The following is a 144,179-nucleotide window of genomic DNA, read 5'->3' as shown; positions in this document are numbered from 1 at the left end:
CATAACAAAAACACCTTGGACTGAGGTTTTTTTTGTTTTGTTTTGTTTTTTGTTTTTTTTTGTTTTTTTTTGAGACAGTGTCTCACTTTGTTGCCAGGGTGAAGTGCAGTGGCATGATCTCAGCTCACTGCAACATCTGCCTCCCAGGTTCAAGCGATTCTCCTGCCTCAGCCTTCCGAGTAGCTGGGACTACAGGTGCGTGCCACCACGTCCAGCTAATTTTTGTATTGTTAGTAGAGACGGGGTTTCACCATGTTGGCCAGGATAGTCTCGATCTCTTGACCTTGTGATCCATCTGCCTCAGCCTCCCAAAGTGCTGGGATTATAGGCGTGAGCCACCGTGCCTGGCTGGTTTTTTTGTTTTGTTTTGTTTTGTTTTTTGAAACAGGCTCTTGCTCTGTCACCCAGGCAGGAGTGCAGTGGCTCAATCATAGCTCATTGCATCCTCAGACTCCAGGGCTCAAGAGATCCTCCCACCTCAGCTTCTCCAGTAGCTGGGACTACAGATGTGCACCACCATGCCTGGCTAATTTTTGTATTTTTTGTAGAGGCAGGATCTCACTTTGTTGCCCAAGCTGGTCTTAAACTTCTGGAGTTGAAGAACATTTACTATATTATTTCGGACAAGGAGGGAAGGGCGGGCGGGAGACAAAGCCATGCACAGTTGGTAGTCTCATGAGAGATGGATAGCAAGACTCAGAACTCTTGACTCTCATACTCCTGTTTGCTGCAATTCTGCACTCATGAGGCATGTGGAAAGTCCATGGCTGCCCTCTCCCCTGAAAAACTGAAAACAAATCCCCCGAAAAGAATCATGGAGTGGTGGTGAATTTTATGTGTCAACTTGGTTAGGCCACAGTACCCAGGTATTTGGTCAAACACCAGTCTAGATGTTGTTGTGAAGGTATTTTTTATAGGAGATTGATATTCAAATCAGGAGACTTTGAGTAAATCAGATTATTCTCCATAATGTGGGTGGGCCTCATCCAATCAGTTGAAGATCTTAAGAAAAAAAGACTAAGGTTCCCCGAGGAAGAAGGAATTCTGCCTCCAGGTGGCCTTCAGATTTGAGCCACAACATCAATTCCCCTGGGTCTGTAGCCTGCCAGCCTGTCCTGCAAATTTCAGACTTTCAGGCCTCCACAATTCTTGAACTGCTTCCCCAACTTATTAAAATACACACACACACACACACACACACACACTATTGAATCTGTTGAACCCCAACTAACTCACATGGGGTAAGCTCCATGAGCAGCTTTAGGTAGAAGCCCCCTCGGTGGTATCCACAGACCCCGTGCTGACCTCCTTTTGGCCTCCTTGGTTGGGGTGGGGTATGGAGGCTCAAGGGCCTCTTCCCCACAAGCCAGAGCCTGTCCCTACCTGTTTAGAGCACTGGCTGTGATATGGAGCCATCCAAAAGTACAAGGACTGAGGGTTGACAGCCCCTTGACTCCCCCCACCAGAAGCTCTCCCCTTTTGATTGGGGGGTGGGGATCTTACCCAAAGATTCCATTTTATCCCTAATACAAAGAGGTGGGACCTTTGGAAGGTAGCTTGGTCACAAGGGTGGAGCTCATGTGAATGGAATTAGTTGCCCTTACAAAAAAGGCTGGAGGGAGCTCCCTGGCCCCGCCCACCACGTGAGGAACAAGTCACCACCTAGGAAGCATAGAATCTGTTGGCGCTCTGATCTTGGACTTCCCAGACTCCAGAACCATGAGCAACAAATTTCTCTTGTTTATAATTTACCCAGCCTAAGGTATTTTTGTTTTAGCAGCCTAAATGGAGTAGTGTATGCCCACTGGAGAGCAGAGGGGAGAGAATGCAGAGGTCCCTAGAGGTTAGAGTGAATGGTCAGCTCATCCCAGGGGATATAACTTAACGCAATCTGCGCTCTTCATACATTTCTGTTTGCCAGGGAGGAACTTCCAGCATCCAGTGTGGGTCCCTAGGGTGAGGCGCCTGGTGCCAAAGAAGTAACCCCCAGCAAGAGCGAGGGACTGAGGAAAAAGAAGGGAGGGGCTATGGCAGGATCTCTGTTCTGTTCATTAGCTCTTTGTTTTGTGTTTGCTTGGTGTTTTTGTCCTTTCCTTTTGTTCTGAAGTAACCTTGGAGTCCTGGGAGTCAGGACTAGACCAAGGTTCCAATCCAAAGCAACTGATTAAATATTTTCATTTCTTTATCTGTGAAATATCACCCATTTTGTTCCCCTCAATTGATTTGAAAGTTCAGCATTCGATTTCTCTTCTTTTCATGGACATCTTTGTAGAATCGTTTTTTATCTATATGCACATGTGAAATTGCTGATATCAGACCATTTTTTTAACTTACAAAAATGGTAAGTTGATATGGTTCAGCTTGATATAGTTTCTCCTAATGCAAGCAAGGAACTCTAACACACTTTTTATCTCCCTCAGATACACAGACTTTCCAATACCCACTTCCTCCAGCTTTACCTTTATATGTGTATCTGTAATATATACATATTACCTGACATTTTCTGCAAATTTAGGTTCACATTTATAATAAAAGGCTTTTTTAAACAAAGAATATATTTTGCTTACTTTTTCTTACTATTATACCTTGTATAACACTTCTTGCTCTTGGATTCTTGTATCCTCTAACTGGAACACATTATTTGGTTATTTTTCAGGTAGAGTCTATATATGAGAATATCTTCTAAAGATCTTATATGACTGAAAATGTCTTTACTTCATCCCCACTCTTAAACGTTCATTCAGCTAGATATAGAATTGCATTCACATTTTTTTCTCAGAACTTGAAAAGTATTCCTCCTGCCTGTTCTGACTTCCAGCTTTGCCAATGAAGGATCTGTTGCTATTGCAAAGTTGTATTTTCTGTTTCCAAGATAACCAAATGGTCTATTTTCAAAGCCACATGCTCTTGTTTCATAACCACCTATTCTCACTTTATGGATATAACACCCTCCTTTATTCCTTTGTGAACTTTAAGTTTGCTTTCCAACAATCCTGTTCTGATCATTCCATTAACTTTGTGCCCTCAGGTGTAAGTTCGGTTTGTTATCTCCTTTTGTGGGGCTTATTTTTCTCAAGCATCTGGTGATTCGCAGCTGCATTCTCATCCCTGTGGTCAAGGCCCCTCAGTTCTTCAGGAGAGGGAGAGCTTGTTCACCACTGCCCCCACCTGCTCCAATGTTAGCAGTAGTAGCGGAAGGACAGTCTGGACCACTGGATAAGGTACCCAGGTGCCTCCATGTTCACCGTGGTGTTGCTATTCACCTGGGGCTCTGTTCTCTCCATCCCAGACTCCCACACTCACCGTTCCTATTTAGAGACAAGGACCCTGATTGTCACTGCTTGGCCTGGGGAAGAGAATGGAAGAGAAGACAGTGGGCAAAGCTGTGGAGTAATTTCCTGGGGCCTGAGCTGTGTTCATCTCAAGGGCAGATGTTCAGACTACGGGTCTCATTGTGCCAGAGCTGAGCACTGGATCACAGGCCCCAGGCCCCCAGGTGTCCTCTGATCAATGTATGTGTGTCTACATGTGTGTGTGTAAGAGATGCAAGCTTTCTAAAGTACAGGCCTGGCACCTGAGGCTTCCTTTTCTTTTCTCCTAGAGATTTCTCAAGTTTCCAAGTCACCTAAGTTCTCCTTGTTTCGAGGTGCAAATACATATTTTTCAAAATATATTTTCTATCATTTCTATGGAATTAGTGTGGACAGGAAGATAGTGCAGCTTGTGCCTAGGGATTATTGTGAGACGCTTCGACAAACTGTGAAGATGAGAATTAATGAGCACATGATACAAGGCCTGACATGCATCATGACAGCCATTATTGAGAGCTTTTGTTGTTCACTATGCTAATCCTATTTCAACATGGCTTCCGGTCTACACCGGGGATATAGTTATCTCCATCCCTGGAGCTACTTCTCAGGTAAAAGAGTCACTTCTTTAACAGATCCAAGCCCAGCTTCATCACCTATCACTTCAGGAAGAACATTATTATTCTCCTTCCACCGTTCATTAGAAAACAGGTGCCGTACTGAGTCTGAGCTCCTGCCTTTCATCACTCATTGGCCTCTGTACTGGCTGCCATGTTAATTTAATCTTAGCTGGTAAAAGGCTTAGGAGAGGGGAGCTTACAGCATACAGCTGTGGGGAAGAGCCATCTAGAATCTCAAACTTTCCATGGCTCCTTGTAGGGAAGCACATTTTGTTCTGAAATGTGCTGCATACATTTGGCTCTTCGCTTGAAGGAAAATGTTCTGAGGGTTTAAAATGCTTTAAAAAGGAAAAGGAAAGGTGAAAAAGGAAAAGAGGGAGGAAGAAAGGGAGGGAAGGGGCGAGCCATGTTCCTCTTCCTCCTCTGTCAAATCCCTTTGTCTCTGGATACATTCGTTGTCAGCCCTGCCAGATGTTGAAAGTATTTGAGAGTTGCAGCAGGTTCCAGTGAGAAAATCAAGTCTCTGCTCCTCCTGAGAACTCCATTAGCGAGATAGTTAAACTGTGGCTTCACCTGAAAGAGGATAGACAGCAACCCACATGGAAAACTCCCATCTCCTTAGAGAGCTTTGAGAAGCAGCTGGGTCCTGTTTCTCAGGCCTTGACAACACTTCCTACTCCTTCCGCCTACAGAAATATTCTGGAAAAAGACATCAGTACACTAGAGACACTACCTCTCCACTGCTGCACCTCATGCGGCAGAATCCAGCTAGATGCATTTGTTCATGTTCTCGGCAGGCTGAGAGTGTCCTGGGGACAGAAAGGGAATAGAAATCCTGCCCTCAGGCATACACTGCCCTCAGCGTGGCTCTCCAAAGCCAAGAATACATTCATTACTCAGGAGAAGACTGATCCATTTGGTGTGTCTGTACTCAGAAGTATAAATTTATATTGTACAAATATAATACAGAATAGTCAATCTCAAATATTTTTTTCTTTTTCTTTTTCTTTTTTTTTTTTTTTTTTTTTTGAACGTTTTGCTCTTGTTGCCCAGGCTGGAGTGCAGTGGCACGATCTTGGCTCACTGCAACCTCTGTCTCCCAGGTTCAAACAATTCTCCTGCCTCAGCCTCCCAAGTAGCTAGGATTACAGGCATGCACCACCATGCCTGGCTAATTTTGCATTTTTAGTACAGATGGAGTTTCACCATGTTGGTTGGGCTGGTCTTGAGCTGCCTGATCCGCCCGCCTCAGCCTCCTAAAATGCAGGGATTACAGGCATGAGCCACCACGCCCAGCAATCTCAAATCTTAAAACCAGCAATGTGATACAATTTTATGTATATAGCCATTTATTTGAAAAACTCAAATTTTCATTTGAAATACTTTTCCATGAAATGTTACATATACATGTCAAAAACCATGGAAGTGTTTATAATCATTGACCCTGGAATGCCACTTCAAGGAATGTGCCCTAAGACACAAATTCAACAGGAAAAAAGAGTGAAGATGTTCAATTGTTGTTAAACTTAAAAACTAGATACTAATTGTGCCACACACACACACTCAAAAAAAAGGTTTAAGAAATTAAGAAGGCTGAGCACACAGTAGCTCATCCCTATAATCCTAGCACTTTGGGAGGCTGAGGCAGGAGGATTGCTTGATCCCGAGTTTGAGACCAGCTGGGCAACGTTGTCTCTACAAAAAAAAAAAAGAGAGAAAAAATAAATAGCTTGGCATGGTGGTGAGTGCCTGTAGTCCCAGCTACTTAGAAGGCTGAGGTGGCTGTGATCACGCCACTGCCTTCTAGCCTGGGTGACAGAGTGAGACCCTGTCTCAAAAAGTAAATAAATACATAAATACAAATTAAGAGAAACCAATGCATTGTGACATTATGCAAATATTAAAAATGATTGCATCAATAATGTAGTTGCATGGACAACAACTGTGATATAATGTTGGGTGAAGGAGTCAGAAGATATCATTGGTATGTGCACCATGCTTACAATTTCACAGAAATATTTATGTCTATGGGCCTGCCAGGAAGGCATTATAGAAAAATGAAATTACTTGTATTAGAATAGTAGATATATGAGTAACAGTTCTCTTTCAATGGTGCAATGTTGTTTTTAAAATAAAACCAGAAACATGAAACAATGGGAAAGTTGTTAGATCTCTGCATCAATGCCTAAAAGTCCTTTTAACTCATATGTAATTCATCTAAGTACTAATAGTTCCAGGGCCTGAAGTTAAGTTCTGCAGAAGAAAAATTACAAACAGAGATGGGGCAGGGAGAGAAAAAGAAAGAATTGAGGAACAAGGAGGAGGTAGAGGAGGAAATGGTGCAGAAAGACTTCCATCCACCCCACCTTTAGTCTGTATTTGCTTCCAGCATTTTATCACGTCAACTGAAGAATGATGAGGTTCATAAATTTGGAAAGGAGAGCTTTATTTCTCATGAAGTGTTGCAGCCTACAGGATGGCCATTCTGATGGGCTAGGAAGTGTAGCCTCTGGCCAGAATCCAAAAACAGGCACTTCGAGGATCAGAAGAATAAGACAGGGATTGATGCCGAATAGGGTGGCCAAATACATAACATTCCATAAGCTGTAGGAGCAGTCATGAATATTTATGAAAGGAGAAACACACACAGGCACAATTGAGCTTCATGCCTCTCCATGGGACCCATGTTCAAAAAACGGCAACATTAACATGATCCAAGGGTGGAGTTTTCAGCCTTCTGATGTCAAAAGGTGAAGCAGAGGACAAGGAAACCCTCGCCATGCATTCTCCATAGGCTGGCCGGGACCATTCCATGGTTGGTGGTCTCTTAACAGGAAGGAAAGCTGGTTGGTTCTTGTGTCAAAACTGCAGAAGAGAGGGGCAGCAGTCAGGCGGCTGGTTGAAGTCATTCATGGAGTCTTTTGAAAGGGCTGGCTTCTGTTTAGCCCTTAGGGAAGAAAGCCTAATGGCACCTAGTGAGGGAGGGCATATAGCAAGGCTTGTCTAATCTCCCACTCCATCATAGCTGGAATTCAGCTTCCAAGGTTTCTCTGGGGTACCTTTGGCCAAGAGGGAGTCTGTTCAGTCCATGTGGGGCTTAGACTTTTATTTTTCTCAGCCTTATGCTGGTCTTACTTCCTTAGCTTCCTGAATCTATTCCTTCCTGAATTATAAGTTTCTTTCCTAAATTCAGATCTACCTATCTCCACTCTGGCTAACACATTTTCTTGATGACTAATATTACTGTAAAACATGATCCTTGGGTTTCAATAAGCAATTGACCAAAAATCAACTTGGCAAATAGAAGAGCAACAAGATTGTTGCTTCCCTCCAAAGGTTACTGCCTTTACCCATCAATTTGTTGAAATGGTGATAATATTTGAACGGCTGGTTTTAAAATAAAACCAGAAACATAAAACAATGGGAATGTTGTTAGATCTCTGTATCGATGCCTAAAAGTCCTTTTAACTCATATGTAATTCATCTAAGTTTTGTGTTTTACCTTTCTAATTGCATGACTTTTTCCTAGTTGGTTGTGAGCAACCATTTGCCTGGGGGCAGGCACAAGTTGAGGGAAGGGGGTGGTGACTGGGGGAAGATTAAGAATGTCACAGAAAAAAATGCAAAGAGAAAGACTTAATTAATATTCAGGTTTTGACCTATATAGTAGGATTAAGTACAAAGGCAATGGTCTTGCAACTAGGCTACAGCTTTAATAAAGGATTTTCTAAATACCTCTCCTCTTCTGGGCACATCATCCATCAAGCCTGGATGATTCGGGTTACAGAGTTATCTCTATAATGAAGCGAAGGTAACCCATTTGCTCATGACAGCTACATGGTGGCGATAACTCTACAACCTGAATTGTATGAGAGAAGTGGAATTTAACTCTCATGAGTTGAATTCTGTCCACCCAAGATTCATAGATTGAAGTCCTAACCCCCCATACCTCAGAATGTGACCTTCTTTGGAGATAGGGCCTTAAAGAGGTAATCAAGTTAAAATGAGGTCATTAGAGTGGTCCCTAATCCATATGACATGTGTTGTTACAAAAAGGGGAGATTTGGACGCAGCAGCCATCTAGGAGAACGCCACATGAACATGAAGATCTACAAGCCAAGGAAAGAGGCCTGGAACAGATCTTTCCTCAGAGCCCTTAGAAGGAACCAACCCTGCCAACACCTTCATCTTGGACTTCCAGCCTCCAGAACTGTGAGACAATAAATTTCTGATGTGCAGGATACCCAGTTAGTGGTACTTGTTCAGTCACAGGAAACCAACAAAATTACCAAAGGAAGATAAAAGAAAAGCCCTCCTTTCTACTCTGAGGGACTGTAGGAAGGGGGCGATGTTCCTCCCATCCTCATAGGCTTTCCTGTACCAACCTGGGATGCCACCACCCCAAAGTCAATGGGCCACACAGGATGGTCAGGTGAGCTCAACTGGGCCTTCTTCAGTTCCCATGGGGTCTTGCAAGACCCCAGTGACTGATGGAGTCTGCAGAGAAGTGGCTGCCCAGAGGTCACAGTAGCAGGGAAGAGGTGGATCTGTAGGGCTATAGTGGATGCTCACGTTCAGACCAGTGGGAGTCACAGCTAGACTTCAGAATGGATATAGTCCCAGCACGCAGGGCTCTAGCCACGTCCAGAGGCCAATTCATAAATTACATAGCCGTAGGCTAACACTGCAAATGCTAGCACGGTGAGACGGTCCCAGGTAGACTGGAGATCTCCCCGCCAAAGACCACAGCCCCTTTAAGCATTACAGCTCTTCCCTACCACACAAGACGTACATAAGCCTCACCCCTGCTCAAGGTACCGTCTTAGGGAGGGAAAGGGGCTGAGGGGAGAACATGCATCTGGGAGACCAAGCACTTTTAGTCAAGAGGAACTGGGCACAACCAAATAATCAGATCAGACAAAACTTTAAACAAATTCAGACATCAAATTAATTGTTTCCAGGCCACGGAGTTGTATTATGTGTTTAAATTCTACAGTGTATATGCAAATTGCTTCATTATCACAGGACTGTGGGTTGGTGGAGGAACTAGAAGTGGGACCATTCACCACCAGGGTGAATCTCAATCAACAACTTCAGAAAATCCTTAGGGATGGTCACAGTGGCTCCTCTGGTGTTTTCTAGACTAGACTGGATGTGTTCCAAAGATTCTCACAACTTTGTACTGTCACTAGCTTCAGGTAATGAAGTTTCACAGCCTGCGGGAGTGCTAATTAAAGTCAACAGCAGCTTGATGATCCTGACACCACACCCTCAATAAACAAAACCATTGCTTAGTCTGTCAGTTGCCTTAGATGCTCAGGCAAAGTGAAGAGCTGTCAGATACAAACTGGGAAGTGGGGCAGAGCTGTGCAGGGCTAGCAGAGGGTGAGCTGAGAGCCAGCTGAGGGTGCGTTGGTGGGGAGAAGGTGGCTCTTTTCTTCTTGGCTCTGTTCCATAGGGCTGGCACATCTTCCATTTGGGATGAGGAAATCTCTACCACAGCAGGAGGAAAGGCCATTAGCCTGGCCAGCCGCGGTAGCTCACGCCTGTAATCCCAGCACTTTGGGAGGCAGAGGTGCGTGGATCACTTGAGACCAGGAGTTCGAGACCAGTGTGGCCAACATGGCAAAACTCCATCACTACTAAAAAGACAAAAAATTAGCTGGGCATGGTGGTGCACACCTGTAATCCCAGCTACTCGAGAGGCTAAGGCAAGAGAATTGCTTGAGCCCAGGAGGCGGAGGTTGCAGTGAGCCAAGATTGCACCACTGCATTCCATCTTGGGAGACAGAGCACAACTCTGTCTCAGAAAAAGAAAAAAAAAAAAAAGGCCATTAGCCTTAAGCCTTTTCAGGTTGAGGAGGTGAGTTTTTTATTGTAAACAAACAAACATAACAGTTCTTTGGACATGAAACAAAAGTAAACAGTAGGACTTACAGATGGCTTCCCATCTTAAGCAGCCTAGGAATCACAACTATTAATAATGACGTTTTCCTGGAAGGAGCTCCAAGAACTTGTAAACCAAAAAGTATCTGAGACATCTCAATTGATTTAGGTGTTTATTTTGCCAAGGTTAAAGACATGCCCATGATATAGGCTCTCGGGGTGCTGACAACATGTGCCCAAGACGGTCAGCCTATGACTTGGCTTTATATAGTTTAGGGAGACATAAGACATCAACGAATACATGTAAGGTGTATATTGGTTCGCTCCAGAAAGGCAGGACAACTGGAAGCAGAGACTTCCAGGTTATAGGCAGAATCAAAGACTTTCTGATTGACAGTTGGTTATTATCTAAAGACTGGAATCAATATAAAGGAATGTCTAGGTTATGATAAGGGCTTGTGGAGACCAAGGTTTAATCATGCAAATGAAGCCTCCAGGTAGCCGGCTTCAGAGAGAACAGATTGTAGATGTTTCTTGTCAGACTTGAAGAGTTTATTCTACTAGTCTTAAGGTCTGCGGTGATGTTAATGGTTATGAGGCATGTCCGATCTCCCCTTCCCATTATGACCCGAACTAGTTTTTCAGGTTCGCTTTGGAATGTCCTTGGCCAAGAGAAGGGGTCTGTTCAGATGGTTGAGGGGTTTCAAATTTTATTTTTTGTTTACAAACTGTATACCCATCATTCATACCCATTTCATATGAATAAAGGCAGCCAACTTGGGTCATGACACGATCATTACTTAAGTAGTCCTGGAGTAACTACTAGAGAGTTAAAAGTTAATCTCTCAATGGCTGGAAGATAAAAGGAGCAAGGAAGAGCACAGTTGCTTTTCTTTCCAGGCACTTTGGCACTTCCCAAGTGCTAGGCACCGTGTGAGGCAGAGAAGGAAGTTCAGACACAAAAACTGAGAGGAAGGGGAGCAAATATGTACACATGACAGTCATTCAATTATATATTCATTCAACAAACATTTACTGAACTCTGATTACGCACTGGACATTAGGTGTTGAAGACAGCTATTAACAAAACAGTCTTTGCCTCATGGACTTGCCTCTGTAGTAAAGGAGGCAGACAATCATTCAACACATAATATAGTATCGGGTAGTGACGTGTTATGAAGAAGACATATTAGGGAGCTAGACTGTGACTGAGCAGGGAGAGGGAGGAGTTGCCCTTTCAGGGGTTGGTAGGTAATGTCTGAGATGACATTTGAGTAGAGACCTGAATCAAGTTGGAGGGTGTGATGGTTAAATTTACACATCAACTTGACTGCACTACAGGGTGCCCAGATTAAACAAGGGTGTTTCTACATGAGATTAGCATTTGATTTAGTGGGATCAGTAAAGGAGATGGCCCTCCCCAATATGAGTGGACACCATCCAATCCCTTGAGAGCCTGGATAGAACAAAAAGGTGGAGGAAAGAGGAATTCACTCCTTTTCCTTCCAGCCTGAGTACCAGGGCATAGATATTCTCCTGCCCTCGGTGCCCCTGCCCTGGCCTCTGGACTTGGGCTGAATTATCCACCCACTCCCCTGGGTCTCCAGCTTGCAGGTGGCAGATCATGGGACTTCTCAATCTCTGTAATCAAGTGAGACAATTCCAAATATGAAAGTTCTTCCTATAGACAGTTGAGTCTTAAACAACACACGTTACTTACATGCAGATTTTCTTCTGCCTCTGGCACCCCTGAAACAGCAAGACCAACCCCTCCTCTTCCTCCTCCTCCTCCTCAGCATACTCAACGTGAAGATGATGAGAATGAAGACCTTTATGGTAATCCACTTCCACTTAATAGGAAATATATTTTCTCTTCCTGATGATTTTTAAATAAAATTTTCTTTTGTCTAGCTTACTTTATTGTAAGGATACAGTATATAATACATATACCAAATATGGTTTTGTTTTTTTGTTTTGTTTTGTTTTCTCTCTCTTGTTGCCCAGGCTGGAGTGCAATGGCACAATCTCGGCTCACTGCAACCTCCACCTCCCAGGTTCAAGTGATTCTCCTGCCTCAGCCTCCCAAGTAGCTGGGATTACAGGCGCATGCCACCACGTCTGGCTAATTTTTGTAGTTTTACTAGAGACGGGGTATCGTCATATTGGTCAGGCTGGTCTCAAATTCCCGACCTCAGGTAATCCGCCCGCCTTGGCCTCCCAAAGTGCTGGAATTACAGGCATGAGCCACTATGCTCAGCCCCAGATATGTTTTTAATCAACTGCTTATGTTCTCAGTAAGGCTTTTGGTCAACAGTAGGCTATTAATAGTTAAGTTTGGGAGAGTCAAAGGTTATATATGGACTTTCCACTGCAAGGAGATCAGTTCCCCTAACCCCAGAGATGTCCAAGGGTTAACTGTACACCCAATCCTCTCCTTTCTCTTCTCAGTCTCCACAAGTTCCCCCTCCATCATCATGCATTTCTCTTTGTTATTTTGTTTTCTTTCATGCTTACTCACTCTCATCCACATGCACATATTTCTCCCCCTGTCCAGCACAGGAGTGCACACCTGTCACCTCCTCCCGCCTTCTATATTAGTCCGTTTTCATACTGCTGATAAAGACATTCTCAAGACTGGGTAATTTATAAAGAAAAAAGAAGTTTAATGGACTCACAGCTTCACATGGCTGGGAAGGTCTCACAATCATGACGGAAGGTGAAAGGCATGTCTTACGTTGTGACAGACGAGAAAGAATGAGAGCCAAGCCAAAGCAGAAACCACTTATAAAACCATCAGATCCCGTGAGACTTATTGACTACCACAAGAGCAGTATACGGGAAGCCGCCCCCATGATTCAATTACCTCCCACTAGGTCCCTCCCACAACATGTGGGAATTCAATCAAGATGAGATTTGGGTGGGGACACAGCCAAACCATATCACCCTCTATGGTGTCCTCACAGTCCTTTAAGAAAATCTTCTCTCTCTGATGAAATAAAAATGTTAGAACTTGGAAAATCCTTAGAGTTTACATGGTTATTCTCAGTGCACACACACACCCCTCCCCACAGTCCTCCAGATGTGTGCCTAAGTTATCCTTTGCTCAAACCTCCTACTTAAAAAGGCTTTGAGGAAGATGTTGTCCCTACTGGCAGAGGATGAAGTGGTAAGAAGCTGAGAGAGGGTTGAGACAGAGGGAAGTAGACTCTCTTCCCCGCTGCACCCTCATGATCAGCATCACATCTTTAAATGTACCTTCATCACCTCTTCCTCTCTTTCTTTTTTCCACTGCCTCCATGTCAATGCTGGACAGGAGCATGAGTGAAGCATGAGTTTCCTTCCATTTTCAAAACAAACCTTTAACTTAGGAATGAAGGTGAAAGAATATATTTTTTCCTAAACCAACAGTGTAAACCAGCTGGACTGTTTTGTAAAAATATCACACCCTCTGGATGTTTCACGAGCTGATTTGCATGGTACCAGATGAGTTTCTTTTTTCCTCTTTCAATCAACTCAAGTAAATATACAACATGCAGCCAAATTACATCCACTTACAGGAAGAGAGGTTTCAAAATCTTTTCTTATTGTTTACCTGAATCTGTTTGTTCACAGTTTCTCAGACAGGCAAGATATCCTCAGAACAAAGTTACTAAAAGGATTTTCAGGTGACACAGGCTGCAGCTGAAAGTTAGTTATGTAACTTTGGTTTTGTGGCTCTTTCCATTTTCAGGGTGTACAGCAGATACTAATTAACATGGAAATTGATTTGTGTGCTTGAGCATTCCAGCTAGCTGTGACAAGCATTTCACGCTCTGCGTTGGAAAATGTTCTCATTGCTTCTTTGGTAATGCTGAGCCATGGATAGATGACAATGACAGTTCACTTTTGTCACTCTGAATGAAGGAGTAAATAAGTGCCCCATCCACAGAACCACGGAGCTCGTGTAATCCACTCAAAAAGGGACCCTGATCCAGCAACTTTGATGCAACCTGACTTTCCTTGGACACTTCCAGTGACAGGAGACTCACTACTGTAATCCAGCTGTTTGCCATGGCTCTGCTAGGTCTTAGTTAAAGGGGGTCACTCACACGAGTGTTTCCCTTTTTGGCGCTCCCAGTGAGAGGCCAAAACCCTGGGGCAAGTGGAAAGATGCCCATCTAACAGTCTACTCCCTCTAAGGTCAGAATTCTCTCATAAAGGTGCAGTGGCATGCACCTGGAGTCTCAGCTACTCAGGAGGCTGAGGTGGGAAGATCGCTTGAGCCCGGGTTCAAGTCCAGTCTAGGCAACACAGCAAGACTCCATCTCTAAAAAAAAAAAAAAAAAATTCTCCCATAAAGCTTGCTCCTTTGCAGGTAAGAGACCATCACCACTGTTTCTTCACTATTTGTTAAGGGACCATTTTGTGTCAGATATTGTCTTATATCCCGGGCTGCAACTTAAATAATACTTACTCTGTCTACCAGGAACTTCCAATCTAGTTTATTAAATTTTAATGACTTTGAATTAGATAAACTAGTATAAGTTATTTATAGCATTCTTTATACATTATTTAATTCAATAAAAATTATTGACTAGAATTTACAGTTTAGTAGGGAGAGAAATCTAAATAAATTATTATAACAGGATGGTGCAAGTGCCATCATAAAGCACAGCTCATTAACTTGATCCTTCTTAAGGCAACTGGCCAGGGAAACCTCTTAGAGGTGTTAAGAGGCAGAAAACCTAAGGGCATTGAACACTTAAGGGGCTGGGGGCAGGATTTAGGGAGAAGGATGCTGCCAGAAGGATCTATTGCTTTGTGATGTTATTCAAGGCTAGCCCAGCCGTGCACCAGCTGATTGACTATTGGAGTCCTTGGACACTACCCATAATCATTCTTAACCACCCATGTCGCATGGCTAATGAGAGGTCTTGCGGTACTGGCTTAATGAGTTGAAACGATTCAACTATAATTAGCACATTTATTATTTTAATATGAATCAATGCTTCTAAAGCCCTCAAAAAGAACTTAATCTCTAAAATAAATTAAACCCTTCCTACAAGCTCCTTCATACTACTATCACACTTAGTGTTTTCTTCTTAGCATAAATCGCACATGTCATCCCATTTCCAATCATAGTGGATCGCAAACAGCCAGGCTAAAAGTAATTAAGTTTTATTGTAAATTGTTTTCTGAGCTTTTCTGAAAATCCCAAGGAAAGGCCAGGAGGAGCAGATCTCCAGCTAGGGTGACATTCTGATTGGTCGTGATGACGGCAGTGCATTTTTGGTAAAACCAACAATGGTGCTTTTCAGACACAAGTCCTGCCTAACCTAACATGGCATGAAGGAGGCCGGCAGCCAGGTTTGCATTTTCGCTTGTTGCCTTCGCATCTTCATCCATCAGGCTGAACAGAGAATCAATAACCAGTAGCCTAGCAGGATTTTTTAAGGTTGTCACTCCCAATCCTTCATTTGATGGATGCTGAATGTTGATCAAATTGACTGAGAGTTGAAAAGTTGCCTTCTGCTGCAGGTTTGATGAGTTACCATTTTCTGCCAGATAAAGAAGTTTCAACAAAAGAAGAAAAATTACTTTTCTGGGATCTGCTCTTGCTCTATAGAAACAGAAACACAGCTAAGAGGCTTAAAGTGGAAACAGCAGAATATTTAGGTCTCACCAAGGACCCTGCCTATTTTGACAGGGAAGTCCTTTTGTTCTATGTACATATTTTGAAAAACCAGTGTTTCTTTTTATAGGAAAGGATTTCTAAAAGGCATTCTTTGGAAACTCCAAAGTAAAGCAAAATCTATTAGACATCTAGGATATGGTCTTGAAATTAATGTTAAGTGAGAACCGACATATCAAAGATGTAAGTATTAAGGTTCTAATCTATTTTTACAATGAATTCCCATTTATCCAAAATGTTTCCAAATTCTAGAATTTTTTAAGAAATTCGGATTAAAAAAAAATACCAGAGAATGCTGGCTTTGGCAATGGTCTTTTCTCCTTTCCATGTTTGTAACTACTTTCTCCAACAGTGAGAAACATCTATAATAGTTTTAGAATTGCTAAGCCAAGCCACTGAGAAAAGCAAGCCTATTAACTAGAGTTTGATATTGTTGAAATTATTTTTCTTCTTGAGGTTAAATTTGCATACAGTGCAATGCATATATCTTAGGTGTACAATTCATTGAGGTTTGATAAATATATACCTCATAGAATTATTACTGCAACCAAGATACATGGAACATTTCTATTATCCCCAAAATTGCTCTTATGTCCTCTTCCAGTCAGTCCCCAACTCCCACAGATAACCGTTCTGAAGTCTATCACTGTAGAATACTTCAGCCTATTCTTTTTTTTTTTTTCCTTAGAGACAGGGTCTAGCTCTGTCACCCTGGTTGGAGTGCAGTGGCACAATCATGGCTCACTGCAGCCTTGAACTCCTGGGCTCAAGAAATCCTCCTGCCTCAGCCTTCAGAGTAGCTAGAATTATAGGCACACACCATCATGCCTGGTTATTTTTTAAACTTTTGTAGGGGCAGGGTCTCACTATGTTGCTCTGGCTGGTCTTGAACTCCTGGCCTCAAGCAATTCCCCTACCTTGGCCTCCCAAAGTGCTGAGATTACAGGCGTAAGCCACCGCATCTGACTTTACTTCAGCCTATTCTTGTACTTCATATAAATGAAATCATGAAATTATGTGTTCTTCTACATTTGGGCTCTTTTGCCCAACAGAGTGAGTTTGACATTTGTTCATACTGTTGGGCCTAGATCAGTAGTTCATTCCTTTTACTGCCGAATAGTATTCCAGGGTATGAATATTCCATGAATTGTTTACGCATTTTCCTGTCAATGGACATTGGTTTTGTTTTTGTTTTTGTGGTAAGAACACTTACCATGAGATCTACCCTCTTAACAAATTTTTTATCTACCCTCTTAACAAACCGTTGAGTGTACAATGTAGTATTGCTAACTATAGTCATTACATTATACAGCAGATCTCTAGAGCACAATCATCCTGCTTAACTGGAGCTCCACCTGTTGAACAGCTCCCCATTTCCTCCTCCCTGCAGCCTCTGGCAACCATCATGCTACTGTTTCTATGTACTTGACTCTTTTAGATTCCACATTGTATTAGTCTGTTCTCACGCAGCTATGAAGAAACACCCGAGACTGGGTAATTTATATAGGAAAGAGGTTTAATTGACTCACAGTTCCCCAGGGCTTGGCCTCAGAAAACTTACAATCATGGCAGAAGGGGAAGCAAACATGTCTTTCTTCACACGGCAGCAAGAAGGAGAAGATTGAGAGAAGTGCAGATCGAAGGGGTGAAAAGCCCCTCACAAAACCATCAGATTTCATGAGAACTCACTCACTATCATGAGAACAGCACAGAGGAACCGCCCCATGATTCAGTCACCTCCCATGAGGTCCCTCCCCCAACACATGGGAATTTCAACTCAAGATGCGATTTGGGTGGGAACACAGAGCCAGACCATATCACACATCTAAGTGAGATCATGCAGTATTTGTCTTTCTATAACTGGCTTATTTCACTTAGCATAATGCCCTGAAGTTTCATCCATGATATCATGAATGACAGGATTTCCTTCTTTTTTCTTTTGAGACTGGGTCTTGCTCTGTCACCCAGGCTGGAGTGGACTGGCGTGGTCATAAACCACTGCAGCCTTGACCTTCTGTGCTCAAGCAATCCTCCACCTCAGCCTTCCATGTAGCTGGGACCACAGGTGTGTGTCAACACACCCCGCTAATTAAAAAAAAAAAAATTGTAAAGACAATATTTCACTATGTTGTACAGGCTGGTCTTGAACTCCTGGGCTCAAGTGATCCTCCTGCCTTGGCCTCCAAGAATGCTGTGATTATAGGCACAGCCAGGATTTCCTTCTTTTGATGAACATTATAGCTTTTCCTCAGGATTGGTTATTATGAATAAAGTCTGTGGGAATATAAATGGGTGCAACCATTTTGGAAACTATTTGACAGTTTCTTATAAGGTTATAATACTCCTACCCTATGTATGACCCAGCAATTCCTCCGCTAGGCGTTTACCTAAAGGAATAAAAACATATTCACAAAGAGACTTGTGCAAGGATATCTGTAGTGGCTTTATTCATGCTTGGGAAAGTCGTTCAATGAAGCCATCTAGCCTTGGTTAACTAGTTCTCCAGTGGAATTCTGCTCTTTGTCATTCATTCTCTTGAATATAATAATAATACAGATTTGAACATCCATCTGTTAACTCCAATAAGCAGGTGACCTGTATGTCTGTTTATGTTGTCTTTTTTTCCTCCTCGTCATGAGTGTCCTGGGTAATTTTTGTTTGTGTATGAGGTTCTGGATAATGCTATCATCTTCCAGAGGGGGCTAGTCCTATTTTCTGGTAGGCAGATAAAGTCATAACTAACCAGGGACTGGTTTGTTTGTTTTTTAGTTTCCATCTACCTCTCATTTTCCCCATACATAGGGTATAGCCTACAGGATTCCCAGCTGAGGTTCTGGAGTGCCGACTGAAGCCCTTCTCCCTTAGTGGGTCTTGAATTCCAACTCTGGCCTCCCCAGCACTGTGAGAAGGAAGAAAACTCTGCTTTACCCATTGGGAGTTTTCTGCTTTGTTTCAAGAGCAGTTCAAGAATTCAAAAAGTCAACAAATCTCCAGAAAGGCAAAAAGCAGTTTGCTGGGCACAAATGTGCTGTGCCTCCCTTGCGACCAGAATTTTTGCTTCCTTCCACTCCAAATTCCAAAGACTTATTAGCCCTAAACTCCAATTTTTGTCTTTCTAGTCCTATAAGATTGCCAACATTTCAGCAGGCATCTCTCTTCTTAGCAGCAGCTTTCTGCCTAGGCCTTCTGCCCAGAATCTCATCTTCCCACCTCCCATGACCAACAACTCGCAAATACTCGGAGGGAAAAACGACGGCATGAGGCTGGCTTTCCTCACTGTGATGTTCTTCTCTAGGGATCGTAGCTGATAGGGTCTGTTTGCCTCAGGTAGTTTGTGATGCTTTCAGTTTTTTCAAAAAATAATCTTTCTAGTTGTTTTGTATGAAAACTTCAGTTCACTGTAACCTAATTTGTCCTAGTCAGAAGCATAAGTTATGACTTAAATATTTTTCTTGTCTAACTGCACTGGATAGGACCAATTCAATGTTTAAGTAACTTGACTTTTCTTTTAGTGAGAATGTTTATGAGGTTGTTCATTAAGATGGATGTTTTGGGCAAGATGGGAACAACAGACACTAGGGACTCCAAAAGAGGGGAGGGAGGGAATGAGCAAGGGTTGAAAAACTACCTATCAGGTACTATGTAAACAATGTGGGTGGCAGGATCAATAGAAGCCCAACTTCAGCATCACACAATATACTCATGTAACAAACTTGCATATGTACCTCCTGAATCTAAAAAAATAAAAGATTGATGTTTTATGTGGCTTTTTAATAGATAGCTTTTATCAGATCAAGGATATTCTTTAATATTTTTAGTTTTCTATATTATCATTAAAAAGCATTATTTATTAATTTATCTATACCTATTAATATGATCATATCATTTTTCTCCTTTCATCTCTTAATTTTATAAAGTAATGTGTGTGTGTGTGTGTGTGTGTGTGTGTGTGATGTGTGTTTTCCTAATTGTATTAGGGTTCTCTAGAGGGACAGAACTAATGGAATAGGTATATAAAAAAGGGGAGTTTATCAAGGATTATTAACTCACACAATCACAAGGTCCCACAATAGGCCACCTGCAGGCTGAGGAGCAAGGAGAGCCAGTCTGAGTTCCAAAACTGAAGAACTTGGAGTCCAGTGTTCAAGGACAGAAAGCATCCAGCACAGGAGAAAGATGTAAGATGGGAGGCTACGCCAGTCTCTCTTTTCACATTTTTCTGCCTGCTTATATTCTAGCCATGCTGGCAGCTGATCGGATTGTGCCCACCCAAGTGTGGGTCTGCCTTTCCCACTCCACTGACTCAAATGTCAATCTCCTTTGGCAATACCCTCACAGACACATCCAGGATCAATACTTTGTATCCTTCAATCCAATCAAGTTGACACTCAGTATTCACCATCACACTAATATTAAACTATTCTTTCATTACTGGAACAAATCTAGACTGATTATGATACAGTATCTTTTATTACATTTATGACTGGATTCTATTTTCTACCACTTGTTTAGAATTTCATCTTTGCTAAAGTTGCAATTAGATTTTTTCTTTTCTTCTGCTGGGCTTTCCTGATTTGCCATCAAGATTAAATTAAGCTAATAGAATGAGTTGGAGAATATTTGATCTTTTATTGTGCTCTAGAAAACTAAGTCTAAGATTAGAATAATGTGTTCCTTGAAAGCTTTTTAGAACTTACCTGTAGAAATCATCTGGGCATGGTGTTTTATTTGGGTAAAAAATTTTAACTACTACTTGCATTTAGTTTCGTTCTATATATTGAGCCAGTCAGTCTTACTATTTCTGTTTTTGAGACAGTTTCCCTATAGGTCATATTTTTCTAAGAATTTATCCATTTTGTCTAAGTTTCCAAATTTATCACCATAAAGCTGTTCATGGTATTTTCTTATCTTCTTTTAATTTTGATTGTATCTGTAGTTATATCCCTTTTTCTCACCTCAATATTACCATTTTTTCTTTACCAATCTCACCAGATATTTGACTATTTTATCAGTCTCTTTTAAAGACCAATTTGGGCTTTGTTCTAGGATATGTTGTTTTTTTAAAAAATTAGTGTTTGCTCTTATTTTTATGTTTTCTCTCCTACATTCTTTTGATTTAATGTATTATTTTATCTTCCTTCATTTTTTCATATTGACACTTAGTCTTTATTCCTTTCTAAAATAAGTGTTTAAACCTATTATGTTTCATCCCAAGTATCACTCATAAATCTTGCCTCATTCCAGAAAGGACTTGATAAAGCTCAGAAAGATGTATATAGTACAAGATTTAAAAGTAAGAATAGGCTGGGCATGGTGGCTCATGCCTGTAATCCCAGCACTTGGGAGGCCAAGGCAGACGGATCACCTGAGGTCAGGAGTTTGAAACCAACCTGGCCAACATGGCAAGACCTCATCTCCACTAAAAATACAAAAAATTAGCTGGGCGTGATGGCATGCTCCTGTAATCCCATCTACTCAGGAGGCTGAGGTAGGAGAATCGCTCGAACCCAGGAGGCAGAGGTTGCAGTGAGCTGAGATTGCACCACTGTGCTCCAGCCTGGGCAACAGAGCGAGACCCTATCTCAAAGTAAATAAATAAATAAATAAATAAATAAATAGATAAATAGGCTGGGTGTGGTGGCTCACACCTGTAATCCCAGCACTTTGGGAGGCCGAGGGGGGTGGATCTCAAGGTCAGGAGTTTGAGTCCAGCCTGACCAACATGTTGAAACCCCGTCTCTACTAAAAGTACAAAAATTAGCCAGGTGTGGTGGTGCACACCTGTAATCCCAGTTACTCAGGAGGCTGAGGCAGGAGAATCACTTGAACCCAGGAGGTGGAGGCTGCAATGAGCAGAGACCATGCCACTGCACTCCAGCCTGGGTGACAGAGCAAGACTCCATCTCAAAAAAAAAAATTAAAAATTAAAAAATATTAATAAATAAAAGAATATGAAGAGATTCTTGACAGATGGCAATAGTGGTTTGTTTGTTTTAACTAAGCTGTTTCTTTTTTTTTTTTTTTTTTTTTTTTTTTTTTTTTTTTTTTTTTTGAGACGGAGTCTCGCTCTGTCGCCCAGGCTGGAGTGCAGTGGCGCAATCTCGGCTCACTGCAAGCTCCGCCTCCCGGGTTCACGCCATTCTCCTGCCTCAGCCTCTCCGAGTAGCTGGGACTACAGGCGCCCGCCACCACGCCCGGCTAATTTTTTGTATTTTTTAGTAGAGACGGGGTTTCACCGTGGTCTCGATCTCCTGACCTCGTGATCCGCCCGCCTCGGCCTCCCAATTAACTAAGCTGTTTCTTATACTTAAAGTGGGTTCCTTGTTGGCAGCATATGGTTAGGTATTGTTCTTTTGTCCAATCTGACAATCTCTGGATTTGAATTGGGGTGTTTATACCATTTATATTTAATATAATTATTGATATGGTTAGATTTAAATCTGCCATATAGCTACTCATTTGCTCTATGTCCCATCTGTTCTTTGCTCCCTTTGCTCTTTTTATTCCTTCTTTTGGATTCAGGTTTTTTATTATTTAATCTTACCCCCTTTGTTGTTGTATTAGCAATACCTCCTCTTGTGTTATTTCAGTGTTTGTTTTAGGGTTTATACTATACATCTTATGTTATCACAGTCTACCTTCAAGTGATATTACATCACTTCACAAATAGTATAAGAACATACTTCAATTCTTCTTCTCTCAGCTTTGTGCTATTGTTGCCATATACTTTACTTCCACATATGTCATAAAATGCACAATAATTTGTGATTTTCTCTTTAAACAACCAATTCTGCTTTAAAGCCTGCATTCTCAATGGGGTTATATTGCCCACTCCTACCCACCAACGGGCAAAAAAAATAAATAAATAAAGTTCTTGGAGACTGAAAAAAATGTTCAATATTACAATGGCTTGTATTTCCCCAAAAGATCACAGAACATAAACAAACACATGGTGTATCTGTGGTATTAAAATTTTATGCAGGACGTGGGGAGAATTTGGTTGGGGGAAAATGTCTAAAAATGCTTCGTCAGGGAATAAAATTAAAAACAGACTGAGAAACATTTTAAAGAGATTTAAATAATTTTAAAAACTCTCATATTTACCCACATAGGATGGTTCCCATTCTCAATACTTTTTGTTCCTTCATGGAGATCCAGATTTCCATCTGGTATCATTTTCTTCTACTTGAGCTTTCCTAGCATTTCTTCTCATGCAGGTCTTCTTATGATGAATTCTTTCCACTTTTGTTGGTATGAAAAGCCTTTATTTCATCTTCAGTTCTGAAAGATATTTTCACTAGACAAAGATATCTAGGTTGACAGTGTTTTTCTTGCAGTACAGATTTTCCCTGACTTACGAATTTTTTATTTTATGATGGTGTAAAAGTGAAACACGTTCAGTACATTCCTTGACTAATGATGGAATTATGTCTAGATAAACCCAACATAAATCAAAAATGTAAGTTGAAAGTGTATTTTAGGCATGATGTTTTCAATTTATGATGAGTTTTTTGGAACATAACCCCATCATAAGTCAAGCAGCACCTAAACTTCAAAAATATAGTACCACTGTCTTCTGGTTTATATTTTTTCTGAGAAGAAATCTGTTGTCATCCTTCTGTAAACAACGTCCTTCCCCAACTCCCTCTGACTGCTTTCTTCTTATCACTAGTTTCTCTTTCTCTTTTCTTTTAATTCCAGAGGACCCAAATCACTAATTTTAAACAATTTGATTATGTTGTGCTTTGGGGTCATATGTGTGTGTGTGTGTGTGTTCGGTTTTTTTTTTTTTTATGGAGTCTCGCTCTGTCACCCAGGCTGGAGTGCAATGGCACAATCTCGGCTCACCGCAACCTCTGCCTCCCAGGTTCAAGCAATTCTCCTGCCTCAGCCTCTCGAGTAGCTGGGATTACAGGCATGTGCACCACGCCTGGCTAATTTTGTATTTTTAGTAGAGACGGGGTTTCTCCATGTTGGTCAGGCTGGTCTTGAACTTCTGACCTCAAGTGATCCACCTGCTTCAGCCTCCCAAAGTGCTGGGATTACAGGTGTGAGCCATTGCACCCGGTCTGGGGTCATGTTCTTAATCTTTCTTGTGCTTAAGATTTTTTGAGATTCTTGGATTTGTAGCTTTATAATTTCCATCAAACTTGGAAAGTTTTCCATCGTTCTGTCATTTTTTTGAGTCTTTAAAAACAGGTTTACTGGAATTTAATTCACATCATACAATGCACACATTTAATCTGTATAGTGCAATGTTTTGTAGTATATTTATAGAGTTGGGCAACCACCACATGAGTCAATTTTCAAACATTTCATTACCCCAAAATGAAACCTGATACCCACTGGCAGTCACTTTCCAATTACCTCCAACTTATAAGCCCTAGGCAATCACTTATCTGTGTTCTATCTCTACAGATTTGCCTATTCTGGACTTAAAAAAAATAGTCATGCAATACGTGTCTTCTGTGGTTTAAAAAACAGAATGTATTGTCTCACAGTTCTGGGGGCTAGGTAACTGATAGTAAGGTGTTAGCAGTGTTGGTTTCTTCTGAGGTCCCTCTCCTTGGCTTGTAGATGGCCATCTTCTTATGTCCCCACACGATCTTCTCTCTGTGTGTGTCTGTGTCCTAATCTCCTCTTCTTATAAGAATACCAGTCAGGTTGGATTGGGTCCACTTACGGACCTCATTTTACCTTAATTATCTGAAGACCCTATCTCCAAATACAGACCCTATCTCCAAATACAGTCACATTCTGAGGTGCTGGGGGTTAGGACTTCATCATAGGAATTTTTGGGAAACACAATTCAATCCATAATACCAGGCAGTGAGGACAATGAATTCATCATACTATTTATTTTTGTGAGAGTTTGAAATTTTTCATAACGGAAGGTTTTAACTTTTATTAAATTAGAAAATTGATGGAAGAGAATAATAAAGTTAAGCCAGTATGAACTACTATAATAGCTTTAGAAAGAAATACAATCACTTATCTTTAAAAAAAAAAAATGACTTGATAATCCATAGGCCTATTCGCAGACCATCTTTTACATTCCTGAAGGGTGAATTGTGTTCCCTCAAATTCAAATATTGAAGTCCTACCACCCACACAGAACGTGACTGTATTTGGAAACAGGGTCTTTAGATAACTAAGGTAAAATGAGGTTATACGAGTGGATCCTAATCCAATCTGAACGGTATCCTTATAAGAAAAAGAGATTAGGGCACAGACACACAAAGAGGGAAGACCACGTTGGGACACACGGAGAAGACGGTCACCTGCAAGCCCAGGAGAGAGGTCTCAGAAGAAACCAGCCCTACTGACACCTTAATAGCAGCTGTAGAGCCTCCAGAACTGTGAGGCAGTAAATAAGGTGCCTCAGCCTCCAATGTCTAAGAAACCCAAGATCATATCCAGTCCAAAGGGCAGTCAGACCTTCCCTACGTTAGGCATTAGATAGAACTGGAGTCTCCTTAGTACACCACTGATTTAACTTTTGCTGACATTTAATATTGCCATTTAAGTTTAATCTTTCACAATATGGTAGTTATATTTGCCTAGTAAAGCAACACAAGTGACCTTAATGGTCTGTATCATGGCATAGGCTGAAATATTAGAGGGAGGACAATTGACTGTCTCCATGCTAGGGTCAGCCACAAGATGTAAATATCAAAGTTACAGTCATTAGCTTTTAGGTTTTTTTGGTTCACTTATGCAATTTCTTATTAATATTCCTCCAAGAGAACTGAGGATATTTCCAACACACCATGGAGTCAGAACACCCAATTAATCAAGATGAAATAAGATAAATATCCAAATTAGCTAAATGGGAGAAAAGTGCTTAATAGTCACAGAATCATAGAATTTAGAGGGCTGACTTCTATTTATGGCAATACAGTAAATTAACTGAGAACCCTCCTACCAAAAAACACCTGGAAATGATGGACAAAATATAATAAACATGCTTTTAAATATGTAACTGAACATGCAAGAAAGTAAGAGAAATCTCTTGGGGCAAAGCCTGAAATGAAACAGAAATGCAGCTCAGATTGCCCTGATAAATGTTGCTGGACTTGATAACTGAGGGGCTACTATTTTAACAGCCATGTGAGGACAGGAGATAAAGCCTTGAATCTATAGTAGGAAGATAGAGTGTAAGTTATCTAGTATAAGCACCCTCAAAGGCTTACACTTCAGTAAAAGGGTAGATTAGGAATAACATCCACCCACTGGCAAAGAGGTGTGACAAGAGAGCTTTCTGGTCTCATCTTGTCCTCTAGGTTACATTGTCTTTAAAACCAATACTACTCTGAGAATTCTAACCATGAATCATTTTTCTCCTGTATTTGCAGTTTAAATTTATACTATCTTTGGTCTGTGAATCTCACCTCTGGTATGCCTGAGAGGAAGAAATGCTTTGAGGGACACAACTTTAACCCACGCCTCCAAAATCTCAACAGATGAGGCTCCACCAGACATCATTAGCTCATATCACTAAGACACGTGAGACGATTCGAGGGTTGGACTCACTCATATGTAACTGAATCATCTGAAACCCAGATATTTTAAATGATTTGCCCAAAAGTTCCATAGCATTTAATTGGCAGAGACAGACCAGAGCTCATGGCTTATGAGTTGCCTGCGAATTATTTACTCCTTTCAGCAATCTGCCTCTTTCCGTATAGAAGTTCTTTCTCTGGAGAATCTAAGGGAAAAATCAGGTTCAATTGTCTTTATTTATTTATTTGTTTGCCTTGAGATGGAGTCTCACCTTGTTGCCCAGGCTGGAGTGCAGTGGCCCAGTCTCGGCTCACGGCAACCTCCTCCTCCCGGATTCAAGTGATTCTCCTGCCTCAGCCTCCAGAGTAACAGGGATTACAGGCGCGTACCACCACACCCAGCTAATTTTGTAGTTTTAGTAGAGATGGGGTTTTACCACGTTGGCCAGGTTGGTCTTGAACTCCTGACCTCAAGTGATCTACCCACCTTGGCCTCCCAAAGTTCTGGGTTTACAGGCATGAGCCACTGTGCCTGGCCTCACTTTTCAATATAGGATTGTTGATTTTGAAGACAACTGAGGCCAAGCATGGTGGGTCATGCCTGTAATGCCAGCATTTTGGGAGGTGGAGGCGGGCAGATCACCTGAGGTCAGGAGTTCAAGACCAGCCTGACCAACATGGTGAAACCTCATCTCCATTAAAAATACAAAAATTCACTTTGGGAGGCTGAAGCAGGCGGATCAAGAGGTCAGGAGATCGAGACCATCCTGGCTAGCATGGTGAAACCCCGTCTCTACTAAAAATACAAAAAATTAGCCAGGTGTGGTGGCACGTGCCTGTAGTCCCAGCTACTCACAAGGCTGAGGGAGGAGAATGGCGTGAACTCGGGAGGCAGAGCTTGCAGTGAGCCAAGATCGCACCACTGCACTCTAGCCTGGGACAGAGTGAGACTCCATCTCAAAAAAAAAAAAAAAAATCAGCCAGGCATGGGCATGCATACCTGTAGTCCTAGCTACTCGGGAGGCTGAGGCAGAAGAATGACTTTTTTAGTAGAGACGGGGTTTTCACCATGGTCTCGATCCTCTGACCTCGTGATCCACCCGCCTCGGCCTCCCAAAATCTGGATTTACAAGCGTGAACCACCGAAAAAGAATGACTTGAACCCAGGAGGTGAAGGTTGCAGTGAGCCAAGATCGTTCCACTGCACTCCAGCCTGGGCGACACAGTGAGACTCTGTCTCAAAAACAAAACAAAACAAAACAAAAAACACCAAAAAATGAGCCTGTTTGCCCCCAAATACTTACATAAGCAAGTGGATTCTGCTACTGTGGTGCTTCAAGTTCACAAGTGTCCTCATCTGTATTCTGGAGATACTCTGCACCTGAGCAAGTATGTTGAAAAGATGTGCTACTCAGCACGCTCACTGTCTGCTAACTGAAACACCCTTTGGGAAAGCAATCTGCTTAAGCATACCAATGGTTTTAAATGTAATGCTGCTTTGAGTAATTCATTCTTAGGAAATTCTCAGACATATGAATAAAGGGTTAGTGTTCAATTATACTCACACTATTGTAACCTACAATGCTGAAAAATTGAAAATGCCCTAACGTTCTACAAAAAAATGGTTACATAAATTACAGTACATGTTTAAAATAGATTGTTCTATAGGCATTTTAAAAAATTTGAAGACTGATATAAAACTGAATAAAAAAAGAATTAAAAATATACGTATATATTGTTCTCACTCATGGGGAGCCTAAACAACTTATGTCATGGAGATCGAGAATAGAATGATAGATACTAGAGGCTGGGAAGGGTGTGTGGGTTGGAGGGGTTTGAATAAAGAGAGGTTGGTTAGTGGGTACAAATATACAGTTAGATAGAACAAATAAGCCACAATGTTCAACTGCAGAGTAGGGTGGCTATAGTTAGCAATAATGTATTGTATATTTCAAAGTATCTATAAGAGAGGACTTGAAATGTTACCAACACATATACATAATAAATAATCCAGGTGGGCCAGGCACGGTGGCTCACGCCTGTAATCCCAGCATTTTGGGAGGCTGAGATAGGCGGATCACGTGAGGTCAGGAGTTTGAGACCAGCCTGGCCAACATGGTGAAACCCCATCTCTACTAAAAATACAAAAATTGGCCAGGCATGGTGGCGCATGCCTATAATCTTAGCTACTCGGGGGGGGGTGCTGAGGCAGAAGAATCGCTTGAATCCGGGAGGTGGAGGTTGCAGTGAGCCAAGACCATGCCACTGCACTCCAGCCTGGGCGACAAAGCAAGACTCCATCTCAAATAAATAAATAAATAAATAAATAAATAAATAAATAAATAACTCAAGGTGATGGATACTCCAAATATCCTGACTTGACACATTCTATGCATTTAACAAATATATGTACCCCATAAATACAAAGTACTTTATATGAATAAAAAAGTAACTTACAAAATTTGAAGAACATAGCATTCCCTTTTTATAAATTACAATTCTCTAAATTTTGTATTCCCATGGTCTCCTCTGAAAGATTCAAATTTGTAATTGGTTTATTAAAACATATATTCACAAAATATATACATGCAGAAACCACAATGGTGTAGCACTTCACACCTGTTAGGATGGCTAATATAAAAATAATAATAACAATAATAGGCCAGGTCCGGTGGCTCATGCCTGTAATCCCAGCACTTAGGGAGGCCGAGGTGAGCAGATCACCTGAGGTCAGGAGTTCAAGACCAGCCTGACCAACATGGTGAAACCCCGCCTCTATTAAAAATACAAAAATGAGCCAGCCGTGGTGGTGGGTGCCTGGAATCCCAGCTACTTGGGAGGCTGAGGCAGGAGAATCACCTGAACCTGGGAGGCGGAGATTGCAGTGAGCAGAGATCATGCCACTGGACTCCAGCCTGGGCTACAGAGTGAGGCTCTGTCTCAAAACAAACAAATAAATAATAATAATAATAAACACTGGCAAAATTGGAAGGAATACTTGACACTGCTGGCGGGAATGTAAAATGATGCAGCTGTGGAAAACAGTGTGATGATTTCTCAAAAACCCAACCCACAAGAAATGAAAGCAGAGACTCAAGCTGACATTTGTACACCCATGTTCACAGCAGCATTGTTCAAAATAGCCAAAAGGTGGAAGCTACCCGAGGGTCCATCAATGGATGAATGGATAAGAAAATGTGGTAACCGTCTACCTGTCTTTAAAATCAACACTACTCTGAGAATTCTAACCATGGGCCTTTTCTCCTGTATGTGCTGTTCAAATTGGTACCAACTTAGTGGTCTGGAAATCCCTACACTGAAAGATTCACATAAAAAAACCATCTTAGGCTGATAACCCCTGTGGTATGACTGACAGAGAAAAATGTCTAGAGGAACAAGCCAATCCATATTATTCAGCCTTGAAAAGGAAGGGAATTCTGACACATGCTACAACATGGATGGACCTTGAGGACATTACGCTAAGTGAAACAAGCCAGTCACAAAAGGACACATACCGTATGATTCCACTTATATGAGGTATGTAGTCAAATTCACAGAGATTCACAGAGATGGAAAGCAGAATGGTGGTTGCCCCAGGCCAGGCATGGGGGAGGATTGGAGGGTTATTGTTTAGTTGGTACATAATTTAGTTTTGCAAGATGAAGAATTCTAGAGATGGATGGTGGTGATGGTTGCATAACAAGATGTGTGTGTATTTTACCACAATAAAATATATACATGAAAATACATGGACATATACATATATACTATAACATATCAGTCATATAAAAAAGATGATACATGGGTAGGTAGCTTGATAGATATAAACATTGATAGCTTTATGGTGTATTCATTTCCTGTTGCTGCTGTGTAACAAATTTCCACAAACTTGGTGGTTTATAACAACACATATTTATTCTCTTACAGTTCTGGAGAGACAAGTCAGAAATTAAGGTGTCAGCAGGGCCACACTCTCTCTCTGGAGGATCTGGGGAATTCTGTTTCCTGGCTTTCTGCCTTTGGAAGCCGCCTGCATTCCTTGGCTCATGGCTCTTCCTCCATCTTCAAAGCCATCTTCCTCCTACCTGAAATTTTCTATCCTTTGACCAACATCCCCCTAACTGTTCCATTCTCTGGTAACTTCTATTCTACTCTCTACTTCTATGAGATCAACTGTTTTCAGTTCCACATCTGAGCAAGATCACTGATATTTGTCTTTTCGTTCCTGGCTTAATTCACTTAACATGATGTCCTCCCGGACATCAATAACTTTGGAAGCCATTATTCAGCCTACTCACTCATGAACAGACAGCAGAAAAGAGGGAAGGAAAATGAAAAACAATGGAAGAAAATATCCTCTGTATACTTTTATATAGTTTATAAGCTTTTTGTGATGAAAAAGTTTTATAATAAAAAATGCAACATCTTAAAATTGGCTTTCTTAATTGATATAATTTGGATATTTGTCTCTTCCAAATTCATGTTGAAACATGACTTCCAATGTTGGAGGTGGGGCCTGGGTGGGAGGTGTTTGGGTCACTGGGGCGGATCCCTCATGAATGGCTTGGTACCTCCCTGGTGCAATGAATGATTTCATGGAAATCTGGTTATTAAAGAGCCTCCTCCCTCCCCCTCTCTCTTGCCCTCTCTCTTAATATGTGACAAGGCAGCTCCCCTTGCCTTCCTCCATGACTGGAAGATTCCTGAGGCCTCACCAGAAGCAGATGCCGGCACCATGCTTCTTGTACAGCCTGCAGAACCATGAGTCAAATAAACCTCTTTTCTCTATAAACTACCCAGCCTCAGGTATTCCTTTATAACAACACAAATGGACTAAGACATTAATGCAAGTATAATTTAGTGTATTTGGGGTGCTTTTCCAGGTGTGAGATGGGTTCCACTAAACCATCCAGCACATCTGGTATAATTATCCTAATGAGCAGAGTAATCCATTTGTAAGGTGTCAAATCTGTAACAGGAATGCTGTCTTATAGCTGCAGTGTTTACAGCTCCCTCTGGAAAATTTCCAGTCTCACCACAGTCGGGTTTCCCGTCCCTACACTTCTCTTGTGCTACTGGCATTCATAATGAGATTTATACACATTGTCTATCAAATGAGGTATTTTGATGAGGTGTTGCATTCACTTTTTCTATAAAGCATGGCTTTGAAGAATTGAAAAAATTAAACATCACCCAAGGGTCTTCATTATTGTTCTTCGGTTAATGAAGATTTCTTTTAAAAGCCAAGCCCTGTGCTGAGAGCTTTCTGTGGACTAAGGCATTGATTTCTTGCACTGTCCTATAAGGTGAGTGGTAGCACTGTGGTCATTTACAGATGGGGAAGCTGCCTCGTAGAGAGGGCATACAACCTGCCCAAGGTCCTCCAGTGACTGATTTTTGAAGGCATGAGAGGGGAGGCATTTATGAAACAACACGGAACCCTATTTATGCACTACAGCTAATCACATACATGTCTTCTGAAAAGATCAAAGACAGGTCTGACCTCAGAGTCCCCTCACACAACTGTGCACTTCAGATCAGACTATTAGTTAACACACATCACATCTGCTCTCTTCAAACTCTTTAGAGCTTCTAAAACATACAAAGAAAGCAGAAGAGACAGTTCTTGCCCTTTTAAATATCCTACAATTTAATCTGGGAGATAATACATACACCCTATAATGTAAGTAAAGTTACAAAATGACCTATACCCTCAAACACACAACACAAGAGTGACCAAGAGCAGGTCAACATACACAAAACCAAAGAGTGATAAGGATGAAGTCTGTTGGAGATTTGGTGGTTAAATGCATTTCTCTTTTCTAGGCATTTGAGGGCACAGCCTGGCAGTTTAATATGACAAACTGGGCTCTTCTATAGATTTTACTCATAAATATCCTTTATGAGTGAACAAAAAAGTAATTTTAAACCGAGCTGAGGCTTTTTAAAAAATTGATGTTAGTATGAACACTGACTCCTTGGAAATTATACCAATGCTCAACGAGCAAAATTTAGTAAAGAAAAATAGAGGAGGACAAAGAAGGAAATCTTGATTTAGAGCAACGGCAAGAAGGCAAGCTGCATCTATAAATTTCTAAAGAGCAGCTTGTTAAATAAATGGTTTCTCTTTGGAAGGCAGATGTTTATCAGTAAATGCTCCTCTGAAGTGCAGCTTGTTAATCTGCAGGGGGAGATGTCTGGGCACTTTTGTTCCCAAAAGGTCGTGATGAGATAAGGAGGGGGAAAGCTTGACAGCTGCTCTGGGATCTGTATTCATGAAGCAACCCAGAATCAGGTTAGCTGTGTTTATGCTCACAGCTAATCACGGACTTTCCTTCTAACATACAGAATGGTGTGCCCACATTTGTGAGTACACAAACGTGCGCGCGTGCGCACACACACACACCCCTTCTTACCTGATTCTGGCGTAGCAATACAGAGATTAATATTCAGAAAGAGTTCTGTACCAGGACTTCGTACCAGTGTTTCCAACAGTGGTACACAGCACACTGGTTCATCAGGCTAAGTAAGAAGAAATGAAACCAGGCTTGCTTGATGAAGTCTAAAACTGGAGGTCCTAAGGGGGCAAAGTGAAAGAAAGGTCAAAGTTTCCTACCTACTGATAGCTGCACTTAGAAGTAGCAGTAAAATCTTGGGAAAGAGGCATGAAATAAACATGGGCAGTGTAATGTTCCTCCAAATATTACATGAGAGACCAGGAGATGTCGCTTTTGCTTTTAAATCCAGAGCAGAGGATGAGTTTAAGACTTGAGCAACACAAGGTCCTGGAGGGAGTCTGTTCCCCACGAACTCTGTGAAGAATGTTACTCTCCATGAGGGCGAGGAATTTTACTTTCTTAGCATTGTATGTCCAGCCCTGGCACAGGATCTAGCCCAATACATATTTGATGAATGAACAGATAATATGAATGAATGCACAAATGCCATATTACAGCAAATATTTCACCTCCTGGGGATCTTAGCTAAAGCAAAAGTAGAGGCAATTTGTCCAGCCAGCATTTCCTCTCTCTAATATCATAACCACTATTTGAGCTCATTGGAAGAGAAGCTTAAAAGGCAGATGTAAATGTTTGTTCCTCTATCGCTGCAAATCTTGGCACAGCCTTGATAACCAAATACCAATCAACTCTACAAAATAATAGAAGTTGGCCAGGTGCGGTGGCTCACGCCTGTAATCCCAGCACTTTTGGAGGCCAAGGCGGACGGATCACTTGAAGTCAGGAATTTGAGACCAGCCTGACCAACATGGTGAAACCCTGTCTCTACTAAAAACACAAAAAGTAGCCAGGCATGGTGGCAGGTGCCTGTAATCTCAGCTACTCAGGAGGCTGAGGCAGGAGAATTGCTTGAACCCAGGAGGCCAAGGTTGCAGTGAGCCAAGATTGCACCACTGCATTCCAGCCTGGGTGACAGAGCAAGACTCCATCTCAAAAAATAAAAATAAAAATAAAAAAGCACACCCATCCCTCTGGATGGAATGGGACATCCTTTTCCCTGCAGTAGGCATGTTTTATTCCTTTAATGTTGGTAGGAAAATAGTTGGGTAAAGCCCTTTCCATCTCTCCCCATTTTGGGAGCAGTCATGTCCTCATTACTGTTTCCTCTCTCTCATCCCCAAATATATATGCACAAATGTTTGCTACTTATATTACAAAACCTTTAGAAAATTCTCTCTTCCCACCTTCCAGAGTTCTCAACTTTGCCCTGTCCTCTTCAACCCTCCTCACTTTTCAAGTAAAATTTTAAAGGTGGCATCCAAAGCCAAACCTCACTTTTCACTTGACAAAACTCAATAATTACTCTGTTTTCTTAAGTCAGATGCTCCTGCTAGTCTGATACAAACCACCCAAAATTAGCGTTTTCCCTCCCCTTCAATGCCAATGGCGTTAAATGACTCAACTCTGCCTCACACCAGCCCCTTCAGCTTCCAGGGGTGTGAGCTGACCTCCTCGTCAGGACACACTCTCTTGTTCTGTAGCATCTTTTCCATTCACCCTGATAAACAATCTTCTTCACTTCAGCACCCCTCTCGCTAAATAATGTCAGGCTTGGCTCTTTTGCCACACGGTTATAGCAGCAGCAGATGCTCTGCTATCTGGCATAGTTGGGGGAAGGAAAAATGTTGCTTAATCTATATTCCAGCTAAAGGACAGGGGTTACATTTATCATACTTGGGTGGTCAACCTTCAAATACAGTAATTCACATGGTAAACTGTACTTAGTACTGAAGTGACACTGAATTTTAATGAGTCTTTGATGATTCAGAAGGTACTGCAGGAATATTGCAACACTTAGGAGTCATCATTATGAGTATCAGCGATTACTGAATTGTAGGTTTTGAAAGGCCACTGATGGATGGACCAGATTGGCTTCTGTGCGGTTGTCTGTTTCCTTGCATTGGACAGGGGCAGCATATCTCTGAACTTGCTTGGAAAATCTCTGGAGGGCACTAGCTGGCGTCTTGGCGTCTGTTCAACAAATGTTTAAGTTCCTACTATGTGCCTGGCAGAACTGCTAGATTTTTGGTTCTGATATTATCTACTGCATATGATGATCTTCCTCCTTGAGTGCCTTAGCAAATAGAATGGGTACCATGCCTCCCTGTCTCTTTTAGGAAAAGGTTTGTTTTTTTCTATTTTTCCCAGTTGATGGTTAATTTTAACAAATGGAGAAATTTCACAGGGTCTTCCTCTTGATTTTTATCTGATCTGTTGGGTAATAATGCACAATTGGAGTGTAAAGCATAACTAGGTTTCTAAATCATTTTCAGCTGATTGACAATGTTTCTAACTGCAAAAGAAAACAAACTCATTTCTATGCCAAACAGGACTAAAAAACCTTCATGGATGTGTCCACTTCCTTGTAACTCACCAATTTATTTTGGTTGGTGGGGGTAGTATGCCCACTGATATTTGATCCCTAACTGTTCAAGATTTATTTATTTATTTTGAGACAGAGTTTCGCTTTTGTTGCCAGGCTGGAGTGCAATGGCACGATCTCAGCTCACCGCAATCTCCACCTCCTGGGTTCAAGCGATTCTCCTGCCTCAGCCTTCTGAGTAGCTGGGATTACAGGCACGCACTGCTGTGCCCGGCTAATTTTCTATTTTTAGTACAGACAGGGTTTCTCCATGTTGGTCAGGCTGGTCTTGAACTCGCGACCTCAGGTGATCCGCCCACCTTGGCTTCCCAAAGTGCTGGGATTTACAGTCATGAGCCACCGCACCCAGCCTCAAGATTTAATTTGAAGGCCCAGTGGAGAGAAATGGGATCCTGCAGACCAGGAAGCAGTCATGGCTCTGCTGGAGACCAAGCTGTCACCTCAATTTGCTGTACTTCAGCATTCCCAATGGTTTTAAACTGGATGTTAGTACTTGCCCACAGCAAGGTAAGGAAGTATCTGATGGTGACTGGAAGGCTTTATATGAGCCATTGAAATATCTCTTGGAGCTAACTGCTACCTTTTCTGAAAAGAGCTGCATTATCTTAAAAATAACCAAGCACTTTTAACACTAAAATGTTTTCCCCTGGAATCCTTCAAATTTTGATAAACTCATCTCAACAGAATTTTTAAAAATCAACAATCATATCAGGTTAAAATATTTTTAATTAATGGTGTTTAGCACTATATACTAACTCGATTTTATATATTTTATTGAAAATATGCACAAATATTTTCTTTTCTATTAATAAGATAATGTCACATGATTAAAGCACTGAAATTCTTTCAGATAATCTGGAGGGAAATGTCCTTTTTCTCTTTGCCGAGTTTCTCTCTGGGAAATGAAGAAACAAGATTGTGAGAGTTCAAAGTTCCTTCCTCACCTGCTGCAAGTTCACACTCAGCAGGTCACCGTATTTATCATATTTACCTTATGGATGGCAGAGATTGTCGGTGATCAACAGCATTTATGACTCTATTATTATATTTACCTTATGGATGGCAGAGATTGTCGGTGATCAACAGCATTTATGACTCTATTATTATATTTACCTTATGGATGGCAGAGATTGTCGGTGATCAACAGCATTTATGACTGTCTAGTTCTTGTTTCTTCCATTTCATAGAATCTACACTCTCAAGGTTCTCAAAAACCATTTAATCCAAGATACTTTCCTAGGCGAGAATTTAGGGATTGTTTTGTGAGTCTCCAAAAGGCTATAATACTTAAAAGCAAGGGATGAGGCAAAAGGCATCTTTGAAAATTACATTTGAAGAATGCAGTGTAAATGGAATTAGATATTCCAAGTGTTAAAAAAAACATGGGACTGGCTGAGTTTAGGGGTTACTTCATTTAAATCCTCACTTTTCACTCAGACTAGTCGAAATAGCACCCATTTCAGGCTAGACTTGTTGCCAAGCTAATCTTTTTAAAAGTACAATAATATACACTTGTAAAAATTTGAAACAGTGCAGAAAGAATGAGAAATAGCCAAACCATGAGTTCCCTCACTCCTGATCTCCTAATCCCATTCCGTGGAGGTAACCACAGAAATTTTTAAATGGTGTGGTGTGGTGCTGAGAAGAATGTTACTGGATGTGAAGGTGGAGAAAGAGAGAAGTGTTATGGTCTGATGTATCCCCCAAATGTTGAAATGGAATCCCCAGGATGATGGTGTTTGGAGATGGCATCTTTGGGAGGTAATTAGGTCATGAAGGTGGGGCCCTCATGAATGGGATTAGTGCCCTTGTAAGAGGAGGCCAGAGAGCAAGCTTACCCTCCACCCACTGTGAGAACATGAGCAGCTGGCCGCTGCATCCCAGAAAAGGGCCCTCACCAGAACTCGGCCATGATGGCACCATGATCTTGGACTTCCAGCCTCCTGAACTGTAAGAAATAAATGTCTGTTCTCTATAAGCCACCCAGTTTGCAGTATTTTGTTACAGCAGCAGGAGCTAAGACTGGAGGGGTCAGGGGCAACTCCCAGGTTGATGGTGTTATTGACTGACAGAAGAAATTCAGTCTCCCTGGAAGCTAGGTTAAAATAATTGTTTTTAAAGACTTCTGCACTATCTGCAACCCTCTGTACTTATGCTTTACTCTCCGCATATAATCCTTTTTCTGTCTGAAACACTCTCAATCCTACCTTTCCCTCCAATCTTCCTTAAATGAGCCAACACATCTTCCACACCTCCCATTGTCTTCAACCTAGCAAAGCCAGCTGAGTCTGCCAACAGTCCCCACAATCCCCTGACGCTGCTCTTGAGGGGCTCATTGTGAGAAGAGCCCTCAGCAATCCCATTCCCAGACCTTTTTGCAGCATTGGGTTCTGCTGGCATGCTTCGAAACACTCTCCCTCCTGGCTTCCTCCAACCCACAGCTGCTTGCCTGCTGGCTCCCCCTCCTCCTCCTCCTCCAGATTCTCTTCTCATATGCTCCATAGGTGATCCCATCGCACTGCAGCCTGACCTTCATCTCCACGTTGAAGTCTCTCAATTCTAACTCCAGACATACTTTTTAAATTCCAAAGTCTAGTATCCAACTGCCCATATTCAGTCTAGTCACATCGAATCTTTCCAAAACACATCCTTTCTCCCATCCCCTGGACTCTGTCTCAGCAAATGGTCCAGCCATCCACTCATTCCCCAAAGCCTGGTATCTGGGCACTGCTGGCAGCAGCACGGATGCACCACTCTCCCGCCCCTCGCCTTTCTAGCTGCTGTTTACCCTAAGATGTTCTTCCTTTCCTTAAAAACTGTATTTGACTTATACAAACATCTACAAAATCACCGTACCAGCTTTTAGGTTATCATTCCACCTTGCCTTTATTTTTTATAATATATTTAATATTAGGTAGAACATAATATGCACAAAACTGTTATCTACTAGTTATAAAGCATAATATATTAATAGCATATAGTAAACACTCGTAAGCCTACCAGGAGGAACCAGAACAGCTGCATAACTTGGCATCTACCTATGTGCTCCCGTCCCTGCCACTCCCTCCTTCCGTGGGTAATTACTATGCTCAATTTTGGTTTATCATTGTTACCTTTTTTTTTAATAGCATAGTTTTATTGTATATGTATGCTTAGACTACATATTCTTTGGTTTTGCTTGTTTTGGGGCTCAATAAAAATAGTACACCCCATGTAGTCTCTTCGAACTTGCTTCTTTTCCTTAATATTTTCTGAGATTCATTCTTATTGTGAGGTATAGCTGTAGTTTACTCATTTCCACTACTGAATAATATCCCGTAGGATGAATATATATATCTAATTATTCACCTATTTTCCTGTAGACAGACATACATTTCACTTTTTCCAGTTATTAACTATTATAAATATGTAACTATGAACATTCTTACACATTCCTCCTAGTGGCCACATGCAAGAGTTTGCTGGACATACAGGTGGGAGTTGGAAGCAAGATCATAAGGTCTGCAAATGTTCAAGTTTGTAAGGCATAATTGTTTTTTAAAGCAGTGGTGCCTGTCCACAATGTTGTACAAGTCCCTACAGATCTAACAACTGGTACTGTCAGACCCAACCTTTGCAAGTCTTATGGATATAAAATGGAATCTCATTGTGGTCCTAATTTATATTTCCCTGACCACCAATGCTACAGAACATCTATTTATTTAAAAGCCCTATCTATTTCCTCTTGTGTAGTCTTCATAATTTTTCTATTTTTTTTAAATAGGAATTCTCTATATTTGTGATTATGAATCTTCATCAGTTATTTGTATTATGTCTTCTCAAGTTGTGGATCATCTTCTCACTTCAAGTGTTTGCTTAATATAAGCCTTTAGTTTTAACAGAATTGACTTAACCGTCTTGTCATTTATGATTACTACTTTATGTCTCAAGAGACTCCTTCCTGCCCTAAGGCTTTTTTCATCCAAACACTGACAATTTTTGCTTTTTGTATTAAAGCCCTTAACATATTTGGAACTTATCACCAGGTAAAGGTGAGAGAAAGTAAAATCTTTTTTTCCCACATGAATAGCCATTGTTCTGGGATTACTTAGGGAGTGGTCCTTCCTGTCCCCACTGACTTGCCATGTCACCAGGTCATTTTGCAAAGGTCAACATATGCATGGGCGAGTTTCTAGGCCCTTATTTTGTTCCCCTGCTCAGAATGCCTACCTCTGCACTACGACACTGTCTTGACAATAAAGCTTGGTATCACATAGGGTGCATCTCCTCAACCTCTCCTTCATATTTAGAAGCATTTGGTAATTTTAAGTCCTTTGCTACGCCATATAAACACCTGTTTGTTTCATTCAATAAAATCTCTGTTGGAATTTCCATTGAAAATGGTATTAAATCCATAGATCAATTTCAGGAGATCTGATACCTTTATAATCTTTAATATTCCTATTCATGAACAAAGATAGTTCTTCATTTGTTCCTCCCTTGCTTCTTCGTCTTCATCCTTCAAATCAAATCAGGACTCCAATGCTACCTTCTCCTGACTCCTGCCACCACCATCTTTAAAGTAGGATGAGTGTATATTTTGCATGCAAATTTTTGAAATAACTGCAATCATCCAAGAAAAAGATGACATGGGTGAGTTTGAGGCTTGTTGCTTGAGTGGTGGCACCATTCTTCATTACTGAATATATTGAGAATTAGAGGGGAATAAAATGGTAAGAAATGAGTGACGTTACGCTGCCCACCTGTCCAATTCTGTTGGATATCAGAGCCCAGCTGAGAACCTGCTCAATCCTGAAAACAATTAAAAGACGTTAACCGGCCAGGTGCGGTGGCTCACGCCTGTAATCCCAGCATTTTGGGAGGCCGAGGCGGGCAGATCACGAGGTCAGGAGATCGAGACCATCCTGGCTAACACGGTGAAACCCTGTCTCTACTAAAAATACAAAAAATTAGCCGGGCGTGGTGGCGGGCGCCTGGAGTCCCAGCTACTCTGGAGGCTGAGGCAGGAGAATGGTGTGAACCCAGGAGGCGGAGCTTGCAGTGAGCTGAGATTGCGCCACTGCACTCCAGCCTGGGCGACAGAGCCAGACTCTGTCTCAAAAAAAAAAAAAAAACCAAACCAAAGCAAAACAAAAAAAATGTTAACCACCCTTAACAGTAACTTCCTCTCCTCATTTCCTTTTTGTTTCCTCAGGGGCACAGAAATACGAAATTATGGGAGGACGAAAATGCCCAGAGAGCATGGCTGCTTGACCACACTGGGGCAAACGGCTTCAGTGTTTCTGACAAGCAAGCAGTGAGAGCATGCCTTTTGCCAAAGGCAGTTGTGCAACCATTTAGTCCAGCCTTTAGAAAATGAGGTCTTCCGGAGAGAACAGAGCTACACCTTCCCCGTCAGAATCCACTGCTATAACCACTTAGATTAAAATGCCCCATTTCTCACGGTATCATTTTGTCACAGGGTCACACTTCTCTATTCAACTCAGTTTCAGGCTTTTCTTCTAAGAGGAAAAAAAGAGGACTAAGTGGCCTCCTAGATTCCACTGTAAAAACAGAAAAAAGCAGGTTGACTTGCTTTGAAATCAAAAGACCTCTGTCTTCAGTCTGTCCCCATCTTGGAGGGACCAGGGAAACCACAGGAACCCTGCTCACTGTTCTTCACGCAAGGTCCCGAAAAAACAGCGCGTTTTCCAGGCACTGCAGGAAGACCCTGCTCCTCTACAAGGTTCCACTAAATAGTCTTCGAAAACCAGAAGCAGGGAAGTGTCAGCCAGATGCACACAGGTTTTTTGTTGTTGTTATTTTTAAGGCACTCTAGGTTGTATTTCCTTGAGGATCATCAAGAATAAAAAAGGCAAAAAAAAAAAAAAAAAAAGTTAGTCTGTATCATATCCCAAAATGGGTCCGAGCCATTTCTCAACCTCAGCCACAGATATGTTCTTCCTCAATGCATAATCCTCAACCTGCAAAAGATGAGAAGCATTTTATTAAACCAACAGGATAACACTTTTGGAATAGAAGTTTCCACAAAATTTGCCAAGAAACATTAAGTACCTTCCATTTCTTGTCTTAACAGCAATCTACAGAGTTAAATGGAGATAGATATTTATCTACCAAGTTGCCTTTTTCTCTAGGCAGAAAAACATGTAGTAAACATCTGATGCTTAGAAGCTGTGTGTGTGTGTGTGTGTGTGTGTGTGTGTGTGTGTGTGGTTTGCATGTAGAAGTGAGGGCTAGAATAGAGGTATTCTATTGAAATCAAATTAAGACATTAACTGGAGTAAATTTCTTCACCCTTTCCCCTTACTTTATTCTCATTCACATTTAAAATGAGAGAGGTTCTAGAATTTCATTTGAACTAGGGAAGCCACATATAATGAAAGAGCTAGCTTACCTGATCCTTGGAAATCTTCCCCACAGCAAAATATGTGGACTTCAAATTGGAGAAGTAGAGGCCTGAGACTGCTGAAGCAGGTGCCATTGCTAATGACTCTGTTAACCTAATGCCTAGAGAGAGCAACGCCGGGAAAATGCTTATTGACTCAGTGTCTAGCACAAGGCCTACAGCTAGCAGGCACTCAATGAACTCTTGTTGAACAAGTGAACCAAAGAGAACTCATGCCTTCTAGGTAGACACATGACGCAGCATGAAAGCTGTGATCAGACAAGTCTAGCAAATTCCTGCCAGGTGAAGAAACAAATTCAGGACATGCAGATCTCCTCTAACCCAGGGGGACAGGCCTGGGAAAGACTCTACACTCCTACCTCCAGTCATCCCAGATCAGTTACAGGTGCCCTGATTTGCTCCTAAGCCTAGACCTTCTCAGGCAGGAGCTCTACCCCTGGAGATAAGAACAACAACTGAACAGCCTCCACCAGCTCTGTGCGGCCACTGATACTAAAGACGACTGAGAGCACCAGTGAAGAAGGAATCCACAACATCGTGAGAAAGAAGAGACAGTTTTCCTTGGGATCTGAGAGCTCAAACAGACCCTCAAGGATATCTATTCGAATCCACTCATTCTATGAACAAGGAAACAGAGCAACATGAAGGGTGAGTGCTTTGCCAGAGGTCGCCCAGCTAGCTTATGGCAGAAACAGGACTCCAACCCAGATCTCATGACTCCTAGAGTTAGTGTTGTTCCTGCTGAAGCAGATTCAGCACAGCTCATGGTTTCTCACTTAAATCTGGATGCCTTTATCAGCTTTGATGGTATGCTTTTTATTAATTCCGCTGAAAACTGTGAGCTTAGCCTGGGCCATCTCAACTACATGAACTCTGCAGTAATGACAGAACCAGCACACCGACGTGATAATGTGCAGCCACAGAACCACGGGCCAATTCAGCTCTGGGCACAGGACACTGAGGCCGGGTGTCTGGGCCTTTGTCTCAGAAACGCACATGCCAGCTTCTCATTTTCAGCTATTAGAATCAATCCACAGGCAAAACATAATAGAGAATTATGATTACAGAAGAATATAAATGTTAATAACAGTGTAAAAGTAAAGAGAAAAGAGGGCTGAAGGGAAGGCTGGGCGCTCTGCAAGACCAGCACCCAGGGACACCATCCACAAGCAATGGGACAAGAGCATGAAGCAAGTGACATTACTGAGGGACAAAGGTCAGTCTCTAAGGGAGGGATTAAAGACATCACCATGCCTGTGACAGGAAACTGGGGCAGGAGAGGCACGGGATGGTATACATAAGCTAAACTCCCATCTGTTGTAGGCCAAGAGGAAATAATTTAAATTGATAAATCTAAAAATAATGATGTAAGAATACTAATCAGTAATACTGAAGTAAAATGCCAGAACAAACAGCTACAAGTGAAAAAGGACAGCATAAGGGACAATGTGATTAGAAGCCCTTCAATTTTAAAAACATGTTTAACCCTAAGTGTCATTATGTTGATAAGAGTCTATCTACTGAAGAAGGAAGACAGGAACCCGTGGCCTCCTGGCTCATACCCGTAGACTGCTCGATGTCTGCGAGTCTCCACATGGTGAGCTTCTCGGTGTGGTCGGGCTGGCTGGGGTAGCCAGGAGCCGGGCGGATGCCCTTGTACCGCAGCCTGCGCAGGTCTGCGATGTCCAGCTGCTCACTGCCACAGTAGGCCCACAGTTCTCGGCGAACTCTTTCATGGAGCTCTTCTGCAAAGGCCTTGGGACCCAAAGCGGCAGGCATGCTTAGGCAGAGGTAGGGGCTCACAGCATCAGTGCAGCCTCCACCCCCTGAATCAGAACCATGAGGACACTCTCCCTCGTCTGGACCACAGCCAGGGGAAATTTGGCAAGAGGAAACAGGCTGGATTCTTGTTTGGTTTGTACTTTCATTAGCTGCTCTGCAGCTCAATTTTGGCCTCAACCTGAGCTCTGAAGGACCATACTTAATGACCTGAAGATTTTAGACCTTAAAACTTAACGATTTCCCTAAAGGTCAATCCAAAGCTCCACGGGCCAGAAAGAGCAGCTGGGACCATATAGCTGCTAGTTCCTCCACTGTTCACTGCAGGAAAAGGGAGAGGCTCTCCCCAGGGCAAAGGCTACCATCATTCCATGCATAGGAAGATGAAGACTCTATAGATGACACCAGCATTACAATGAGGGGCTCTGAAATAAAAATTTGTTTTTAATTTTTTGGGGTATTGAGGAAAATGTCACATCACAAGCAAAGTGAGACAACAGAGATAAGGCAGAGATAAAGGCTCTAAGAGCAACAGCCAACTATGGCACCATTCAAGGTTTTTCTTTGCCTCAAAGATAATGTAGACAAGCAATCTGGGGATACATAATATTAAAATATGTGTAATGTTAAAGCCAGCAGCATCCAACTCAAGAAAAAAAAAAGACACTGGTTCTAAGGGCTGATCAGTCTTCAGGCACCCACCCCAGGCTCCCTACTGCCTGGCCTGTCCTCAGCCCCTTGGTGCGATGCCTCTGCCTTACCTCTGCCAGCCGGTCCCCCAGTGCCTTGACCATGATGCTGCTGTAGTCATCACCATCATCCTCATAGGCCTTGCTCAGCTCTTCTACCCCAAAGCAGGCAACGGCAAACAGGCCCAGGTAGTCATGGATGCCAGAATGCAAGGGAGCGATGAAGTCTGAGAGGCAGTAGTATGGCTCCGTGCTGGCAGAGTCCTTCTCGGCCTTAAAACGAAGGAGTGTGCGGAGGCGCCGTTAGCAAGAACGTGGCACCAGCACATCATGAAGAGCAATCGAGTATCGTCAAATGAGAATAAGCTTCACAACGCAGAGATGGCAGCCTGTATTGTGCACTGTTACATCCCCAGTACTTGGAATTGTGTCTGACACATAGTGAGTATTCAATAAATATTTGTAAGATAAACAAATGAAATGAGATTTTTAAAAATATGACATGACGTAACATAAATTGTCAAGACACCAGTTCATTGGCTCACTCACACACTGACCAAACATTTACTGAATGCCTTCAGGCACTGTGCTGAAGTCAGGTTTAAAAAAAAAAAAAAAAAATTTGTCCCCAAGTGTTTTCAATTAAGTTCAGCACCATGTTCAAAAGAGATCCAATAAATGGAAGCACCTCCACTCTGCATCAACAGCAGCAGCTCAAACAACAAACTGTTGGGGTGAGCAATGCCCAGGCCACGTGCTGCCTGCCATGTGGGGTGGGGTCGAGGATCATACAGGAGCCGGCTGAGGACACCCAGGGCCGGCTGGGCACCAAACCAAGAATTCAGCAGGATTTGCTTCTGGATTTTCTCCACAGCCCTGGGGCCTATCCTCCCCCATTTTTTACCCTCAGCTCATAAGCAACTCTTCCCTGCAACTAAGGTAACAAATAAAGTCTTATACATATTTAAAAAATCAATAAATATTTGCTGAGAAGGTAAATAACTTATAACTAATACTCATTCAGTGGTTACTGTATGCCTGTTCTTGGTGCTTTATATGAATTACTATTTAACCCTCTCAACCACTTTGTGACATGTGATACCATCAGCTCCATTTTACAGACAAGAAATCAGGGGCACAGGAAGCTTGATCAACTGGCCCAAGGCCAGACAGTGGGAGGGGCCGGAGGGCTGGTACCACAACCCATGCTCCTACATATATGGTACTGCTTAGGACTGATCAATTAATCAGTGAGTGGCCAACCCAGACACTTCACAGCTCATTGCGCGCCGTGGAAGCAAGTGCAGCTACATTGACACAGGGCAGGAAATTGTTAAGTGCAGGCGAGGAGGTGTTTGGTAATGGCACACAGGAATGTCACCGAGCTCAGGGACAGCTATGCATGGGGAAGCCATTTTCCAGGTATACTCGGCCCATCAATTATTCTTTGCTAACAAAGGCCAGAGGGGGACCCAAAGCTTCCCTGCACCTCAGGAGAGACAGATCACAGAGCCCCATGGTACCTTAGAAGAGACAGCAATCAGAGCCTACTCAGAAAAGCAGACTCCCAGAGTAATAAGGCACTGCCACCAGAATGTTCAGAGTGCACTGGAGGAAAGCCTCTCCTGAGAAATTGCTACCCGGGTAGTAGGTAATGTACGTGCCTGGCCCAGTTCCCCTCTCCAGAGGCTATTAAAAAGGTGAACTCTGAGAATTCATTCTATTAAATGCCCTAATATGTCACAGACTGCCTGGGCATGAATGGTACTGGAAGTAAAAAGAGATCGCAGAGGATGCAGGACTTGAAAGATGAAAGACTGGGCTAGAGCAGAGGTTTTTGAACACCATTATGTCTGTAAAAGAAAAGCCACAAATTCCCTAGTGAGGAGGGGCTGGAACTTAACATTAGAACCCCAGTGCCTTGTATTCTGTGGTGTCTGAGCCTGGGCGCATACAGTGAGGATTTACCGAGTCTGAGTGCACAGGGTAAGGATGTAGCTGTCCTTGTTTAACTCTTCGTGGTACTGTTGAAGGCCTCAAGTTTAAGAATCCCTTCAGATGTTGTTATGGTCAAAATATGGATGACTATGAATTATATTATGGTTGGGATTAAAATGCGCCACTATCTTTTTTGTTTGCTTGTTTTTTAGAGACAGGGTCTCGCTCTGTTGCCCAGGTTGGAGTACAGTGGCATGATTATGGCTTACTGCAGCCTCGAACTCCTGGGCTCAAGTGATCCTCCCACCTCATCCTCCCAAGTAGCTGGCTGAAGGAGTACAGGCATGCACTCCCCAGTGCACGGCTCATTTTAAAATGTGTTTTATAGAGGCAGGGTCTTGCCATCTTGCCGGGGCTGGCCTCAAACTCCTGGGCTCAAGCAATCCTCCCACCTTGGCCTCTGAAAGTGCTGGGATTACAGGTGTGAGCCACTGTGCCCAGCCAATACTATTATTTTTGAATGACTGAAAATGGCAGTAAAACAGAAAGAATAATTTTCTGCAAATTATTAAATCTGTTAATGACTCTGGTGAATTCTGGTTCCAATTCTTGATTAAGACACTCTTTTTTACAGCAACTAAAGGGACATGCATATGATATTTGCCTTTTCAAAGGTTGGGGGGACGAGAGAGAAGTTGCTGAGAAGAGTCTGTTCTCGTCACTCGAAAGAAAAGAAGCCAGCAGAGTCAAAGAACAGCCATTGTGGGTATGTACAGGCTGGGCTCTCCTCTCTATATTGGGGGGCCCAGCACAATCTGCCTCATCCTTCATCTTCTCTGTAAAACAGAAACTTAAACTGCCTAACACGGCTGTGTGGAAATTAAAAGGATGACCATCAAGCACCTTACTATGCACCTGGCACCTGGTATCCATTCTGCAAATGTTTGTTTCCACCTGTCTTCCCCTTCCAAGGGAAGCCACCTGACAGTCTATTTTAATAATATGCATAGATGTTAACCAACGTTTTTGAACAAGTGAGTGTTCTCTTTCTTCAGAAGCTAAGAAGACTGAGATCCTGACATGTGACCACCTGAGACAGCAGCAATGGTCCTCGTCCATCCATGGAACACAACATTAAATGCCTCACCCCTGCTGAGTGGCCCTGCCTCTGACACCCATGGCGGCGCCTTCTCTCCCCCATCCTCACAGATGGCTTGGGCTTGGGTGTGTGATTGGTCATTTGGGAGGAGGTGAAGCAGACTCTCATTTACGCAAAGCTCTTTTGTGTAGTGCTTAAACTCACAAGTGAAAGCAGTGTGCTGGCTGTCAGTACACCTTCCATACCTGTTGCCTTAACCCATAGAAGGTGGCTATGGGCTCTGCAGCCTGGGGTACAGCACCCTCTGCATACAGGTGAATGTCGTCTTGGATACTCTGTGCTGGCCAGAACCCAACCACACCCCGGGCTCGGAGTTTCTTTTGACTAATCAGTGTGTTCAGCATATTGTGGGCATCATCGTAGACCTTTTTGGCCTCTCCACCTATTAGAAAAACACAATTAGAATTCACTTAAAGATGCCAAAAATAACCATCAAACAATGCTTCTTTTAAAAGCCATTACCCCTCCACAGTCACCTTCCCTCTTCAGGCTTCTCCATTTTCCTCAAATGCTTTCTGGTGTTTGCCACTGACCCAGCTTAAAGTGGAACAGCCAGGGTTTTGTGGCTCCTGCTAAGTGCAGCTCCCACAGTCTGCTTCTCCCAGTTCAAGCCACTTAAGTTTTCCATTGGACAAAATGCAGCAAAGCATTCTGTCAGAGAGGACGAGAAAAAGCAGGCCAGATTCCTCACTGACATTCCTCGTACACATACAACTCCACGGACTTTGCAGTGACCTCTGGGAGATATGACTTGTGCTCGTATTCCGTGGTGCTTTTAATCCCAACCACAATATAATTCATAACGATTGATATTTTGACCATAACAACATCTGAAGGGATTCTTAAATTTGAGGCCTTCAACAGTACCACGAAGAGTTAAACAAAGACAGCTACATCCTTACCCTATGCACTCAGACTCGGTAAATCCTCACTGTATGCGCCCAGGCTCAGACACCGCAGAATACAAGGCATGGTGAATATAAGGCACAGGCCATGTTCCCCAGAGGTCACTGTGAAGTCAGTGGAATTGTATGTGCACAGGGAACGTTAGTGGTAAGGGGTGAAGTGTGGCCCAAATCCTCACACGTGGCTTCAGTGCTGCACTTGGGCTGGCCTGCTCCCGGACCTGCAGTGGGAGCCAGGCTCCGAGGACACCATCTCGGTTTCCGTGAGACTCAGCCACCCTGCCCATGGTGAGAAGCCTGCCCCACGGCCCCTGGACAGCTCACCTGTGATGATGCAGGGGCAGCACACTGAGAAGCCCCTTGCTCATCACCACGTTCCTGGCTACCTGAGAGTTCCTGAGTCTCAGCATCCTAACACGCACACCCAGGCCCGCCCCCCGTGAGAAACTTGGCAAGAGGCTGGTTTCTAGGCTCCTCTCAGCCCTAATCCCATGCTTCTGTGAGTCTACCCCTCCCTGTTGCTCTGATCTGGCTACTACCTGATCCTTTGAATGGCTTTGCATTTGGATTCCTTGTCTCTGTCGGTGGATTTTGGGGTGAGGCTAGAAGTGAGAAGTGGGGGGTAGTAATTTATCACCTCACCTACTGCTCTAGTTTATCACCCTAAAGCCCCATTCCCTCCCCAGTGCTCCAAGCACAATGGGCTCCTTGCAGTTCCCCAAATAGGCACATGTACCTGTGCCTTCTCACACTGTCTCCTCTTCCTGGAACGTCCTTTTCTTCAACACCATATCACATCCACAGTCCTAGCCACGGCAACTCCCACTCAATCCTCAAAAACAGTTCGAATGCCCCCTCGTCCAGGAAGCCTACCCTGACCTCCCAGTCTGAGCTCTATCTCCTCTTATGTCCACAGGAGCCCAGGCAGGGCCCATTACTATTGGCTGTGCCAGCTAGTCAGGTGCTAGACAGCAGGGATTATATTGTCTTCCATTTATCCCTAGTGCTCAGCATGTAACTGATGTCAATAAACATTTATTGAAAGAATAAAGTAGATACCAAATTTAGTTGATATAATAAGGACCAATCTAGCAGTTTGAAAACCACTAAAAAGTTGGGCAGGTGAGCAATATGAAGGCATCTGTAATCTGCACAATCCAAAACCACTGTTCCTCACCGATTCAGGTCTTCAAAGTCACAATCCCACATCTTGAATATCAGAGCAGAAAGGAAGGACTTACTGCACTAACCTACAGTTTTGTCGTTAAATATCTTGGGAAAGCCTCGATTCGGGTACTTGCCCCGGAGCTGCCAGACATCAAAGAAAGGCTTCCAGTCAATGTAGTCCACCAGCTTCTGCAGGTCATAGTCTTCAAAGACCTGGGTCCCAATAAACATGGGCCTCACTACAGGAGAGAAGTACGGTTGTCAATGCTGATGCTGGCACCCTGCCTGATGGAGGCCTCCCTGCCAGCTCCTCACTGCTCTGCCAACTCCCACGCTCCGCCTCCCTCCTGTCACCCGTAGGAGTTGTTTTACAAAGAGGGGAACTTTAAATTATCGTGGAGAAGGAGTAATTCTGCACTGAGTCTTAAATAAAACTATTCTTCACATGCAGCTGACTACACCACCCTTGGAAACTGTTCCCTCAACCCTTCCATCCCCACCCCTTGCCCAAGAAGGAAAGACAGATGGGTTAATCCTCACTTGTACAAATGAAGACAAGGTGAACATGAAGAACACTCCAGAAAGACATGGAGAGTAAGCTACTTATCTAAAGTTTCAAAACCGGAAACAATCATCTAGATTGCCTACTGACACATATGCTCAAAGTATAGGCAAATGAAGTCCCAAATTCAGGACTGCTATGCCTTCTGCAGGGGAGGAAGGGACACATGTGGGACTTCCGATACATATTCCTCAATACATAATCCTCCACTCTGCCGAGCACGTGTGCAGCACAGATGTATGAGCAAGGAAAAGCTGATTTATTACCTTAGAAATACGGATTCAATTAATATAACCTCTGTTCACTCTGCATTGTTTCGTTTTTGAAAAATCAGATGGTAGGTTATGTCTTAAGCTGGCTAGTGGGTATACATGGATGTTTAATATATTGTTCTTTATACCTCCTGGTGAGTCTAAAATACATCATAATTTAAATAATGGTGAAGACTTCAGAGACAGATGGTGCTGCTGGGTTTTCTGGGGCAGGTAGAGCAGCACTGCCATCTGCCCTCCAGACCATAGTGTGGTCTGCACCTCGGACTATGGTCTGACATGGCAAGATCAGGCTGGAGTCTAAGGTGTTGGCGCCACTGCCATATCCGAGCCTTCCTTTCTCTCTACTTCCTGATTTGTAACCAGGGATCAGGGAACTTCCTATTCTACCAATCTCAGGGGCTCTGGGAGAACACAGAAGCTTCTAGAGTGTTTTTCTCTCATTTGACTTCTTACGTCTGCCATGGAAATCTCTACCTTTTCATACTCGTTCACGGTAGCCCTTTCCCATTTGTTCCTCATCATCCTTCTACTACACGGGACAATCCCTTCTTTGGAAATATCCTATTATGTTGGTTTGTTGGTAACAAAGCCTCTATAGTCCTCTTAGTAGAGAAACTAAAAGGAATCTACAGAGACCCTTGATTCAAGGGTCCTCTCGCCTGGGAAGGCAGAGAGAACACGCGCTGCAGAGCCACTGACAGACTCTCTCTTGTCTCCCAGAGTTTAAGAAATGTTCGAGGTCTTACCATCAGGGCCTTAAAAGAAGACCCTCTTTTATTCCCTATCGACTTCCTGCAACTACCCTAGGACTGGCTGTCCTCAGATATATTTCAGAGGGCCAGGCCTCAGGGGCCCATGGCCCTCGGGCAGCAGGGCAGGCCCTGCAGTAGCCCCAAGCCAGAGGTTAAAGCGGCCACTAAAAAAGCATCCCAACCGCTGCCAGGTGCTGTGGGCCTTTGGAGGGTATTTCCAGCAAAATATGTTTTGGATGTCTGACTTGATCCAAACAGACTTGCCCTTGTGTGATTATTCCCATTTCACAGGGAAAGATACAGAGCACATAATCGGAGCTTGAACTATATAGCAATTTATATTTTTTCCAAGGTTTTCACAGAATATTTTACCCTCACAACATTTCCAAAAAGTAACTCCTTTTTTAACATGGTAGAAACTGTCAAACATGGAAGCAAGCTGCTCAAGGTCACTCCGTGAGTCAGAGCCAGGAGCCACGTTGGGATGAGAACCCCGACCTCCCGGCTCCCAATATGGCATTCTTTCCACCAAACCACGCTGAACTCAGCAGGGATGAAATTAGAACCAAGCACACCTACATTTCCAATTTAATCCGCTCAACTCTGCCAAGCAAGTGTAGAACACAGATGTCGTGAGCAATGAAAGCTGATTTGATACATTACCTTGGAAATATGGATTCAATTAATATAACCCCTGTTCACTCTATCTTGGTTTTGCATTTGTGTCTCATGCCTCTCTGTGCCTGTCAAAACATCTTACACGTTTTATTCCCTTGTGAACACCTATATGAGGCAAGAAAGGTGGCTAGAAATTTAAAAAAGGAAGAAACCAAATAAAAGAAATAAAAAGAAAGGGAAACATCCAGAGAGAGGACAGAGAGAAAGGAAGACATAGAGGATCCTGCTTTGCTGCAGTGTTTTAAAGATGTGTGAATGCAAACACGTTTCCCATTTTAGACACTTCACATCTGCCCTTTGGCCTGCGAGAGACCCAGGCCACCTCAGGTGACAGTACCACCCAGGCAGGTTTCCACAGAACCTCCTTCAAGGAGACAGAGACCCACGCAAGCACAGCACAGAGGAAAGAGCATGGCTTTAGAAGACAGACCAGAGAGAGATTCCTAGTAACCTTTCAAGTTTCCACCCAAAACTCAGTTTCTTCAAATTAAAATGTGGATAATTCCCATGTCCATTATGGAGTTGTCTGAAGGACTCAGAGAGCTGCTATGAGTCCATCTCAGGATGGTGTCTGGCACACAACACCTGCTCCATAAATGGTACCTATTCCCTTTCTTTCTGGTCATCAGTCACTCATCAGCATTAGACACGGTTGAGAGTCGTTAGCTGCTGGTTTGATTTTGCCGCCAAGTAAATGCATGTACTTCCTCAGCACACTGTCAGTTACCACACCCAGTCTTTCTCTAGTCATAGCCAAACAGACCTGGGTGAGGTTCAGACAGCCAATCCATTTGGAAACCACTTTTTCTGGCTTGACTTAAGGGTAAGTATCTCCTCTCCTGTTAAAAAAACAAAGAAAAATTAGTTAGAGACTCTTTTCCACAACTACTATGAAAACATGTCCAAGAAGGCCAGTATGTAAGCTTTGCAAGAAAGCAAATGCTCTTATTCATGAGAATCTTTATCCTAAAAAGCTCTTCCTTTTCTACCCAGTCGGTTTCACATTGGCACCAGAACAATAGATAGTAAAGACTTAATAAGCATCCATTAACTATTGATATGTAAATACGAGCCTGGTTCTGCGGCCTGAACCTGAGGTACTAGGGGTGTCTGACCTGTACTTTTAGAACACCTGAGGTCAGCTGTTAACTGGTCTTCCATGGCCCACCCTGAGGACCAGAAGGTAGAATTAAAGAAACTGTCCACTGTGGGCGAACCTAAGGAGAGAGAAAAAAGCCAACCACTGCGTCTTGGCCTAGCTACCACCTCAGAAGCAAAACAGCATGTTTTCCTCATGCTGTGGATCTCATTTCACTTGCCTAGCAACTCCCAAAATGCTCCCACCAAAGCGCAGAAGGCAGATAACCAGAAAGAAATATTTCAGTGACTTCTAAAGCATAGTTATGCCTGTTCTCCATGGATTCCCTGAAGCTTATCAAGAGACGGACAGTTCTTGAAACATCATTCTGCACAGTCAGTGTCGGGCAGTCAGGCAAAAGGCTTAACTGGTCCTGCCTCATGTCTCCATTTTCTTCCATTAGCTCCTCAAGAATGGGGATCTGTGGGAGTCATTTCAGTACACTGTTTCAGCACCTGTTTCCCTGCTGAGTATGAACTCATGTTTTATTCATTACCATAGCTCTGATATCTAGCACAGCCCCTAATGCCTACTGGGTACCCAATAAATGTTTGGCTGAATAAATAAAATTCATTTCAATATAACCAAAAATTATTTGGGAACTTAGACACTGAAGACCTCTGATTTGAACTAGAAGATAGAAATTCTCTAAAATGATCCCAAGCCTTTATACTCCTCAAAACCATTTTAAAAAGTCACATTAAAAACTAGGATCATAAAAAACAGTCACATTAAAAGCAAGCAAAGATCTGTTTCTACCACTTACCTTGAGAGATTCATAATGGTCCTGTCTAATATCTTCATATTCTTCCATGATTTCCTCAAAGTATTCATCCTTTAGATTTTCATCTAACAGCTGAGAACACTGAAAATTCAAGATAGCCATAGATGAGCAAAAGATGATAAAACTGGTGCAGTAATAGTCAACTCTGATAACACCTCCTTCAGGAAGGCTTCCTTAACTTCATTTCTTCTCCCTTCATCAACTGTGCTAATTCCTGCCTGGTGTGCAGGAAAGGGTAAACTCAGTGGGCTTGGGATGTTCAAACGCTGCACAAGCCAAAGAAAGGACTGGCCTTTGACTGGTTTCTGGGAGACCAACTCTAAACCCTTGGGATAGCCTGCCTGATAAGAGAGTCACTGTATGCCTGGCACTCTGGGCCGCGTCAGATCGTTTATGCTAACAGTCTGATTTATGGTGGGGGACCTTAGCTCATGCTTATGTTTGACCTCTGCAGGGACTGAAGACTGAATAATTAAGGCTAGACCATATGGGCATTCTGGGCCTATGTGACCAACCCCCAATAAAAACCCAGGACATGAAGGCTCAGGTAAGCTTCTGGGTTGGCAAGGCTCCTTACATGTTGTCACATATCATTAGTGGAAGAAATAAGCACCATCCAGATTACTCTATGGGGAGATGACTCCTGAAAGCCTGTACCTGGCCTCTCCTGCATTCCATCCTATGTGCCTTTTGCCTTTCCTGATTTTAACCTATATCCTTTCACAACAATAAACCATGGTTGTAACAGTGTTTCTGGGTTCTTTGTGTCCTTCTAGTGAAACTTTGAACCTGAAGGTGGTCTTGGGAACCCTCTGGGTTAAGAAACCCCCAACTCAATGTTTCAAAGATATTCTATTCATCTACTACTGCACTTTCCAAAGCCTTTTAGCTTCAATTTATATATCCACTTCCCTTACTAGAAAGCCCTATGACAGCTGCAATCACACATTGACTACCTTCATGCCCCTGGTGCCTAGCCCAGCGTCTGGAGGTGCATTCTCACTGTTTGCTGAAGGAATGAGGCTAATCTTCATAGTCCACTGACTTTCTGCTAAAATTGGAAAGGAAACCAATAATCTGAGAAAATGTGAAGTCTACTCATTAAACTGTAAAAGTAGGATCAGCTAAATATTATTTATTATGATTATCCAGTTGATAGAATAGCTACCATCAAAGGAGAAAATAAAATTACACAGAAAGAAGAAGTGGCAGCTACTGATCACATCATTTAAAAAATAAACACAGCACTGCCCCATCCCTGCATTCTCTAGCAGGATTATCTAATACACAAAAAGGCAAGAAAGTTCAACATCTTCATCAGACCTTAAGGAAGTTAGACTGAATGACGGCTAAAGTGCCTACCAGCTTTAAAAGTCTATAACTCTATGTGGGTTTTCTAAGTATCTCTAATAACAATCCAATCACCTATGAGTTAGTATAAAACAAAATCACCTCATTCAGGAATACAATCAGAAAAGGCCATTGTGGCGGGCCAAAAATAGGTTCCTAAATAGTGTTCACAACACAAAGTATTTCCCAGCCTTACATTAAACTCACCTCAATGGAGTCCTCATTTAGGAAACCCAGCACAGCCCAATGAAACAAGAAGGGAATGCCTACTCTCAACTCCCTGAAGTGTATGTAACCAATGTTTTAAAACCCTCTTGCATTTTGCTAGATTATACACTCTGAGAAAGAAAAACCAGATGTCTTTGACAACCAGAGAATCTACGATCCCCTGATGCTGGTGCTATTGTGTAGACCGAACATACCACTGCAGTTTGCTGGCACCTTGCACAGCCCCACGAGGCCCGCTGCTCCCAGAGCCACAGTGGCAGGCCCCTTCTGGCCCAGTCTGACTTACTTGATGGAAACAAGTTCACAGTCAGTATGTGGGCTAACCTACATGATCCTTCCACCAAAAAATCAAATCCATCATGTGTTTTCATGCCAACCACTGGGACATATCAGTTTATATTTTCCTTCATTTTTAAAAATTATATTTCATGGCAACAGCCACACAGTAAGAGGGAATAAATTGAAAAGATATTCTATAATTTAAAAAGAATAAAATATTGGCACCTCGTTTTTTATTAAAGAAGAAAAAATAAAGCAAGGATCTAAATCTCCAACCATTAAGTATTTGCTACATCTTTTTGGAATCTTCCAAATATATGAGACAGCTGCTAAAATGTGATCCTGTTCCACATTCATTTCAGTTCGATCAAAGAGGCCTGAGCCAATGAGCCCACAACCAACTGAAACAAATTATACCACTGGCTCCTGAAGTGTCACTAGCAGTTACCCACATGATTTATCACCTGACTTATGTTTGAGTAATTTCAAAATGTGGTCGTTTCTTTGTACATGGGAGGAGCTAACCACTGCTGGCTGCATGGCTGGCCCAAACTGGAAAGAGCACAAACACCCACTCCTCATTCCCTGCCTGGCTTTCAGCAAGGCCCCCACTGCTGTAGCTCTTCAAGACGGTGAAGGAGGCTAGGCGCAGTGGCTCATGCCTGTAATCCCAGCACTTTGGGAGGCCAAAGCAGGTGGATCACTTGAGGTCAGGAGTTCAAGACCAGCCTGGCCAACATGGTGAAACCCCATCTCCACTAAAAATACAAAAAAATTAGCCAGGAGTGGTGGCGCACACCTGTAATCCCAGCTACTTGCGAGGCTGGGGCAGGAGAATTGCTTGAACCTGGGAGGCATAGGTTGCAGTGAGCCGAGATCACACCATTGCACTCCAGCCTGGGCAACAGAGCAACACTTGGTCTAAAAAAAAAAAAAAAAAGTGAAGGAGCTTGTCCTCCAAACATGGAATCAAAGGGCTGATGATGATTCTTTCCACTGCCTGTAGAGGAAAGGTTGGCACTGTGCAACTAAATGGATCCAAAAGTCTTGCCTCTGAATGGAAACTATTCAAGGCTATGCATCAGTGTTTGAAAATAATGACAAGTGTTAAAAAGAGGACCACAGCACTCAGCCATGGACCTGACATAAGCTCCTATGAAGCACAATCCAAGAATAAGAAACAAAAATTGTTTTACAATTGAGCTGTAGAAATATAGCTTATTTGCATATTTGTCTACATCAATGGCAAATAAAAAATTGCAATTTTATGATCCCAGACTGAGTTAATTTTATCCTTTTTAATAAAGGAGAATTGTTAAATATTAATGGGAAACAAGTTTAATTTAACATAGAGTAATATAACCTGCATTCAAATCCCACACCTGCCACTTGGCAGACGTGTGGTCTCAGCAGAGTTCCTATTCTCTTTATTCTTCTGTCTCCTGATCTCTAAAATGGGGACAATAAAAATACCTACCTCGTGAGGTTAGCCTGAGGATTAAATAAAATCCATGTAAAGCACTTAGCTCAGTACCTGGCACACTACACATTTTCAATAATGCAACAATGTTAGTGATTATTATAAACTTTCATGTAAATAAATTCACAGATCTGAAATAATTTCCTTGGAAGATAGCTCAGGAAATGTGGTCACCCTAGTCCAGGTCGCATGGCATCACTGGAAGTCTCGCAGATCACCAGGCCACCTCAGTAACCTTCCTCGCCTGCACAATGTGAAGGCTAGGCTGGATCTGTGGTTCTCAAACTGTGCTCTTTTGATGAACACTAGGAGCGGGATGTGATGGTAAGGGATGTCTTACCTGAAAATCCTGCCACATTGAATTCCCAGGTAAGACATCACTTAACAGACAAAGATTCTGTGGCTGAAATCAATTTGGAAACCCCTGGACCACACTGCCTCTCAGGTGCACCCCAGCTGTGATACCCCATTATTCAGTGAAAACAATGAAACCTATAACAAGATAGAATGTCAGGCTTCACTGAAAGACAAAAGCAGGATGTGGGCAAATTGTTTATGATGTTCACAGAGAAGCAGAAACCACTGTTCTGGGTTTTAAATATCTAGTAGATGTTTTTCTGTCTTTGGGTAGGGTCAACTAGGACACTTTCAAGTTTGTTTTTCTATCTGGAAAAAGATCATTTAAAAATCCAACATTCCTTTTAGACAGTCAAGCAAATATCTATTCATGCTTGTGAGTGGGTGAAATCTTTGGTTGGTGTCCAGGTCAAAGGTCTTGGTGCCAGGCCATCTACCTGTCTGCTGCTCAGTTCTGTAATTGTCTTTGAAAGTACAGGACATGGTCACCTGGACCTCCTTCCAGCAAGGCAGTCACTGCAGAGGCACACCATAAGCCTCAGGCTGTTCTTTGACCTTTATTTAGTAGAACTGAATAAAAATGAATAGATCTTAAGTTATACCCTTACTTGTAATGCACTCTTTCCAACACATCTGGAATAAAATGTAAGGTCACCCACTTACCACCACCACACTCTTGGACGCGTCCAGGACATGGATTACAGGTGCACTGTATCTCGGAGCTATTTTAACTGCTGTGTGGGTTCTAAAAAGAAGGGTCAGAAAGAAAATATATGCATCAGCACTGACAGTTCCTATACAACTCTCGTTCAGAGCCATTAGAGATAATGTATTTCTACAGTGCTTTCCAGAGAAACATTTCAAGGTGCTTACCTACAAATACTGAACTTCAAATTTGCCTTGTAAAACATGAATGACTTTTTCCCTACCCGAAGATGGGAAACCTAGCCCAGGCTCTGCAGAAGTCTGTGGCAAAAATGAGAAAGACCTTGTCCTCAGCTCCGTTAACAAGGGACTGAGCCCGTGCATGAACTGGTGCTCATTAGCAGCCCGCGTGACTTAAGGGAAGTAACCAGGCCCAGGAAATCACACTGCTGTCATCAAGGTCAGGTTGAGTTCCCTCCTCCAAATGAGCTGGAATAGCAGCCAGGGCCCCTAAGGAACCGGGAACCAGGCAGAGGACACAGGACATGGCTGTCTAGCAGCTGCTCCCCTATTCATGGGAGACATCAACACTCCTCGGCCCCAATCCCACCTTGTACTTGCAGTATGGAACCCCAAACCCGAAATTCAACACAAAATAATACAGAGAGGCAAAAGCAAGAAAAATACTTTATTTTATTTATTTATTTATTTATTTTTTTTTTTGAGATGGAGTCTCACTCTGTCACCCAGGCTGGAGTGCAGTGGTGCAATCTCGGCTCACCGCAAGCTCCGCCTCCCGGGTTCACACCATTCTCCTGCCTCAGTCTCCCAAATAGCTGGGACTACAGGTGCCTGCCACCATGCCCAGCTAATTTTTTTTCTTTTTTTTTTTTTTAGTAGAGATGGAGTTTCACTGTGTTAGCCAGGATGGTCTCGATCTCCTGACCTCGTGATCCGCCCACCTCGGCTTCCCAAAGTGCTGGGATTACAGGCGTAAGCCACTGTGCCTGGTCAATATTTTACTTTTAATATTTAAGATTGGTTCAGCCCCACATCCCTATTACCAAACTTGAAAATGTTGGTATTAGGAAGAAAGGCCCTTTCATTCTCAAAACTGCCTAATTAACAGAAGTGCAAAACAAACTGCCCCGTGATGACTGGATGTTTATAACAATAGGATAGGCTACACATCTGCTATTTCACGATAGAACATAACGAATTAAAGTGAAAACTGAAAACGTGTACACAGTCCCTTACAGTGGTTAATCCAGAACCCCTGGAGAGGGAGAAGAAGTGTGTTCTGGCCACATCCCACCTTTAGAAGGGCGGCCAGCAGCAGTCCCCACGAGATGGGCAGTGCTTTCTGCCTTTTCTCCTCTCTCCTCCTCCCCAGAAGTAGCAGTACTCTTCCTCAAGTGCTTTCATATTCTTCCCCCTCAACAAAAACGTATGTTTGGAATATTATCTAGAATATGCTATTATATGAGAAAGAAACAAAGTAGCAGAACACTATATTTAATGCAATTGTATTTTTAAGAAACACCACCCTCAAGCTTTTCCAAACAACCAACCAATCCTATATCTAAGTTTCTATATATTTAGAAAAAAAACAGGGAGATTACACATCGAAGTGTCCACGCTGGTTATGGGGGTTAGAGGTGAGGCTGAAGGTGGGAAGAGATTCAACTGTACTTTACATTCCTCTGAATTGTTTGACATGGTCTAGTAAATGGGGATCATTGAGGTAATTTTTAAAAAGCAAGAGACTATTATAGGTGTAATATATGCATGAGTGTGTTTTTAACAGGCTTCTCAAGGAAGGCTCTAAAAACTCATAAGACAGACAAAACCAGTAACACTTCACCTGTTCCATCTTCCTAACAGCATGTCCACTTGTAAACAGGAAGCAAAGGACTACAAAGCCTTAGGCTATAAGAATTGAGCTGGAAGATGGGCATTTGGGCATAAGCCAGTGAGTCAAGAGCCATCTTTTGGAATGGGAAGGCTGGGGTACAGAGTGGTAGGGAGGCCAGACCATGACCCTGGGGCAGATTAATGTACTCCATGGCCTCCTGAGACCCTCCTGTTTCATGCCCAGTGTGTGCTCAGGGACCAAAGACCCCAAATCTATTTAACTCAATCTCTCCAAATATTGATTCATCCACTAGACTAAGCTTGTCCAACATGCAGCCCAGGACAGCTTTGAATGCGGCCCAATACAAATTCATAAACTTACTTAAAACATTACGAGATTTTTTACAGTTTTTTTTTTTTTTTTTTTCCAGTTCATTAGCTGTCGTTAGTGTTAGTGTATTTTATGTGTGGTCTGAAATAATTCTTCTTCCAATGTGGCCAGGGAAACCAAAAGACTGGACACTCCTGCACTAGACAGCCTTAACCTTCATTTCAAGTGTCTTGGGGGTACAGTTCCAGTTCTACTCCTGCTACTGATGTCTGGAAAAGCCATAGGGTTATCTTCCCTCAGCGATGTTTTGAGCTAATGAGCTACTGCTAAGTCCTCCACTGGTTTGTAGGAAACAATAGGGGCTCTTAGATGCGCTTCTGAGACATTTCAACTCCTGAATGCTTTCTAGCAAAGGTGGCTCTCCTAGGAGATGATTTACTTATTTGGATGCAAAAGGCATTAACCATATATGAAGAGACTGATAAATCAGACTTTATAAAAATTAAGACTTTTGTTATCCAAAGACAGCACTAAGATAGCAAAAGGCAAGCCAGATTGAAAAAACTCTATTTGCAATATATGTATTTCTGATAAAGGGCTTTTAACCACTATAAATTAAAGAATGTGTACAAACCAATAAGAATAAAGCAGAATACCCAATTTTTAAAAAGACTTAAAAATCATATCCAAATGGTCAACATATAAATGAAAAGGTGTTCAACATCATTACTCAGCAGAGAAATGCAAACGAAAACCATAGCAAGGTATTACTACACCCATGACAAGGGATAACATTGAAAAGGATGTGGAATAACTGGAACTTTCACAATTGCTTGTGGGAGTGTAAATTGCTACAATTTGGAAAACTATGTGGCAATAGCTAATGAAGATGATCATAGGCATATCCTATGATCTGGCAATTCTGCTTCTAGGCAGAAATACACATACATGTGCACCAAAATTCATAAGCATAAGTGTTCATAGCAGCATTGTTTGTGATAGCCTCAAAGTGGAAAACCTCAAATGTCCACCAACAGTAGAAAGAGTAAATAAGTCACAGCACATTATACAATGGAATACTACATTGAAAAAAAACAACAAAAAACCAAACAACTATTGTAACAAGGCTGATGTGGGGCAAAAGAAGCTGGACACAGGAGAGCACATACAATATGACTCCACTTATATAAAGTTGAAATGCAGGCAAAACCAAACCAACGTATGGTGACAGAAGAAAGAACAGTGGTTCCTTTTGTTGGAAAGGATGACTGGGTGGAGGAGCTGGTGGGGTTCCTAGGCTGCCATTAGTGTTCTATTTCTTGATCTGGAGGTGGTTACATGGGTGGGTTCTCTTTTGTAAAAACTTGTCAAGTTGTACATCTATATCATTTGTGTAATTTTCTGTATAACTGCTAAACTTCTGTAAAAGCACTTACTTAAATAAGAGAGCTTGATAAAGTAAGACTTCAGATCGCAGACCTCATCCACTGTCACTAATTAGAATGGAGTCAGAACTGGGAAATTCTACAGTGAAGTGCTTGGAGGTTGCGTGGGAATCTGTTTTCCAAAGGCTGTTCCAGCAGCACAGTGTAGAAGGGAATGGTTCCCGGGAAGCGGTGCTACCTACTAGCTCTTATTTTCCAAGTAATTTCCCAGAAACTGCAACGGGCATGGAAGAGAAGAGAACCAGAAGAGGCAGGGCTCATAGAGAAACAAAGCACTGGAGAGTTGAAAGAAATCTTAGGTGGTCGGTGGACCCAGCTTTCTACCTTCAGGCCAAACACATTTACAGTTTCCCAGACAATGAGAATAGATATTTTGCAGTAACTGAAGAGATGTTGGTGATTTCCTATCTCGTTAATTCTAATTTGATATATCAGGTCATAACTGCGAAGAAATCATTAACAAGCTAATTTTGCCAATAATGTATCTTGAGAGGCTAGTCGCGTTGCTTCTCAATGTTTTCTTTTTCTTTAATCTGGTAGCTTTTACATGGTAAACGATAGAATGGACTATTTGGTAAAGTTCCAATTTGCACAAGAAGCAAATTTCTGAGTGTCGTGTCCCACCATATAAAAAGATTTTTTTTTTGAAGCCAGCATCATATTTACATAACATGTAATGTATTTTAATTATGTTCCTTTAAATACTTACTTATTCTACTTCACAGTTGACATTAAAGTCTTTCATTTTGACAACAGTCCATAGGTCCTCTTACCATTCTCTTCACTAAGCCTGCCATCAATTACCCAAGCCCATGCTCATCAAAACTCATTATTAATGGGTGGCCATATCCCTTGAGACCAAGTCTGCCACATTTCCTGGTACATAAGTCCTTTGTGGAAAAACAAACCCTGTTTTCTAATGTTAAGCAACGATAGTCAAACCATGGAATCCTTCAAGTATGACGAACAGCTAATGGGTAAAAGACACATAATACTGTTTCTACTTACGAAGATGACTCATTCAAATTTTAAATGGTATGATGGTTAATTTCATGTATAAACTTGGCTAGGCCATGATATATACTTTTTGGTTAACCACAACCTAAATGTTACTGTGACAGTATTTTTTTTAGATGTGATTAACATTTATCAGTAGACTTAGAGTAAAGCACATTATCCTCCACTATGTAGGTGGGCCTCATCCAGTCAGCTGAAGACCTTTAAGAGACAAGACAAGGAGTCCCTTATTCACTCCCCAGCCCTACAAGGAAGAAGAAATTCCACCTCTAGACTGTCTTTACACTCAAAAAATCAACTTACCTGTGTCTCCAGCCTGCAGATTTCAGACTTGCCAGCCTCCACAATCACAGTAGTTAATTATTTAAAATAAATCTCTTTCTCTCTCTATATAAACATATCCTATTGATTCTGTTCCTCTGAACAACCCTATACAAATTGGCTAAAAGTACAGTTGTTTCTAGTGCAAAAGGAACACTTTTCTTTTGCATACCTATAACCAGACCTTTATTGTGGCATACCTATAACCAGACCTTTATTGTATACCTATAACCAGACCTTTATTGTATTTCTGCATCATAAAAACAAACTAGATGCTATGGGACCATTGTGTTCAATGCTCCAGTATGATAACGCTCCCTGAGAAAGTGAACTGTACGTGGCATAAAAAGTCTAGTACCCACAGTTAACGTAGCACTTACCACATATCACTATGATCATGATCCCGGGAAAAATCTGGTAAACTGAATAATTATCATGTGAACAAATTTGAACTTTCTCATCTTTACATTTTATACCTCTTTATGTTGTTAACCCAAAGGTTCCCACAAAGCTCCCCTTTCAGGAACTCCCCAAAGTGACCATTTAGTTCCTTCTTGCTAGATGGGCTTTCTGTCTCCAAACTACTACAAGGTTAGAGTTCCTTCAGAGGAACCTGTAATCATTCAATCAGACACCTGCTTCAAGACAGAGTGGGCAAAAGTTCAAGTAATGATTTTGTGCCAAAAGACACAGCTTCTCCTCTCGGTGTAATTTCACGAGAAGAGTTCATTATAATTCTCAGGAACTGAATCGGAAGTGAGAGTGTTAAGAAAAAGATTATTGCAAGCCAAAGAAATCCAAGAAAAAGCAAAGAATAGGAATCACCAAAAAGTTTTCTATAGCATGCTCTGAAAGTATTCTGGCTCTCACCCAAGTGAACACCAGAAAATTTTTGTGTTTATATAACAAAAAGTCAATGTACTAAACATAAGGGAAAATCCAAAACAACACAGGTTTACCACTGTTTTAAACACTGGCATATAAGAAAATTTGAAGTGAGGACAAAGCTCATTAGTATAACTTACTTTGAAGTGGTTGCTCCTCCAATCAACAATGGAATCTTTATAGCTAATCTCTCCATTTCCTTGGCAACAAAAATCATTTCATCCAGGGAAGGAGTGATGAGTCCTGAGAGGCCAATTATATCTATTTTTTTTTTTAAAAAAAAAAGGACAAAAAGGACAGTGAAGAGGATGAAAGAAAAAGGAAAAGGATGAAGATCCATTTTAAAAACTTTGTAATGAAGACCAAAAGACCTAACATGAATTCCCAATTCCTAATTCTTTTTTTTTTTTTGAGAGGGAGTCTCATTCTGTTGCCCAGGTTGGAGTGTAGTGGCGCGATCTCAGCTCACTGCAACCTTTGCCTCCTGGGTTCAAGCGATTCTCCTGCCTCAGCCTCCTGAGTAGCTGGGATTACAGGTGCCCACCACCAAGCTTGGCTAATTTTTGTATTTTTAGTAGAGACAGGGTTTCACCATGTTGGCCAGGCTGGTCTCAAACTTTTGACCTCAAGTGATCCATCTGCCTCAGCCTCCCAAAATGCCGGGATAACAGGTGTGAGCCACCGCGCCCGTCCCTAGTTTCTAATTCTAAGACATCTTTCCCGACTGGGGAATTTCAATTTATTGTTTGCTTTTGGTAGTAGATAAGATTTATAACTTAAGGTTGCAATAATTACTTGCCATAGTTTTAGGAAGCCATGCAATAGAAGGTATATTTAGCTCATGATTTCCCAGACTTGAATATATCACAGTGTGAGAAGAAATATAAAAATGACTACACACAGAAAAAAAACCTAATACAACTGTTCTAAGAAGTCTGTCCCCATTCCCCATCTCCAGCACTCGGTTCCATAGTTACTCACTCTCCTCTCTCAACCCCATTAGAAATGGCAATGAAAGCAATCTGGTGCAGGAGCTGGCACTTGACTCTATGTCCCACAGAACCCTCATGGGGCATCACTATTCACTGACAGACAACTAGGGAAATGACAGACACCTGGGGATATGACATTTAGAGAAATGCCCAAAGTACAGTTGCACAGTACCTGCTTTGTGGTCAAGAGCAGCTTTCAGTATCTTATCACATGGAGTCATGACTCCTAAATCAATAACTCTGAGGCACAGAAATGAGACATGAGAAAATTAATGAAAGCCCATTAGAGACAAAACTGAAATGAACATTTTTATTTCAACCATTAAATATTGCTCTAATGTAAACAAGAATCAAGTTGAAATGCTCGCTAAATACTGAGGATTACCACCACAACTACCATTTATTCAGTACTTACTACATATACACCAGGCACTATGCTAAGCTTGCTTTTAAGCAGCTTTACTGACTCATCATTCACATACCATACAATTCACCCATTTCAAGTGTGCAATTCAATGGTTTCTGGTATTTTTTTTTAATTGTGGTGAAATACACATAATATACACTTTTCCATTTTAACCATTTTTCAATGTACAATCCAGTAGCATGAATTTCAGTTACAATGTTGAGCAACCATCACCACTATTTACGTCCAAACTTACTTTATCACCCAGAGCAGAAACATTGTAACCATTTAGCAATAACTACCCCTTGTTCTCTCCCACCCTCTCCACTCCATCCCCTGGTAACCTCTACTCTACTTTCTCTCTCTATGAATTTACCTTATCTAGATATTTCGCATAAGTAGAATAATACAGTATTCATCCTTTTGTGTTTGGCTAAACTTCACTTAGCACAGTGCCTGCAAAGTCCAACCATGTTTTGAGGCATGTCAGAAGTTCAGTCTTTTTTAAGGCCAAAAAATATTCCACTGTATGGAGATAACACGTTTTGCTTATCCATTCATCTGTTGAAAGACACTGTGCTCAGCTTTTTGCATAAGCAATCTCTTTTGCTGTTGTTTTTGGGACAGGGTCTCATTCTGTCACCCAGGCTGGAGTGCAGTGGCATGATTATGGCTCACTGCAGCCTCGACCTCCTGCCTCAGCCTCCAGAGTAGCTGGGACCACAGACATGCCCCACTAAACCCAGTTAATTTTTAAAGTTTTTGTAGATAGGGTTTCCCTATGTTGCCCAGACTGGTCTCAAACTCCTGGGCTCAAGTGATCCTCCGACCTCGGCATCCCAAAGCGCTAGGAATATAGGCTTGAGCCACAGTGCCCGGCCTGCATAAATGATCTCATTTAACCCTCATAATAACTCTATAATGAAAGCACTACTATGGGTCTCATTTTAATGAGAAGGGGCCCAGAGAAATTAAGCAATCTGTCTAGTCACACAACTAATTAGAGGCAGAGTTGGGATCTGAATTAGTATCTCACTCCAAAATCCATTATCTTATCCATTTAGGCCAATAAAAAGGGCTAGGGAAGTTCCTCAATAAATACCTGTTGAACGTGGAAGCCAATGGGGAAGATCATGAAAAAGAGGTCAGGTCCTGCACATGAAGAGCTGTCAAGGAACTCTTGATTAGTTAAGGCAAGAAAAAGAGGGAGAATGATTCAGGGTGCAGGTCACCGAGGGCAAGAGGGCAAGACTGAAAGGAAAGGCAGACTCTAGATGGGCACACAGGAGAACAGGCACTGGGGCAGAGGAAGCCTGGAGCACACTCTCAGAGAACAGAACAGTGCCAGACAAATTTCAATTCATGGAGGAGAGAGCTTCCTGGAACTCAGAGGAAACAGGAGTGTCTGCCCTGGAAAATGTTCTAGGAATTACTTCTATTTTAGATTTACAGAGTACCTTAATGTCATTTTGATAATCTTCTTCTATTTGTTAAAAGATGTTGAAAAACTTATGGCATGCATTTTTACTTATTTTATTACATCAACAATTCTTAAAATTAAATAGGCAAAAACGTTTAAATAACAAGAACAAAAAAGAATGCTTAAGACTACAACATGACACACTGGCTGGTAACAATGGGTGCTGAACGCTGGGGCAGGAAGGGGACTGGCTTCTCACTATATGCCCTTTCATACCACTGGATTTTTAGCTTGTACTCATATTACTTTTTTAAAAAGAGTTAAAAAAAAAAAACAAAAAACTATGACATATGGAATCTTCAGTAAAAAGTAAGACAACTTCAAATCAATGGTAAATATATTCAGCTTTGTTGGCACTAACCCGGTAGCAAATGCACGCTGGAGGTGTTAATGATGTATAACCACTGCAGGTTATAGCAGGAGTGAGATGGTACCACACGCTTTTTTTTTTTTTTTTTAAACATATTGAAGAAAGTCTAGTACCTGGATCTTTTGTTAAACAATGACTAAGCATAGACTGTCACATATAAAACTAGGAAAAACAGCATACTGCTTTTAAATCAAGACAAAAAGGCATCATTTCAAAGCTGATTTTTTTTTAACATTGTATATGTTTTAAAATTCAACTAAAACTCATCAGTATGATGGCAAGAATCATCTTGCTGTCACTGCTTTTTCTTGTTTCAGCAGTGTTTCTCTCAGGAACGTCTTATGTGGATGCTTGCCATGTTTAAGGAAGAGTAAGGAGATTGTTGTGGCTGGGACAGAAATGGAGAAGGATAGAGTCGTGGGTGATAAGTTCAGAGGAGGAGGAAAAGGCCAGAGCCTGTGTAGACTTTGCATCAGAATCACCAGGGGAGCCTTCTCAAAATCAAACAACCTGAAGCTTGGACTCCATTTTCCAGAGAGTGTGATTTAACTGGCCAGGGGTGGGGTTCGGGAAGCTTCCAGATTATACCCACTACACAAGGGCCTGGCAGACCACTACAAGGGCTCTGAGTTTTACTGAGTGAGGAGAGAAATCACTGGAGGGTTTGAACAGTGGAGTAAGAAATCTGACTTAGATTTAACAGATTTACTTTGGACTGAAACAAGTCCAGGGTAGAGAAGCAGAGACTGGTTAGGCTGCGGCAAAAATCCAGACAAGAAGCAGTATAGGTGGAGAGAAGTGGTCAGATCCTGGAAATACTGTGAGAGGAGAACTGATGGGTTACATGTGGGTTATCCGACGAGAGGATGACACAAGAGTTTCGGTTCGAGCAGCAAGAAAAATGAAGTTGCTATTTCTTGAAATAGTGGAGAGTTGGGGAGGTGTTCACAAAATGGTGGCAATTAGTTCAGTTTTCAAAATATTAAATTTGAGATTTCTTTAGATATCCAAATGGAGCTGTCAGGGAGTCCACAGGATATGTAAGTCTAAAGTCTGGGGGAGAGATCCACAGTGGAGATACAATTTGGGACTTGTCAGTACATCAGATGATACTGAAGTCACAAAACGAATGAGACAACTTCAGCCCACCCCTGGCCTTGTTACTCCAGGTGTGCTCCTGTACCAGCAGCACCAGCCCTATCTGAGAGTTTGTTGGAAATGCAGAACCTCCAGTCCAGACCTACCCTAATCAGAATCTGACTTTTAACAAAATCCCCAGGTGACAAGAAGGTACATTACAGTTTGAGAAACACAAACCTAGACAGTGAAGACAGAGAAACGGTCCAAGGGCTGAGCCCCAGAACATTTCTGTGTTTAAAGACCACTCCCAGAAGGAGAGATCAGCAGGAGAGAATCATAACCACTGATCAGTGAGGTAAACAAACGACTGAGAACACTGAGTCAGGGGCCTGGGCGACAAGTTCAATTTCCAGCTTATTAGCCTGCCTTCGAAGTCGTCTTGCTGGGGAAATAGTCGAACGTACTATCAATTAGAGGGGCAATTCCCACTATTTCCACACATAGAAAATGACACTTATGGTACTGAGATGCACAAAGGAAGTTGCTCACAGCCCTGGTCAACCCGTCTAGGACAGAGGCCCCAGTTCCACTCTCGAGCAGGAAAGAGAATGGGTTTCCTGGCACATCTGAGTTGAGAAATTGTTGGCAAGCTCTGAATTAGAATATGGTGTGGCAAGTACTACAATGAAAGCATTTACAGTGTACTATGTATGGAAGGCCCAAAATGGGTGACAACCAGAAGCATCCTAGGGGGAAGTCTGAAATGGATTTTGAAAAATTAAGTGGGTATTAGCTGAAGGAAACAGGGAAGTCTAGGCAGAGACCTGCACTATGAGGGCCCAGAGTCCTGAACTAGCTAGGAATCCCAGGGTATGTGAAGCCGGAGAAGAGGGCACAGGTCAGATCCAGCCTGCCCTCTGTGCCTGCTACCATTCTTCCCACCATCCCTCTCCATTCCCTCTCACCTCTGCCACAACCTCCTGTTTTACCCCTACACATAACCCCATCTTCCTTGACTCTCCCTCAGTTTCCCTTTGTCATTTTGAGCCATACTCTATGTCTGTAAGCCTCTCCCTATACACATTCCTGTATTTCGCCACATGGGAGGCTAAAGAGAATAAAAATGAATGCTACGGAAGATGCTGATTTTACAGTATTTGTTTTAAAGTGCTCAGAACAGAGGTTGGGTATGGAGGCTCATGCCTGTAATCCCAGTACTTTAAGAGGGCACGGAAGGAGGATCACTTGAGGCCAGGGGTTTGAGTCCAGCCTGGACAACATTAGCGAGGCTTTGTCTCTACAAAAAAACTTTTTTTTTCAGTGCTTAGAATAGAGCTATGAGAGCAAGCATTTAATTTGGATACTAATCCAGGAAAAAAAAAAAAAGTTGCACTGAATGTTTTAGCAAAGGCATCTCATACTATTTAAGAATACATAGAATTTCGAAAATAAATACTGTAATATAAGACAAAAAGTCCTTTTCGTCTCCAGAAGAAATTTAAAAAGGAAAATAAAACTGCATCTGCATCCTTTTAAGGTACCTGATACTTGCTGTCATTTTACCCTTTATTTCCAAGTTAACTAAGGTGGCAGCCTATCTGCTGCTCCTGCAATTCACACATGCCACCTCAAGATGGCATGTGTTTCCATCCAGTCTACAGTCCAGCCATGGTTTCCAACTTGTACTTAAGCAGTGCCAGTGGGGTCTGTTGACATTTCTATTACTTTTTAAAAAAATAAACAAAACAAATTGTTGATCTCCCCTTCAAAAAATGGATCCAAAGCCTCTAAATAATTATCAGCATGTGAAGTGCTCAGAGAGACTGCATTACTATATCCTTGACTTAGGTACAGTCATGTTCCTCACTCAGCTGAACATTCCAACATTATACAGTTGGGAATTATTTTCATGCTCAGCCATATGCTGCTCTTTTACTTATACTAGACAGTTATATTAAGAACCACTGGTTATCAGACCCATGTTTAAAAATATTAGATGTATGATGTATAACTTTAAAATGTATCTTGAAATAGCATATTTTTCTTACATAATTAAACACTGTGCATTATCTGTAATGGAAAATGTCCTCTTTTTTCTTTTCCTAGTTATTATTACAGAGTATATGTAAAATTAACCTCAATGGAATTAATCAAAAATATTTCCAAATATTCTACATTATTTCTTGAGGGGAATTTAGAATACAGACATAATTCAGAGATGCTGTAGGTTCAACTCTAGACCATTACAATAATCTCAATAAAGTGAGTCATGTGAATTTTTTGGTTTCTCAATGCATATAAAAGTTATGTTTACACTATACTGTATTATGTGTGCAATAGTATTATGTCTAAAAGAACAGTGTATACATACCTTAATTTAAAAACACTTATTGCTAAAAACAAAATGCTAATAATCATCTGGGTCTTCAGTGAGTTGTAACCTTTTTGCTGGTAGAGGGTCTTGACTTGATGTTCACGGCTTCTGACTGATTAGAGTGGTGGCTGCAGAAGTTTGGGGTGGCTGTGGCAATTTCTCAAAATAAGACGACAGTGAAGTTTCCCACACCAATTGAACCTAACTTTCACAAAAGATTTCTCTGCAGCATGTGATGCTGTTTGATAGCATTTTACTCACAGAACTTCCTTCAAAATTGTAGGCCAATCATCTCAAACCTTGCTCCTGCTTTATCATCTAAGTTTACGTGCTATTTATCCTAAATCCTCTGTTGTTATTTCAACACTGTTCATAGCCATCTCAAGAAATTACTTTCTTTGCTCAGCCTTGCTCAGCCATAAGAAGCAATTCCTCATCTGTTGAAGTCATATTACGAGATTGTAGCAATTCATTCCCATCTTCAGCCTCCACTTTTAATTCTGGTTTACTCTTGCTATTTCTACCACATCTGCAGTCACTTCCTCCACTGAAGTCTTGAATCCCTCAAAGTCATCTATGAGAGTTGGAATCAACTTCTTCCAAGCTCCTGTTAATGTTGATATTTTGACCTCCTCCCATGAATTACAAATGTTCTTAATGGCATCTAGAATGGTGAATCCTTTATACAAGGTTTTTTGATTTACTCTGCCCAGATCCATCACTATCTATGGCAGCTACAGCCTTACAAAATATAAGACTTGAAAGTAAAAATTCCTCCCTGATCCACAGGCTGCAGAATGAATGTTGTGTTAGCAGGCATGAAAACAATATTCATCTCCTTGTATATCTCTATCAGAATTCTTGTGACCAGGTGCACTGTCAATGAGGAGTAATATTTTGAAAGGAATCTTTTTTACTGAGCAGTAGGTCTTAACGGTAGAAGACCTACTTAATATATTAAGTATTATATTATTATGATTAATATACTTAATTTAGGCAGGTAGAAGAATTTTCAGAATGGCAAATGAGCATTGGCTTCAACTGATAGTCATCAGCTGTGTTAGCCCCTCCACAAGAGAGTCAGCCTGTCCTTTGAAGTTTTGAAGCCAGGCATTCACTTCTCCCCTCTAGCTATGAAAAGTCCTAGATGGCATCTACTTTCAACAGAAGGCTATTTCATCTACATTGAAAACCTATTGGTTAGCATAGCCACCTTCCTCAGTGATGTCAGCTAGAACTGGAAAACTTGCTGCAGCTTCTCCATCAGCACTTGCACTTCACCTCGTACCATTATGTTAGGAGACAGCTTCTTTCCTTAAACCTCATGAACCAACCTCTGTTAGCTTCAAACTTTTCTTCTGCAGCTTCTTCACCTCTCTCAGCCTTCACAAAATTGAAGAGGGTTGGAGCTCTCTTCAATTTGTTATTGCTCCAGCAACGCCAGACTGCTCTGGGTGAGACTCTGGCTTAAGGGAATATTGTGGCTGGTTTAATCTTCTATCCAGACCACTCAAACTTTCCTCATAACAGCAGTGGGGCTGTTTTGCTTTACTATCATTTGTGTATCCACTGGAGAAGCATTTTAGATTTCCTTTAAGAACTTTTCTTTTGCATTAACTGTGCTATTTGGTGCAAGAGGCCTAGTTTTCAGCCTATTTCAGTTTTTGACATGCCTTCCTCACTAAACTTAATCATGTCTAACTTTTGACTTAAAGTCGAGGTGTGACTCTTCTTTTCACTTAAACACTTAGAGGACTTCAAGGCCATTACAGAGTTATTAACTGGCCTAATTTCAATATTGTTGTGTCTCAGGGACTATGGAGGCCCGAGGAAAGGGACAGAGATGGGGAATGGCTGGTTAGTGAAGCAGTCAAAACATATATATTTATGGATTAAGTTTGCCATCTTCTATGGGTGTGGTTCATGGTACCCCAAAACAATTAAAATAGTAACACTGATCACTGATCACAGATCATCATAACAGATATAATAATAAGGTTTGAAATATTGTGAGAATTAGGAAAATGTGACACAGAGACGTGAAATGAGCACATGCTATTGGAAAAATGCCATCAAGACACATGTTCTATGCAGGATTGCCATAAAACTCAAATTTTTACAAAACATTGTATCTGCAAAGCTCAGTAAAGTGAGGTACAATAAAACAAGGTATGACTGTGTTAATATTAGACATTATACTTGTTTACAACTCAAGTCAAAAAAAATATTGTAAAGTAAGGTGACATATTACGAAGTCCCAGCTTTTGGAACCAAAAGCCCTGAATGTGGCTTGACACTTGCTAGCCATGTAACTATGATGAAATCTCTCAAGTTCTCTAAGTTTTCTCATCTATAAAAGGAGAAATACAATAACAGGCAGGGTAGTAGGATCAAAACCATGAAAAGAAAGGAAGGATAAAAGAAAAGAAAGGAAAGGAACCAAAACAACAACAACAAAAAGGTGACAAAGAAAAAAAAAAATCAGTGATATAAAAGAACTGTATAAATCAGGAAGTGGTAAACAAATGGTAGGTAATAGTAGATTCTTGGTGAATACATCCTTAGTTCTATTCAAATCCTCAAATTTGCAATTCTATTGCATCATATCTTCCCCATTTAAAAAATACATTTTCTCTCTAAACAGAACTGTCAGTTTTAGCCCTCTCTATTTCTTTTATCCCCACAAAGAAAAAACATTGTTATTATTTTGTGAGATTCACTGCAACAATGATAAAAAGCCAGGAAAGAGAAGGATTAGATACAGGATAGGTTGCTAGACTCACTCACTAGGCTGGGTAATTCCTTCAAGCATACTAGCCTGGTACTGACAGTAAAAGTACACATTATTCCATAAGACAATCTCCAGGGACACTTGTCTACTAGCTAACACCATAAAATTACACTCACCAATGGAAGAGTCTATGTGTTATCACACACAAGCCAAAGGGGTGTTTGACATGAAGTTTGCACATTCGCTTGTTTTTGTAAAATGAAAGTAACATTTCATCAGAAGGTGTTTCTCCAGTTAGACTTATTAGCAAAGATACGCAAACCCTCAGTGCCCAACATATAGCAACTGGGTTTGTTGCAGGAAAGCCTTAGGCTTAATACGCAGTCTTCACAACTGCTGACATTCAGTTCCAGTAGCACCCTGGAGAAATGCCACAATGTTCCCTGGCTTCTTAAAACGTCTTTACTGCAGAAATAAACATTGCCAGTATAATACTCTCAGCTAAGAATCCACTGATCAAAATAAATAATGATAAAGCACATGACAACTATATCTCAAGAATCACTTTTAGGAAGTTTACCTACAAGTCACTTTCTTCAATGGTTCTTGTCCCATTATTAAGGCTGAACATGTACCTGGCTATTTAGCCTGAGAAACAGTAAACTTTTTCAAGGAGAAAAGTCAACTAAATCATTTTGGTTTCTCTAGTATAATGCCTGGTATGTAGAAGATGATCTATAAACATTAACTGAAGTGAATTTTAACTGATTGTGATGAATGCAAACAGGAACCAACAACCTCAGGTTTGCAAAGGTAAGCCAATAGCAGAAATGCTTTGGAGACTTTAGGAAGCAAACACCTTATCCAAATATTTATTATATAGGTAAAATCTCATTACAACTATCTATCTTCAATAAATTTATCTCTTTAAAAAATAATAAGTATATGGATAGAAACAGTATTCCTCGTTTCCAGGACTAGGAGAGAACACTAAGTCTTTAGACAGTAAGTGAGCAGGTAAATAGAAGTGCTTGTGAAGACAGTCAGAGGGAAAAAAAATGCCTTCCTGACACTGCTCCTCTGTCTCCAGCCTTCCTGAAAGGTTCTTAGCTGCATTTAATTAGCCTTGAAGGCAGAGACGGATACAAATGTTGACAGCAGGGAGAGAGCTTAGCAGGTAATTGTTATTTGACAGCAAAGAAGAGAACTGAGGAGTACAGGGATAGCTCCAGTCAATTTTCTTCTCTATCTAGAGAAAATAGCACATTGGAAAGAAGTCTATGACTCAAAAGGACTGTTGGCTGGACATGGATATGGGAAAGCATTATTTCCATCAGGCTTTTCGTTACAAAGAATATGTTCAAATCTAAGCAAACCATATACTTACTACAGGTCATCAGTCTCACATGGAAATGACTTTGTTATGAATTATTTATTAATTATAATGAGATATATCAGAAAGGGGTTTTACTTGTATACAACATTCCAAAATCTAGCTTAATCATCACCAAGAACACAAGGTCCTGGCTCTAAGCAAAGCCAACTGAGACTTGTACAGAGAAGGCCTTCCTGTAAAACTCCATTTAGCCAAGGTCTCATAAGATCCCGGTTCTAAAATCTGAGTTTAGTGAAAGGAAAAAGAGGATATGATGAACACCACTGGCCATGGGAAGGAGCCTGATATTCTGGCCATTAGCGCCTCTGTCCCAACATCCAACCCCAGGAATCCTCTGGGCAGTTTCCACCCCACTTGAATAGCTTTTACTATTCCTTATGTCCTTTTTGAACATGGATAATTACTAACTTATTTCATTTGAAATGCTGTGTTCACGTAGAAAATTCAAAAACACAGTAAGCAAAAAGAAATAAAAAATAACCTCTAACATCCACTGCCATGCCCTACTCTTCCCACCCATGAAAGAATTATTCTGTGAAAAAGCTCTCATTTTTAAATGGAAAAGGGGTTGAAATAGGTGAGGTCCTAACTTACCGGAAATTATTGCAGCCAAGGACTACTCCAACTATGTTCTTGCCTATGTCGTGCACGTCGCCTTTAACAGTGGCCAGCACGATGGTGCCCTGGTAAGGGTCCTGGAAAGGAAGCCAAGCAGCTCAGCACGGCAGGGTTGTTCAGGGCAGAACACCTAGTTCTCCACAGCCAGGCAGGGGCCAGCACAGAAAGCAATTCAATACAACCAAGAGCACCTCAAAGACAGACCTGGAAACCAAAGCCCAAACAGTTCAAAGGAGGCCCACCTAATGGGCTAGCCCAAGGGGCTTCAGCCAAGATCAGGGGGTCCCATCCTTTCAAAGAACAGTTGATGTTCACACACAAAACAGCCCCACAGCTGAAGACCACATCCTTAACTCTGGGTGCAGGGGAACCTATTTGACAAATGTTTACTGTTAGCAATTAAGGGAGAGGCAGGGGAGAGGGGAAGGAACAGGTTAACTGTACGTGTATGTCCCATCCGAATCTGAAAAACCACAACAGCCCAGGCAGAGGGCACGTGAGTATCTTTCCTCAGCACTGCTGTTGTATGCACAGTTAGCATCCCCCACTACTCCCCAAAAAAAGAAAAAAAGCAAAACAAGGATTTTTATAAACTCTGTGTTAGTCTGAGCCATTCACAAACACAGATCAATTTAAAAATTCAGAATCCTAGGGGCCAAAGCTGCCTGAGCTTCACAGGGAGCTAAACAAGGTCAAAAAGCTTAATGATTTACTCTGGTGGTGCAGCCAACAAGAATTAAATTGAATCCAGAAGTGGTGCCAAGGACATCACCAGCAGAGAGACTATTCAGTTAAGAGTTTTCTAAAAACAAGCATGACTCAATTACCTCAAGGGCAGGGACAGAACTTTGCAGTGAGTAGTGCCTGGCACAGTACTTGGCACATCACAGGAGCTTTGTAAATGATCAGTTAATGAAGGCACAAATGAATGAACTGGCTTTGTCTTGAAAACATGGGTTTTGATTGAAAAATTGTATCTATATTAAAAATGTTATAAAGCTACATTCAAAAGAAAGTCCCAGAATATTCTGATACTTGGTTAAAAAAGGGAGAGATGTGGAATCATTTCTCTATTTTATCCTCAATGAAGAACACAGCCAACCCTGACTGCTTAGGCCCCTACCACCACCTCAAGTCTTCCAGGTCAACTCACTAAACGCCCATAGGCCTGAACAAAATGACCTGCCTCTTCTTCTACTGTGCCGTTAAGCACTCTGGTTTCTTCTCTTTCTTTTTCCATGAACGGGATAAGGTGGCCAACAGCCTTCTTCATAACCCGGGCTGACTTTATAACCTGAGAAAAAAAAGCATAGGATCAGGTATCTTTCCCAAACCACCGGAACAACTGCTGATGGCCATTTGTGAAATGTGGGCACACATTAGGAATGTATGCTTTGACTTCAGGACAGCTACACTGGAGTCTTTTGACAGTAGGCAGAATAAAGGATAAGCTCCCCAGAGGGAAAGCCAGTTAATAATAAGGTACAGCAGAAAGAAAACAAGGCTAGAAATCAAATGTTGCAATTTCTGTCTTCTGAACTTTTGCTTTTTTTTTTTTTTCTCTGTCTAGGAGGCCCTCTATCTTTTATCCAAGAGTTCTATGTATCCTTCAGGACCAAAGCTTCTCTACCATGAGCTCGTTCCCAGCCTTCTCTTCTCAATCCCCAGCTTTAAAACTCACTTAAAATGCCACACAGCCACTAACCTACATGCTCAACAAGTATGTGTTAACTGATGTGGTTAGGCAGCTGCTGTAAATCAAAGTAAGAGTTCTGGTTTTACTTTAAACAAACCACTTAATGTACCATCATTTAAAACAGTAACATTTGTCTCAAAATATGCATCCTTACAGATGAATAGTGCCTGGTCAAATCAAGTCTTAATGTTAGTAACTCTACATTTATCTTGGGTTTTATTTTACTTTTGGAGGGGAGAGATAGGCATTGGGGGTAAGAGGTGATACAAAAATTAGAACATAAAGATTATGATAGATTATGATGCTAAGAATTTTCGGATTTCCAACATCCACACCACTCTGAAGATGGATTCTTCCAGACATGACTCCTAAACATATTTAGAGAAGGAATGACTAGCCAATACCATTGAACTCTTGTCCAAATTAAAACCTGAGAAATATATCCCAAATCACCATTTATTAAATGACAAAGAAAAGATGCAATTGTGAAAATTTCTCCCCATATTTTGCCAACCTGAGGTAGAAACATTTTTCCAGCTCCAAAAAGATCACCAACAATTTTCATTCCATTCATCAGGGGTCCTTCAATTATATTGAGAGGTCGGGGATATTTTTCTTGGTTTAACCTGGCTTCCTCAGTATCCTCAATAATATGTTTTTCAATGCCCTAAAAAAGACAAAAAAAAAAGAAAAAAGAAAGAAAGAAAAAAAAGTCACCTAAAAAACTGCCTTACCTCCACAGAGCCATCATGAAAATGCTTAAGAGCACAGATTCCAGAATCAGAGTGCACGGATTCAATCTGGCTTCCTATCACTAATTTAGGCAATTCAATAAGCCTCAGTTTCCTCAATTAGAATATTACAATAGTATCTCATATGTTTATTTTGAGGATTGAGATAAAGTGCTTAGCTGGCTTTATTGATACAAACAAAGTAAATACCTCACACACTTCCAAAACAGAATGTTGTATGCAGTAAATACATACAATTTTATATGCCAATTTAAAAAATGCTTTAAAATATACCTTAGTAAAATGAGCTAATGGAGAAGGACTAATAAGTTCAAATGCATCATAAAATACATTTTGTATCTTAGTGTTTTACCAGATTATACATTAATAAATACCTGTGGGGAAATCAGTAAGTTTTCTCACTGTAATGCTGTAGGGCTGGGGAGAAATGACACTGGATGGGGCCCTTAAATGAAGTTCAAACCCATGAAGCCTCCATTGACTTATCCACCCTTCAATGACAAGCCCCACTCCTCCAAGGTCCCCAGTTCAATGATCCTTGGATTGGCCAACTAGCTCCACAAACTGAAATATGTGAATCTCAAAAGGTGCAAGAGTTAAATGTTAAACTCCAGACCCAAAAAACAAAACAAAACTCTGAGATTCTCCAGACTCACACATGAGGAAACTGAAGCCAAGAGATTATTGATCTTGCCTAAAGCCTAAAATTCCAACTATGAAACTGACTTGCTGACCAACTGACCAGCAACTTGGTCCAGGACAGGATTCGCAGCCTCGGCACTACTAACACTTGGGAGGGAATATTCTTTGTGGTTTGGGGCTGTCCTGGGCACTGTAGGATGTTCAGCAGCATCCCTGGCCACAGGATGCCAGTAATACCTCCTATGCACAGTTATGACAATCAAAAATGTCTCTGAACACTGTCAAATGTGCTACGGTGGGTGGGGAAGGCGGCTGGGGGACAGGAAGAGGGACCTCCCCAGGTTAAGAATCAGTGGTCTAGGCATCTCCTTCTCCAGCTGTCACAATGCCCGCAACAGGATCAGTCAGCCACGATGAGCCTCCAGCCCTCCAGTTCAGGCTCCTGTAACTCACCTTCACAAGGGCATACTCAAGGCGTTCTTCGACAGGGCCATTTCTCCACTCATCAGTCTGAATGACTTTCTTCCCTCCTGTGCCTTGAGTCTGAATTGAAATTGAAACCAAGAAATGGATACAACTCATCACTAACCAAACTGATGGCAAACAAACAAACCAACCAACAAACAAAAAAACCTGTGTCTTATTCTTCTTTTACTTTTCCAGCCCCTAGTAGACTGTCCAGCATAAAATAAGATCTCAATGAATGTTTGAGGGAAGGAGAGGGAAAAATGAGAAATCTTTCAGGGTTTGAACTGTTAGTATAGAGACAGAGTAAAGTTCCATTCTTTCTTTTCCCTCTTTTCTAAAAATAACAACTCAAGACAAAATTTCCAGGACAGTAAGAGAAGCTATATTTCAAACCCGATGAGCCTTCAAAGCTCTCAACAAGGATCACCAGTACCCACAAACAGATGCAGGGAGGCCATAATGAAGCTAAGTCAGACATCAAAGGTGTGCATACTAGGAGGTGTACAACACAGACTATGCTCTCAAGGATTCTGCCATTGTTATGGTTTGAAGGTGTCCTCCAAAAGTTGCGTTAGAACCCCAATCCCTCTGCCCCCATGAATGGATTAACGAATTAATGATGGCTGGATTAATGTTGCTACCATGGAAGTAGGTTTGCTATCTCTCTGGCTGTCTTGCTCTTGCCCTCTTGACATGAGATGCCCTCTGCCATGTTATGACACAGCAAGAAGGCCCTCACCAGGGGCCAAGGCCATACTCTTGGACTTTCCAGCTGCCAGAACTGTGAGCTAAATAAACTTCTTTATGAATTACCCAGTCTTTGGTATTCCGTTAGAGCAAAAGAAAACAGAGTGAGACAGCCATGTCATAAGAGAGGTAGAAAATACGTAAAGAAAGAAAGAGAGTATATGTCAAGGGCTGAATGAGTACATAATACAGACTAGGTATGTGGGAATTTTGAGGAAGGAATGGTTATCATAAGCTAAGGTGGCAAAGAAAGGTTTCAAAGAAGCTGAATGATGAGACAAGGCAGATTCAGCAAAGGAACAAAAGCGCAATGATCATGGCACACATGATAAATTGCATTACTTTATTGTTTTCTCCACCTCAACTAGTGGTACCAGCTGCTAAACCGGAAACCTAAGTATCACCTTTGAATCTCCATTCACTACTCAAGTTCAATCAATCACCTCATCCTAATGATTACACCTCAATACTTTTTCTCTCCACCCTGTTTCCATTTTCACAGCCCAAGAACTAAGTGGTCTCCACAGCCCAGAATCATTCTGGTCTCTAATTCATCTTGCACACTGTAGCCAAAAGGATGCTTCCAAAATGCAAATCTGATCCAACTGCTCCCTGTGAAAAAAATATCTGTGTAAGTTTCCTATTGCTTTCATGACATGGTACTGATTCCTTACCATGCCATCCAATGCCCTGATGAGATGGTTTGGCTGTGACCCCACCCAAATCTCATCTTGAATTGTAGCTCCCACAATTCCCACATATCGTGGGAGGGACCCAGTGGAAGGTAACTGAATCATGGAGACGGGTCTTTCCTGTGCTGTTCTTGTGATAGTGAATAAGTCTCACAAGATCTAATGGTTTTATAAAGGGGAGTTTCCCTGCACAAGTTCTATCTGCTGTCATGTAAGACGTGCTTTTCGCCTTCCATTATGATAGTGAGGCCTCCCCAGCCACGTGGAACTGTGAGTCCATTAAACCTCCTTTTCTTCATAAATTACCCAGTCTCGGTTATGTCTTTATCAGCAACATGAGAATGGACTAGCAGACCTGCTCTGGCTTTCTCCTACAGCTTCCTCTTCTGCCATTCCCAACAAGCTTCAGCCATCCAGAACACTTCTGTTCCTTATGCTCCCCATCATCTCTTCACCACCAGGCCTTCACATTTGTTCATCTGACATACATTTATGCAGTACCTATGACCATGCCAGACTCTGGCTAGATGCAAGTATCTCTCCCCTGGTAGGGACCACCAGCACTGCACTCTACCCCCAAACCTTGGCCTGGCTACCTCCTTTATTTCTCACAAGTCTCACCTGACCTATCACTTCCCCTGGGAAGCTTTCCCTGACCACCTCTAGTTTGGGGTCAGAATCTCCCTCAGGCTTCTCCTAGCATCCTGCACTTCCCGTCTCACAGCACTTGCTGCGCTGGGTGACAACTACCTCTACATATTTTTGCATGTGTCACTGAGCTGTAGGCTCTCAGAGGGTAGGGGTACATCTCTCCTACTAGTTAGATCCTCTAAGTTCAGTCAAATGAATGGCACAAAGCGACACTTCAGTAAATATTAGCTGGATGAATTAATGCTACACAAAGACTGATTTTGCTGGAGTAATGTTTGTCCAGGGTGGTAGAGGCCAAGACACAGAGGGCCAAAAATCCATGCTGTGGAGTTTAAATTTAACCTTCCAGGCAATTGCATGGGCAGAAAAGGGAGACATTATTCAAAGTTCTAAAGCTGCAGATTAACATTCAAAGTCACATTTTTAAGGGAATCACAAAATGGGGAGAATATTTTAATAGTCCTTGATGAAAGCCTGGACTCAGTAGTGATAACAGGAGGAAAGGAAAGGACAAATATAAAGGTATTAATAGACAATAACTAAGAAGGAGAGGAGGGAGAAATGCAAATCAAAAGCACAATGAGATACCATCTCACGCCAGTTAGAATGACGATCATTTAAAAAGTCAGGAAACAACAGATGCTGGAGAGGATGTGGAGAAATAGGAATGCTTTTACACTGCTGGTAGGAGTGTAAATTAGGTCAACCATTGTGGAAGGCAATGCGGCGATTCCTCAAGGATCTAGAACCAGAAATACCATTTGACCCAGTAATCCTCATTACTGGGTATATACCCAAAGGATTATAAATCATTCTACTATAAAGATATATGCACACGTATGTTTACTGCGGCACTATTCACAATAGCAAAGACTTGAAACCAACCCAAATGCCCATCAATAATAGACTGGATAAAGAAAATGTGGCACATATACACCATGGAATACTATGAAGCCATAAAAAAGGATGAGTTCGTGTCCTTTGCAGGGACATGGATGAAGCTGGAAACCATCATACTCAACAAACTAACACAGGAACAGAAAATCAAACACCGCATGTTCTCACTCATAAGGGGGAGTTGAACAATGAGAACACATAGACACAGGGAGGGGAACATCACACACCGGGGCCTGTCGGGGGGTTGGGAAGCTAGGGAAGGGATAGCATTAGGAGAAATACCTAATACAGATGATGGGTTGATGGTGCAGCAAACCACCATAGCACGTGTATACCTGTGTAACAAACCTGCATGTTCTGAATGTGTATCCCAGAACTTAAAGTATAATTTTTTAAAAAAGAAGAAGAAGAAGAAGAAGGAGAGGAGGAAGGAATTGGGGAGAACTCCAAGATTTAGGGCCAAAGTGGTAACTGGAATAATAACAACACAAGGACTCTCGTATGTTGAAAAACCTGAACGAGATAGTAATAAAAAAGTCCCTCTGATGTTCACAGTCCCATCACTTGATACCTGTAAACACCATTGGTTCTATTAGCCACACAATCAGACAATTCCTACCTGGGGGATGGAGTTTTGCTGTGTAAAAACAGGGCAGTGTGTTCCAAACACTCTTGAAAAATGGAACTAGTATGTTCACAGAAAAATACCACAATGTGCCAGACTTATGGGGTGGGAAGGGGGCAAAAAATATATGATTATGGACAGAGGCAAAAGAGGATACAAACAGCAGTAAAGAATTCACTGAAGTGTTGGAGGTTGCGATGTCTAAAAACCATCCCACCTGATAGCTATGTTCCAAACCTATGAATTTGACTCAGGAAAGCAACACTTAAAATGAAAGAGTACAGTTAAAAGCAGTTATTTCAGAAGTACAGAATGGCATGCTGAGGCCCATCTCACTATTCATGTAGTTATTCAATAGGGAGTTCTCCATGATATACATACAAGGTGCTAAACAGTTTTCACACACTAAGGAAGACCAGACCCAGGCACACTGTGGAAGCTTACATAGAAAGCTACCAAGCAAACAGACCAAGCAATTGTCATGTCCATCTGGCTACTCCTTGTAACTGTACGTGTACAAAGCTAATGAGAAAAACTAGTTCTTCCCACTCTAGAGTTGCTTCTGCCTCACAGGGGCCTCATGGTTGTGTAGGTTATCAAAGGGAGTAAACTGCTGCAGAGAAAGCCAAAGAAGAATGTGAGCTCAAATGGTTAAGAAAGGGATCAAGGCCAAATCAAAGAACAGAAAATTTTCCCAGAAAGTATCAAGAATATTCTCAAGCTCCCGGGTCATTCCACAGCCATCCTACCCAGAGCAGCAATCCTTCCACTCCATAGGAGGCCTGGCTTCCATTAGGGTACCATTTAATAAAGATCCTCCATGTAAATTACATGGTATCTGGAAATTTTTTTATCAAAAATAATTTACTTACCACAGGTCAGTCTGAACTAAATTAGGAAAATTATTTTTCAGAAAAATCCCATTCCTCCCCAAATGTGAGATTAGAGAGCCTTGGAAGATCAGAGGCTATACTCTTCCCACTAGTTTCAATAATATATCAGACAGGAATCTGGGTGCAGACTTCCTCATTTGCAATAACCGAAAGAGATCATTCTCTTATAAAAGAGAAAAAAATCCCTTGACTCTTATTTGCCTCATAATATTCCTGCTCTTCATGCTCCATTTGCACTCAGCGCATCCTAAGGAATTGCTACAGAGCTGGCGACTCCCAGGAGTTATTAGAGGATACCTGTTTTGGTTATTAATTCCCTTAATGGCAACGGAAGTCACCTTGAAGGCAGACAGCCTCCCTAACAGAGAGGTCAGTGGCTTATAAGAAGCCCTCGTGGTTACATTAAGAATGAGGAAATTCTTCTATGATGAATATGATGAATTGTTAAACTCTTGCAATTGCTATTAAGATTTCCCTCACTTTGACAGTGCCTCTAGGTGCAAAACCTCTCGGCAGCTCAGCATGACATACAGAAATGAAAGCTAGTAAACAAATGCTAAAAGTGAGTACAGACCAAAAGAATGTCTAGCACAAAATACAATGCCAAAAAAACCTTAAATGGGAACGGTCTTACATATAAGGAGCCCCTTTCCTAAGTGAGAGGGCTGCCTTCTTTGGACAGATCAGGGAAAAGATAAAAACACATCATTTCATGGGTTAATTAAGAACTGTCTAGTATGACTTCATGATAACAGAGGCTATGATGCCCCTTTGGCCTTCAAAAGAACTCTTTGACAATTATTAATGAAGGGCCCCCTACTAGGTAGAAGACAGACCATGACTCAAAACTCAATAGTATAATGCCCATGTCTCAATGTTCAAAGAATAAGACAGGGCTAAGCACTCTGTCTATGTGAACAGAAACGGTCAATAGGAAAAAAATTAAAAATCTATGGAATGTTTCTTAAGTCATGTGCTGAGAAGTAGAACTTGATTGTATCTGCCACAACCAAATGAAACATTCTGTCCTGGGTCCATATGAGAAACTAGAAATATTCTTAAGGAACTGAGAGGAGGGTCATGTGAGCGTAGGCACAGTGTCCGAACTCCTTTCAGCTTTGTTGAGCCTAAGGCTTCCATAAGCAATTTCAGAAATCTAAGTCTTACTACCAGTAAGGCTGATAAAACAAGGATGTGGTTAATCTCATAGTGTCCTATCCTTCTTCCAGAGCATGTTATTACTCTTCTGTGGAAGAGGGAAAGTTGGCAGTTCTATCAGAGCTAAATTCAGATTCTAACATGAAAAATATTAACAAAGTTGGCAAGAGACACAAAAGCATCCTACCACTTTCTCAACATGCTTTGTGGGAAAAATATCTTCCTTTGCCATCATTCTCTTAAACAGATTAAAATGCAAGTTCTTTTGAGGTAAAGATCTCAACTTTCCTTAAACTGAATTCTAAGAAGAAGCATCTACGATAGATACTTCATGTGCCTAGGATTGCGCCCAACATATACATGAGAAACAAGCTGGTGTTTGAACTAGCTATAATTATACTCATTTTTTACAGATCAAATGTGCACAGACCTCAAGCCTTGAACTGCAGAACTTTGCCACAGATGAACTAGATCCTAACATAAACAGGTACACAAACCAAAACATGTAACAGTGAGGACCATGTAACACTAACATAGCCACACAAGAAAATCCAGAACAGCTATTTTAAATAATGAGGTAGAAAAATATCAAGTAAAATGGAAATATGTCCCCAGTACACTGCTAAGAAAAAAAATTACCATAAAAGCATCTAGAGTATAGTTCTATTTTTGTAAAAAATGTGTGTATATGTACCTATGCATGCATATTCATTTTGCAAAAAGAAAAAAAACTCCCATTACTTAAAGGTTATAACAAAATCTCAAGTGTTTAACTTTGGGTGGTAGGATTACAAGTGATTTTTATTTTCTTCCTTTGCTTACCAGAATTTTGTAAATTTTCTAGAACTAGTATGTTACTTGGTACAAGAAAAATAAATTTTACATTTTAAAATAAATTTGAAGAAACCTAAGTTCAGAATACGAAAGCAGCCTAGACATGGTCTGTTTACCCTTCCTTGCCCTAGCTACACCACCATCTCTGCAACTCTCTGTAGAAATCTTCAGTGATCCAAGTATGATTCGATATTTGCTTCTATTCCACAATGAAGGTCTACTAACTGTAGGTGAGTAATACATTCAAAGATAGGAAAAATCCATCCATTAGAACACTTGTCTCTCTACCTGGGCATAACGTAAGAGCTTCTCAGTGGCCTCAGGGTCTTTATTCCAGATGAGATCTTCACAGAGCTGCAGAAGTTCCTTATGGATATCATCATACACAGGGAGGTTTCCAGCATTCACTATCCCCATGTCCATGCCAGACTAAGGGCAATACAAATAAAAATGAGAATTTACAGTGATACCCTAAGTCAGTGGTCAGCAAACTTTTCTCTGTAAAGGGCCAGAGAGAAACTATTTTAGGCCATAGCCTCTGTCACAGCTACTCAACTTTGCAGTTACAACATAAAAGCAGCCACAGACAAGATACAAGTGAATAGGTGTGGCTCTATCCCAATAAAATCTTATTTACAGAAACTGGCAGCAGGCCAGACTTAGCCTGCATGCCACACTTTGAAAACCCCTGCCCCAAGTAAAAACTGGTTTCCGCAGGGCTAAGAGTTCTTCTACCATACCTTGATTGCATGGTAAAGGAAAACCCCATGCATTGCTTCACGAATGGCTTCCATTCCTCGGAAGGAGAAGGACAAGTTGGAAAGACCTCCACTTATTCTGGCTCCAGGTAATGTTTCCTGGCAAAAATTTTAAAATATGAAAAGATTCCCCTTTCTTGCCAAAAACAGCAATCATATCTCTTAAGCTTTATATAGGAGTGGAAAGAAAAAAAAACAAAAAACATCCAAAGTTCAAAGTAATTCAGAGCTTCTTGTTACTAGACATACACCAAAGCTTGCCGTATTATGGTATCACAAAGGCGCTGCTTCATAAGTAGTTTTTCCTACTAGACTCCAATCTCCCTAAGGAGAACACGTGCGTACACACACACACACACACACACACACATACACACACACACACAGAAAGACAAAGAGGAATTCCTTATTCATTGAAAGTACAAATTACTAGAAGGCTTCCATAGCCTAAATGAACAGACTCCCTAGTTCACCATAAACTTGACCAACTATAAAAGGACAAAAGGAAATTGAAGTTCCAACCATACCGATGACAGTATCAAGCATCATCAGGCTTGTGGAATAACAGGAACTCTCACTTACTATTATTGGTTCAAGAATCTAGGGAGACAGTTTGTCATTATCTACTACTATGAGCCAACCATTCCACTTCTGGGTATATGCTACAGAGAAGTTCAGGCATGTATGTCTAAGATACATATATAAGAATACTCAGAGCAGCATTGTTCATAATGTCCAAAAGCTGGAAACAAACCAGATGTCCATCAACAATAGAACAGTTAATTGTGGTATGGTTATACCACAGAATATTATACATTAATAAAAATATACAAACAGCTACAGCCACACAGATAAATCTTTAGAATGAAGTTGAGTAAGAAAAACATGCATAAAAATCTTATGATTCTATTTTTATTAGGCTCACAAGCAGGCAAAACCAAACCATATCACTCAGATATTCAGTCAATTCTTATTATTTTGTGGTAGTTATGTTCTTTAAAGTCACTGCAAACACTGAATTAGGGAATACCAGAGTGTTGCTCCTAGGAGAAATACAGGGTTAGGTTCCTATGAGCCTCTCATCACATTTTTGTCAACCAATCAATACTTTATCTAATATTTACTGTTGATTCATTAAGACTGAATTCACAGCCAATGGCACTATAATTCATGTCTGAACAAAGCTTGTCTAACACACATATTTCCTCCATAAGGCACATCACAGCCTTCTTGCGCTTAGGAACACTAGACAGCACTAGTATGGGACCATTTTAAAAAGTGACCTCACCAACAAAACGCATAAAAATGTGAAAAACACGGCATTAGACTGCAGAAAGGACATCTACGTACAGGATGAGAGCTGAAATAAGAAGGTAGGTCACTGCCATGTTTGCCCTCTTTGGGAATAATATGGGTTGGGCCACTCAAATTTTCCACCACTCTGCATATGGGTATGTCTGAGTAACTGCAGAAGTGATGTGAGTATTGATTTTGGGGTCACAAATAAATTTCAGTAAGTATATGAATTTGCAAATACAAAATCCATGGATGATGCAAATCAAATCTACATATATAAGCAATACATTTATGAAGAAAAGCAACAGAGTAGCATCATAAAACTCTGGACAATAGCTACTTTATAAAATTGAGAATGAGGTGTAACTGGAAAAGGAGAGACAGATGGGGGCGCTAGCTATGCTCTATTTTGGGACCTAAGTGAAGGCTCTTATATGCTTCATAATTAATTATTTATTAGGTTCTGTGGTTTTTTTGTTTTGTTTCATTTTGTTCAAGACAGGGCCTCACTCTGTCGCCCAGGCTAGAGTGCAGTGGCGTGATCCCAGCTCACTGCAACCTCCACCCTCCTGGGTTTAAGCGAGTTCATCAGGCTCTGTTATATTCTCAAGTCTGTTTGTTACACAAGTTAAAACTCTACTAAAGAAAAAAAATAAGGTCTCCTACATTTCAGAAAAACAATTTACTAACTAAGAATGTTAACATTTCAGCCAATAAATATATAAGTCAGCTCTAACTCAGCTCATTCGACCCATGGGACGAATTTGAGCCATGACTTGGGAGAGAACATGCCTACACTTACTTTAATGACTTTTGTTGCATGGATAAAATTAATGGCATACAAGTTGTGTTCTTCCATTCCAGTCCCAATGGTTAGGATATTAGGGTCAAAAATGATGTCATTTGGATTAAAGCCCAGTTTTTTCACAAGCAGATGGTAGGCCCGGGTGCACACTCTGATTTTTGTGTCTGTTTCTGTTGCCTAGGGAAAAGAACAAAAGATGTAGTCTGAAATAGAAAAATTAAGTTATCTATTAAAATATTAATATTAAATACCTGTTATTTTAATAAAATATTAATACTAAAATATTAAATGTTATCTATTAGAGCACATTTCACTCACTGAAAACACTCAAGTGTCAATGCTTGGATTTCACAGAAATCTAAATGCCAAGCAGCTTCCGATCACTTATCAAATTATCTCAGAGGAGAGACTGGTTTAAAGATCTCTTTGTGTTTTCACAAACACAGCAGCTATACTCTTTCTGCAAAAAATCAAATCTTATACATATACACACATATGGTATATTATGAAAAAGCTTCTAAAAATACATGCATATGATAAAAAATCAAATACTACTAAACAAGAGATTAACATGTAAGTGCCCCTTCCTCTCTTGACCTGCCAGCAGTGCCACAACCTATCACCCAGGAAACACTGCCATTGCTTTCTCAGATCTTCTTGCAAAAACATTCTAAGCATAGTCAAGGATATGCATTTATTCCACACCTTCACCCATTATAACACTGGCCTAATATGTGTCTTAAGTCATAAATACAAATTAGTCTTTACCTTCAAAATAATGTCCCTAAAAGGCAAAACACTGACTCCGGCAAGGCTCATCCCCCAGTTGCTTCCCATCAGCCTCAGAATCTCAGCCTACATCTCCAATCTCATCTCCTACCATTTGCCCTTTCCTCTACTCTGCACCCCTTACATTGCTCCTTTGGTGTTTCTGAAAGCCACCAAGCTTGTTCCTCCCTCAGCAACTTTCATTTATTGCTGCCACTACCGAGAACATACCGTGACATGGCTTTGTGCTTCATAGAACTAAGGTTTCTGCCCAAGTGCCCCCTTTTCAGAGCCTACCTTAAATCACCCTCTCTAAACCAGCCACTTCCACCCTTCCCCACCTCCTCCATTCTTCTTCAGAGTATTTCTTTCCAGAAATTGTATTATTTTGGCAACATCGTTAGTATTTTTGGTTGTTTTATTACTTATTAATTGGTAAACTCCTCTCCCCTAGCTACAATGCCAGTCTTGCGGTATCCCCAGTGCCCAGAGCAGTGCCTGTCAAAGTATGTGCTCAACATTATGTATGAATGTTGCTTTTACTCAAAGCATTTCTGAACTGTGTCACGTAAACTGTCTTCAGATCAAATTTACAACCTCAACACAGGGTATTCACCAAATTACATCCTGAATGATTTCTGGTTGTATGAAAAATCAAATCTACTCTTTAAAAATGATTACTTGCTATCACTCCAGTGATAAGAAAAAATAAGTCACAATTCTGAAGGTCAATTCTCAATGAATGTGAAAAATGTTCTTGAAAAATGGCCAACCCTACTGCAATCTGTATTGCAGACTTCTGTGGAGATGAGCGGGTAGGGACACTGACATAGGTCAAGTGCATCTAGTGAGGCCCTAGACAACAGAAATGAGGAGTAGGGGAATTATGAAAAGAACTCACATCTAGTCTTTTGATCACTTACTACTTTGGTATTCTTTTTCAACTGTTTTCTTTGGTCTCTTTAATCGCTCTCTGCAGCTGGTGGGGTGAGACTTCACCTCTACTTGAGAGGGAAGTGCCTCCAGGACTTAGCAGACAAAACGGCCCAGGGAAAGGAAGACAGGAAATGGTCTTTGTGGCCTCACTGCACCCAGGCTTTAGGGAAGGTGGCGAGCTTTCGTCTTCCTTAATGGAATTTTCTCAATGCTTACTTCCTCTGCCTTCAGTTAGAGTGAAAAGGTTAAGGTTGAGACTGAGATGTGCGTCAGAAAAAACTGGTCAGAAACAGCCCATTTGAGGCTGCCTTTAGTCTTGAACTTTTGAAGTTCACCCTTCACCAGACAGCCCAATAGAGTTCTAGGCTCTAGGTTCATGGCTCAGCTAAGCTCACTAAGAGAGAAGGCACAGGGGCGACCAATGCTACTAGTATTACTGAGTAACCTAGTCTGGTTGATAGATGAAGAAGTCAAGGTCCTGGTCATTTCTCTCCTGAGCCACGAATATTATCTGGCCAAGTAGGGCAGGTTGAAGTGAACAGTATGTTACCCACAGGAGAGTAGGGTGTAGGGCCCAGCTGTGTACCAAAGACAGCCCTGCTTGTGGGACAAGCAGGTGCATCCTCACAGGACAGGAATTCATTTCTAGAACCAAAACAGAGTCATCAACTCTAACCTCCATAAGGACGAAGCCCTTGTCAAATTGTTCTCATGGCGTCTAGCACAGTATCTGTGCCACATTAACAGACACTCAACCTCTGTCACTTGATTAAACAATGACTCTCAGAGTGAACACGGTGTTGGTGTACAGGCCTTTGTCAGGAGCAGGTCATATCTCATATCATGTAAGGTTCACCAAGCTTCTGTCTTACTCCTCACCAGGGCTGTGGGACAGACACACTAATAAAGCCTCAATCGTGCTTGTGGATTTCACAGATCCAGAATAGAAGTTCAGTAAAACAACAGAATGGGAGCTTTACTCCATCAGGGAGGGCTTTCAACCCTGGTTGCACATTACAATAACCTGGAGGGATTTCTGTTTGCTTGTTTTTTATAATAGTAACACCTCACCCTGAACCAGTTAAATCAGAATCTGGAGATGGGGCCTCAGCAAGTGTTTTGTAGAAGCCCCTTAGTGATGCTAATATAAAGCCAGGTGAGAACCACCAACAGGTGAGATATGGCACCTTCTTCAGTTGGAGTAGAAGAAAAACTCAGTGAGACTCTAAGCAGCAAGAAGGAAGGAATAAATGCCATTTATAGCTTTATCAAACAGGTTTACTCTTAAGCCATAGAGAAGCTAGACTGTGACCAGTGAGCAGAAGGCTTTACTTAAGAAGCTCATGGCTCAGATTCTGCTAAAATATCACACACTCAGGGAGTAATGCAATAAAACAATTTTTGATTTAGTCATCAAGGCAGATACTGTGAGGAAGAGAAGGACAATGTGTAGAAGACACCTAGATTCTTTAATGTAGTCTGACAAGGAGCAGAGCTAACTTCAGAGGGGAGTTAAAGTTTTAAAATTGAACTGAAGTAGTTGAAGATGGGCAAGAGAACCCTGGAGGAAGGAGAGGCCCATCCTGGGGCTGCAGCTAAAAAAAGAAGTGGCCCGGTCCAGTACAATGGCTCACATCTGTAATCCCAGCACTTTGGCAGGCTGAGGCAGGTGGATCACCTGAGGTCAGGAGTTCAAGAACAGCCTGGCCAACATGGTGAAAACCCATCTCTACTAAAAATACAAAAATTAGCTAGTTGTGGTGGCATAGGCCTGTAGTCCCAGCTACTTGGGAGGCTGAGTCAGGAGAATTGCTTGAACCCGCAAAGCGGAGGTTGCAGTGAGCTGAGATCGCCCACCGCACTTCAGCCTGGACGACAGAGTGAGACTTGATCTCAAAAAACAAACAAACAAACAAACAAAACAGAAGTGATGGAAATGGATGTTTGTGCCTTTCAAGAGAGACAATGATAAGTAGGAAGGGAAACACTGAAGAAAAGGAAGTTTCCAAGGGAAAAAAATCTAAAAATCAATACCAAACGGAAAAAATTTACCAAAGAAAAAATAAGCCAATTACAATAAAAACAAACAAAACACATAGGAATGATCTAGAGATTTCCTATTTAGGGATAATTACAAAACTCCATTGAATGAGTAATTGGAAAGACACACCATGTTCCTCAATGACAAATCTAAACATTGGCAAGATACCAATTCCTTGTTATTTTCCAGGTTAAGATTAATTAGATATTAATCAAGATCCAATGGTTCTCCATAATTAGAAATTTATTTTCAAATCATTTTAAAAAAAGAAAATGAAAAAAACAACAGGAAAATGTGTTGCATATATTGATCATTCTTTTATATAGTTTACACATGTGCAAACAAAAACTAATATAGACTATTCTGCTATTATGTGATAATTATATTTCTAAGATACTTCACATTATCAAAAATTGTCATACAAAAAAGTCATTGTTGTGAACCTACGGATTATATAAAAAAATTAAAAATCATTTCATTTAGAAAAAGAGAACTAAATCTAGAGTCAGTATACTTGTCCCATAGAAATTTCAATAATAAAGGTGTCCTGTATCTTGTTATGTAGAGTTAAGAATAACAGTTGGTCAAAACTATTAGCAACAACAAAAAACATAGAAATGCTTTCTTTTGCCTTTCAATCCAGAAGTCTCAGGCCCAGACTCCTGTCATATCTGGTCTTGACCTTGCAGTTGTGTTTGCAACATGGATCACAGACATTAACCAAAGACTCAAACACAGCAGCCAGATATTGAAACAAAGCTGGTGTGCCTTGCTTAGTCGCAACAGTAGTTTCCCATTTGAGGGAATTGTTTTTTTCCCCTATAATCAGTGGTGTCAATCCAAGCAAAGCAAATCCCGGTTCTTAACTGACTGCTACATCCAATAGCATTATGAGAACTCAATCAACAGAAAACATGCCTTTATATAAAAATACCTGTATTGCTGGCTTCTTAACTTTGAAAGTATACAGGACTTTTGCTTTGCTTTTTATAATTTTCAATATTTATGACAAGTTGACAGTGAGCATACATGCTGCTCCATAATCTGCATAATATTTAAATACTCTGGAGAACAGTCCAGTAAAATTATGTTACCTAAGTTATCTATTTCTCTTCAGTTGGGCACTTGGGCTATTATATTTTCAATAATGTTGGTGTAAAATCTCGGCATATACAGTATCCTTATGCTGTTGAATTCTTTTGTTGGAATAATTTCCCAGAAATAAGATTATGAACTCAAGGGATATAAACAATTTTTTGTCTCTTGACAGGCATTATATTCTTTTTCAAAAGGACTATACCAGTTTACACTACACTCTGCAACAAATAAGGCTTCAGTTTTATCACTGCTGTGTCTACATAGACCTTGACCATTTTTAACTTAACTAATTTAGTAGGGATAAAACATTACCTTAATGCTGCTCTAATTTGCATATCTTTCATAACTAGCAAGTTATTTTTTTTTCCTACATTTGCTTTTAATTTGTGGTCACAGTTAAGTCTAAATCGGGACAACCTATCCTTAGACAAGACCAAGCACTAAGCAGTGGCAATAAACAAAGCACGGAGTATACATAGGATTTGGAAACATACACCAGTCTTCAAATGAGGAAGACCAAAGGTAAAAACTTGGTTCCACCATGTCCTAGATATGACATTGGTCCACTGTAAAATGCGATGGCCGCCACCTCGGTGGTCACTCCGAAGACTAAATGAAATAACCTCTGCTGGTGGTTTTCAACCAAAAGATACATGAGAATCACCTCTAAGGCTTTAAAATGTCTAAAGCCAGGCCTCATCCTAGACCAAATGAGTCAAAACTCAAGGGCTGAAGTCCAGGGGTGTATATGCTTTTTCAAAAGCTCCAGCAGTGACTGCCCTTCCCTGTCAGAGTGAGTCTGCTTTGCACTCCTGGTTAAGCACCACAGATCCCTAAGGCACAACATTCCATTCTCACTCTGAGTTGACCTTGCTTCCAACTTCACCGAGAAAACAGAAGCAATTATAGACTCCTGCCAGCACATCAACCAGCATGCCTGCAGATCTGCACTCTTTACTCTGCCTTCTCTTTTGCACTTTGAGCAAACTGCCCAGCTACTGATCTAAAGCCACCCCTCCACTCACACAGTGACTACCATCTCTCTCAACTCACAAGGTCATGGCTCTGGCAAATGCATCCTTTATCTCCTGCATCAATTCCTCCCTCTCTCTCTCAGATCATTCTCATCAGCTTACAAAAACATGTTGTCATAGCATCTATACACACACACACACACACACACACGCCCTTTCTGAATCTCGTATTTTCCCCCTGGTTTCCACCCTATTTCTTTGCTCCCCTTTATGGCAGAACTGTAAAAAGTTGCCTATACTGCTGCTTCTATTCTTCTCCTATTCTCTCTTGAACGCACTCCAATAAAGCTTTCATCTCCTTGGAAACAGTAGAGCAAGATCACAAATGACCCCATTTCTAAATCCAACGGTAAACTCTGGGTCTCATCCCACTTGATCTATCCACAACTCTTTAAACAGCTGCTCATGCCCTTTCCTTTGACGCTTGTTCTTCGCTTGGCTTCCAAGGGAACTCTCTCTTCTGACTCCCCTCCTACCATATAGGCTGCTCCTTCTCATATCCTTCTGATGGTGTTTCCTCTTCTCCCCAGTGCCCTAAGCACTGTGGCTCTAAGACTCACTTAGTCCTGGGACTTCTCTACAGTCATTCCTTTGGTGAGCTCAGCCAGTCTCACTATTTTAAATAGCATGTACAAATAATTCCCAAAAAAAGGAATCCTATCTTCAAGCCAGACTTTGCCCATGAAATCCACTCATTTATACAACTGCACACTCGACATACCCACCACATACTATTTCCAAACCCAAACTTCTCCTTACCCCATCCCAAACCTGCTTCTCTCAGTCTTTCTTACCTCAGTAACTCCTTCCTTTCAATTGCCCAAGCCAACAAATTCTAAAATTATCCCTGACTCCTCTTTCTTTCACAACCTATACCCAATGTGAATGCAAATCCTATTGGCTCCATGTTAAAAATACATATAGAAACAGATGACTTTTAACATCTTCTTTTGCTTTCACCATGGCCCTAACCATCACCCTATCTCATCTGAATTACAGCAATAAACTCTAACATTTCTGCTTTGGCCCTAACAGACCATTCTCCACAAAGAACCAGAGGGGTTTAAACGTAAGTCAGATCATATTCGCTCCTCTGTTCAAAACTTTTCAGTGGTGTCCCCACTCACTCTGAGTAACAATGTTAACCAAAAGTGTTAGAAATGGCCTCCAAGGCCCTATGTGATTTGACTTGCCACCTTTCCAACCTTGTATCTTCCCAGTCTCGTCCTCTCCCCTCTGCTCCAGCTACTCTGGCTTCCCTGTTGGTTTTCAAACAGGACAAGCACCTATCTACCTCAAGATTCCCTCTGCAAAGAACACTCTTCCCCTACATTTTCACATGGCTCACCTAGGCTTCTGCTAAAATGTCACATCATCCATGAGGCCTTCCCAAACTATCCTACATAAAATAACATACCCCCACCTCCATGCTGAGGGGGCATCAAATCCTCATTTCCCTTTACCGTATTCAACACCATTCAACGTGTATATACACACACACACACGTTTATTATTCTTTTTTTTGGAGACAGAGTCTCACTCTGTCACCCAGGCTGGAGTGCAATGGTGGAATCTCACCTCACTGCAACCTCAGTCTCCTGGGTTCAAGCAATTCTCATGCCTCAGCCTCCCCAGTAGCTAGGATTACAGGCGTGCATCACCACATCTGGCTAATTTTTGTATTTTTAGTAGAGACGGGGTTTCACCATGTTGGCCAGGCTACTCTTGAACTCCTGAACTCAAGTGATCCGCCTGCCTCAGCCTCCCAAAGTGTTGGGATTACAGGTGTGAGCCACCGCACCTGGCCAATTATTTTTATATATATAAATACATACATACATATACATACACATCTTTTTTTTTAAATTTGTTATTCCCTTTGTCCCCAAGAATATAAATCGTACAAGGACAGGGACTAGGTTTTATTCTCTGCTGTCTTCTCAGAGATGAGAATAGGGCCTGGCACATACTAAGTGCTCAGGATATATTTGAAGATATTTGCCTCATTAAAAAGTAACAGTTGCTATATATATTTTTAAAAGGAGCATTTAGATAACAAAAAAAGAGCTTCTGGAAAAAGAAGAAATAAAACTCAATAGACGGCTTAGAGGATAAATGTAGATAAGAAAATCTCACCCGATGCAGAGCAAAACACCAGAGTTGGAAAATAGGAGAGAAATATAAGAAAATTAGGCAACCTGTCCAAAACATTCAATATCTCAATAATATATGTACCAAAAAAGAAATAAAACAACTCAAGGACACTTCCTACCACTGCAGCTGTGAGTTTCACAAATGAAAGGCCTACTGAGTGCCAGCATAATGGATGGCTCATCATCGCGAGAGTTCAGAACACAGCGGACACAAAAGATTCCCAAAGCCTCCAGAGTAGAAAAACAAGTTTCACAAAAAAGGTCAAGAGTTAGAATAGCACTGGACTTCTTACCAATACCAGTGGGAACCAGAAGACAATGGAGCAGTACTTTCAAAACACAGAACAACTTCAAATTTGTACTCCTATGCCCATGCAACTGCCAATTAAGTGTAAAAGTAGAATACGGCCATTTTCTGACACGTAAGGTTTCAAAAATATTTACTGCCACGTTTTCTTTCACAAGAAGCTATCAGAGAATGCACTCTACCAAATGACCAAAAAAAAAAAAAAAGATTAACCAAGAATTTGGAAATTATGAGTTCTAAAAACCTAAGAGAAAGGCAAATGGAACCCCAGGAGGAAGGTAAGGGACAGCTAGCAGTCACAGCTGTGCAGCTGGCCTACTTCCAACTCATGTCAGAAGACTTGGAGGGAGAATTCTTCAAAAAAGTAGTATGACAGTTCTCTTAATGTGTCTGGCTACATTGGATATTGGAGATTTACACAACTAGGGGACAATCTGAAGGTGAAATACATAGAAAACAATGCAAACAAAAAGATAAGTATTACCTTCATAGAAAACAAATAAAGAGTGAGAAAGGATAAGCAATCATAGTATACTACTGCACAGCTCAGCTTTTACACTGTTTAATAATGTAAGCACTGAAAACGATTATAGCTAAAATGAACTATATTGGGAAAGATAAAAGTAAAGCTGTACAGAGTCAGGGCAGTGGATGGTGAAAAGCTAAAAAATCTTTAATCACTGTAGGAAGTCAATAAAAACTAAAACTGGAATTTGAAGATAAAGAGGTAGATGCTACAAGAATCAGCTTTAAAAGCTGAAAGTGGGGCCGGGCGCAGTGGCTCACGTCTGTAATCCTAGCACTTTGGGAGGCCGAGGCAGGTGTATCACGAGGTCAGGAGATCGAGACCATCCTGGCTAACATGGTGAAACCCAGTCTCCACTAAAAATACAAAAAATTAGCTGGGCGTCGTGGTGGGCGCCTGTAGTCCCAGCTACTCGGGAGGCTGAGGCAGGAGAATGGCGTGAACCTGGGAGGCGGAGCTTGCAGTGAGCCGAGATCGCACCACTGCACCCCAGCCTGGGCAACAGAGTGAGACTCCGTCTCAAAAAAAAAAAAAAAAAAGCTGAAAGTGGGTGCCTCAGGATCTAGAAGGCTGAGGGTTTTTGTTTTTCTTTTTGTTTACGGAACTATTTGTCTAACTATTTGCAGAAAATACAATTATCAAAAGGTCCCACACCACATTAAACTTGTAGTGGATGATAACAACTTTTCAGATGGACAATTTTAACAATGTGCCTCAAAATAGTAAATGTGTACACTCTTTGACATAGCAATCCCACTCCAATGAACTGACTTTAAAAAAAATCATTCTACAAGGGGAAATAGCTGCATGAATTAGGATATTCATTGGCCACTGAACTGTTCATGCTACTAAAAAATTAGAAACACAATTTCATTCAATAATAGTAAGTAAAACATACTGGAATGCAATGCAACCAGAAAACATGCGGAGTTTTAATCCCTGTTCACTAAGATGGGAAAATGCCAACATTATGTTGAGTAGGGGAAAAGAGTTACAGAATACCAGGTATAATCTCGTTTATATAAAACTTTTCATTTGCTGAAACCTCTCTTGCTCTTTCTCCATGTGGCCATGTGGCTTGCTCTCTCATTTTATTCTGGTTTTCAAATGTTCCCTCCTTAGAGGGGTCTTACAAGACCACCTGTTCTAAACAGGCCAACTCTTTCCTGACAGCCTTTTCACTTGACCATTCAGCACAGGCCCTGATGAATGAAACCAGATCTCCTAGGCCTGAATCCTAGCACTGCAGACTGTTAGCTGTGTGACAACTGCAAGTCCTGGGACATCTCTGTGCTTTAGTTTCCTCACATGACATTCAAAAATAACAAGAATACATATCCACAGTTTATATGCTTGGAGGAAGAACTGATTTAATGTGTGTTGTGTACTTGCTTGGTGTGAATTAAGGTTCAATATATGTTAATGATCAAAACTCTCTCTCTTTTGCATTCTTCTGGATGATTTGAATTTTTTCACAATGAAGAAAATGTATCTTCCATACAAAAAAATGCATTTAAAAACAATTTCATTTCAAAAATACAAAACAAAGACAGAAAGGAAAGAAAAAGTACATATAATCCTACTACCTGTTCATTGTCCGTATGTCCCCATTTGAGACCATCCCCATCTCAGATCATCCCTACCCCCCCAGTTGACAACCAACAAATTCTTTTCTCTGCTTATACAGACACACATATGTAAATGTAAGTACTTTTATATTAAGTAAAGTTGGGATCATGTCACTCATTTTTTTCATTTTTCAATATATTGAAGTCATAGTTTCATCTCCTGACTCTTTTTAACTGCTGCACAGTATTCTATGCAGTAAGGACCAAGTTTAAGCATTGCCCTAGTAATGGACATTTGTGTTCTCAGCTTTTTGCTACCACAATGCTACAATAAATGTGAACACATATCTTTATATACTCAACCTTATTACTAGATTCCCAGCAAGGGCTTAATCACAAGAAATAGATTTTTTAGTGGCTTTAAATAGGTACCAAAATATTCATTAAAAAAATTATAAAAAGTTATGTGAAGTATAAAACATAATGATAATCAGTGTATCACACAGATGAACTATCATTATATTTGAAGCTTCCCATGTGTCCCACCCTGATTCTGTGGCACAGATATTATGAAGGCTGCCATTTATCAATCTTCTAATTTTTTCTTCTATTTGATAAAGGAAACTAATCTCATTATTTCGTTATTTTTTATTTCTTTAATGTTTTAAGTCTTTAATGTAAGATACAAAACTTAGTATCTTCTCATAAGTTTATTGGCTATTTGTTATTTCTTTGTATATAAACTGTTATTTCCCTTGTCCATTTTCCTATTGGGTTGACTGGGGTGTTCTGCTTTCTGACTTATATAAACTCTTTGCATATTAGGAATATTCACCGACTGCTATTATTCATGTTGCAAATAGCTAACTTTATTTTAGTATATGGTTGGAAATGGGAATCCAACTTTATTTTCTTCCAAATGCACAGCCAGTCAGTCATCCCAATAGCATTTATTGAATACTTCAACCTTTCTCCATGAATGCAAAGACTTTACTATATATCAGATTTTCATATACGGTCATTGACCACATAAGGACACTTAAGTCAATGATGGATCATATAAACAACAATGGTTCCGTAAGGTTATAATACCATATTTTTACTGTAAATTTTCTATGTTTCGATACGTTTAGATACACAAATACATATCATTGTGTTATAGTTGCCTATAGTATTCAGTACGGTAACATGCTATACTAGCTTATAACATAGAAACAATACACTATACCATCTAGCCTAAGTGTGTAGTAGGCTATCCGACCTAGGTTGGTGTAAATACACTCTATGATGTTGGCACAATGAAAAAATCACCTAACAATGTATTTCTCAGACCATATCTCCATTGTTAAGTAACACATGATGTATGACCGTATACAGATATGTGTACGTATATGTATATGAATGTATACAGAAAGAGATATATGTATATGTGTATGTATATATGTAGCTGTTTCAGACTTGCATTTTCTCCCACCACTATCTAACCTGGGTAACACAACGGATTAGGCCAAAAGAAATCACTCACCTGTCCTTCTTCATCAAAAGCCATGACCACCACAGCAGCTCCATACTTTTTAATCTTCCTGGCCTTCTCCAAGAAGTCGTCCTCTCCTTCCTTCAGACTAATGCTATTGACAATGCACTTCCCTTGGCAGCACTTTAACCCAGCTTCAATCACAGCAAAATTGGAGGAGTCAATGCACAAAGGTACCTGAGATCAGAAAGGCAAGAAAATCACGGAGAGGCCACAAGTCACTATAAATTACTTTTCAAAGGCTCCAAAGTATTCCTATTTCTTCTTTAGCAAAACAATAAACAAATAATAGTACTATGTCAGAGACAGAATTTTAATAAACTTGTTCTTTAAGCCCAAAATACTTGGAGTAATTTCAGTCTTACAAGATACTCCACGCATGGGCCAGGGATTTATAACTCAAAGATCATAGCTGAACATCAGAATGAAATCAGTGCGATCAGTTCACTGGCTTCAGTGCAGTACACTTTCAAGTGCCTAAGCCCCGAGGCAAACATCTCAGATAGGATTTAGACATCCCTGATCTGACTCAGGGATTAATGTTTAGCCTTGTGTCCTTTGCGAACAGCCCTCCAGCCAAGTTATTCAAATTCAACCTTCCCTTTAGAAAATCAAGTTCTTTACTGGAAAAAAAAAAAAAAGAGTTTTAATATTAGAAAGGAAAAGCAGATCTAATTATCAACAAATGCATATAACTAAAATAAACGACAAAACTGAAACGCACAGTTGAGAATAGGTTCCTTTTAATTCATACCTCTGTTTCAGGAAAGGTGAAAGGAAGGGCTTGAAGAACTAGACTGATACAAAGAAATGAAATGAGGCAACTGATCTAGGCTGCATTATTTTTTTATTTTTAAAGACAGGGTCTTACTATGTTGCCTTGGCTGGTCTTGAACTCCTGAGCTCCAGGGACCCTCCCCACTCAGCCTCCTGAGTAGCTGAAACTACAGGTGCATACCACAGCTCCCAGCATAGGCCACGTTATTCAATTAAGCCATTCAATAAATAATTAAGTGACTACCGTATTAGGCCCATACAGGGAAAACAGTAAGAAAGCCAGGTCTCTGGCTCCACTGAGTTTATAAAGATAAATAATTAAACAAGTAATGACATAAAGTGTGGTAAATGCTAAAAGCCTAAGAGAAGCACAGACGGCCATGGAAGCATATTTCAGGGGCACCCAGTCTATGAAGCATGGAGAATGGGGTGGGAAAATCCAGGGAAAGCTTCCCAGGGCAGGAAACATTTCAACTGAGGACTGAAGAATGAGTAGTCAGCAATTTCCTAAGCCACGCCACCAAACGAGCAAAAAAGGACAGGCATTCTACCAGTTTTGCTTTTTCTTAGTATGCTAGTAATGACAGGTTTGCTAAGAACAGGGTCAAATGCAATGACAATACCAGGCTAGTATATTGGCTTGTATTTGCTTGCTGATAGTTTGGTGTCCCAACCCTACTGGTGAAAAGGTGCTGGTAAAATGATTTTATACTTTACCCCATGGGTAGAAATTTGGCCTCCAGTAAGTTGTGGTAGTAGGGCAAAACCAAGAAAGATAAGAAATTATTGTAGCAATCAGAACACTAATAATTTATTGAGTTACATGGGGTCCTTCACAGTTGATAAAGCACTTGCATCTTTACAATTCACAAAGGGGGTTTGATGATCCTATTTTAGAGATGAGGAAAGAAAGTAGGGTCAATAGTCCATTGATTTGACTGGGCCTTACAAGGCGAGTCTACCCTCTTCCCAATACTAAGCTGATGAACAACTGGCTATACCTCTGATTCTAACTAACCTTGAACAAGTTGTCTTGCTTCTTGGTACCTTAAATTCTCAAAATATTTATTTCCAGAGGAATGACGAGACTTTTTAGTAAAGAGTTTTAAGACACAAATGAAAGATGGGCAAATGTAATTCAGTACCTACCATAGACTCTAACTTAAATCTGGTGAATCTGCTGAAGCCTAATAAAAAACCAGCAGCTCCACCTGAAAAATGCAACTCTTAGAGCACTAGGAAGTTTCTTTAAAAAAGAAGAACTCCAAAAATCACTTCCTGCCAGGCACAGTGGCTCACAACTGCCATCCTACCACTTTGGGAAGCCAAGGCAGGAGGACTGCTTGAGCCTAGGAGTTCAAAATCAGCCTGGGAACACAGCAAGACCCGACCTCTCCACTAAAAAATTTTTTTTAAATGATGCGTGCCTGTGGTCCCAGCTACTCAGGAGGCCGAAGTGGGAGGAGCCTGAGGTTGCAGTGAGCTATGATTGTACCACTGCACTCCAGCCTGGGCCACAGAGCAAAACCCTGCCTCAGGAGGGGGGAAAAAAAAATCACTCCTCATAACAAACTTAACGGCAGAAAAACAAGGTAAGATTTTTAAAAATTTTAGAACTCATAAAAATGTTTAAAAGACACAAAAATCAACTTTCACCTTTTAAAGAACAAATGTAAAAGCTGACACAATCTCTTGATTTAATCTTGTTTTATATTTTTGTCTTAATCTGATAAGCCTAAAAGTTCTCTCCTTCCTGTTACCAGAAAGAATTCACTGAGTTCCCTTGCCTATGGGAGAAATAGAGCCAATGATTCTCCTTCACAGACATGGAAAGTGGGTTGTTAGTCTGCCCAGACATCTAAGGAGACTCAATTCTCATGAACAATCCCAGAAGCCTTGGAAACAACGAGGCTGAAGCCACAGCTGTCTCCAAGATCTGCTTTATATGGAAAGGTTATCAGTATCTGAGAAAACTGACAATCAGAAACTACTGTGCCTTCAATGTTGAGAAACAGAAAACCAGTTCTTGAGTTCACAGATTAATGGGACAACTGGCACAGTTAAATGAGTGTCAAAGTGAGACAAGTAAATCCCCCTGATAAATATAAACTTTGTATAACCTTTGCGATGTCTGGCTCGGAAGCAATTAAGTTGCAAAATCTGGTCATTGCACTTGGACCATCTAGCATGCCATCATCCATGTTGACATCCAGCACCTGGGCTCCCATTTCCACCTGCACTTTGGCAACACACAAGGCTTCCTGAAGGAAGAATGAGAGAGGAAGCAGCATGAGGAGGCAGTACTTGGAGAAAACGCTAACGAGGTAATTCCTTACCCTTCCCAGCAATCCTTCAAATTACAGACTACCTAGCCAGACTCCCTGACTCTGGGCCTGCTGTCCTCCCATCGCTCATCACAAATTAACCTTTCTTACACATCTCTTCCATCACATCATCTCACTGCTTAGAATCCACCAAAGCTGTTTTCCTACCATAAAGATTCTAAATCCCTCAGCATGGCAGTCAAGGCCCTCTGAGCTGGCCCCATCTTTTTACCCAACTGAACTTCCCATTCCACCCCCACTGGAGCCTTCACCCAGCCAAATCTGTTCCCACCTCTGTGCTGCAGATGATGTTGTCCCCTCTGCTTAGAACACAATCCCTTTCCCTTCCACATTGTTTAAGACCCAGCTCAAGCCCCATCTCCTCCAAAAAAAGTCCTTAGAGAAACCATCCAAAATGATGTAACTCTTCAGTATTTGCCAAAAACTATAACTCTTCAGTATCTGCCAAAAAGTATTCATTGCAGGCTGTTAATAGGAGTTACATGAAAAGAAATGTGAGTTAAATAAATTTCAGCAGGTTTTTATAACACTGGAAGGCTTTTCAAATTCTTTAATGCACTATTACACACTGCAACCTTCCCAAAACAGAATACAGCATTTCCCACTTATGACCATCTAAGGAATACTTTGTAGGATAAGTGTTCCAAAAAGTCTTACATACTTCCCACTCTGAACAATGCTGGGCAAAATATACATGTTCCATAATACTTTCTAAGTAACATGGCAGAGACTTTTTGTTTAAGTCTTCATTATACACTTTATAGTGTAATAAAATAAGCAAGGATAAAATCCAATAGTAGATGCTGATGTTGTCTTGATTTTTTTTAGCCCAAGAAAATAAAATAGAAACTTTTAGCACTCACTGTGATAGAACAGGCATGAAACCCTATGGCACATGCCACAAGGAAACACCATATGTAGTGAGACAAGGCCACATAGAGAAAAAGGATCACAATTAAATTCAGTAAATCTGGACCAGGTGTGGTGGCTCATGCCTGTAATCCCAGCACTTTGGGAGGCCGAGACAGGCAGATCACTTGAGGTCAAGAGTTCAAGACCAGCCTGGTCAACATGGCAAAACTCCATCTCTACTAAAAATACAAAAATTAGCTGGGCCTGGTGGCATGAGCCCGTAGTCCCAGCTTCTCTGGAGGCTGGGGCAGGAGAATTGCTTGAACCTGGGAGGTGGAGGTTGCAGTGAGCCAAGATCATGCCATGACACTCCAGCCTGGGTGACAGAGCAAGACTCTGTCTCAAAATAAATAGATCAATTAATTCAGTAAATCAAAAAATGCTTTCTAGTTATCAATATTAATTTAAATAATATAAACAATAAAAAGAAGTGTAAATCACAATCCTGGTTCTTAAAGAGTTTATATCTAGTTGGGGGCACATGTCACAGTCACATAAAAAACTACTGGGCACTGCCATACAATGTGTGGGTCAAATGCCAAGATAACCTCAACATCCAGAAAGGGAAAGGTCTCTACAAACCAAAATGGAGAAAGCTAACTGAGAGGGAGCATCTTCAGCTGACTAATGGAAGATGGATGGAGCAAACAGACAGGAGATAAGAGAGTAAAAGCAACAGGGTCAAAAGACTAGGAAAACGGAAATGCCAATATCTGACCTATTTCTTAAGAATCATGGAATAACAGCTTCAAGGTCTAACCTTCCCAAACACGCTCAGAGAGACAAAGTGGTTTGTTTAAAGACGTATGAGTTGGGCAAAACCACAGCACTGGAACTTCTTTCAGGTCAATGTTCTTTCCACTAAACCACAAAGGGATCACTAAGTCACAAAAGCTAGACTCTAATGAAGAGTCACCTGTCCCTTCCTGCCCCCTCCTACTGTTTCCACTAGGCAGAGATAGCAGAGTGGTTAAGGGCACATGCTTGGGAGACTTGGGTTCTATCATTTACTTGCTGTAAAACAACAGGCAAGTCATTTAACCTCCCCAAGCCTCCATCTCTACAGCTGTAAAATGAGGATAACCACAGTACCTATCTCCACCAGGCTGTGATGATTAAATGAGGAATGACATAAAATGCTTAGCACAGTGACTGGCACATAGAAAGACCTTATTAAATGACAGATATTATTACTTCCACCTGTTTGCTTCTTCCTAAAATGCTCTCAGTGTCAAATCTATCAAATCCACCAAAGGGACACCATAGAATGGGCATAAGAATCAAAATATAATAGAAACACTGCCAACTGAAGAACACTATATGGCTAGGAAGAGTCACTGGCACTTCAGAAGGAAGCAAACAAGAACAAAGGCACAGAGTCAGAAGCGAGCCTCCTGGAATGTTCAGATGACAGAGCAGGATGGGAGGGCAGTTTAATACCTAAGTGAAGAGGATGGAATGACAGACTAAGGAATTTCAGTTTTATCCCACACGCAAAAAAAAGTCACCCTGTGGAACTTCCAAACTGGGAAGGCCCATGATGGATGCATACAGGAGCACTGGACAGCAGCAAGAATGAGGGGAAGAGGACCAACAGGGGAAGTGGCGAAACTGGGCAACCAGGCCCTGCTAATGTGCCAGCTGAGGGACTGGGAGGGAAGACACGCCTCCAGGGATGCCATCAGGTAATAATGAACAGGTCCATGAAGGGGGATAAATGGTCCCTTCCTTGTTATGAAAACTAAATCAGCTCTGGTACTGGTTTCTGGAAGATCTCCTAAAGGTTGCAAAAAAGTGAGGAAAGTTGGATGATAAAGTTAATTATCATTAAAACCCAGGCGAAATTCCTCCATTTTTAAATTCATATTTTCATAGGAAAATCTATCCAGGAGTCTTGGGTATGCTCTGTATGGATTAAATTTTGCTCATCCACAGAGTGACCGAGCTTAAAAACATCATGGCTAAAACTATCACATAAACCTTCCAAGGCAAGGGCCTATTTCTTTCTTTCGTTTATTTTAGTCTATAGCTAACAAGATCCATAATACCCTCAATAGTCAGCTTGATGTGGTCATAAGGAACTGACAGGAATTTTCTTGTCTTTCCCTTTCCCTAGAAGGATTTGTGAGAAGACAAAATAAAAAGCCTTCTCAAATTTTTTGACTTATTTCATGATTAATAGAAATAGCTAGAACCTGGATCCCTCCCATCTCATCCTACTTCATACACCAAATGCAGTACTTTTTAACAAATATTGACAACAGTAGCTTCAATTTTTCAAAGCCTCATCCTCCCACCAGCCCAGCCTGCTGCAAACACACATTACCATCGTCTTACACTTTCTAGCAGCTCTGCTAATAACACTATCAAAGGCAGAGAGCTGTTTCATTCACATGCTGTCTAGCCAAAGACATGGGCAGATGCCTCAGGGGTCTTATTAAGATGCTCACTTCATAGTTTCCTGCCATGATGAGTTTAGCAAACTTCCTTGATCCTGCAACATTACAGCGCTCTCCAATGTTAACAAAGTTGGTGTACGGTCCAATCCTGAAGGGCTCTAGACCTTAAAAGGAGAAGCATTTTGAAAAATTTCTGCAAATGCATATGGATGACATGAGACAGACAGACACAAATGTATTCAATAAGAAAGAGAAGTTCCTGCATCATAGCCCATCTGAGCAGATAGGAGATCCAATGTGGAAACAGGGCCATAGTCGTCTCTAGGGAGATTCAAATGCAGTAAACGCTATTTGTTACAACTACATTTACAGCCAGAACTCTCAAAAGAAGAAATATTTCAGAGTTTTATGTTGCAAATAACCTAAAGGACCAAATCGTACCATCTCTGAGAAAAAAGGAAAAATAATCATCAACCCCTATTTAACCAAGAGGCTGAGGCAAAAACCATGGACAAAGTCAGAACTGAAAGAGGGGTGTTCCACAGCTGTCTGCTCAGATATTAGCTTGAAGCTATATGGAGTAAGCTTTTTTAATCCCACCAGTGATGTGTTTACAACATTACTTCATTTCTTTGATTCAGAGGCCTAGAACCCATAATCAACAAGGCTGAATCAGGGACCCAGGTTGAGACCTGAGAGACAGGAGTCACTGTGGCAGGTCTATCACCAATGAGCTGACTCTAGGTAAGCCAGGTGGACTTCTGGTGCCTGTTTCCTTATCTACCAACATAATAACACCTCCCCTGCCACTGGCCAATTTAGGGGCAAATATTAGATAATACATGTGGATATATCACACTGAAGTAAAAACATACAGTGTAAAGTATCACTACAGAAAAGGCTCTGAACTGTTTTTGTTCTATTCATTACATTTAAAGTATTAGGAGAGGCAGTCTCACTAGGTGGTTATAGGCGGGTTCTGGGGACAGACGGCCTTGGGTTCAAATCACTTACCTGAATGAACAACCTTGGGGCAACTTCCCATATGCCTCTGAGTTTACAAAGACAGTAAAGTGTCTGCTCTATACTGTTATTGTAAAAATGAAACTGAATAACATTGATAGGCACAGAATTAGCACCCATAATCACTGCTTTCATTGTTAATAAAAGAAAATGGCTTTTGAAACCTTTGCCAAAGCATTGGCTGAGGAAGAAACAGATATGAGGCAGAGAAAAATAATGACTACAAACTGGGTCATTGTAACAGCATTCCAGGCCCCTTGGTGCACTGATAGAGATTATCGCTTTCCACGCACGGTATTGGCTTATGATTTCCCTTCCATCTGGCAATGATCCTCATGGCCCCAGCGTTCCACGCCAGTCGCAGGGTATGCCCGATCCTAGTCTGACCCTGAGGTTCCCAGGACAGGCAAGCAGGGAGCCAACATTTCAATGCTGACATTTCTGTGTGACTCCCCCGCCAAAAGCATCTCACACAAAGTGCTTATGATCTATTATGAATGTGAAGTACTTGACATAAAGATCACACTTCTCTCAAGTTTGTGATTTATAAAAGAACAATTTTAAACAGCACATTTCATGTCACTCTTTTAAAATCTGATGGAAGGTGATTGTTTAAAGCAATTTAGCAATAGCGTACGACATTCAAATTGAAGAAAAAATTCTTTTATTCTTACATATAAATTATTTTTTAAAAATATTATGTAAATGGCTCTCGTTTCAATTTTGGCAAAGGCTGAATGTTTTCCACTCTTAGTGCTTGGCTGAAGTAATGCACTAAGTTCTAGGGATGAAATAAATAAATTTTCCTGCCACACCTCTCTCTGATAAAAGCCACTATTTCCAGAGAGGGATTATCATAAACCATGAATCCCACTTTTCCTAATCTCATCCTCTACCTTCTGGAGTATTAAAAAAAAAAAAAAAAAAAAAAAGGCTAGCCTGAACATAGTTGGTATGTGTTAACCCAACTTCACACTCACTGATTGGGATTAATTCTGTGCTATGTTCTGAGTGAGAAAAGTAGACACTACTTTTGCTGTCATTTGTAATTTATTTTACTTTTCATAGGACAATATACGAAACAAAAATATTTCAATTCAGAGAGATGTTAAATTCTAAGCTATTAGGGAACATAATTCCTCATATGTGTTATTTGCAGATTCTCTAAAAATCATACTTTTTCTGCTTAAAGTTACCATTTAATACATCATGAACATACTGAAGCAAAAATATAAAATTTAAAGTTATTTTTCTAACAATTGGCCTGATGACCTAGTTTACTAACATTCCTTGTTTCAACACAAAATTCATGCTGAAAAAGGGAGGCTGCCTACCTCAAAGGACTGTTGAGAACCAAAGAGAAAATAAATACCACAAGTCTTTGTAAAGTCCTAAACATGTGACAAATATAAGATTACAACAAGAATATTTTAGAAACAATTTTCTAGGAAGATGCTGCTGCCATTACCAAACATTACACCTTGACAGTTTGGAATTTTCAGTAACTAGTATCAACCTGAAAATTAAAATTGTTAGGCTGTGGCCAAGAGTATGTTTTCAAAACAGTGGACAATAAAGATAGGACCATCGAGCTCCCACCGAGGACTCTACCTGGGCAAATCACCTGGGCCTTCCTTCACTTTTACCCTAAAGTTGACGTCATCTTGCCCCAGCCCTGGAAAAACAAAGGGTTCTTCACTAGAATTCATTTAAGTGCCAAGAATATATGGATTCTTCTTTGACCTAATAAGCAAGCTGCCTAGCACAAATATCACTACCACTTAGAATACTCACATTCTACAAATGGTTTCTGAAATCATGAATACCAGGTCTTTATGACTTACCAGACAGTAACATATGTCCTTCAAAAACAGTGGCAGGTGGAACTCTAGGCTTACAATTTTTCACAGCTTCAGCAATTTCCCTGAGTTGAAAGAGGAAACACTATATCCATTAATTCAGAATAAAATATATTTAATGAAACTAATTTCAAAACTAATTTTAACTATAAAATTAAGTCTATTTAACATAACTATACATATAATTATATACCTACTTCCAAGTGTGCAGCAACAATCATGCCTTTTAGTTTTCTCAACAATGCAGAAAATTGATCTATAAACTGTACCTTTTACGTGCCTGCCCATCGGCTATGCGCTGGCTGGGTTGTTTTTACTTTCTGAGATGTGAACCTGGAGCTACATGACAGTTTGCACAAATGCAAACAGCAAACTTCCTTCCATCTTCCCCACATCCACAGATGTCTTTTACTCTGTCAAATCTACAGACACACAATCCTTGCTTCCTACTCAAAATTTGAACAGAAAAAGGGTTTCACCTTTGACAAGAAGGAGCAGGCACAAGCAGAGGGGCTAGGAGAGGAAAGAATTAGGTCCAGTGGATCTGTTTTTACTACAGCACACACACAGTAGGGAGGGTACATGGCCATAAAGCACTAAAACTCTAAAATAATTACTCTTAAAGATTTGTTTTAGTCATTCACACTCCCTTTAACCTTATCAATTTTAATAAATCATGTCTTTGATCAACCAGAAAAATCTGGCTACTCCACTAAATTTATCAGGACCACTAAGAATTGCTCTACTCTACTGTCCCCAAATTAGAATGTGAATGTCTAAGTAAAAGAAGCAAACATATACACAGACAGATATAAATATAGATATACACAAACATACACACAGACATTTAAAACAACTCCTCTTTTTAAAGAGGAAACAAAAACAAAAAGAAATAGTTGCTGATCCAAAGATAAGTGATATTTAAATACTGACAGCTTTCAGAAATTATTTACAAGATATTCTAAAAATTATCATTTAGGCCAGGCGCGGTGGCTCACGCCTGTAATCTCAGCACTTTGGGAGGCCAAGGCGAGTGGATCACGAGGTCAGGAGACCAAGACCATCCTGGCTAACAAGGTGAAACCCCGTCTCTACTAAAAATACAAAAAATTAGCCGGGCGTGGTGGCGGGCACCTGTAGTCCCAGCTACTCAGGAGGCTGAGGCAGGAGAATGGCCTGAACCTGGGAGGCAGAGGTTGCAGTGAGCCAAGATCGCACCACTGCACTCCAGCCTGGGCAACAGAGCAAGACTCTGTCTCAAAAAAAAAAAAATATATATATATATATATATATATATATATATATATATATATATAAAATTTACTAAGAGTCTATCACATCAGTCAACAAATGCAGCGAACTACAAGGTAACTCAGTAGAGTGAACATATGACACACATGAAAACAGACTTGGAACAGTGAGATGACTGGCTGGAAATATGATCATCAGTCACTCCAGGGAAAAACCAAATATAAACAGTCCTCAACGATGTTCCATTTCACTGAATTCCAATCTTCCTATAAGCTATAAAACTCTAAGGAATTAAACACACGGTCATGCTCATTTCGCTCTCTTCCTTCATACGCTCACTTGAAAACATGAATTAAGCAACCACTGTGTACCAGGCAAAGTGAAGACACTTCTCCTGACCTCAAGATACCTGTTGTCTTATTGTCTTTTCCTTCCATGAGGGAATCTAATGGAGGCCTGTATTTGCCCACAATAAATATAAGCTGTCCTCTTTGAGCATTCAAATATTACTCAGGTATTTAAGGATAGAATATCATAATATCTGGGATTTATTTTACATAATCCAGGGAGAAAAGTTGAGGGATAGATGAAATAAGCATGGAAAAACAACGAAAATTATGGCAACTATGTGACAGGCATATAGAAGTCCATTTTATTATTTCTCTAAAATGTTTCATAATATAAAGGTGTATGAGCTTGTTAGGAAGGGCTGCCATAACAAAGTGCCAAAGATTGGGTGGCTTAAATAACAGAAATGTATTTTCTCACAATTTGGAGGACAGAAGTCTGAGTTGAAGGCGTCAGGCAGGGTTAGTTTCTTTTAAGGCCTCTTTCATGGCTTGTAGATAGCTATTCTTCCCTGTGTCTTGACATGGTCTTGCCTCTGTGTGTGCATTTGTGTCCTGCTCTTAAAAGGACGCCAATCATATTGGATTAGGTATACCTGTATGACCTCATTTTACCTTAGTCGCCTCTTTAAAGGCCTTATCTTCAAATACAGCCCACATTCTGAAACAGTAGGGGTTAGAACTTCAACATACAAATTTTGGAAGGACACAATTCGGCCCATAACAAAAGGTACATATTTAGATTATTACCTGATTATCCACTTGGTTTTAGATATATTGTCTATAGGTGATTATTACCTGATATGATCTGGTGTTGACCCACAACATCCTCCAACTATATTGACCAAGCCATCCATAGCAAAATCCTGCATTTAGGAAGAGACAAAGTTTCAGCAAGTTCATCTGAATTCTAAACTCATTACCACCAATTCAACATAAAAGCCATCTATACTTTCTGAATAACTAAGACTATACTAAAAAGAGAGTCAAACATACTTAACGCTAGATATAAAGATGTCACATGCCCTAGACATAGGATAAAAGCAAAGAATAGTTCAGATGTTGTGAAATCCTTTATACCATTTAAAATGCAGTGAGATGCTGGGTATGGTGGCTTACACCTATAATCTCAGCACTTTGGGAGGCCAAAGCAGGAGGATCACTTGAGGCCAGGAATTTGAGACCAGCCTGGGCAATATAGCAAGACCTCATCTCTACAAAAAATTTAAAAATTAGCTGGGCATGGTGGCATGTGTTTATAGTCCCAGCTACTCAGGAGGCTAGGTGGGAGGATCGCTTGAGCCCAGGAATTCCAAGCTACAGTAAGCTATGATCACACCACTGAACTTCAGCCTGAGCAACACAGCAAGACCTTGTCTCAAAAAAATAAACACAAAAAATAAAGTTCAGTGGGAGATTTGCCTATCTAATGATTTTTTTACCCATATTCTGAGCTGAATGAATATGAGTTGGATAACACATCTTCAAATAACACAAAATATCGAGTATTGATTTTAAAATTTACATTAATTTAAAAAATGTTTAAATAACAATTCAGTTCCTCTGTCACGCTGGCCACAATTCAAGGGCTCCAAAAACCATATGGTAGTGGCTACATATGGGACAGCATGAGTCTAGAGTTTAACCATAGGCTACTGAATAAAGAACACCATAACTAAGAGACAAAGTCAAGGAGCTGAGAAGTCAAGAGTATTGAAAAGATTGTCTACAAAGATAACGAAATCATAAGAAGTAAGTCAGAAATAGCTTAAGAGAGAATGTCAGTGAAATAGAAGGTAAAAATTCAAGGAACAAGGGGAAAGAGACCCAGGGATTAGTAGCTAAGTGCAGTAAGAAGCAGCAGTGGATAGCACGATCTCATGACCTAGGATTAAACGATGGCCGGTGTATGACAGACAGCAAGAATGACGGAGGTGACAATGGGCGGCCAGGGGGACATCTACTCCACCCAGCAGTCTGAAGGCTGTGAGGGCAGAAAGCTACAACTTGGGAAGGCTGCAGGGGAAGCAACATCTCAGAGGAGAGCCAAGTCTCAATTAGTTTGGAGTGGACCTCAATGAGAATTTTCCAACAGCCACCAGTACCAGTTGAGGATAAGGATGCTGACAGCCCCCTCCCCGTGCCTCTAGTACCTTAATTTGGGGTAGCTAAACTTTTGTTATATGTACATTGGGATTTCTTCAGGGAAAATTCTCCTTCTAAATACTCAAAATCTAAAATTCAATCTTTCTGTCTCTCTTAAAAAGCCAGTGAAAGGGGGATCCCTGACCTTTAGGTGCTTGGCCATCACAGAAGGCGTTTCATCATAGTCACCAAAGGTGTTGGGAAGACCTGAGAAAGGATAATTCAACCATTATTGCAAATTGCCTTAACAAATATACATTGTATTTTTAAAGACTTTATGTTAATAACTATATAATTTTATATTTATATTAAATGGTGACTACTTGCAAAAACAAACACATAATATTTACACAGTAAACAAAGAGATACCACACCCCCAAAAAAACTAAAAAAAAAACCAAAAAAAATCACAGAGGAAAATGAACTTCATTATTTCTTTTCCATTTGAAAGAAAAGATTCTATTCACTGTTACGCAGAACAGAATACCCCCAACCCCACCCCGTCCCATAAGGGAAATTCATTCATTCTTGTTACATAGCCCCTTGAGGGTGGGGGTGGAAGGAATACTACATAACCTTTGAACTAATGAGCAACTAACATGCCATTAAAAACTAACAAAAATCAGCCAGTCTCTTTTCAAATAAATTTTCCCAAGTAAGACTTTAGCTTATAACAATGCAGTTTCTTGTTTTATTTATTATCTGCTTCCAGTTATCTTACTCCTGGTGGGAAATAAAATTTATTGTGCATTAAAATGACATATTTGGAGAAAAGAGGCTGGAAAATGACTTTTCGCTCTAAGTAGCTAAGCAGTGCTCAAATACATTCACAGGGAAATCTGATTAACCCTGAACAAATTACCAATATTTAATGGGACAGTTTGAGAACTGTCTACAAATATCTTCAAAACATTTCCATATAATGAGCTGCAAGTCCGAGCTTTCAGAGAAGAAAAAGGTAACACCACACAAGATTCTTCTTTTGCTCTTCTACTAACAGAGTGGACCAGAGAAAGCGGTCTCTCTTCTCTTCTTTACACCCATCTTTCTGGTCATGCCCACAAGGCTTGTGCTGTCACCAAAGGCAAAGCTCTGGTCAGTTATGTGACTAAGCTCATTTCCGGAAGTTTTGTACTATTCTGAAGCTTCAGGGTGAGCCGAACTTCCCTCAGGTCTACAGGGAAACACTGCACCCAGATACTCTTCGTTAATTAAGTGTCAACTATAACAACACCTGCCAAACAAGATCTTTTATTCAAGATCTCTTACCTCATCTATGCCATGTCTTATGTTATTTTTATCTCCCCATGTGTGACCCCCTTGAAACACAAACCTGCATTGGGATAACAGAGGACATAGGCTGTTGTACATTTTCCAATTATTTCAATAAAAGGTCTCATTTCAGCTGCACCCAAAGCACAATTTAATCCAATGCTAGAAAAACAGAAAAAACATATTAAAAGCATCATCTCTCATTCATATTTATGCATATAAGTTATATATAGAGACAATATATCTAAAACCAAGTAGATAATAAATCTCCTCATTCAAAGCACTTTTATTCAACTACCATCAAAGCCATCTCATTGAGGTCCCCTGCAGCACTAAATATTTTTGCCAATGTCTCCATCTTCAGATTACCTTACAGCTGAAAGACGCTGCCTATGGATGGACTCCTTAAATCAGTTCACATGGTATTCTGAGGGACAGAAATGTCGGCAAACTAACACTGCTAAAAAAAAAAAAAAAAAAAAAAAAAGATCTGACCTGAAAGCAAAATTTAAAAGAAGGGAAAAGGAAATCTTGGAGGCAGAAGGAACATAGAATGGTGGAAAGAAGCCACTCTTAAAGTCCAGGAGACCAGACCAGGACTTACGCCCTACCCCACAGGCAGAGTCTCTGCTATCCTACAAGGTTGTCAGTGGGTGGTGGGCCTGAAGTCTTCCAGAATTTATGAAGCTGCTAGACTATGTGATCACTAATGTTTTCACATTTTACTTTTTTCCTTTTACTGTGATTCCTAAGTGCAATGTGGCATCCTAGACTGGATCCTTGGATAGAAAACAGATTATCAGTGGAAAACCCTTGAAATCTGAATAAAGTCTAGAGTTTAGTTAATATAGGTTAAATATCCCTAATCTGAAAACTGGAAATCCAAAATACTTCAAAATATGAAACTTTTTGAGAACTGACATGACCCACAAAAGAAATGTTCATTGGATCCTATCAGATTTCAGATTAAGGATGCTAAACTGTAAGTATAGTGCAAATATTCCAGAATTCGAAAAACTCTGCAACCCAAAAACACTTCTGGTCCCAAGCATTTCAGATAAGGGATACTCAACCTATAGTAATATACTCTTAGTTTTTACAAAAGTACCATAGTCATGCATTAGGTTAACATGAAAACTAGAAGAATATACAGAAATTCTCTGCACTATCTTTGCAACTTTTCTATAAATCTGGAATGATTCCAAAATTAAGTTTATTTAACAAACATCCAATGCTCATTCATTAAAAAAATTCAGCAAACTAGGAATAGGGGGAAATTTCCTTGACTTGATGAAGAGTATCTACAAAAAACTTCCAGCTAATGTCATGCTTAATCATGTGAAACTAGATGCTTTCCTGCTAAGATGAGGAACAAGGCAAGGATATCCACTCTCATCTCTTATTCAATATTGTATTTGAAGTCCCTATGCAATAAGAAAAGATAGAAAGTAAAAGGTACACATACAGATTGGAAAGGAAGAAATAAAACTGTCTTTGTTCACAAATGACATGATTGTTTATGTGGAAAATCCCAAAGAACCACTAAAAACTCCTTGAACTAACAAGCAATTATACCAAGGTTTCAAAATACAAGGTAACTATACAAAACTCAATTGTTTACTTAGATACCAGATATGAGCAATCAAAATTTGAAATTAAAAACACAGGCCAGGCACAGTGGCTCATGCCCATAATCTCAGCATTTTGGGAGGCCAAGGCAGGTGGATCACCTGAGCCCAGGAGTTTGAGACCAGCCTGGGTAACACAGCGAAACTCCACCTCTGCAAAAAATAAAAGAATTAACCAGGCATGGTGGTGTACACCTGTAGTCCCAGCTACTTAGGAGGCTGAGGTAGAAGGATCAATTAAGCCTGGGAGGTTGAGGCTGCAGTGAGCCATGATCATACCACAGCACTCCAGCCTGAGTGACACAGCAAGATGCTGTCTCAAAAAAAAAAAAAAAAAAAACCCACAAAACCATTTACACTAGCACCAAAACAAATGAAATATTTGGATCTATATGAAAAAAAAACTATAAAATTCCAATTTAAGATATCAAAATGGATCTAAATAAATGAAAACATATTTCAAGTTTATGAAGAGGAAGACAATATTGTTAAGATACCAATTCTCACACTTGATCTATATTCAACAGAATCCCAATGAAAACCTCAACAGTTACTTTGTGAAATATCAACAAACTGATTCTAAAGTTTATATGGCAAGACAAAAGACCCAGAACAGCCAACACAATAATGAGAGAAAAAACAAAAGTTGAAGGACTGACCTACCCAACTCCAAGACTTACTAAAAAGCTAAAGCAATCAAGACAATGTGGAATTGGTGAAAGAAGAGACAAATAGATTAATGGAACAGAATAGAGTCCAGAAATAGAACCACACAAATACATTCAACTCATCTTTGACAGAAACACAGGCAATCCAATGGAGAATGGATATTCTTCCAACAAATGGTGCTGGAACAACTAGGCATCTGCATTTGAAAAAGTTAATTTAGACACAGACATTACATCTTTCACAAAAACTAACTAAAAATGAAACACAGACCTATATATAAATTGCAAAACAATTAAAATTTTGTAAATAACACAGAAAAAATTTAGATGATCGTGGGTTTGGCAATGAGTTTTTAGGTAAAACACCAAAGGCAGGGTCCATGAAAAAAAAAAAACTGGTAACTAGAACTTCACTAAGATTCAAAACTGTTCAGCAAAAGAGAGTATTAAGAACATGAGAAGACAAACCACAGGCTGGGAGAAAATATTTGCAAAACACATTATCTGATGAAGGATTTGCTATAGTTTGGATGTGGTTTGTCCATGCCAAAATTCATGTTGAAATTTAATTGCCAATGAAACAGCATTGGAAGGTGGGGGCCTTTACAGATGATTAGATCATTAAGATGGATTACTGTCTTTCTCCAGAGACTGGGTTAGTTCCCTGGAGACTGAATTAGTTCTCAAGGGAATAAATTAGTTCTTTCAAGAACAGGTTGTTATAAAGCAAGCCAGTCTCTTGTCCCCTCTCTTTCACACATGCTAACATGCCCTTTCACTTTTCTGCCATGCTACGAAGCAACACAAGGCCCTTGCCAGATGTGACCACTCAATCTTGAAGTTCCCAGCCTCCAGAATTGTGAGCTAAATAAATCTCTTTTCTTTATAAATTACCATCTCAGGTATTTTGTTATAGCAATAGAAAGTAGAATATGACAGACTTGTATCCAAAATATACAAAGAATTCTTAAAATTCAACAACAAATGCAATTTTAAAAACTGTCTAAAGAGCTGACCAGACCCCTCACCAAAGAAGATATACAGATAGCAAGGAAGCATATGAAAAGATGTTCAAAATTATCATATGTTTTTAAGGAATTGCAAATAAAACAAGATACCACCATACACCTATTAGAATGGCTAAAATCTGACACTGACACCACCAAATAAGTGCTGGGAAGGATGCGGAACAACAGGAACTCTCCTTCACTGCTGGTAGGAATGCAAAATGGAACAGCAGCTTTGGAGGAGAGTTTGGCAGCTTCTCACAAGATACACAGTGTTAACATAAGATAGAGCAATCCCCTCCTTGTTACTTACCCAAATGAATTGAAAACCTATGTCTACACAAAAACCTGCTGTGAATCTTCACGGGAGCTTTTTTTTTTTTTTTTTAATAAACTGATGCTTATTTTCCATCAGCCTTATTTCCATGTTGCTTAACAGCCCAGGTAAGAACAGCTTAAGACCATTCAGTGGTTGCTGCCACTTATTCAGTGGCCTGAGCAGTGGGAGCTGCGGACCAGTCTTCTGTGGCAGGCTAAGTGCTCCAGTCTTCAGTTGGGAACTGCTGAATAGGCACAGAGGGCACCTGCATGCCTCAGACCAATCTGCAACCTCAGGCCGAGTAGCAGTGAACTCGGGAGCTGGAGCAGTCCATTCACCCTGAAAACTCCTCCTTGGTCACAGCCTTTTCAGTAGCAGCCTGCTCTTCTTTTTCAATCTCTTCAGAATCTCTGCACAAGCAGAGATCAGGCATGACTTCCTGCAAGTGTCCACAGGAAATGGTGCCACACATGTGCAGAACTTCCCAGGCCAGCATCCACCACATCAAACCCACTGAGTGAGCTCCCTTGTTGTATGCAATGGCAATGTCCACATAGCGCAGAGGGGAATCTGCGTCACACAGAGCAATGGTAGGCAGGTTAACATAAAGATGCCTCCATGAGAGGCTGCTGGTCAGCCCTGGGGTCAGTAACCACAAGAAGCCGTGGCTCCCAGAAGGCTGCCTGGATCTGGTTAGTGAAGGTTCCAGAAGTGAAGCGGCCAGCAACTGGAGTGGCTCCAGTGGCAGCAGCAAACTTCAGCATGGCCCTCTGGCCAGTATTCCTGCAGGATATGACACTGACATCAGCAGGGTTTTTAAGGGCAACAATGGCACAAGCCGCCAGCTGAAGCTTCTCCCAGGTCCTCTTCAGATTTATGATGTAGATCCCACCATTTTTCCTTTTATAGATGTACTGTTTCATTTGGAAGTCAAGATTGGTGCCACCTAAATGGGTTCCTGCTGTAAGGAACTTAAGGACATCCTCCTCTTTCATTTGCAGGACATCAAGGGCACCGGACATTGTGAAAGTTTCCTTTTAAGTTACACTGGGAATCCAAAACAACGCTGGATGGACCCCTCTGTGACTAGCATGGAAAGGCCATGGGAGATTTATTCATAATTGCTACAACTTCGAAGCAACCAAGATGGTCTTCAATACATGAATAGAAAAAAAACCCGTAGTACATCTTCGCAATGGAATATTATTTAGTGTTAAAAAGAAATAAGCTATCAAGGCTACAAAGACATGAATGAACCTTAAATGAAGATCACTAAGTGACAGAAGCCAATGTGAAAAGGCTACATACTATGTGGTCTCAACTATATTCCATTCTGGAAACAGCAAACCTATAGAGACAGTGAGAAGCCAGGAAAAAGAATAAATAAGTGGAGCATAAGGGATTTTTGGGGCAATGAAACTACTCTGTACGACACTGTAATGGATGTATATTACTCATGATATATTTGTCAAAACCCACAGAATATACAAAACCAAAAATGAACCCTAAGGTAAACTATAGACTTTAGTTAATAATAATGTATTGATATTGGTTCATATTGTAATAGGTGTACCACACCAAAGCAAGCTGTTGATAATAAGAGAATTTTGAGACTCCATCTCAAAAGAAAAAAGAAAACTCTGTCTCCTGTTTTCAAAACCTAGCTCAAATGTCACCTTCTTTACAAGCTGTCTCTAAATCCCACAAGAACTCCATTACTCCTATGTATTGCCAGATTTTTATTCATAGTTCTGTATAGCACTGTGTATTTTATATTTTAATTTACTTATGCATTTCTCCTAGTGTGGACTATTCCACACCGGACTGTATTCCAGGGCATATAGTAGTAGTTCAATAAATATTTGATGAATTACCAGTAACATAAAGGCTCTATCCCACTGTTCTATAGTTTGTGATAATCACAAGTCAGTAAGCAAAAGTTTCCTACATATATGTAGGAATATGTATCCTTTTCACATATTATTTGCTGCCTTCTATCTGCCCCTACAGTCTGTAAGATTCATAACGAAATAGACAGCAAATACATTCTCTCTGTGAATGGACTGTAGCTGAAGTCATAGAAAGGATTATTTTTAAAAATTTTTAATTAACTACTGAGTGGATCAAAAGTCAGGATTAACTGAATGTTTGCTTAAGAAATAAAAACATAAATTATTTAGACCTCAATAAAACCTCATCTTGGGGCTCCTGGAGGTGAGGCAGTGGCAGGAAGAACGTCCTCTAAGGGGCCCTTGAGAACTGTCAGCAAACTAAAGACTCCAGTGACACCCAGGACAACACAGAGGTTTTACCTAATCGCTAGGAAAGACTGTATCATTAAGATCTTGCATTGGTGTGGTACACCTATCAGAATGTGAACCAGTAGCAATACATGATTAGTAACTAAAGTCTATAGTTTACATTAGGGTTCATTCTTGGTTTTGTATATTCTGTGGGTTTTGACAAATACATCATGAGTAACATATATCCATTACAGTGACATTTACTTAACCACATAACAAATTCAGACTTAGCAAAGGGGCGGGAAGAGAGAAAGACAGTGAAGGGAGGAATGCTCCAACTACTCACCGATAGGCACAAAAATTTAAATAAACTAGATAAAGTTTGTCTTCAGAGACCTCTACATTTCCTACCCTCAGTTTTTTTGTTAAACGTTTGTTACATCCCTACTATGTGCCGAGAATTCCACTAAACACTAGAGAAATAAAGATGAAGAGACTGCTCAGGAAAAACTCATAAGCTGTGAAGGAGGTCATCACAACCCAGTTCAAGACAATGATTTTCTTAGTTGTCAGGCCCAATCAAATGTCTATTAATGCACTTTAAATTAATAGCACCTTTTAAGAAATCGCAATATGACATTAAGTCAACTGTAAGATGCACTCTGTAATTATAAACATTTAAGTGTGGGAAAAAAATCACATAATTGATAAAATGTGATCTAAGACAGCGGTTAAAAGTATGCTCCTGTCCCCAGATCCTCTATTTACTTCACCTTGGGTGAGTTACCTCTGAGTCTCAGTACCCTTCTTGTTAAAATAGGGACATTAATACCGGTGCCTACCCTCAAGGTGTTATTGCCAAAATTAAAGAATTCACATAAAGCACTTAGAATAAAGCCTGGCACACAGCAAACTCTCAACAAATGTCTATTACTCTTACTTTTTATGGCAAAGGCTAAAATAAAAGTAAACAAAGAACATCGACTTGGGCTAGTGAGAGAGGAAATGTTCTCTGGAGGGAAGATTCTTGAGATGAGTCTTTTTTTTTTTTTTTTTTTGGCAAAGAAAGAGCGATACTCTGTCGCCCAGGCTGGAGTGCAGTGGCGCGATCTCGGCTCACAGCAAGCTCCGCCTCCCGGGTTCACGCCATTCTCCTGCTGAGTAGCTGGGACTACAGGCGCCCGCTACCACGCCCGGCTAATTTTTTGTATTTTTAGTAGAGGTGGGGTTTCACCGTGGTCTCGATCTCCTGACCTCGTGATCCGCCCGCCTCGGCCTCCCAAAGTGCTGGGATTACAAGAGTGAGCCACCGCGCCCGGCCGAGATGCGTCTCAAAGCTCAGCAGAGTGAAGAGGTATGGAGGAGGGAAAGGGGGAAAGGGGGAAGGGGACCAGCATAGCTTCCAGGCAGGAGGAATAGAAGAAAAAGGCCCAGGAATAAAAAAAGTCCAGGCAAAAAACAGTATATATACTCAGATACTCTTCCATGTCACTCAAAGTACACAATTTAAAACATTTGGATATGAAAAATAAAATATAAACAGGGAGATATTTGTAAATAGATTGTAAAAGTCATGTTAATTATTTAGAGACAGAGTCCTGCTATGTTGGCCAAGCTGAAATACAGTGGTTATTCATAGGAGCTATCACAGTATACTACAGCCTCCAACACCTGGCCTTAAGAGATCCTCTCCTGCTTCCATCTCCCAAGTAGCTGGGACTACAGGCACACACCACCATGCCAACTGCCATGTTCACTTTACAGATAAAAACCTGAGCTTTAGAATTCCCACCTAATTCCATGACAGATTGCTTCTGGCTGCCCCATAAATAGGGAGTGGCACTGCCCTAAAATTTGCAAAGCACTGCAAACTATAAGGCGCATGCCTACAGACAAACAGGCAACCATTGGGAAATATAAGAACTCTCCCAGTCCCTCAAATTGACCCATTTAGGCAGCGATCTTCTGAATCCTTTAAGGAAAAGTCTGAAAGTACTTAAAGGAAAGTCAATATAGCAGAAGTGGTACAGTGAAAATATGTGGAAGCAATCCCCTCCCAGGTCACATTCCACAGCCATCAGAAAAGGTTCCCCAAAAAAGAAAAGAAGTTATAGAAAGATGGATCACTCACCAGAGTGGTTCTCCATGAGACACGCTGACGACAAATCCCTCTCCTGTCTGTCCAGAAAGAGTCCGCCCACTTTTATCAACAATTGTCCCTGAAATCTGAATTGACAAAGTAAACAAAGTCAACAATACAGACTCAAGTTAAGAATATAGATATAAAGGCAAAATAAAATGAACAAGTTGACTTCCTTTGCTCTTTTACAAGGAAAAGAAATGTGGAACTCAAATGCAAAGGGAGTACTTTCTGTAACAGTCAGAACAGACATGTGCCAAGAGACTAGGGGAACAGGCAGGAAGCCACAGAAACAGAGACAAGGGAAAGTCACTGAGGCAAAAGCAATGACCAAAACAACTTTGGAATTCGCACATCCAGTCTCATTAGAGGCAGATTTCCCAGAGATAACATCAAGGTATCCTGACCTCCTGCTGTTAAACATTGGATTTATCTAACACCCTTGTTCTGATTCAATTCGCTTCTCACCAAGCAATTTTAGGACTCGCAGAGAGGTCTGCCTACTGAGTTAATAAATTGGCAGTCTGGTGTCTTAGGTGTTGGGTATGTGGCCATTAGCATGCAAGTCCACCCCTCCTTGGGCCCTAAAGAGACTGAGCCTTGAAGCCTTTGGCTTCAAGGACCAATACAGTGGGCTTCTTTTAAACAGTCTGCCTTCCATCAGCTACTTCTAGATTCATTTTCCTTGCCTCTCCAGATATAAGACTGTTATTGGTCCAGAAGTGGTGGGAGGGAGGTGAACAATGGAAGTTAAAGTAGGTGACTTCTAAAAGATACTATTAATAGTTCTACAATGCAAGGCGGTGGGGGGGAAACATGCTCAAAAGGACAATTACTAATAAAAGACAGAATGTATTGTGCAAACACTTTAGAACTTACAAAGATAGGCCGGGGAGCATATTTCTCCTCAAAAAGGTTTTGGAGTGCAAACAAGGCTGCCTGTCAGGGAAAAAAGAAAGAACGTCTTTATTTCTGAGACTGTGTCCAAGATTAGTCTAACTTCCTGATTAGAATGCACCCTTTTCTAAGACCTCTTCAGATAAGATATACATCAAGCTCTCTGGGAAGAAGTGTCTTCCTTATAAGGCATAACCCCAGCACCCCTTTCTCAAGTGTAATACTGTGCATATTAAAACAAAACAAAAACTGACTGAAAGTTCACCTAGGAACTAGTACTTCCTCTGAGGAGGAGCTGAAGGGGTATTCTTTCTTCCTTTCCTCAATAAAAATTAAAAATAAATAAATAACACTCAGGAGGCTGAGACAGGACTTCTACTGCCTGAGCCTAGGAGTTCAAGGTTGCAGTTGAGCTGTGATTATGCCACTGCACTCCAGCCTGGATGACAGAACAAGACTCTGCCTCAAAAATAAATAAATAAGAATGTCCCTGCCTTTCACATCCTTTCATACACATGGTAGGTATATGAACCAAAAGTATCCATCATTGCGAAAAACAGCATGAGCTTAGATTAGGTAGTAAAGGTACAAATCCTATGTTATTCTGTGCTGTTCAGTCCACATTTTAAGTTCCAGATAACGGATCTTCTCTTTTTATCATTATATTTCTTGACTCTAAGATATGTATGTTTTCACAATTAATTCTCTGAAATCAGAATGCAACCTGTAATTAATGTGTACCTTTCCTGTGATGGTAGGTTTTTTTTCATGGAAAGTTACTAAATCAATAATACCAGAATTTTCTCTTTAGAACTAGACGAATTGATCCTAAAGATCTTATGGAAAACAAACATATAAGAATAGCCATGAAACTTCTGGAAAAGGGGGTGGGACTCAATGAAAAAAAAAATCTAAGCCTACCAGTTACTCAGACATATTCTAATGTTATGGTAAATGGTACAGTAGTGTCATATCAGCAGAGAGATTACTAGAAAACACTAAATCCAAATGCACTCCAGAATTTTGGATGATAAGGATAATGCTCCACATCATTCCTATCACTGTGAAATAACAGGATGTTTATTAGATGGTGGTAGGAAAACTAAACTTTAAAGGAAAAAAGTTAGCTCTCGATTCTATTTCTCACTCCAAAATAAATACCAGACGCACTGTGAGGGACATTAGTTTCATATAATCAGAATGTATGCCACACATTCAAAAACTTAGAAACTCAACAAAACCTATCCTTAATGTTTAACCCTCATGTTAATCCCTCTTATTTCTAATCTGAACAATACCGTGACTCTTTTCAAATGTATATATGAATCTCATTTCAGATATATTCCTTATCTTGTTTGTTACTGCTCTCATTTTCAAAATGTATATCTGAATTCCTTTTCAAATTATAATTTGTTTACTGCAGATTCACAAAACAATTTCTAAAAAGATATATAAAAAAGAATCCAATGAAAGTGATGTGTTAAGAACGAGGTAGGGTGGTCATCTAGCTTCAGGCTGGTAGTGGCTCTCTACATTCTTCCTGCTTGCAAGTATTTTAGAAAATGATTTTTTTGAAAAGTTCAAAAATTCTGGACCTGTGGTCTGATTCCCACAACAATTAAACATTTAATGAAACTGTAAGGTACTAGGGAGGAAAAGGCCATTTTTCCATTTTTTTCTTCTCTTCAACTGAGGGGTGGCTCTGTAAGTATAGTCTCCCCTCCACAACAAAAAAATAGAATCTGTAAATTCAACCATACAACCGTGAAGAAAAATTCTCCTACACCATTAAAACGCACACACAAACAAACAATACCGCAACACTACCACCATCACCAGCATAAAGAAAGTCAAATGTCAAACAAACTGGAGGACAGGAGCTGCTACTCATTATTGAGAGGGGCCTCATTTCCTCAGTAAAGGACTCAATTTCAAAAAGCCAAAGTCCAGTAGAAAAAAAGGACAGAAGACATAAATCATAGAAAATGAAATATAAATGGCTCTAAAACTGAAGAAAGATGCTCAATTACATTAGTAGTAAGAAAAACACAAATTAAAACTACAGTGAGGTACCACCTGTCAAACTGGAAAAGGTCAAATAGTTTAATAATACACAGTGCTAGTGAGGGTGTCGTGAAACCAGCACTATTGTACATTGCTTGCTGAAGGCAGTATAAATGAGTCCAGTCTCAAACGAGGGTAATTTGACACTAAAGATAAAAATTAACAATGCACATACCCTTTGATTCAGCAATTTTACTTGTAGAAATGTATCCTACAGATACACTGTGTAAAAACATATGTATAAGGATATTTGCTTCTCTCTCCCTACACTTATGTGCCTTTGCATGTATGTAAGGAACACAAACACACACATACACACATGCTTGTATCTGTATCGCATCTGTCAGGACCCCCAGACTGGTAATAGTAGTTGTCTCTGGAAAAGGAGCTGGGTAACTAGAGACTAGGAAAGGAAAGGATATTCACTTTTCACTCCGTATATTTATGTATCTTTCAAATTTAGAACCAGCAGCATGTATTTATTACCTAGGGATATACGCATTTATACTAGCTATATATGAAAATATTTACTTTCATAATTAGAAAAAAGTTATTTTAAAAGCTTCAAAAGCAGGTTTAAGTTTTTCTTATTGTACTGGCCTCAGTTAAAAATACTCAAGAATAAAATAGAGCAAAGACAGGTAATTTATTTAACTTTGAAAATGGCTAATATTATCTTCTCCCTACATTAGGGGACTCACCCACAGCCCTCACCCCAGCCTTGTCTGTTTTTTCTCCCTTCACTCACCTTGGCATTGGCAGTATCAAAAATAGTTTCAATGAGTAAGATATCAACTCCGCCATCCAAAAGTCCTTTGGCCTGCTCTTGGTATGCTTCAACAAGCTCATCAAACGCTGCAAAAAGTAAATCACACCAAGCACATCAGTCATCAATATCCTCTGAATGGCCTTAGGGTATCTCGAGTGTAGGTCTGGCACCTGTGAACTATTGCTGATTTACAATGCATAGTTTAAGAACATGATCTTTTGTAAGAAACCAAATAAAGAAAGGTGGCAGGGACAGAAGGTAAACAAGTAAGCTGAAGGTAGCTGTTCCTAAACACCTGCCACATAGCTTCCACTTCCCACGTATGAGCTGAGGAGTGAGAGGTAAGGTGAGGGAAGGTGTATGAATTTCTTGAACATGTACCCCCTATTCAACATCTCTGAAACACATTATTCTTTCCATAGCTCATTTCAATCAACCGGTTAAGAGATGGCTGTGAAAAACATGCCACACTGATGTGGAGAGGTCACAAGGTTGAGCTGAAGTCACTCTCTGTGATAAAGGGGTGCAAGCCCGCAGATTTTGTCTCTGCTCTTACATCAACTCTGTCAGAGAAGAAACCTGTCTGGTGGGCAATTTCAGTCTCAAACAAAAAGTGTTCAATCACTCCTAGGTAAAATTTTTGTTAGAAATGTCTTGGCTTGGCCCAGTGCAGTGGTTCACGCCAGCACTGTGGAGGCCTGGGGCGAGCAGATCACTTGAGGTCAGGAGTTCAAGACCAGCCTGGCCAACATGGTGAAACCCCAACTCTACTTTAAAAATATAAAAATTAGCCAGGCGTGATGCCACGCACCTGTAGCCCCAGCTACTGGGGAGAGTGAGGCAGGATAATCGCTCGAACCCAGGAGGTGGAGGCTGCAGTAAGCCAAGATTGCGCCACTGCACTCCCGCCTAGGCGACAAAGTGAGACACTGTCTCGAAAAAAAAAAAAAATGTCTTGGGTTATCTATTTCCACGAGAGATCATCTCTCTCCCCATTTTATCTCCCAACTAAAAAAGAAAAAATGCTCAGATATCCAATAGAGGAGCCTATACAACAAAGTCCTCTTGTAACATCGTTGACGGGTTCTCAGAAATTGCAACTTTGAGACAGTATGTAACAAAACCAGTATTTTCTTTCTAATCAACATTATAATGAAATTCTGTTGAAGGAAATGACATTTGAGGGCCTGCTATGCATCATTTTGCTTAAAGATGCAGTTTTCAAGAACCTGCCAATGACGTTAAGTGAAAACTTACTGTACTTCACCTTGTACAGCCCAAGAGCAAGGAGAAGTTAGCTCCCCACTGGCAGGTCTAGACCAAAGAGAGCATCAACAAAACACAAGCCTGGTATGAGCAACTCCTGGTGAAAAAGTATGCTATCACGACACACAAAGTTCCATAAACCAAAAACCTACAAACTATACTTGCTTGATCTCATCATCTCCACCCACTGTACTACCAGACATGGTATCATGACTATTCAGCTCTGATATTTTAATGCTTTTTGTTTTCTACAGTCTTGATGCTTGGAAATTGACCTAGATACTTGGATGTTTTGTCAGATCTCAATATAAGTATGTTTATATATGGTAGTTTATAACATGTATAATGCTAACATGTTGATATGCTTTGACTGTGTCCCCACCCAAATCTCGTCTTGAATTCCTACATGTTGTGAGAGGGACCTGGTGGGAGGTAATTGAATCATGGGGGCAGGTCTTTCCTGTGCTGTTCTTATAAGAGTGAATAAGTCTCACGAGATCTGTAAGAGGGAGTTTCCCTGTACAAGCTTTCTCTTTGCCTGCTGCCATCCATGTAAGATGCGACTTGCTCCTCCTTGCTTTCTGCCATGATTGTGAGGCTTCCCCAGCCACATGGAACTGTAAGTCCATTAAACCTCTCTTTCTTCTGTAAATTGTCCAGTCTCGTATGTCTTTATCAGCAGTGTGAAAATGGACTAATACAGATGTCTAGATAGTTTGGACTGTCTTCTGATAAATGAGGATATTGTGTGCTATTTTATAATAGACCACAAACCTAGTATCCAAATTTGTTCAACTTCTGAGTTTACAGCTTTATTTTAGTTGGTTTCATTTCCACAGCTGACAAAGCAGCATTAACACACCACCATATATATCTGAAAGCAAGTTCAAATAATAGTCATCACCATAGCTAACTTTCTATTTAGATGTCTACTATATTCCAGGCACTGCTGTACACCTTTTACGTGGATTAATCACAGTAACTCTAAGGTAGATCCTGTTATTGGTTCCATTTTACAGATTTATAGCTTACTGAAGCACAGAGGTACTTGCCCAAGATCAATGATTATATATGGTAAATACTCACTGATGTTCCTATAATCCGGTCTTTCCACGGATGGGGACACAGAGAGTGTCTTATTAGTTGGACCCAGAGCCCCTGCCACAAACCTCTTAATTCCTTTGGGAAAAGAAAAACAAGTGTGAAATCTCAAAGTGGCTGAACATTTTTTGTTGTGAATGAATAGCCAATAAGATTTTTTTCTGGAACACAGGTCTATAATCTTTTGTCCACAACTCTGAAATCCAAAAAGCTCTAAAAGCCCAAACTTTTTTCTCAATTTGACAATAAAACTCGACCTCTCCTAAACTAACAAGAGACTATTTATAGTCTTTATCCAACTTAGATGACTCATAGATTCTGCTTACATATATTTGATCATGGGGCTGCCCCAGATCCCACTAAGGAAATTATGCCATATAGGAGATATGCACATATTATCACGAAACCAGTCCCCAAAACTCTGAATTCTCACACAACTGACTAAAACATTTCAGTAAGTACATCCTTTTCTATCACCACAGCTGTGTTTGGACAAATTCCCTCTCTTCCTAATTTTATGAAGCCCTGAAGGTTTTGAACTTAACGTAAGTTCTGCAAAATCACCTTACAGTAGCATTTAACTTGAAATGCTCTCTAGTACCATATTGCAGGCCCTTCACTAGGAGGAAATACTAAATCAGGATTAACAATTATAAAGCCTGAAATTGAAGTATGAAGCAGAGCAAATCTTTCTTTAATAACTTTTCCTCTGGCCTGGAGTCCAGGTGCTTCTACAAATGGTGTGGGAAGTTGTGTTCATTCGCAAAGAAGCCAGGGTCGTACTGCTCGTTACCTTTGATGACTTTAGCCACTCAATAACCTGGGCTATGCTTTGTAATTTAACTGGAGAGGACTATCAGCTAATTGATAAATCAGCTTTTGAACAGATTACAGGCCCAAATATTCTTTTGCATCCCCAAAGCTAACCAATAACGTGGGTAAGAGAAAAATGTCCTTATCTCTCCCTGCTTTAGCTGGTTCAGTGTCCTCTGACCTGTGACTCTGTTGGAGTAATCGTCTATGCATTTCCATGAATTTAAACATTATCTCTTAGAAACAGAGTTCCTGTAAACTGCTTTGGTCTTCATTAGTATGCTGTGTATAACTTCATAGCAATTCTGCTTTCCTGTTGGCAATAACTTCACGTTTCCAAATCTTAAGGGGCTCCATATATTTCTTATATTCCTTTCCCTCCCTCAAAGCCTCCTACCAGCTGGTGCCCAAGTGTTCTGATGGCATCCAGCCAGGAGGCTAGTTATTTCAGGAGCCACTTTTCAAATCCCAGCAAGACTGAATCTAATGCCACACTTTTTTGTGTGCTTCACAGAGCCTTCAAGAACATCAATAGTATAAAGGGAAAATGCTTGAAAGACAATATCTCTATCTATATCATCAGCCAATCACGGGAATGAGGGTGGCTTTAAAAAAATAAGATCAAATATCCTAATAACAGCCAAGATCATCAAAACAGCCAGCTGTTACTTTTAATGACCTGATGATGTGCTTCCAAAGAGACATAAATTATTTCAGCTCTAAATACACAAGGAAGTCAGGGGCCTAGCTACAAAGTCAGGCTAACCCAGGGTGAAAGAGCAAATTCTGAGCCCAAGGACCACAGGGTTGGCATCAATTCAAAGATGTTGAGTGCTTGATTATGAAACTGCAGAGAAGTAATCTAAAACATGTAAAATACAGTGTCTGCAGTGTTGCTCATAAGCCAAAGGCCACATAAGGAAAAACTGCAATAAGGACAGCACACTATAGCTGACAATATCAAAGGAACCACGTGTGCAAAAAAAGAGAAGAACATTCCCTACCTGTCTGGAGAGTTATCTCCTCGGCAGCTTTTCTGGCCACTCCTGCAGAGCACTTGTTCATCTGGTAGGCCTAATGTATCAACCACAAACGTTAGCTTGTCCTTCTTTTCCTCCACACAATAAATAATGGATTCATGACCATCTAATACCCAGTTTTCTTCAGTAACGAAATGTAGAGTGAATTAATTTGAGGTCTGAGTGAAATCTTAGCCAAGCAGGCAAATCAGCTCCAGACTTGAAAGGCAGCAAGGAAAGATAAGAATCCTCGGGAACTGCTTTTAGGTTCTCCTCCCAAACCATGAGCTAGCCGGTAAAAAGGGCAATCCCTAGACATCTAGCATGTCAGAGAATAACCTATGTAGTTAAATATTCTGAGAATTAAGAAAAAAATAAAGCAATGGAAAAAGCATAGGCTTAAGAGGCAAAACACGCAGGTTCAAAGCACTAGTCTGTCACTGCCTGACCAGGCAGTTCCCACAGCAACTTTTCCAGGCCCTGATTCATGTACAACAGTTGGAATCGGTAATTCTGAACTTTTTGCGTATTATTAACCACCTGAGAATTTGATAAAGGACTATGAACCCTCTCACCAGGAAATGAAAAGCAAATATGCACATCCACACACAGTGTTGCCTATGATATAAGGAGGTTCACGGCCCTCCAGAAGCTCTTCCACAGACCAAGTCAGGAGAACCTAGACTTGTGATTTTCAAGTTCCTTTGAATTCCTAAGATCCTATGTGTCTTGAATAACCACATCCAGGAATTTAACAACCAGAATATCCTAAATAGGTGTTGGCAAACTGTGGCTCATAGGGCAAGTTGGGTCCACTGCCTGTTTTTGTAAATAGTTTTACTGGGATAAAGTAAGTCCATTTATTTATATAACGTCTATAGCTGCTTCCACACTACATGATGGAGTTGAGTAGTTGCGAAAGACTGTCTGTAGCTAACAAAGCCGAAATATGTACTATCTGGCCCTTTATTAAAAAATGTTGGCCAACTTCTGCTCTAAAATAACACAAAAGTAACTGGAAAACGCTGCTTACATAAAAACAGAATAACGTGTCTGGAAATATCTCAAACAAAAATGAGGACATTGGCATCTACCATATATTTCTATCATTAAGGTTTTATAAAATTTAAATATGGAAGCATCATGTTGATTAAAAGGAAATCAAATCTGCCAATAGTATCATTAAGATGACTACTATTTAAAAAAAATAGAAAATAAATGGTGGCGAGGATGCGGAAATACTGACACTCTTGTTCACTGTTAGTGGGAATGTAAAATGGTGCAGCCGGCCGGGCGCAGTGGCTCACGCCTGCAATCCCAGCACTTTGGGAGGCCGAGGTGGGCAGATTACCTAAGCTCAGGAATTCGAGACCAGCTTGGGCAACAAGGCAAAACCCTGTCTCTACAAAAAATACAAAAATTAGCAGGGCATGGTAGAACAAGCCTGTAGTCCCAGCTACTTGGAGGGCTAAAGCAGGAGAAACACCTGAACCCAGGAGGCGGAGGTTGCAGTGAGCCGAGATCACTCCACTGCATTCCAGCCTGGGTGACAGAGCGAGACCCTGCCTCAACAAAAAAGGTACAGCCACTCTGAAAAGCAGTATGGCAGTTCCTCAAAAAATTAAACATAGAATTACCATATTATCTAACAATTCGACTTCTGTGTATATATACAAAAAAATTGAATGTAGGGACTTGAATAGATGTTTGTATACACACGTATATAGCAACACTGCATATTCGCAATAGCCGAAAGGTAGAAGAACCCAAATGATCAACAGATGAATAAGCAAAACGTGGTATATACACACAATGGTATATTATTCAACCTTAAAAAGGAAGGAAATTCTGACACATACTACAACATGGATGAACCTTGAGGACATTACATTAAGTGAAATAAACTAGTCACAAAAGGCCAAATACTGTATAATTCAACATACCTAAGGTACCTAGAATAGTCAAATTCATAGAGACAAAGTAGAATAAGAGTATGCTGGGGCTGGAGTTGGAGGTAGAATGGGAAGGTATTGTTTAATGGGTACAGAGTTTCAGTTTCGGTAAATGAGAAAGTTCTGGAAATGGACAGTGGTGATGATAGCACAATACTGTGAATGTACTTAATGCCACTCAAGTGTACACTTAAAAATAATTATGATAAATTTTATGTGTATTTAATCACAATTTTTAAAAAAGAAACTAAGGCTGCCATCTAACACTTAAAAAGGCCTCACAATACTGTGTGCATATGGCCAATGATTATGCCTTTATCGACAGCTACTGCATAATAAGTATCATTTATACTTGATTATTACTTGCCCATAAAAGAAGCCAGTTGGAAAATGAATGGGCCACTGTGTTCACAAGCAGGAAGGATTCACACCATTTTCTCATCATAAATAACAGATAACTAGGCATTAGCTTGACTCTGCAGCCTCTAGTGCTTTACTCACTAGCAACTACCAATGCAGCAAACGCTCGTAAGCATCTTAGACACATGGAACAATGGAATTCTTACCAAGTGTTCAAGGCCATAGTCAGCTTGGGCAATACTAGTGCTGCTAAAAGTATTTGTTTCAATGATATCTGCCCCAGCCAGCAAGTATTCCTGCAACAAGAGATTATAATGTCAATTATGAGCTTTAGAGTTTCTTGTGCCCCCAGAATAAACATGCCCTTTTATTACCACCATTATCACCAGCTACCTTTTGACCATTTACTAAGAGTAAGGCACTGTATTAGAAGGTAGAGCTGCAAAGAGATGTAAGGATTTCACAGAAAGGCACGTGGTATGAATAAATAAACACGGAACTTGAATTCAGACAATGTTAACATGCTAAGGTTATAAGAATTTAATCAAGTCCCTTAAACTCTCTGAGTCTCCTCATTCAAAAATATTATAACCCTACTTCACAGGGTAGCTATATGATAATATAAGGTAACACATCAGCCAGGCATGGTGGCTCACGCCTGTAATCACAGCACTTTGGGAAGCCAAGGTGAGAGGATTGTTTGAGGCCAGGAGTTCAAGACCAGTCTGTGCAACATAGAAAGACCCTGTCTCTAACCAAAACAATACAAAAAATTAGCCAGGCATGGTGGCACATGCCCGTAGTCCCAGCTACTCAGAAGGCTACGGCAGGAGGGCTGCTTGGGCCCAGAGGTTCAAGTGAGCCATAGTGGGCTAGAGTGAGCCACAGTGGGCTAGAGTGAGCCACAGTGGCACCACTGCACTCCAGCCTTGGTGACAGAGTGAGACCTTGTCTCAAAAAAACAACAAAAAGATAATGCACCAAATGTCTGGCACATAATGGGCACTCAACAAATTGTAGTTCTGTTCCCTTATCTTCTTCCTGCTTTGGCAGAACCTGATGCCCACGAAGAAGTATACCATCTCAGAAATCTCAACATCTGACCACAACTTTTCAGTCTACATCTCCTAGTATCTCTGAACAAGCATCACATCCTTACTGAAACCCTGAAGATCTTGATGCTCCTCTGTGCTCTCTTCAAAACTCGTCTTCCTGGCTCCACTCCTTGGATCGTCTCAACCTCAATCTGACTAGCAACCTGGAATCCCTTGACCCCCTTGATTTTCCAGTACTGAATAAACCCAACCCCTCTTAAGTCAATGGACAATGCTTGCAGAAGCACTGGGAGATAAAAACCAAGATATGCACATTTATAGTAACAATAACAAACATCCTAAATATCTACCAATAGGGAAAGAGCTAAATAAACTGAAATATATCCACTTTATTACATGCCATGTGACAGCTAAAAAAAACCGTGTATATCTACAAATACTGACATGGAAAGATTCTGCAAAGTATCGTTAAGTAAAAAAAAAAAAAAAAAACAGAATGATATGTAAAGCATGACACCATTAAAAAAACATACACAGAGTACTATGAGTTTTCTACATATATATTCACTCACGTATACACACATACACATATATGAAAATGCATAACAAAAGAATCTGGGACGACACACACCAACTAATATCAGTGGTTATCTCTGGGGGAAAAAATAGCAATTTAGAGTATGGTCAAATGGGAATGTATTATCTACGAGATTTGTTTTATAAGAACTATTTTTTTTTTTAAAGAACAAGAAAAATTGAAAATAAACTTAATGCCTAGGAATAAGGAGATTAGTTAAATAAATGATGATATATACATAGAATAGATTATGAAGTTATTAAAACCATGTTTCAGAATATTTAATACTTATGGTATATAAGTAAAAAATGCAAATTATAAGACAGTACGAAGCAATGTAATCCCAATTTAATTTTTTAAAATCCAAGTATAGAAAACTAGACTAAAATATGAAATACATGAATAATAGTTGTATCTTAGAATTTTTTAATGGGTGAGCGCCAGCTTTCTAGTTCACAGACAGCATCTTCTCACTGTGTCTTCACATGGGGGAAGGGGTGAATAAGCGCCCTTGAGCCTCTTTTATAAGAGCACCTCCTAATACCATCACACTGGGCATTAGGATTTTACATATGAATCTCATGGGGACACAAACATTGAGACCACAGCAGTGTCCTTATAAGAAGAAATATGAGAGTTTTTTGTTCTCTCTCTGCTCTCTGTCATGTAGATACAAAGACAGCTATCTATAAACAAGAGGGCCCTCACCAGACACAGGATCTGCTGGCACTTTGGCTGTGGACTTCCAGCTTCCAGAACTGTGAGAAATAAATGTGTGCTTGTATAACCCAGTCTATGGTAACAGGTAATATAGCAGCCAAAGCTAAGATACCACCTTTAAGCATTTCTTCATCAGGACTGTTGCAGTAACTTAAATAAGATAGTTTTCTAATCCTTATTTGTCCAGAATCTCATAGGTTTTCACTAGAGTTTACATGCCTCAAGGGCAGAAAACCTACCTACCTCATTCCCTTATCCTGAGTGCTCAACACAATACATAACTTTTATTTGATGTCCAAAACCTGCTTTCTGAATAAATTGCCTCTTTCTTCTTTATTCTCCAGAGCACTCGGCATAGCAGTCTGCCCTGATACATGAAACAGCTTGCAGAATAACAGAATGAACACATACAGGAACCTGGGAATACTTTACCTTATGGATTTGGTAAATGACATCGGGCCGAGTTATACTTAAAATGTCATTGTTGCCTTTCAGTGGCCTGGCATGATCTTTAAATTCCTGACCTCGGAAGTGTTCTTCGTTTAGCTTCTGCCGCTGGATCATGGTCCCCATCCCTCCATCCAACACCATAATCCTCTTCCGCAGAATGGCATCGATCTCATCCCGCAGGGTTTTCTTCAGACCTGCTTTAAAGAAAGTGAAAGTTTGACTTGAAAGAACGAAAGGTGAAAAAGATGTGTGAGGGAGGAGCTTTAGAGAAATTTATAATAATCTCCAATAAGGAGTAAATGGAGTTTATAAAAGATGCACTCCTAACTCAATATAGGAAAATGCTGCCCAAAAAGGTCATTAAGTCATGACAATGACTAATACAAGATTGCACACAGCACAAAATCCCTGGTGAAGCACGAAACCAAGGTGAAGGTAGGCTATACTACTCCTGTTTTACAGATGAGGAAAACAGGCAATAATGGGCCAGTGATACAAGACTTTGCTCTCTTTCCTTGTTAATTCTGTGCAGATATTCCCTAAATAAAATGATTTAGCAGAGATCATTGAAAACCATCAATAATTCCAAACTACTCTTTAAAATATTAGCTTTGACCTTCTCCCTCGCCTGTTGCCAGAACTAATAATGGCCTGCAAACAGAGTTTTACTCACCTCTACCCAACTATGAAATAGTAACCGGCTAACACCCTTGAACTTCTCAACTCTCCCCATGCTCCTTGACTTCTAATTCCCAGTCCAGAAAAGGGCCCAATGTTTACTCCTTCTAATCCTGCTTTCTGGTTTCTATGACCTACTGGAAAGCCACAAAACTATGCTGACCGGAGTCACTGAAAATTTGTAACGTTCAGCCTCTTCTTTGGTTCACCTTTTCTTGATCTCCCTCAATATTTCCAACATCTGCTGTCCCAATTTCTGCTTTTTTTTTTTTTTAGCACCAAATCCTTTTCCTCCCCACTCCACAAGTGATTTCACCTAATCCCGTACAAAGAAGTCTTCTGCTGGAGGCTCCACAAATTCACACCCTCTCCACCTCAAAATCCTCTGGCAGTCTGGCTCACTCTATTTTCCTTCTTTCTGCACCTAAGGAAAAGCACATGATGACCAACACCTCCCATTGCTCCCTCATCTAGCCCCTCCCACTCCTGCAGTTCCACCTCAGCAACCACCAATTTCTTATCTTTCTGATGTGGCTTCCTCCTCCACCACTCTCCTGAAATTACTTTCTAAAGTCACCAATGACCTTCTAAATATCAAAAACACCTGGCCCCAATCTCAGACCCAGCTTTTAAACTGTCCACTGGATATTGCTACCTCAACTACCCACCTGCCCCTCAATCTAATATTCAAAACCAAACTTGCATACATTCTCTGTCTCATCTCCTGATTTCTGTAAATGGCAACACCCTTCCCAGAAGACTAACCATAAAATCTCAGTATTATCTGACTCCTTATTCTCCCTGATAACCAACATCCACTTAGATCCCAAGCCTTATAGATTTGGCCTCTAAAATGCCATGCACAACGGTCCCACCTTCCTCGCCCTGTGACAACCCCTTTCTTCAAGCCCTTACTACACAGGCCAGCTATCACCAATCCTCTCTGAGCTCTAGTTTGCATCCATGCAAATGAGATCATACATCTATGGAAGTGCCTTGTAAACTATCAAGTGTCCTACAAAGGTAAGAGATCACCACCATACCCAGTCGCCCTGTGTTCCAATCCATCCTGTGCACCACTACCAGATTAATCTTCCTATAGAACAATTTTAAACCAGTTGCTTCCCCTGCTCAAACACCTTCAACAACTCCCTATAGCATATCAGAGTGAATACATGTTACTCAAAACAAACCATAATGACGCCAACCCTTCCTTCTGTGCTAAGAGGCGAGAAAAGCTCAAGTCAAATAGGGCTGGTTCTAAGCTATTTGAGCTCCTTGGAACTCATGCCTAGCAACACCAAGGTCAGTACTTGGCAAATATTTAATTGAAATGACAAAAAAGTGAGGGAAGATGAGAAAGAAGAGGCAAAGATAATTTAAAACCCAAACCAGTAATGTAAGCATATTTGTAAGCTGGTATTGGGTGCAAACTTACAACTCTGCCTTGTCTTACTGTCCAGAGTCTCAAGTATACAATATAGGAACTGGGGCTAAATGGTGGCCACAGAACTATTTTGAGTGACTTTCTCCAAGTGGGCTTCAGGAAGGTGGCTCTAGTAACCTAAAAGAAAAATTTGCAATATCCAATATCTAGTTTCTGGGCATTATGTTTCTTTCAGGGTGTACTATTCCTTTCCAAAGCCACCTCACTGGCTGTGTTTATTGAACTCACAGGTGAGATAAAACACTTCCTGATAAAGGAACAAAGTTAAGTTCCAATGATCTGAACAAAAGTACTTCAAGAACCAAACAAAATCACTTCTTGGGAAATGTGGAGAAAAGGTAGGGCTTAATGAAGCATGTACAATAGAAAGACTGGTAGGCATCAGGCAGTGGGCGTCATTTCAAGCTATAGTCAACACGGTAAATTCACATGTAGCGTTAATTTAGGCACTCCAAGACGTGACTATCCTATCAGCCGATAAGCACACAGAATTAGAAAGGCATAAGCTAATAGTAGCAGGGTGTGAAAACCCAAGAAATCTGGGTTTTAGCCCCAGCTCCCCTTAGTAGCTATGGGATTTTAGACAAGTCCTCTCCATGCTTCAGCAAGATGAGGAAACATCAGCCCTGCCTTCATCATCGGAACTGTGGTACTAAAATGAGACCACGTGTTAAGAACTGGACCTCTTAAGTCACACAAGTCATGAAATAAGACATTGGTGTTTGATGTATAGTAAACATCTGATAAATATTAGCTACTCTTATTATGTTGGTATTATTGCACAGCTAGGACTGAAGCTCTAAAGATTGTGTTCTATATATTACAAAGCTCAGTGGGCTGTGAAAAATCATGTAAAGCCTGAAGCTCTCAGTTGGTCACGCTGGGGCAGGAATGGCATATTTGCAGGTTTGGAAATGTCTTCTTTCAGTTGAGTGAAAGAAAATACTCAGTAAAAGCTGTTAAATGTAGATAATTTCACATGAGGAATGAGAAGACAAAGAACTAAAGACTCTAACCTACATGCCCAGCTGAATCGCTTTCTTCTCAAAAGGATGTAGCTGCAATTCTCCCTGAAACGACATCACGTGAACTTAAGTGGGTGACTGAATCATAAGCCTAATGTGAGCATGGGGTGCGGCAGGGGGGAAATAGGTCATGCACGTGAAATTTCATATTTAAAAGGTATTCAAACTTTCTAGGGAAAAAAAGGCAATCTTTTCCACAGACAGTGAAGTATGTCCTTTGGCATCAGCAAAATGATTCATCAATATCAATCAATATCCTATTATTTACATGTCCTTCTTCCTATCTCCTCCACTGAGCAAGTCCACACATGTTTAGCAAATCTAACCACTCAGAGTGCCTCCACCCCTCCTCTCGTTTTCATAAAAAGTCTTAGTACTTTTCCATGGGGCCCTTACTGTATTCCCTTTTCAATCCAGAAATAATAAGCTTTGTTTTTGGACTTTAAGACAGTTCACTATTTACCATAAAACAACCCAGCCCCACACATGCAAATTCTGATATCTTGTTTGTTCAGCCGCCGTATAGGCAAGAGATCAAAAGCTTTTTAAAAACATCTGCTTTGGTTTTTCAGAAACCTGACAAACTTATTGTATAATTTATGTGGAAGAACTTTATGACTTCGAATGAAGAGGAACTTCTTAAGACAAAAAGACCAACCTCTTAATTTTTTTGAAAAACAATGAATTTGATTACATAAAAACCAAGGATTTCTGTTAAATGAAAGTCACCATAGACAAAAATAATAGACAATGGGTTGGGGGAAGATTCTTCAATGTCTAAAGCTAATTTTTTTTTCTTATTGATTTGTGTTAGTTCCTTGTACATTCCAGAATGTAATGTACAATGTGAATTAAAAATACCTATAGACTAGAGTTTATGACAAAATGTATAAATATATGTGAAAAAGGCAGTCTATGGAAACAAGAGAATTGTGGATGGAAAATACAGATAAAAAGGAATATATAATAAAACACAGGAATTTTGCGGACTGAATAAAAAACTCCTATGCAACTGAGGCCCTTTAAAATCCATTACTCAGGCTGGGTGTGGTGGTTCACACTTGTAATCCCAACACTTTGGGAGACCGAAGTAGGTGGATCACTGAGTTCACAAGTTCGAAAACAGCCTGGGCAACACAGTGGCCTCATCTCTATAAAAAAACAAAAAGTAGCCAAGCCTAGTGGTACGCACTTGTAGTCCCAGCTACTAGGAAGGCTGAGGCAAGAAAACTGCTTGAGCCTGGGAAGTCGAGGCTGCAGTGAACCGTGATCATGCTACTGCACTCAGCTTGGGCAACAGAGTGAGACTGTCTCAAGAAAAAGAAAAAAAAAACCATTGCTTCCTCATTATCTATTCGCTTATTTTTTCTTTAGAGGATAATGTAAGATTTCCCATTTAGAGAAACTAAGAAGTCTTCCTTCAGAGAATCTGTTGGTATTAAGTGTTCACTATTTTTAGCCTTCTGTATTCCTCCAGCTTTTCCAGCAGGAGGTCATTTTTCACTGGCTTTCATTACCATTCTAATTCACCGGTTTCTAATTACTATGAGAACTTGCTCAAAAGAATAAGTCACCTTGACAATTCCTTCCCCTGGCAGAGTGGGGATCTACTGAAATGTCACCCTTCCATGAAGAACAACAACAAAAAAATTGTATTTATCTGTATTCAGTTCATTAGGTCTAGAACATTGTGTATATTTAACTACTGACTAGTCAAGTTCTAAATAAAGCAGATTCTTTCTGATTATCTTCCACAGTAAACATAAGAATATAGTTTTGCAGTTCCTTCATTTAGCAGACTAGTTATAACACTATTTCAGAAATATTTTTATGTTTAATGTATATAAGTATATGTAAATAACTGCAGTGCAGAGGAGAGTCCCAAGGAACATTCTTGGCTAGTGAGCCTAAGAGATCACACAGTATTTTCTCCAGTTTTGAGTGCATTTAGCCAATATATTTTGTGGGGAGGGTTTCCCTGCCATTAACATCTTATTTTCTAGCTAACAATATTCTGATTCACAGCAAGTGTTCCAAAGAATAAACATGGGAATAAGTGGTTAAAGCCCTAGTCAGATTTGGAGGGGGGTAAATCAGCTAGTACCACCTTTAAGAACTAGCCTAAAGAACCACAAGATGAAGGCCTAAACAAATAAATTCCTAACATGTGCATGTAAGTTATAAATTGCAGTGTCAAGAACACATCTCTTCTGAAGGTCAAATGACCCCAAGTAGGTCTGACTTACTTAAGACCCCTCTTTCCACTGTGCTACATGGGGAACACATACAGCAAAAGTACATTTTTATTTTCTGCATTATAATCAAATGATCCCAATGCTTTCTCAGCACTGTCCTTTCTTTGCTTTATTAAAAACAATCTTACTACTGCCCTACAAGTCACTTGCAAGATACTTCTCTCTTTCATTTTTGGATCTCTAATTTCTACTTTGCACAGACTTGCTACGCTTTGTTTTTTGGTTTTTTTGGTTTTTTTTTTTTTTTTTTTGGAGACTAAGTCTCACTCTGTCACCCAGGCTGGAGTGCAGTGGCACGATCTCGGCTCACTGAAACCTCCACCTCCAGGGTTCAAGCGATTCTCCTGCCTCAGCCCCCTGAGTAGCTGGGGTTATAGGTGCTCGCTATAAACCCGGCCAATTTTTGTATTTTTAGTACAGATGGGGTTTCACCATGTTGACCAGGCTGGTCTCGAACTCCTAACCTCAGGTGACCCACCCACCTCAGCCTCCCAAAGTGCTGGGATTACAGATGCGAGCCACCGCGCCCAGCCTCTTTGGGGGCATCTCTTTGCTTGTGCAGTATTCCATTTTTAATATATATTATTTCCCCCTTTGATTTTAATAAGCCAGAGAAAAATTAGGCTGATACCAATTCACTGGATTATTTATTCATTCCTTCATTAATTACTCATCAATTGAGTTCCAAATAACACTCATAGTACTAAGCAAGAATGAAACCAAGAAACCTTTAGAAGCTGTAGTTAAAATTTTCTCCCAAGATGTATTTGCTAGCCCACCATCCTCCTTCCCCAGGGCACACAACCGTGGTCTGAAGTCACATTTAGTTTTAAGGCCCAACCTTGAGAATCAGGAATTCCCAGCTCTCCATTAAAATTTCATTAACATTGTACACCAGTAAATTACTAAGGGTTATTAGGAAGTTAAAACCTGATTCTAATCCCAATAAAAGTTGCTCACATAGACAGAAGCTGGACTACATCCAAGGTCTTTTCTAGGCGCAATGGCCTGATTCAGAACTTCAGCGGCCCTAGACTTGGTTAACCTCCACTCAGTGCTCAACTCTAGAAGCCAGCCTTGGGGTGAGGGGATTAGGCTAGATTCAAACATTCAACAATTTTCCTTTCATTTTCTGTTTAAAAAAAAAAAAAATCACTCACTATTCACAGTATTTTAAGTCTTCAGTGGCATTTTGCTCCTGATAATGACACCTAAATTCAGATGAAAGGGAAATAACTTTACTTGTTTAAATTAAATGGGAAGGAGGCCAGAAATCATGAGTAAAAGATGTTTTCCAAATAAATATATGATCTCCCTATGACCATTTATTAAATAAGATATAAATCTCTCATAGGGAGGTTTACATCTTATTAATATATTAATTAAATATTAAATATAAATAAGATGTAACCTGTAACCTCATTACATCTTATTTAATATATTAAATAAGATATAAACCTCTCATAGGGAGGTTTATATCTTATTTAATAACAGCAGTGATGTGTTTCTCAGCCACAGTTCCACTAGTCTCAAGAACAATTATATCAGTCCCGTTATCAGAACCCAAGAATCAATAGTCACCAGTTAACCTCTGATAAATTTCCTTGTGCGTTACGAATTTAGTATCCCCGCTCTTCCTGAAGCTAAACATCCCCACTATGTCATAGGATATTTACTGTTTTGTACTTATCACTAATTCTCATTTCTACATCTCCTCACACGTTTTTACGGGTGTATTTGTCCACAGATTATAATCAGGCATGATCTTAGAGATCTAGAGCTCGTTATAAAGCTAACATTACGTTTAGTTCTTGTGCTAAACTAGCTTTTTCTCACTGTTGATCCCAGGGCCACCAACATCAGAATCACTTGAAATTACTACGTCCCATTTCGGTATCTGGAGGTGGGGCCTGCTCATCTATGTTAACATAGTGAGTCTATGCATACTGCAGTTTTGCAGCAGCGTGCGTAGAAGCAGAAAATAAAAAGTTCCATGTAGTAGTTTTAAATAGTTCTCTGAGTTTCCTCGCCTGTCTCGCCTGAACTTACTTTCGCAGTAGGTGCGCAATACATGTTTACGAATAAGCGTCACAACGTGCAAAAAAAAACTTCCAGAGGGCCCAGCTGGTTTATGCTGCGTCGAACTGGAAAGTTTAGTTACTGTGACGTTAAGAATGTGTTTCGGGGGCAAGGGGAGGAAGCTTTTTGCAGGTTTTGACGGTTTGCCTGGGGGGGAAGAAGTGAAGGTCGGAGAAAGAGGGGAGCAAAACACGTGGCCCTCCGGGCTCCTGCGCTAAGTTCTAAAGGTGCCGCCCACACGCGGGGAAACACCGCCGGGCGTCTCCCGCCGCAGAAGGGAATCGCCCCACGGATTAGGAGGCCACAGCACGAGTTAAGAAACACAACCGAACCACGCAGACGGGGTCGCAGCGTTACCGGGTTGCGACAGGTCTTGGAGCGCGGGTGACATGCTGTCGAGTCTCCTCGCGCAGAGGGCGCGGCGGGGAAGACGTGCTCTCCACAGGTGACGACGGCCAAGGGCCACGCCAGCCAGCGCCAGGCGTGCCTGCCACAGAAGGCCCGGGTCTTTTGATGCCTCCCGTTGGCTAGCGTCGCGGGGGGACTGCGGACCCCGAAAGCCCGCAGCGCCCTAGGGCCTCTCTCGGGGCTGGGCGCGGGACTGACTGGCAGACGCGCGGCGCGGCAACTGCTGGAGCACGTGCTTTCTTCCCGGGTACCCGGCCAGTCCTTGGTGTCGGTCTAGCAGCCAGACACGCGCGGCCAGAGGCGGAGTCGCGGGAGGGTACGGAAAAGGACCCCTGAGAAACCCAGAGAGGAGAACTACGTGGCATCCGGCTCTAAGCCTAGCAAACGCTTAGGGCCGTTCAGAGCGCCGTTAGGTCTGCGCTCAATCTGAGCTCGGCGTGGGAGGTCCCGCCCCTTCCGGCCTGTGATTGGGCTGTACGAGCTCCTCGCAGCCACATTGGCTGTCAGTGTCAACCAATCACCTGCGGTTTAGCCCCGGGGCTCTCTGGGAGATGTAGTCCCGCTCCTCAGTTTCCCGCGGGGGCTTTTCGCGTCTCTGTGCCGAAGATCCGGAAGTGTAAGCCGAAGTGGCCCCTCTAAGGAAAAGTCACAGCGCCAAGTTCGTGCTGATCTCGACACGCTGTGTGGTGTCGAGCCTGAAATTTTAGTTCCGTTTTGCTGTTGACTGGCGCTGGGCAAGACAGTTAACCTCTCAGTCTCCACACTCTATAAACAAGAATGATAGGATGGTAGTAATTAAAATTTTTTAGGGTTGTAGTAGGCGTTAAATGAGATCGTTTGACCGCGCTCTGAAAACGCCCAATTACCATATTGGGGTGTTAATTGTCACTTATTGACAGTAAACACATATTGAGCACCTACTATGTGTCAGGCATTGGGGTGCACACTTGGAATGCAAAATCAGACAAGCTACATCGCACCCTCACCTCCTTCTTGGAGGAGGAACTCACAACCTAGTTAGATTAATAATTGAACAGGGAAAAAAAAACCACATACATTTTAAAAGAGCTTCAGTATTCAAAGGGGCTAGGGAAAGGTTTCAAAGAAGAATCTGGGTCCTGAAGGAAGAGTGGTGCCAGGTAAGGTTGTTCCAGTCAGGAGAAGCTCCCTGTGTACAACACAGCACTTTAGAGAATTCTAAAATAAAGGGCAGCTCTGTAAGGCCAAGCATGGTAGATGTGAGAAAAAGCAAATTCATCTAGAAAAATCTC

General features: G+C 40.9%; 1 protein-coding gene across 7 annotated transcripts; it reads right to left on the bottom strand.

The window, feature by feature from the left end:
- Positions 1-32,491: 32,491 nt before the first annotated feature.
- MTR (5-methyltetrahydrofolate-homocysteine methyltransferase) lies at positions 32,492-143,008 on the bottom strand. 7 transcript variants are annotated; one of them, XR_009210706.1, is made up of 35 exons: positions 142,858-143,008; positions 134,999-135,213; positions 132,421-132,510; positions 129,888-129,957; positions 128,056-128,148; positions 125,683-125,789; positions 122,853-122,912; positions 121,965-122,059; positions 114,030-114,130; positions 112,842-112,903; positions 111,350-111,417; positions 108,939-109,018; positions 106,123-106,235; positions 102,536-102,676; positions 99,630-99,815; positions 87,671-87,850; positions 85,555-85,671; positions 85,103-85,243; positions 78,303-78,392; positions 76,970-77,122; positions 75,946-76,053; positions 74,736-74,836; positions 64,477-64,544; positions 63,453-63,573; positions 57,478-57,559; positions 53,103-53,201; positions 51,962-52,037; positions 49,015-49,170; positions 47,045-47,241; positions 43,835-44,035; positions 42,857-43,049; positions 41,283-41,395; positions 39,309-40,851; positions 36,002-36,124; positions 35,716-35,783 (listed from the first exon to the last, which is right to left on the bottom strand). XR_009210706.1 is itself a non-coding variant. In XM_032136453.2 (33 exons), the coding sequence occupies exons 1-33, from the start codon at positions 142,889-142,891 to the stop codon at positions 40,765-40,767; spliced, it is 3,798 nt and encodes a 1,265-aa protein (XP_031992344.1). In that variant the 5' UTR covers positions 142,892-143,008; the 3' UTR covers positions 36,136-40,764. The 7 variants fall into 7 exon arrangements, 4 of the variants coding, with proteins under 4 accessions (XP_031992344.1, XP_031992345.1, XP_058286459.1 ...); XR_009210707.1 differs by lacking the exons at positions 35,716-35,783; positions 36,002-36,124 and adding an exon at positions 32,492-32,564; XR_009210708.1 differs by lacking the exons at positions 39,309-40,851; positions 41,283-41,395.
- Between the last annotated feature and the right edge of the window lie 1,171 nt (positions 143,009-144,179).

The sequence above is a fragment of the Hylobates moloch genome, unplaced genomic scaffold (assembly GCF_009828535.3).
Source record: "Hylobates moloch isolate HMO894 unplaced genomic scaffold, HMol_V3 SCAFFOLD_18, whole genome shotgun sequence".
NCBI classification, from domain to species: Eukaryota; Metazoa; Chordata; class Mammalia; order Primates; family Hylobatidae; genus Hylobates; species Hylobates moloch.
Note: the sequence above shows the minus strand (reverse complement) of the source record. Positions and strands in the feature narration are given on the sequence as shown.

Excerpts from the sequence above, each read along its gene's own strand:
- MTR (XM_032136453.2), bottom strand. The coding sequence starts at position 142,891 with ATGTCACCCGCGCTCCAAGACCTGTCGCAACCCG. Across the intron at positions 63,574-64,476 it reads TGCTCTTGACCACAAAGCAG|ATATAATTGGCCTCTCAGGA; the intron begins GTACTGTGCAAC and ends AAAAAAAAATAG. Across the intron at positions 49,171-51,961 it reads GCTGTCTGAACCTCACCCAG|TGAGGCCCATGTTTATTGGG; the intron begins GTCTGTTTGGCT and ends TCTCTCCTGTAG.